Below are 131,827 nucleotides of genomic sequence, written 5' to 3' on the forward strand. Positions count from 1 at the left end.
ACTCCATCCCTTAATAGGTTTTAAATATGTGTAGTGTAAAATTACACATTGTGGTTATGTGTTTTTGACTTGAGGTCAAACTTTTATAGCAGCTGTAAAGCTGGAGCAGAAATCTAAATCTTGAAAAAATAAATAATCTGTATTTTAAAAAAAGGAAATAAGCTGCTAAATTACCCTCAACAACTTAACGTTCATAAAATGGATAAATTCTAAATCTAAAGAAATCCACATTTTTTAATTTCTTTTCTCAAAATAAAGGGAATTTAACTAGAAGTTGTTTAAAATCCTTCTGAGGTTTTATATTTTGTATTCTGATTAACATAATTTCATTGTGTGGAACCACGTTTGCTTCCAATTAGCACACAGTAAGTTAATGCATTTTGGTTGGAATCCTGGGATGCTTAAGGGTCACTTATAACTGCAAGCCCCTATTTATGCGCAAGTTCACTTTATTCAGTATGGAGCAAAATGTGTATGGTTGGTTGGCCCTACTCCCTTGGCACTAGTCAATGAGTATTATGCATATCTACACAAAGCACAATGTCCTCATATCTCAAAGTTGCTTATTTGGCTGTACCTTCCGATAAACTGTCTCAGTCTGCCCCTTTCCACCAGATCCAACTAATCTTTTGCAGCAAATTGCTGACCAGCAAACTGTCCTGCACAATTGCTTATAAGTGACAGGATGAGTTGAAAAGGCTGCTCAAAAGACACACAACTTCATTGATGGAGACCAAGGACAGATTCTGCCTGATTTAGTTCCTTGATTGTTTGGACGATGGGAATCCACATGGTAAAGGAATGGGCTTTGCCAGATCTTTCACTGAACCATGAAAATGGTGTCCCAGGTTTGCTCACAGTGTGGAGGAGTGTACAATATGACCTGATGAAGGAAAGATTTCTAATGAAATGGACTTTGAAATGGAAGTCAGAAATTCAGAAACAGTTGGATTTTTGAGACTGTATCAAGCTAGATGGAATGGAGAGGAGACCTGGAAAAGGTGCTTCCTGAGTGTCTCACTCTTATCTGGAGGTCCTGCTGCTGAACTGAGCAACTGCAATGAGGGAGCTGTCCCAAGTAAAGGAAGAATCTTCATCCAAGGGGATGTGGTGGAAGTGGTCAATGAGGTCAGCGCATGTGTGCAGTTATTGCAGCTGCATAGACTGAAGCAAGAGAATGCAGGGTCTCGTGGGGTGAGTAACTTATTACCATCAGTCCTCAGTGGGTTCATAAGTTCATAAGATATGGGAGAATAATTAGGCCATTTGGCCACTTGAGTCTGCTCCACCATTTGATCATGGCTGATATGCTCCTTCCCCCAATTTCCTGCCTTCTCCCCATAACCCTTCAACCCATCATCAATTAAAAATCTGTCTAACTCCTCAAATTTACTCACTGTCCACTGCACTTTGGAGTAGCAAATTCCACAGATGCACAACTCTGGGAGAAGTAAGTTCTCCTCAACTCTGTTTGAGCTTTGCTACCCCTTATCCTAAGATATCTCTCACCCAAGAATCCACTACAAGAGGAAGCATCTGTTCCATGTCTATTTTATCCACACATTTTATCATCTTGAATACCTCAATTTGATCTCCCCTCATTCTTCTAAATTCTAGAGACTATAGGCCTAACTATTCAATCTTTGTTCATACGACAAACTCCTCATCTCTGGGATCAATCTGGTGAACCTCCTCTAAACTGTCTCCAATGCTACTACATCTTTCCACAAATAAGGGGATAAAAACTGTGCACAATACTCCAGGCTCAGTCTCACTAATACCTTGTATAGTTGCAATAATACTTCCTTCCCTTTATATGCAATTCCTTTAACTCTAAAAGCCAACTTTCTTTATTATCTGCTGTACCTGCTTGCTAGTTTTCTGTGACTCATGAATGAGGACACCCAGATCCCTCTGCACTGGAGCACCACAAAGTCTCTCCCCATTTAGATAATTGGTCACCTTCCCATTTTTCTGATTAAAATGTATGACCTTGCACCTATCCACATTAAACTCCATCTGCCACATTTTGACTCACTCTCCTAATTTATCTACGTCCATTTGTAAGGTTCTTATTTCCTCATTGCAATTTACCATCCCATCTGCTTTTGTGTCATTTCCAAATTTGTCTATAGAGCCTTATATCCCTGTGTCTGAGTCATTAAAGTAGATTGTAAATTGCTGGGGCCCAAGGACCAACTTCTTGCCATCAGAAAAAAACATTTAGTCCGATTCTCTGTCTTCTGTCCATCAGCCAGTCACCTATCGAAGCTAATAAATTACCCCGATCCCATATGATTCAACCCTGAGAATTAACCTTTTGTGTGGCACCTTATCAAATGCCTTCTGGAAGTTCAGATATACTACATCTACAGGATCCCCATTATCCACTTTGCTGGTTACATCTTTAAAGAGCTCTATCAAATTAATCATAAAACCATGTTGACTCTGACGGATAGCATTTTGACTTTCCAAATGTTCTGACATCACCTCTTTGATAATTGATTCTAGCACTTTCCCAACAACAGATGTTAAACTAACTGGTCTGTAATTTCCCACATTTTGCCTCCCTCCCTTTTTGAATAAGGATGTTGCATTAGCATTTTTCCAATACTCTGGAACTTTTGCCCAGTCAAGGGAAATTTGGAATTTTGACCAATGGCTCTACTATTTACGCTGCCACTTCCTTTAATACTGTAGGATTAGGCCATCAGGTCGGGGGACTTGTCTATCCTCAGTCCTGATAGTTTGCTGAGTACCTTTTCCCTGAGTACCTTAGAGCAATGTTGATTGCTCTAAGTTCTACCCTTTCAAAAGAAATGGTACTATGTTCTCCACGGTGAAAACTGAGGCAAAGGACTAATTTAGCTCAGTATTCCCCACTATTAACTCTGCAGTTTTATCTTCTAAGGGATCGACATTCACTTTAGCAACTCTCTTCCCTTTTACATACCAATAGAAGCTTTGCTATCCTTTTCGATATTTTGTGCTAGTTTTCTTGTATAATTTACCTTAGACCTATTTATTAAATTTTTTTAGTATCCCTTTGTTTATGTTTGAAAGTTTCCCAATCTTTCGGCCTGCCACTGACCTTTGCAATATGATATGCCTTAGTTTTTGACTTTATATTGTCCTTGACCTCCTTGTTTAGCCATGAATGTTTTTTATTCCCCCCTTACCATCTTTCTTCCTCACTGGGATACATTTTATTTGTGAGGAATTAAGTAGCCCCTTAAACAATTGCCACTGCTCATCACTGTCAGACCTTTTAGCCTTCCTGCCCAATCTAATTGAGACCCAGTCCAGACCAAATCTGTCCCTTGGTAAGGGACCTTTGAGTGTAGAAGTGCAATAAGCAGTCACCTCTTGCCTTGCTATAACCATTGTTCTTCAGTGTATTTGTCTGAGTGACCCTCGTGAATTGCTGACAGGTATACCAACTGGAGTATCCAGAATTGAGCATGGAAATAATTTTGAATTTTAAATGGACTTTTAACAACTTTAACTTTTTTGATTGATTCAAAGGATCCTCCTCTTCAGTCCCACCCCATTGAAACTGAAAAGTGACAGATAAATGATGTGGGCCCAACCTGCCACTTTAATGGGACTTAACCCAATGTATGCACACAGATCCTTGTCTGAAAAAATCCCCCCATAGAGTACAAAAGCAAGCATGTCATGCTAAACCACTCCCTAACACGCATCTTTAAAATCGTGGCCAAATCTGAGCACCATTTCTGAAGAATGCCATGGACTTGAAGAGTGCTGCAGACAAAATTTCCCAGATAGATATCATAGAGGAAAGGCAGGACTTATACAGTTAATAGTATAGGTCCTGGGAGTGTTGCTGAACAAAGAGACATAGGGATGCAGGTATAAATTTCCTTAAAAGTGGAGTCGCAGGTAGACAGGGTGGTGAAGATGTTTGGTACGCTTGCCTTTGTTAATCAGTGCATTGAGTATAGGAGTTGGGAGGTCATATTGCAGCTGTACGGGACATTGGGTGAGGCCACTTTTAAAACACTGTGTGCAATCTGGTTGCCCTTCTGCAGGAAAGATGTTAAACTTGAGACGGTGCAAAAAGGATTTACATGAATGTTGTTGGGACTGGAAGGTTTGAGCCGTAGGGAGGTACTTTCCATGGAGCATTGAAGACTGAGGTGTGACCTTATAGAGGTTTATAAAATCATAAGGGGCATGGATAGGGTGGGGGGAGTCCAAAATCAGAGGGCATAGATTTAAGGTGAGAAGGAAAAGAATTAAAAGAGATCTTGGGGGCAACTTTTTCACGCAGAGGGTGATGAGTGTATGGAGTGAGCTGCCAGAATAAGTGGTGGAATTGGGTCAATTACATCATTGAAAAGCCATCTTGATGGCTATGTGAAAGGAAGGGATATATGCCAAATGCTGAAGAATGGGACTAGATCAGATTGGCACGTCTGGATGGCACCTGTTGTATGACTCTATGACTCTATAAGATGGACTTAATGTGGAGACACTAGAGAAATAGGATTGTTTACCTTAAAGCCAAGGAAGGTAAGATTTGATCAGGATGTTCAAAATCATAAACAGTATAAACCATGAGAATTTGTTCTCAGGACAGAAGAGTTGGTAACCAACGAATGAAGATTTAAGGCGATTAGCAAAAGAATTGGAAGAATAATGAGGAAAGTCTTTTACCCACAGTTTGTTGTGACCTGAAATTTGTTACCTGTTGTTGTAGGGAATAAATTCAATAGTAACTTACTCAGGAAATTGAATAAATGAAATGAAGGAGGAAACATTGCAGGGCAATGTGAAAGAGCAGGGGATTAAAACTGATTAAATAACTCAAGGTAATGCAGGTAAAAAAGGGCTGAATGGGAAGGTCAGCAGCAAAAGCAGAGGTGTTGGCATTCAGTGAGCAATGCCCTACCTCAAAGCAAGGTCTTTGAAATGGCACTCAGTGTTTATGAATGAAAGATATCCGATGCCTGGAAACACGCAAATGACCCTAACAGAGATTACATTTTGGGTGCCCGACCTAATAATGGGTAAATACTAATCTTAGAGGATGACGCCCTTAAATTGATGTAAATAGTCCACGTAAATTGATGGGGGGATGGTGAGCAGGAGGTTAATCCATCACTGAGCTTTTCCCACTGCGGAAGGTGGAGGAATACCCAATCTTTCCCCCTTTAACTGTCTCTCTCCACCTCCCCTACCCCTCTACCTCCCACAATGATCAAAATTGCCTGGGTGAAGGTGGCATTCCATTTTCTGCCTGATATGTGAAACAAGTGTTTACTGGCAGGAAGTTGGAATAAATTTGCACCTTATTCATCAAATCTACTTTTTCTGCCACAAGCCAAATGTAGTCTCTCAACAATTGCCAAGAAATGCTATTATCTTGGGAGATTTTAAAGCATGTTAATCTTTAAATTTATAAATGCAACTTGATTGTTGACTGAACTTTTATTTTCAGAAGATGTACCTGAAAAGAAATGAATAATATCAAGTGTTGGTAAGGACCCCAAATGGCCATCTGAGCCCATAATCCAGGCTGACATTCCAGTGCAACATTGAGGAAGCACTGTACTATCAGAGGTGCCATCTTTCAGATGAGATAAACATGTTCTGGGGGTCCAAATGGATGTTAAAGATCCCATGACAATGTGTGAGAAAGAACAGGATGTTCTAATGTATCCTGGTTATCATCACCAGTACGTTCAGAAGACAAGATAACAGGTCATTCATTTTAGGACCGTTTGTGGGACATTACTGGCATTACTAAAGAAAAGACCTATATTTTGATTGCAGTTTGTTGACGAGAAATAAATCACTTCATTTTTTTCTGTTGTGCATTGGCTTTGAGATAGTTTGACATGGCAAAGTAGAATGAATATCCATAAGTATAATGTAGGCATAAAGATAAATGGTCTTAGTGACTGATCACCCATTTAGGAAACTCATTTCCTGATTTTGTCAGTACTCAGCTGAAACTGACAGTAAGGTCTGGAGTCCACACATACCCAGGTACACTTGGAAAGTCAGAAATCATTATCACTGATTATATGCCTCTGTGGAAGGTGAGGTTTGCCCCCAGACTGTAGAACACAAATCAAACTGATGAAAGCTTCCACTTTTATACTCTTCAGTGAGTGACTTTCGCTGAAAGGGCAGCACTCAGTTGGATTGGAGTAAATAACTACTTTTCTCCATATAGGACCAAAGTGAAAAGTATTTATTAACCACGATACCATTTGGAACTAACTTCATGAGCAAGATCAGGCAGCAAACAACCTTTGGGTCAAAGAATGGGAAAAAGCAGAAAGTCACCACCAAGTTTCTGGTGACACACCACATCTTCTGAATTGGTTTTGAGCTCCCACAGCAAACGTGGTCTTTTTCAACAGGTTTAGAAAAGGCCAGAGCTCTTATATAACCAACCTCCACTCCTGGATCCCCTCATGAAAACACACCAACATTGCTGCACATCACTGATAGTGAAAAATCTACTGGCTAAGTGTGAACTATTCAACATAACCTCCCCAAATACGGAGGCTGTCACTTTGCTTTATAGATCTGCATTGGCTAAATAGATAAAAATTAAACTTGAGCATTTCAGTTTCTATTGATTTATATGATGTTGCCAACATTTTTAATTTAAAACCAATTAAAAGGAACAGTGAGTCTGGGAAACATATTGCCAAAAAGAGTTTGAACTATCATCCTTTGAACTTCAATAGTAAGGAGGTCGCTTCTGTCATAAACTTTAATGTCACTATAAAATTGCTTGAAAAAGTGATACCATGTTGCATGAGGTGTAACTCAATTTAATAATACATTTGGTTCATAAATCCTGTCACTGCCCCTAAAAATAGTTTAATATTTATTGAATGTCAGCTTTCTCTATTATAATAAATTTTATTTACAGCTGTTTCCCTTTTTACACATTCCCACATAATGAAGTCTAGTAACATGTCATGGAAAAACACTACTTGTTTAATTTTATTAAATTTATGCATGGATTGTGAATGTTGCCAGCAAGGCTGGCATTTGTTGCCCTCTCTGATTAACTTGAAGCTGAGTGGCTTGCTGGCCATTCCCAGTTAAGAGCCAATTGCATTGCTGTTCATCTGGAGACTTCCTTCCCTATAGGGTATCAATTAACCAGATGCTTTTATTCTCATGGTTGTCATTACTGAGACTATCTTTATATTCCAGATTTACTTACGTGAATTTAAATTCCATCAGCTGCAGTGGTGGGTTTCAAAACCATCTTCCCAATCTATTAGTCTAGGCCTTTGGATTACTAATCCCAATGACGTAATCATTACATGACCACCTTTCCTCCTGGGTTTATATACCATGATTTGGAGGAGCCGGTGTTGGATTGAGGTGGACAAAGTTAAAAATCATACAACACCATCTTATAGTCCAACAGGTTTATTTGGAAACACTAGCTTTCAACGCAGTGCTCCTTCATCAGGTGGTTGTGAAGCAGGACCATTAGACACAGAATTTATAGCAAAAGATTACAGTGATACAATGATACATTGAACAAACCTAGATTGTTAAATCTTTCATCTTTTCGAATGGATTTGCTGGTTTCAGAACTTTAATATGTAAATCCCAGAACTTGTTTTAAGTCACATTCTCATGATAATTTAAGGTTTTATAACAAAAGGTGACATCTCAGCTCAGACAATCCATTAAAGATGTGAGTCAAACCAATCTTGAGTCAGACTGGTTCTATTCCAAAGTGGAATTTACAAATATTAGATGGATTCACTGCCTGCATTGACTGCTTGCAGGTTCTGCATTTTTTGAGCAAAATAGAATGTATCTGCAAATATAAATTTACCCCATAAATTTATATGTGTGTGTGCTTGTAGGAGAGAGAGATGCAGAATGACTGTGTGCATGTGAGTGTGAGTGCAAGTGAGAGAGTGTGTGTTTGCATGTGTGCAAACTTGGTAAAGTGTGTGTGTGAGTGTTTGGGTATAAGGCTGTGAGAGGGTGTGCGTGAGTGTGGGGAAGGCGTGTGTGTGCATATGACAGAGAGCCTGTGCAAGAGAGAGGGTGTGAATATGTAAATGTGTGTGTGTGTGTGTGTGTATGTGTGTGTGTGTGTGAAAGAGAGAGAGACTTAACAAAAATGTATCACTATATCACTGCAATCCTTTGCTATAAATTCTGTGCCTTATGGTCCTGCTTCACAACCACCTGATGAAGGAGCAGTGCTTCGAAAGCTAGTGCTTCCAAATAAACCTGTTGGACTATAACCTGGTGTTGCACGATTTTTACCATAGCATTGTTTTAATGTACTGTGCCAAAAGTACCCATTTAATGAAAGACCAATGTTCAAATAGGCTCAAGAAGGCCCACTGGCACAATAAAAATAGATTGCACATGTCCAAGCTTGAAAAGACATAAAACTAAACAAGGAATGCTGTACCATCTGCAGGACCGTCTGCAGAGAAGGCACACACTGGCAATTACTTGTCCATGCCACTTGGATGTTCATGGAGGTAGGCACCTGGCAAGTAGGCACATGCTTTTGGAAAGTTCAAGAAGGAGGGGTAAGTAATACATCTGTTGAGTCATACACAATGTTGTATGCATATATAATTCTCCAGATTTCTCCACAATTAGGGGTTATTGGATTCATTACTTAACGCATACAGTTTAAACATAGAACGTGGAACAGTACAGCATAGTACAGGCCCTTCAGTCCTCGATGTTGTGCCAGCCTTCTATCCTACTCTAAGATCAGACTTACTTACATACCCTTCATTGTACTAACTTCCATGTGGGAGAAAGTGAGGACTGCAGATGCTGGAGATCAAAGTCGAAACGTGTGGCGCTGGAAAAGCACTTCCAGTCAGGCAGCATCCGAGGAGCAGGTGAATCGACCTTTCGAGCGTAAGCTCTTCATCAGGAATGAAGAGGCCCTAAGGGCCTGACCGAGAAATAGGAGGTCGGTGGAGTTTGGGGGAAGGTAGCTGGGAATGCGATAGGTGGGGATGATGGTGATAGCACGGAGTGGAGGGTGGAGGGTGGAGTGAATAGGTGGGAAGGAAGATGGACACATAACTTCCATGTGCCTATTCAAGAGTCACTTAAATGTCCCTAATGCATCTGACTGTATTACCACTGCTGACAGAACATTCCACGCACCCACCACTCTCTGTGTAAAGAATCCACTCTGACATCTTCCCTAAAACTTCCTCCAATTACCTTAAAATTATGCCCCCTCTTGACAGACATTTCCACCATGGGGAAAAGTCTCTGGCTATCTACTGTATCTATTCCTCTCATCATCTTGTATACCTCTCTGAAGTCACCTCTCATCTTCTTTACTCCAACGAGAAAAGCCCTAGCTCCCCCCTTTCTTCATAAGCCATACCCTCCAGTCCAGGCAGCACCCTGGTAAGTCTCCTCTGCACCCTCTCTAAAGCTTACACATCTCTCTTATAATTAGGTGACCAGAACTGAATACAATATTCCAAGTGTGATCTAACCAGAACTCTATCAAGTTGCAGCATAACCTTGCGACTCTTAAACTCAATCCCCCAATAATGAAAGCCAACACACCATATGCCTTCTTAACAACGCTATCAACTTGGGTGGCAACTTTGAGGAATCTATGGACATGGACCCCAAGGTACCTCTGTTCCTCCACACGCCAAGTATCCTGCCTTTAACCTTATATTTTACATTCAAATTCGACCTTCCAATGTGAATCATTTCACGCTTTTCCAGGTTGAACTCCATCTGCCACTTTTTAGCCCAGCTCTGCATCCTGTCAAAGTTTCATTGCAACCTACAACAGCCCTCCATTCTATCCACAACTCCACCAACCTTCGTGTCATTGACAAACTTACAAACCCACCTTTCCACTTCCTCATCCAAGTCATTTATAAAAATCACAACCCTTTCATGACCCTAAATTTGAAAGTAAAGGCATTCAGTTGTTTTTGCTTCTTGATTTACTGTCTGCAAGCACACTTCAATGAAATTGGTTGCTTCCCTTGCTTGAGGGTGTTGCTTTGCTGAATGCCTGAAAATCCCCTTTGAGTTGGCACTATTTAAACTGACATCGGGATGGGGGATATCCACACCAATGAGACTGCAAGACCTTTGTGGGAAGCTTTCTTCAAGGTCAGTCCTAAGTGTTGTTACTTTACCATCGGCTACAAAATCAGGCCCAGTTTCAGAGCTTAAGCACCTTTTATGAATTTCTCTCAGGAGTCAAACCCTGTCTCTGAGGAACACTGTTTGGGTCGTGCTACCAAGTGGCAGTAACTCAACTCTAGATTACAGAAGTGAATTTGGGTGCTGGGTGTCTGAGATGGGCATTTTGTTATAGCTAATGGATTTACTCTATATTTATCTTTTCCAGACCAGACCCTTGATTGTACTGCTGGGAATGGTATTATATATTTTTATCCCACTTATGGGTTAATGTTCTGATGTCCTGCCGTGCTCACTCACTTTGCAAGCTACTGCCAAAGTTACAGCTGCTATATTGTTCCAATAGACCCTGTCTTCATGCAGCATACAGTCCCATACTTGCCTTCTCTTCTGCCTTTCACAAGCAATGATATACATTTAGCCATTTGCTGGAACTCTGTAAACATCTTTCTCCCTTTTGGTTTGTCTTTTAAGGCAAAGAAAGCCACAACAACATCTAGGCATTTTGGTGACTGCTTAGATCTATACCCAGAAGGTTCTGTTACTAATAGAGCCAAACTAATACTGGAAACCTGAAACAAAATGCGGGAGAAATCCAATGGGCCTGGCAACATCTGTGGAGAGAGAAACAGAGTTAACATTTTGAGCCTTTTGCTGCAACAGAATAATACAAACATTTCAGATTCAGGTGAGGTTCCAGGTCCTGATGGCAAAGGAGAGTGGTCAGTTTTGTTATTTGGGTCATGTTGCCAAGCGTAATGATCCTATGTAAAGTGGAGCCTTCAGAATGAACCTGTAGCATTCCCTTTGACAGCATACCCCAAACCCAGGCTCTCCTTAGAAGATTTATCTCGATATGGAAATATCGAGCATTCCAGTTCAGTTCAGACTGTCTCAGTATGGTATGGAGACTTGACACGAGCTAATCACGACAGTGTTTGGTATGCCACATGACCTTCAGAAGCTTCAGAAGCTTCTGAAGATAGCTTAAGTGAAAATGGTTGACCATCTTGGCATTAAGCTGACATTTGTTCCAAATCTTGTAAAATTACATTAGAATGGACAGGACTATTTCTCTATAACCTTTCAGCTTGGTGGGCAGACTTACTCCTGATTGTTCCTAGATTAATATTCAAAATATGGCAAATGTTAAACTTGCTTTATAATTCTTCCATGCGTCTCAGTTTCAATGGACAGCTTGAGAGAGTGTGCTGCCGAGATAAATAAACTTGCACTGAGCTGATGACGTCTGCTCAAAGATTGAATTCCTCAGGAAAGGGTTTTCTTGGAATAGGCTGGACATTACTTCAATTTTCTGCGTGCTGATCATAAGACCAAAGCTTTTGCATACATTCGATAACAAGTCCATGCTACATTGCATGTCCAGCTCTGAACAGGCAACTAGTACACAGTCGTCAGCAAACAGGAAATAATTAAGGGCAGCACGGTGGCTCAACGGTTAACACTGCTGCCTCACAACATCAGGAACCCTAGTTCGATTTCATCTTCTGGAGATGTCTGTGTGGAATTTGCACATTCTCCCCGTGTCTGTGCAGACTTCCTCCAGGAAGTCCAGTTTCATTCCACAGTCCATAGATATGCAGGTTAGGTGGATAGGGTAGGGGTGTGTGATGCTCTTTGGAGGGTGGGTGCGGACTTGATGGGACGTGTGGGATTCTGTGAAGCTTATATCATTGGAAATCTTGGTAAATTTATTACTTGTAGGATTCATAGTCTTTGGTCTGCTCTTATAGCCATATTGTTTGTATGGCTAGTCCAGTTAAATTTCGAGTCAATGGTAAACCCCGGTGATGGTTATGACATTGAATGTCCAGGTGCAATGTTTGATTCTCTCTTGTTTAAGGTATTCTTATGCAACATGAACATTACCTATGACTCCGTCATTCCTGCTCCCCCGATGCTGCCTGACCTGCTGTGCTTTCCCAGCACCACTCTAATCTAGCCTCTGATCTCCAGCATCTGCAGTCCTCACTTTTGCCTATTACCTATAACTTGTCAGCCTAAGCCTGGATATTATCCAGATCTTCCTGCATTTGAACATTGCTTCAGTATCTCAGGAGTCATGAATGGTACTGAACATTGTGCATGGAGGTAGGCACCTGGCAAGTAGGCTGAAGATGGTTGTGCTTAGGACACTACCCTGAGGACCTCCTGCAGAAATGTCTTGGAACTGAGATGACTGTCGTTGAATAACTGTAAGCATCTTTTATGTGCTGAGTTATGAAATCACCTGGCTCTGTCTAAATCTTGCTGTTATTGCTGTTTGGCATGCAAGTAGCCCTGTGCTATAGCTTCATCACGTTGACACATCATTTTTTGGAATACCTTGTGCTGCTCTTGGCATGTCCTCCTGTATTCTTTATTGAACAGGCTTGATCCCCTGGCTTGATGATGGAAGGATATGCCAGGCTGCAGATAGTACTGATATACAAATCTGCTCTGTTTGTGATCAACCTTCATTTCATTCTGTTCAAAATCTATCCCATTTAATATGGTGATAGTTCCAAACAATACTACACCTCCTCCTACGCTCCTCCTGTAAAAACACGATCCCTTACTCCTAATTCCTCTGTCTCTGCCGCATCTGCTCCCAGGAGGAACAAATCGATTCGAGGACATCCCAAATGGCCTCTTACTTCAAGGACTGCAATTTCCCCTCCCTCGTGATCAATAATACCCTCCAGCATATTTCCTCCACACCTCCGCCCTTGAACCCCCATCACGCCATCTGCAACAAGGATAGAATCCCATGGTTCTCACTTTCCACCCCACCAATCTCCGGATGCAACACATCATCCTCCACCATTTCCACCACTTACAGTCAGACCCTACCACCAGAGATATATTTCCCTCTCCACCCCTATCAGCATTCTGCAGAGACCATTCCCTGCACGACTCCCTTGTTAGGCCCACACACCCCACCAATCCACTGTCCAGTCCCATCACCTTCATATGTCACCACGAGAGGTGCAAAACCTGCACCCACCCTTCACCCGTCACCTCCATCCAAAGCCCCAAAGGATCCTTCCACATTCGGCAGACATTTTCCTGCACATCCAAACACCTCACCTACTGTGTCCACTGTTCTCGATGTGTTCATCTGGAACTGTTCAGAGAACATCTCCGGGACACACGCACCAAACAAACTCACCGTCCTGTGGCCGACCATTTCAACTCCCCCTCCCACTCCACCAAGGACATGCAAGTCCTGGGCCTCCTCCACTGCCAAATCTAAGCCACCTGATGCTTGGAGGATGAATGTCTCATCTTCCGTCTTGGGACCCTCCAACCACACGACATCAATGTCAATTTTGCCAGTTTCCTCATCTCCCCTCGACCCCACCTTATCCCAGATCCAACCCTCCAACTAGGCGCCACCCTCTTGAACTGTCCTACTTGTTCATCTTCCTTCCCATCTAAGAATTCCACCGTCCACTCCAACTTATCACCATTACGCCCACCTTCATCTACCTTTCCTGATGATAGGCTTATGCCTGAAACATCAACTCTCCTTCTCCTCGAATGCTGCCTGACTTGCTGTGCCTTTCCAGTGCCACCCTTTTTGACTCCACGCACCTTGATGTAAAGTATCCTCATTGTGAAGAACCACAAGAACTATCTGGTGGTCACTCCTACTGATAGTGCCAGATATATCTGCAGCAGACAGATTGGTAAGGATGGGGTTAAGTACACTTTTCCCTCTTGCTGGTTCTCACACTACTGGCTGCAGACTGAGTCGAGCAGTTCTATTCTTTAGGACTCGACCAGCTTGGTCCCCCATCCAGGGTACATTCTGCAGCCTACTTAGCCTCAGTGTTTCCTTCAAGTGGTTTTCCACATATAAGAGTATTGATTCATCAGCTGAGGACAGGTTTGGGGGTTATGGTATGCTGTAATCAGCTGTAGGTTTCCTTGCCCATGTTTGACCAATGACACGAGAATTCATGGGTTCCAGTAGCAATGTTGCAGACTCCCTCAAAAATATAATAATCGCAGAATCTCCGACTGTACATATCCCAAGAGTTACCAAAGGTCAGAAACTGATTAGGATTGGCATAAACATTGTGGCTATGACAGCAGGTCAGAGGCTCAGAACATTTCAGCGAGTCACTCACCTCCTGACTCCCCAAAGCCTGTCCACCATCTACAAATCAGGAATGTGATAGAATAGTCAACAATCTCTCCTCATCTCAGTCCTAAATGGCCTACCCCATATCGTTAAATTGTGACCCCTTATTCTGGACTCTTCCGTCGCTGTGATTATTCTGTAGCAGCCTGCAACTGCTCAAATGAAATGAAAATCATTAAGAAGGGAGGCCAGAAATACACGCCCAGCAATTGAAATAAACAGGGCATCAAAACTGGCCAAAAAGCAAAGAATACCGGGAATGTCTGACCCAAGACAGACACAAGTGACAATTCTGCCTGGGGTCCTTGCAAGATCTAAGTCAGATCATTGAAACTAGAGAGGCACCAGTACACATTAGGAAGTGTGAAAAGGCAACTCAACCCTTCCTGACAAACAAACATCGGGCAGACATGCCTTAGTAAGACAAAGACCAGGTGTATATTCTGGGATGAAACCAGACTTCCAGGCCCAAAAGCAGACAGATCGAAGGGGTTGCTGTTATGCAAGCCATTGAAAGCCATTAGCAGCATTTCAAGGTGATAAAGCCAATTTATTTGATAACACTGATTGGTTAAGTCCTCAGAAAGTCCCAGAAGGTAGTGAGGAGGGTATAAAATCTAGCCCGGCAGGACTCGGGGCACCCCATTCCCCAGCCTACCTGGAGTTATGTTGGGATACAGCAGTGACCACAGCAATTCACCATCTGACCAGAGAGATAATCATCCTGTGAAGAGAGGAACAGACCGAACAATTTGGCAGACTAGCAGAAGTCACAAGTATCTGGGAAGTATTTTAAGTTTCCAAAGAATTGAATAGTTAGAAATAGAGTTGTTAAAAGTGTAAAATTTAACTCTTAACCTTTGTTGACTTCAAATAAAATTGCTGGTTCATTGACTGCAGACACATGCTATGTAGTCTTTACCTAATCTATGCTAAGGTGCCTGGGTAAATTAACATTCTGTACATTGGTTGAGGAGTCTATGGTGTCTTTGAGACACCCTGTTCCAGCCAACAATTCCTTCTGCATTTACCCTGTCTACTCATAGTCATATAGGCAAAAATGAGTGTTATAGATGCTGGAAACCAGAGTCTAGATTAGAGAGGTGCTGGAAAAGCACAGCAGACCAGGTAGCATCCAAGGAGCAGGAAAATTGATGTTTCAGGCAAAAGCCCTTCATCAGGAATGGAGGCTCATAGAGTCATATTGCATACTTGGAAATGTTTAATTTGGTTCTATCACTTATTCAGTGTTCTAACTGAACATGGTCTTCCATATGGATTCTTCTCCTATCACTATTGTTATGAAGTTGAAGGAGTATACTGTACCTTTAAGAGAGAGTGAAAATTGATTTGCATTGACAGCTTGCAGGCACCTGTCATGTGACTGACTAGCAGTCTCAGAGTGTACTGAAAAATTGAAAATATGTAACATTTGGCTGTGAAACAAATGTCTGATGTTTGGTTGCTATGTTGATAACCATTCAAATTTAAATTATACCCCAGGATACTAAAACCAAAATTAATTTGAATTTATTATTTTGCCAACATCAAACCATTGAGATGATCTGATGCTGGGGTATAAAGAAGCAGACATTTTGAGAGTTAGCCAGAGAGAGAGATCAACTGCCATCAACACATTCTCTATCAAAGGTATCTTTTTCATAGGAAACATCTTTGTATCAAAGGACTGAAGCCAGAGGAAGACAGATACTGATGACACTGATGACAACAGCCACTGTGTGGTTTGAAGTTATGTTGATGTAATTTTAATATGGATTTTTATCAGAACTGTATATTGTTACACAGTAGGAGGTAGATAACAAACATTGAAGAGAAAGGAGGCTCAGAGTTGTAAATAGTTGTTGTTTAATGTTCATTTTTAGAGTTAAAGAATGAATTGATACTTGTTCCTTAAATATTTCGGAGTTCTCTGTCACTCATACTTTAACAGATTGTGGGGCGAGGTGAGCTTTTCTGGGTGTTTGGTTTAATTAGCAGAAGGGTTCACCGTTGTGTTGTAAAAGCCTTTTGTCCTGTTTGATTCTAATAGGACATTCTGACAAGTGTGGATTATGGAATCATGGACTATAGGGTAAAATAACAAAGATGAATGAATAACATGCCTTGAATCATATTTCTTTCTGAATATATTTTTGGCAGAAATGGTCAAGAGAGGCTACATATGTTTTGTAACAGGAGATCTGGAAGCTATGGGCTCTCATGAATTGAATTGTTCTCCTTTGTCTGATGAATCAGTATTCCTCCATACTCAACATCGTTTGAGGAAACTCTAAGGGCAGCAAGGCATCTGAATGTACTCTAGTAGGAGATTTTAATGTACACCACCAAAAGCAGCTTAGCAGTACTACTGACTGAGCTGGTTGCCTCCAAAGGGCATAGCTTCGACACTGGATCTGGGTCAGGTGCTGAGGGAAACAACAAAAGGAAAGAAACATACATGATCTCATCCTTGCCAATCTTCCATGATAGTATCAGTAAGAGTGACCAATGCTCAGGGCCTTGTGGAGACAATATCCTGCCTTCATATTGAGAATATCCTCCGTCATGTTCTGTGGTGCTATCACCATGATAAATGAGACAGGCCTAAAACAGACTTAGCAACTGAACACTGGGCATTGTGATGATATTGTGGTTTTAAGAATTATACTTTGTCCTGGTTTTTTTGAAGAGAGGTTTTAAGGCAAAGGTGGGAGCAGTCTACCAGAGCTACTAGAGTAAACAGCTTGTGAGGCTTTGGGTCTTTTTCACATAGAAGTAGCCTGAATGGGTGTGGTCAAACTCACAGAACCAGGATCTTTAGTATCAGTTTTCAGCAGTTGCTGTTGGGGTCTTGAAGAAGTGGAAGCTAGTTTTCCCCTCTCAATTACAGCCAAAAGCTAGGGGTTCTCTTCCTGCTGCTGGAGTTGCATTTGAGATCATCTGGTTTCTCTATCTGCCTTTTGCCAACGGTATGTTTATATTGGAACACTTAGTTACTAGCAGTTCGTGTATCTATTATTCGGTTAAGTTTTCCAATAGAGTGAAGTTATTCCAATTCATTCTTTCTTTTGTTGTATTTTAACTACATTGCATGAGTAAAGTGTGTTTTGCTTTAAATCTGATAGTTCGGCCAATTGAATTGCATTTGGAATGCAACACCTTGTATTTACCTTTAAACTGAAAAAAAGTTAGGATCTAGGATATCTTCTTAATATATTTTGACAGAGTTTGGTCTGATCCATAACAGCATCGAGAGGCACTGTGGGCCATTTACAACAGATTTGTACACCAGCATAATCTGCAACCTTATGGACCAGCATAGCCCCCACTCAACCATTACTATCAAGCCACGGGATCAACCCTGATTCAATGTAGAGTGCAGGAGGGCAAGCAGGAGCAGCACAAGACATACCTAAATATAAGATGTCAATCTGGTGAAGCTGCCAAACAGGACTACTTAAATACCAAACAACATATGCAACAAGGTGATAGACAGAGCTAAGAAATCCTGTAACTAATGAATCAGATCTAAACTCTGCAGTTCTGTCATATCCAGGCATGAATAATGGTGGACAGTTGCTGCAAATGCTTCAGCGAAATCAGCCAGAAGTGCTGCATGGTTGATCCATCTTGGCCTTCTTCAGTCATCCCCAGTATTACAGATAACAGTCTTCAATCAATTCAATTCACTCCACATGATATCAAGAAACAGTTGGAAGTACTGGAAGCTGCAAAGAGCTATGGACCCTTACAATATTCCAGCAAAAGAACTGATGACTTGTGCTCCAGAACATGCTGCCTCCCTAACCAAGCTCATCCAGTACGGTTACAACATTGGCATCTACCCACTATATCCTATACACAAAACGGACAAATCCAACTTAGTCAATTACTGCCCCTTAAGCTACTCTCAACCAAAAGTGATGAAATGTACCATCAATAGTGCTATCAAGCAGCACCTACTCAGCAATAACCTGCTCAGTGATGCCCAGTTTGGGTTCCGCTTGGGTCACTCTGCTCCTGACATAATCATAGCCTTGGTTTAAACATGGACAAAAGAGCAGGATTCCAGAGGGGAGAATGATATCAAGGCAGCATTCTATCAAGTGTGGTATCAAGGAGCCCTTTCAAAAATGTAATCAACGGGTATCAGGGGGGCAAACTCTTTGGTTGTTGGTGTCATATCTGTTGTGGAAGATAGTTGTGGTTGTTGGAGGTCATCTCAACTCCAGAACATCCTGCAAGAGTTCCTCAGGGTAGTGCCCTAGGCCAAACCATCTTCAAGTGCTGTGTCAATAACTTTCCCTCCATCATAAGGTCAGAAGTAGGGATGTTTGCTGATGATTGCACCATGTTCAGCAGCATTTGAACTCCTCAGGTAGGATTACACCTCCTGATGCTCCTGGCTTGCTGTGTTCTTCTAGCCTCCTGCTTGTCTTCCTCAGATACTGAAGCAGTCACGCTCAAATGCAACAGGATATGAACAATGTCCAGGCTTTGGCTGACAAGTATTAAGTAACATTCACACCACACAAATGCCAGGCAGGCAATGACCATGTCCAATAAGAGACAATACAATCACTACTGCTTGATATTCAAAGGTGTTGTCATCATTGAACTCCCCCATTATCGACATTCTGGGGGTTACCATTGACTAGAAACTGAATAGACTCAACACATAAACAATGTAGCTACAAGAGCAGGTCAGAAGCTAGGAATACTGCAGCGAGTAATTCACTTCCTGTCTGTCCACCATCCACAAGGCACAAGTCAGAAGTGTGATGGAATACCCCCCACGTGTCTTAATGAGTACAGCCCAAACAATACTTGAAGCTTAACAACATCTAGGACAAAGCAGCCCACGTTATTGTCACCACAACCACAAATATCCACTCCCTCCATCACTATCGCTCAGTAGCATCAGTGTACACGATCTACAAGATGCATTACAGAAAGGCCTTGAAGATCCTCAGGGAGTACTTTCCAAAACCCACAACCACTTCCATCTAGGACAATGGCAGCAGATACATGGGAACAGCATCACATTCAAGTTCCCCTCCAAGCCACTCACCATCGGGACTTGGAAATATATCGCTGTTCCTCTACTGTTGCTCAGTGAAAATCCTGTAATTCCCTCCCTCAGGTCATGGGGGTCAAACTACAGCATGTGGACTGCAACAGTTCAAGAAGGCAGCTCACCACCACCTTCTGAAGGGCAACTAGGGATCGGTAATAATTGCTGGCCAGCCAATGATGCCCACGTCCCACAAGTGAATAATAATTTTTAAAAACTCACCTCTACATCCCTTTATGTTCATAAATTCCACAGATTGACTACAGTCTAAGAGAAGAACTTCCTCCTCAGCCCAGTTTTAAATGAGTAGCTCCTTATTCTGAGATTCTGCCTCTGGACCTAGACACCCACAAAGGGACACAACCTTTCAGCATCTACCCTGTCAAGTCTTGAGTGTTTCAAAAAGGTCATCTCTCACTATCCTAAACTCCAGTGAGCACAAGCCAAACCCATTCAACCTCTCCTCATAAGAAAATCCCTTGAGAACTGGAATCAACTTAGTAAGCCTTCTCTACACTGCCTTCAATGCCAATACATCTTTCCTTAGATAAGGGGACCAAAACTGTTCACAATATTCCAGCTGAGGTCTCACTCATGCCTTGTATACTTTTAGCAAGACCTTCCTATTTTTATACTCCATTCCATTTGAAATGAAGGCTAACAGTCTATTTGTCTTCCCTTTTTACCTGCTGAATGTGTAAGCTAGTTTTTATTTTAACAATTGATAGTCTTTTTCTATTTAAAACCAATGGAAGGAAGGTCAAGAGGTAATTATAAGGAAGAGCAAGTGCTGTTTGCCGTCACTTGTAGACAAATCCAGTTCAGTATGCTCAGGTTAAGAAGTTTAATTATTTATACATAAGTATTAATAACTTAGTGGTTCAGAGTGACCAGAACAAAAATGACTATTTAACTTTGCTATTTCACTTTTAAAATGTTCTGAGATGATTATCCACATTCCTGAATTAAATTGTTGGTGTGAATTGACATTAGTAAGGCAAATATTTGATAGCTAAAATTAAGCTTACCTTTTGTCATAAGTAGGGAAGTTAACTTGATCAGTACTTGTTTAATTCTCATTTATTTATTGGAATTAACATGAAAATTCAGGGTTCTCTCTTCTTCTGTTCAGTCTGTGAATAAGTCCTTATCCTTTACTTTTGAGTAATATTTGTGGAAAATACATCTGTATTTTAGACAGACAGCACATGTGCTTTATGTTTTTTTTAGGTTTTGATCTACTGGAGACTACACTGTGAAACTGCTCAGATGTGATAAGGGTTAGCAGTGATCATTTAGCACAGCATCCTCTGCAAGTATTTTTCATACCTTGCACATACGAAGTTATTTTGTCAGGTTTATGATTTAGAAATAATTTAGCTTGACAAAGCAACTTGGATCTCATTGAATTTTGCAGAAGGAGCAGTTTGTTATTTAAAATTCTCAGTTATAACTACTGAGTAATGCATAGGTTGCGTTTATCAACTTGTACAAACTGCTGAGCAATAAAGAACCTTGCTTTTGATAATTCAAACCATTTAATATATAGTGTTATTCCTTCATGAATTTGAAATAAAACCTTACAATGCAGGCAAGAAATAATTTTCTGTTTGGCATTGACAATGTCCATTATATATAAAGTCAATAAGATAATTGATTTTAGTGGGGGAAAGCATATTGTCAATAATGCAAGTGAGAAGTAATGCAACATTCTGTGAATGGTTCCATGTGCACACATTGCAGATATTGCACAAGTGATAACGATTTGTGTTTTTGACTTCTTGAGAAGATGAAGCTTCAGACTTTAAACTCCAGAAACAAAGAAAGACATCAGCAACTCAAGACACTAGAAAATGATTTTTGAGCTTCAGAATATGTTATACATGAGTTTCCAATACAGCTGCAAGTCTGGAATACTGTTGTACCCTGAAATGCAACAGAAGTTCTTGTTTAGTTACTTAGTAACAAATGCGCTCTGTATCGACATGAATAAATCCCATGTCACCTCCCATTTGTTATTATGACAGATGTTCCTATGTAATGAGGAAGGACAGGTTCTTGGTGCATATCTGGTGAAGAGCTCAATGCTGGACTTGGGTTTCTGTAGCCAAAAGAATTCTTCTCATCAGCAGCATATCCTCGATGTTCCATGATGTAGCCTGTAACAGCACAAGGTGATCTTTGGAAGGTGTGCTTTGCAAAGAACTGGCCGTAGCTTAAGGATCCAAGCTGGGTTTGTCCTGAAGTCCCCATGCACAATGGCTCCTGCTGTTCACGTACCCTCTCTTCATTCAGTTTTGTTGTGCCCCGAACATTATTCACGCTGTCTGGGCTGGCTTTGTGAGGATTTCCACGTTCATACTGGAGCTCTTTCATACAAATCCTCCTAGTTTGTTCATATGGTGTTTGGACTGGTAAAAGCTGTTGGTTTACCCTTGCCACTGACTTGGCTGCATCACAGTCTGATTTAGCTAACAAAGAATTATTCAAAGAGGGTGAAAAACACTTCCCATCATTGCATAATTTCTCCTGAGAATTGTGTTTGAACAGTACCTTACACTCTTCCTTGACAACATGCTGTGTGGCCTGCAGTACTTCGATTTTGTTTTGCTTTACAGGATTAATGTAAGGTTCTTCCTTATATTTGTTGTTTGGTCTTGATGATGCACAATTTGAGAAGGTGGCAGATGTTCCTCCTTCACAATGCCGACTGTTAGTCAATGCACCTAAATGAAAAAGAAAGTATTAAGAAAGTGTTAAGCACAATGTGATGGGAATGCAATAGATGTTGAACGAGTACTAAATTGGTGACTGCTGTTTCTAATTAGCTTAGTTTGTTTGGTCAACGTTCAATTATTTTCAGCCTCCCATTTAGGTGCTAGCAAATCAATATTTCAAGAGTCCTAATAAGAATTCCACTTAATTTTGCAAAATGAGACAAGTGTTTGATTTATTATTAAAACAGAAACTGTACCATATGATGTCTCTGGTATTTTGGAACATTGGGAATAATAAAGGGAGCTACCATGCCCATTTAATCTTTATAGACAAATGTACCTTCCATCACTGTTTAACCTAGTTTGTGAATTCCATCGACATATATAGGATAACAGATGATCTACAATCAGTTATAAGCTAGTTATAAACTGAGATGTTCTGACAATTGAAAGCAATGATGACTCTAGTAATCCATGTCAATACACAAGATTGAAAAGCAGCTATGGTATCAATTATTAGGCTTAAATTAGGCTACTGGTTTTGCAAAGTGATAGATAACATAAACAATCAGTTAACAAAGGTTATCAATTTAAATGTTTGTTGCATAATATTTAAAAAGTGCTGTAGTAGCTTGTTCTGCCACAAGGAGCCCAAGGGATTTTAAAAATATTTAAAATAAGTATCAAAATACTTTAAATAAATTAAATATTAAAACATTTCAAACAAACATTTTATGCATAAAATATTTTGGGAAAATTGCTTCATTTCTGGAAAGTGTCAGTTAGTTGTTAACATTAATAATACCAGAGAATGTCAGTGACACACAACACTCTGTTTAAGAGCAAAGTACTTGGGCTATGCCCAGCAAGTCCAAGAATGGAGATTAATTATTGTAACTTTTTTTTTTCTCATACGATTAGATTAGATTACAGTACAGTGTGGAAACAGGCCCTTCGGCCCAACAAGTCCACACCGACCCGCCGAAGCGCAACCCACCCATACCCCTACACTTACCCCTTACCTAACACTACGGGCAATTTAGTATGGCCAATTCACCTGACCCGCACATCTTTGTGACTGTGGGAGGAAACCGGAGCACCCGGAGGAAACCCACGCAGACACGGGGAGAACGTGCAAACTCCACACAGTCAGTCGCCTGAGGCGGGAATTGAACCCGGGTCTCAGGCGCTGTGAGGCAGCAGTGCTAACCACTGTGCCACCGTGCCACCCACATTTGAATGGGAAGACTAAAATAGCCACTTGTAATCCTAGCAGTTATCACTTAACATTGTGTACAGTCACACAGTGGGATAATCAATAGTAGACAGCTATTCAAATCATGACGTAAACTATTTTTAAACTATATTTTGAATATAAACAGGGCTAGAACAGTAAAATGTATTTTAAACTGATATTTTGTTAAATGTTGTGCGTGAGCTATTGGGGGAAGTTGAATAGACTGGAGCTATTTTCTCAGAGTGTCGGAGGCTGAGGCGTGACCTGGTAGAGGTTTATAAAATCATGAGGGGCATGGATAGGATAAGTAGACAAGGTCTATTCCGCAGGTTGGGGGAGTCCAAAACTTGAGGGCAGAGGTTTAGGTTGAGAAGGGAAAGATTTAAAAAAGACTAAAGTGACAACTCCTTCATGCAGAGAATGGTGCTTGTATAGAATGACCTGCCAGAGGAAATGGTGGAGGCTGGTACAATTACAGCATTTAAAAGGCATTTGGATGGGTATATGAATAGGAAAAGTTTAGAGGGATATGGGCCAAGTGCTGGCAAATGGGACTAGATTTATATTAGGACAGCTGGTCGGCATGGATAAGTTAGACTACTGTGCTTTTCCAGCACCACATTCTCGACTTTAATCTCCAGCATCTGCAGTCCTCACTTTCACTGAGTTGGACCGAAGGGTCTGTTTCTGTGCTGTATATCTTTATGACTCTATGGTGAGCAATTAGAGTTTTATTTAGGAATGCAGATAATCATACATAAATTAATAGGAACATTTTGATACTGATTCTTTTTTGACATTTCATTATCTGAATGTTTTAATGTTTTCCTTTAAAGCATTCTATTTTAATGAATTTTATAATGTACAATGTGGCTTTAAAGTAACACCATTTAATAACTTTTAGAAACTATGCTTAAGACTTTCATGAAAGCAAACTACTGACAGGAACTGTGCAGTGTAGTGACTCAGTGATTAGCACTGCAAAAGGGACCTGGGTTCAATTCCACCCTCGGGCAACTGTTTGTATGGAATTTGCACATTCTTCCCATGTCTGCATGGGTTTCCTCCGGGTGCTCCAGTTTCCTTTTACAGTCCAAAGTCCAAAGATGTGCAGTTTAGGTGAATTAGCCATGAGAAATGTAGGGGTAGGATGGGTCTAGTTGGCATGCTTTTCAGACGGTCAGTGTGGACTCAATGGGCCAAATAGTCTGCTTGCACACTGTAGCGATGCTAAATACAATATGCTCTGTCAGATAAGAGATTATAACAAGGGTCCATTCACCTATGGATAATCCCTTGGCATTGTTCAAAGAGCAGAGTGGAATTCTCTTTGATGTCCTGATCAGTAATCTCTCTTAACTAGCACTACTAAAAATGAATTAACTTATCACACACTGCATTTGCCATTTGTGGGATCCAGCTATATATAAAACAACTTTATTAAAGCATTGCTATATTTGGCTGTACATCAGAGATTGCACCTAAAAGAAACGACTTGACAGCAAATGAAAACTCTGTGTAAAATATACATTCTTAAGTGGCTGTTAGTGGAATAGCATAACTTACACTGATAATTCTGTACAGAGCTGTACTGGGATTCACTGATAAGATGATCCTGTAGATTCTTCGAGGGAGACTGACTGTGAGCTGATGATGAGCTTGTCAGATGCCAGCAGTTGTCACTTGTTGCCTGAAATGCACCCACATAGAACCTTGCTGTTTCACAAGGTGACCTTTGACTTTGAGCTATCCGACGAGGCGTCATCTGTTTTTTGCTGGCAAGCACTTGGGGGTCCAATGGGAAGTGTCCATAGGTATAGGTGAGTGGGTGTCCATGTGACGAGGCATAAAGCAGTTCACTGTTCTCCTCATGAGAAATGTCTTCCTGGGGTGATACAACGTTCAGCATACGGCTTCCTCCCCAACTACTGGTGTGGCCACAATCAGCTTTCTCAGTGTGGAATGAATTATATTGCTGAAAATATGAAGGAAAGAAAAGGATGTCAATTTTAAAGGGGGTCAAAAGAGGAATTTAATTTCATTTTATAATCTTCTCTAAAGCTGTATAAAAAAAGAGGATGCATACAGTTTTGTCAATATTTATATCATCCACATTCTCATTTCCATGAAGTTGATTATATTAGATTTTCTAGCGAATATTTTTAAATGGTTCCCAGAATATTAGCCAATCTTTGTAAATTCTAATACCTACGGGAGCTCATTTCCTTCTTTCCCAAGTCCTGATGAAATCAGAGACATTTATAATTTTTCAACATTAGTACCACACAGAAGAAAGCTTTTTTTTCATTTGTGCAAGGATCCAACAAATCATTGACATAAATCAGCTCTGAGCTCTGCTAGAAAAAGACTTTAAAACCAGTTTCTGTGATTCTAATTATTTTACTTGATTTTAAAAGGCACAAAGGGAGTCTTCATGAAATTTTAACAAATGTCCTTATTCTCCTTGCAAAATGCCATTGAATCATCCTTCTACATTCCATCTTTTCATCTGATTTTTATTTCTTTAAAGCAGTTGGCAATCTGTTGCTATGTCATTTAATGTTAAACGTGTTGCCAATGGGAAACAGCCAACACTCAATTCAAAGGATGTATGGCGTTTAGCACAGTTCAACTCTCAAAACATGCTCATTTGTATCCTTATGCAAAAGTAGGCTTCTAGAGTATTCACAAAGTTGATTTAATTTTTAAAATTTTTATTGATACAATTTGATACTGTTATTCTGAGTAAGAAGCATTAAGTCACATTTTGCTTCACTTGACTTCCACAGATATTTTAGGCCAAAACTTTGGTCCAAACAGAGGGATGACCCCACAGTTGGCAGAGGAGACATTACGTTAAGCCTTATTGCCTGTATGCTGGGTCCAATAATTCCATAGGCAACATTAATATAACAGATTAACTTGTTATTTATTTCATTGTTTTTTGGGCCCTGGCTGAGCACAAATTGGTTGTTGCTTATGTTTATATTATAGCAGTGACTGTACTTCAGCAGTATATAAAGGAGTAATGGTAGCATGGCAGTATTGCGGTGGACGAGCAAGCCAGAGCATTAATGATGACCAGATAACCACTATCAGTTGTTGTAAAAAACTCCATCTGGTTCATTAATATCCTTTAGGGAAGGAACTCTACCATCCTGAAGTGATTCCATGCTGTGGGCCATTAAAGGAAAGATGAACTAGCCAAAGACACTCACGTCCCATTAATGAAAAAAATATTGGCTGTGATTTCCTTTGTCCAGACAACACAGAAAGCCAAAATCAATTCAAGTTTGTTTGTTCTTCATTCATTGTTATGGAATGATAAGGAGGGAAAGGGTTCAGTTACGGTCCAGTGGTGTTCTAATTGGGGTGGACTGCATCTGAGAATGCCTCGTAGGAGCAGGTTTAGGATCAGAAATTGTGCCCTCCAAAGTAAAATAGTTGCCATTCAGGATTTGAGCTTGAATATAGTGAGGTATTCAGGTACTGTTGAGGCTTCTGTAATTTGTTCTACTAAGGTTCAGTGACTGGTTTGTAAGTTTACTGTGTTTAGTTTTTTCAGTTTTAGTGATAGTGGAGAACAAAACACTAGGGACATTTGAAATATTGACAGATGCTATAATGTGCAAATTGGACACAATGAACTGAATAGCCCTTTCTCTTTACTGACATCTTTGATCATCTGAAAAGTCATATTGACACATTCAATCAGAGTTTTAACATAGGTCATTATCATTGTGAGACTAAAGAATAATTTATAAGGATGAAGAGATATACCATGAGTTAAGACTTACCAATTTGCAGGACAATGAATGTTCTTTTGCCATTAGCCTGGTATAACCACTAGTTGCCACCAACCTCCCCACTAGTTTCAAAAAATTGCATTATTACACTGTAATTATGAACTAAATTCACTGTAGAAAGTTAGGGAGGCTATTTCAAGAAATTAATAGCCAGTTTTTGGAGTAAATTACTGGTCCTGACATATCACTTAACCCTGGGAGACCCAAACAGGAGATATTTAAATTGTGGAGTGTCACTCCCACAAGTTGCAAATTGTTTCTGTAAGTTTATAAATATTAATTTATAAGTTAAAAGTTTTAAAAAATGTTTTGTATAGCCTTACCTTTTTCTTTTTCAATCCAAGCTTTCCCTTCCTTCAGTTTCTCCTTCAATATCTGATTTTTATTCATTCAGCACATTTCCTTCCCCATTGTTCTCTTTATTTTTTCCCTACCTTTAATATAATGGATGAATCTCGGACCCATCATTTATCAAGGTCTCAAAAATGTTGATTTTGTTGCTCCATTATTAGCTCACATTTCCAGCATTGTTCACTTGTTTATTTAGGTGTTACAATTGCCCTTTGAGATCCAAATGGTGTCTACAAATCTCAATGCTATCCTTTTGATGTCTTGAAAACTTGGATCAAGTCATCTTCAAACTTCTCAATTCTAGTGAAGACAAACTTATTTTGTGTCATTTCTCCTCACAATTTAGTTTTTGGAGTCCAGGACTGAAAAATTGGGGTCGTTCTTGCCATTTTTTTGGATGCCTTTGGGGATCCAAAATGATGTCCATGATGTGCACTCACACTTAGGGTGAATTGGAACAAATGCCATGTTGGTAAGGACGTTAGCACATACTCAGTGAATAGCTGCTGGAACTACCTGGGTCAGACAGGTTATGTTATTAATCAGCATGCAATGCTAATGTGTTGCCAGTGTCATCCTGGAGCTCAAAGCTCAAATAAACATCTTCCGTAACCTCAGACAGCTGAACACACATTCTATAGGAGGAAACTCCCCACCAAGTGCTATTGAAAGCAATCATTGACTACTTATATGTTAGCTGCCTGATTGATTTCTTCTGGCTGTTGCTACCATTCTAAAAATATTTGTGCTTTTGATAGTTTTTAAAGTTGCTAAATCTGACAAGGATTGGTGTGACAAGTGTAAAAGGACATTTCACTAACTGTAAGTTTTTATGCAAACCAGTTGCCCCCAGACATGGCTGAATTAGTTGACATTCTCATCGGTATAAAACACTATCTAGAGAATTTTTGTTTGTTTCAGTGACTGGAGAAGTGGTTACAGATCGATGTCAAGGTTAACAATCCATTCAATGGCTCCAGATACCATAGGTTGAATGGTTGTGATCTCACTGGATTCTTAGAATAGGAATTTAGCAAGAGGGCAAAGCTCTGACTTGGATGACCACGATCATTAACTAGCTGTACTTTAGTGTTCAAATCATTCCTGAATCATTCCCAAGCATTTTAGGGTTGTCCAGATTTCCTTTGTAAGTTTGAAACCTGGTGTTCTCCACTGGGGTAAGTGACATTTGCAGTCAGTCAGGTGGCACACCAATCTGAGGTCGAGCTGCTGACAGTTTGTGAGAGTTTGGAAGGAATTAAAGTTGAGGCTGTGAATTTTCAAATGCATATGTGTGGCTTCTGAAGTCCTCTGTTAATGAGAGTGATTGTGAGCTATCAGTTGGAGACGTTCTTTGAATAGGATGTTGTTCTTGCTGACATTTAGAGAATGAACAGAGACAATGCAGAACAAGTCTACACTCATCTGTCCCTAAGCACTGATCAAAGTAGAAGATTCTATCTCAAGTGGTGCAAAGGAGCCAGGTAACTTTCTCTGTTACTGATGTATCAGTCTCTGCAGCTCTCGGATACTCTGAGCTGAAATTCCTCTTGCTGCAAACATATACTGCAGCAATGTTTTCCCTGGGTCACACTAGCATCCAGAAGCTTCCATATGAGACATCACCCACCCTGCCATCCTCAATGTGATTTAATTTACTTCTTAATTATTTTATTCAATTATTTATTCTTTTAAGTATATTTTATAACCCTCATCACTATTTCCTATGCTACGTTAAATCCTTGGAATAGAATCGACCTTAACCATTTACCAGATACTCATAAAACCTCTTCTTCTTTAGGAGATTAAGAACAATGCTCAATATAAACCCCTGTGCTGAGTTGATGCCAGGTGCCTCCAAGCTCCTTGATGTTGACTGTAGGTTTTCTGACAGGTTTCTATATTCTTCAAGAATTTCCAGGGTATAGACCCATCAATTTGTTTTTGCAGATTGCCTTACAGAAGTGATTATCTCAATATTCTGCTGTAGAACTGTGACTGAGCTGATAAGTTGGCACTTACTATATATAACGAGTACCCTGGTTTCAGACCACTTGGGCCCAATGTCTCAACAGATGCAAGAACCGCCTCTATTCTATGCTATCCTTCAATTTACATGGAGTGCCAGGGTCTGGCCCGGTGGCTGTTAGTGTTAAAAGGTTAAATGTACCTGCATCCTCAATATCCTATTATTCTTCCATCACTGCCTGAGTATCTTAAAGGAGAAACACATAAGGGTAAGATTCGGTTGTGGGATTGAGATGCATAGTAGTAAAGGTGGGGAAGAGTTGCAGACTTGCATCATCTAACGCTTGTCAGTCTGAAGCGTGTGTGAAATGAACAATGTTAGGATGAAAGAAATGAGCTAGGTATAAGGGTGCTGTCATTCTTGATGGTCTCAGACCTACCATAAGTCACATCACAGTAGGGGAATGCACTGTCTCTTTCATAGGGTTTATGACATGCAGTCATTCCTGAATCTCCTGCTGCCGCTGTTTCTATGTCATCTTGAACTGGAATGAAGAGGAAAGGGTGTCAGTGATTGTGGTGAAATTTTTTAGGTGATGTGATGGCTATGGCTGAATAGTTGGTTTCTAGTTGTACACAAGCTGTGAGAAATAGATGTGAGGCTTGCAACAGTGCTGAGTCTATAAAGGAATGGAAACATATGAATGTCAGGATTGAGCCCTGATGATTGGGAATGTTGGGAGGTGAGTGATGGAGTGGGAGCAAGGCAGTGGTGAATTGAGAAGTAGCAGAGGATTGTGGTGTATCTGGAAAGATATGTCATTTGAGAATGCATCTACTAACTTTAGTCACTGGCTGTACTGTCTGTACTGTATTCAGCTCCCTTGACTTGATTCCTAACATTAATTTTGACATATATGTGTTCTTATTGCCTTTGGACAATTTATCTGGCCTGTGGGTGCAGAGTATTTGTCCATTCCACCTCCTTTACTAAGACCTCTAATTGCAAGGTCTATGAAGCTTTGAGCTGAAACTTTATTGCTGGAACAGCACAGCAGGTCAGGCAGCATCTAGGGAACAGAAGATTCGACGTTTCGGGCACATGCCCTTCTTCAGGCATGTGCCCGAAACGTCGAATCTTCTGTTCCCTAGATGCTGCCTGACCTGCTGTGCTGTTCCAGCAATAAAGTTTCAGCTTTGATCTCCAGCGTCTGCAGACCTCACTTTCTCCTATGAAGCTTTGAGCCAATGCTTTCTCATGACATTTTTCAATGTCGCCTCAGTCAGATTCATTTATCACATGAGTGCCAATGTTTGGTCCAACTACAGTCTAGTTGCCCTTTCTAAGGTGTAAGCTAACTTTAAACAATGCAGGCTAACTTTAACTAGTGCTGGTTAAACATGATATTGAGCCCTGCTAACATACCCAGTGAATTAGTATTGTGGTTAACACTGGCTGGATGCAGTAATCACTGAAATGGGAGGCAGCATGACATTGGCATGCTTCTTGGAATGCAATCAACAAGTTGGTTAATCATGCTTTCTGCTCATTTTCATGGGTTATTGACTTTGGTCTCCTCTAATGTTTTTGAAGCCATTACCCTGCCTGGTGAATTATTCCAATATGTAAAATTACTCACTATAAGATGACTTATGACATTGTTCAAAGATTGTCATGTTACGTGGCTCTATTCAACTTACACAGTTTAACTGTTTTCTGTATTGCTTCCATCAATGTTAATTCACTGGTCCAATACAGTACCAAGTTGTAGAAGGATAATATAGTACAGGAGACCTTCAGCCACCATGTCTGTGTTTGCCAATTAGCCTGACTTACCTGGTTTTCCTATAGCCTTGCATATGTTTCCCCTTCAAGTTGCTTATGCAATTTCATTTGAAAGTTATTACTGAATCAGCTTACACCATCCTTTCTGGTGGTACTTTCCAGATCATGACAGCTCACTAGTTAATAAACAAACACCAGGAGTTTCAGACTCTCCAGGTTTTACTTGGAAGTTTTCAGATGCAACATGAGTGGAGTGCTGCTAACTGCCTCCAGGACTGAAAAGAACAAATATCATCCAGGGTTCAAGTTCCTTTATACTATCCAATGAACTACATTGCAAAATGTAGTGCCTGCTCTTTCGATTAAAAAGAATTCCAGTCTCTAATCTAATCTCTCTATGGTTCAAAAGCCTGCAGCCTGCCAGTACACACCAGTAGACGATGGACATTTAGATGAAATAAAGTAGGACACTTGCTGTAAATGAGTTTACTGTCTTCTGGCGAGGAGCATAAAAATGACAATAAGTATCAGAAACTTAAAATGGTCAGTTTGGAAGAGTTACTGAAAAAGAACTAGGCTACTTTTCAGTTCAGTTCTCAAACCATTAAGTATTTAATTTTACATTAAGTGGAAGTCCAATGTATGACTATAAATTGGAAATAGTTTTTCATTAAGAGATGCATATACAGTGCTTCCCTTATTTGACTCTCCGGAATTATTACTGAGCTGAAAAGCAATGAGAATTTAAAAGTAAACATGTAGTCAAAATCTTGCAGATGTCATTTCCATCTCTAAATTCATGTTTGAATATGTAATAAAGAATTCAGTATGTGCTGGTTTGGATATCTCATGCTACTGTAAAACAGCACTGTGCGTGGCAATAGCCCTTTGTGTATCGTGTTCTAATATGGTCAGATGTAGGTTTGGGCTTGTTTCTCTCCACAGTTCTTGCCCTCGGCCAGGCTGTCAGTGAGAAGTAGAAAATACAAGCCAAGTGCATCCCCATAGGGAGTAAGTAAAAGTCAAATGAGTCATCCTGGATGATTTTTGTACACTTCCTATTGCTTTAATCAAGAAAGGCTTTGCCAGAGAGGCCCACAATCAGCTCATCTGCTTTTTTTCATCACATCCTTCAATTTGCACCACACCACATTCCAGTGGGACATGCTGCTAGGAAATGGGCCAGAGTAACTCATGGTGACCCTTCCTATAAGAAAACATCTGCCCTCTGTTCCAGACCTCTCCTTCACAACTATGCTGTGAATACATGCAGACATTAATTTTCGTACTTTATGCATAGCAAGCTCAATTCTTCAACATCCTACCATATCTGCACAAATGGGTCAGGGTCATAATATTCCATAATATGCACCTGCGGATAAGGAGATGTCTTTAGTTTTGATTTCAACTTGGCAATTTTGGGCTTCAGTTGTTTTTGGCTTTCATGTGAGGTAGGCAGCAGCATCTTATATGGGAATGAGGACTTGGTGGCTGTAGTCTGGTCCAGTGACAGTTGTAGCTCTTTGTATTCAATGTCCCTGCAACATAAGATTCAATAGCATTCTAATATGTGGTGATAATTTTAAAACAGCATTAAATATTAGATTATCCAAAATAATCTTAAAAATCCAGTGACCATTTAATACAAATTCATTGACTTTGTCTTTGAAAATAGCTCATGAAGGAAATTAAATCCACAAGTGTTCAAACAGCAGTATTAACTGTAAGTAATTGCCAGCTGTATATCCGCTTAATATCCCAATCTGTCTCTTTGTCAGGCACCAGCTGATAGACTTGTCGTGGTCATTTCCTTTTGACCAGGACTGCCTGTCAGACATCTGGAATGTGCCTGGTGTACTATTGATTTCATCAGATCAAGAGTGCTCACAAAGCCCGTTTTTGCATATTAAAAAAAATTAAACTGAAAATTTATTGCACTTTGATGTTCAGCAGGAACTGCCTGTTGAGGAGATGACTTGTTTTATTTCCTGCTGCGTAAAATCACAAGACTGTGAATTCACAGAAAATAAAGCTTGATGAGTTGTATTATCTTATCAAGAAAAGCTTTTAATGGCTTTGTCTTACACTCATTATTTGTGATTCCAGATGATTTAAAATATTACATTTTGTTAAATGCAGTTTCACTTGCAGGAGTGGGAAATAACAACTTATCATGAAACATAATCTAACAACATTTCTCAAACACTAGGTAAAACACTTAATTGGTATAGTTAATGAAAAGATGAGTAATACAGCTGCATAGTAATAGTACTGTAGATTTTATTAAATTGGCCTGTTCAGACATACGATGACACATGCTATGGAGCTGGTGGGACTTGAGTCCAGGCCTTTCAGTGCAGGCTTGCTGCATTGGCCCAGTGAAACTCAGCACAAGCTGGAAGAACAGCATTTCATTTACTTCTTGGGAACCCCGCAGCATCAGGACTCAATATTAAGTTCAATAATTTTCAGGCCTGAACACCTTCTTCCCTGTCCTTTACCCACCCCCATACCCCGTCCCTGTCATCACATGGCCAACCCGTTTTCACCTACTTATGGTTCCCATTATCAGTTTTTCTTTCTCCCTAGTAAAATATTATCCATCCTTTTGTCTCCCTGACTATTTCTCTCTCTCTCTCTTTCATTCCTTCCTTCCACCCTCCCATCTTGTCCTCAGCATATACACCACCTTTTCGTAGCTACTGTCAGTTCTGAAGAAGGGTGACTGGACTCAAAAAACATTAACCCTGCTTTCTCTCAACAGATGCTATCAGAGCTGCTGAGTTTCTACAGCAATTTCTGATTTTATTTTATCTGCATAGAGTTGCAGGTGAGCAGGAAACTACCTTGGAGCTATTAGATACCTTATTATAATATTCAACCTGGTCTTTACCTATAGTGTTACCGAACTATTCTGCTTTAACAGCCAGTGCATTGGTTTCCTCAACGATCAACAACCCACTAGGGTCACTGAAACAAGTATATTGCTTCTGAGGAACTGGCAGGCTGGGAGGGCTTTGAATAGAAGATATCCAGCCAGGTCTGAGGCTGCTACTCACAGCAGTCCTTCTCAAAAGATCATTTTTTAAATTCATTCATTCATGGGTTATTGGCATCGGTGATTGGGCCGTATTTATTCCCATTCCTGGTTGTCCTTGAGAAGATGACGGTGAGCTGCTTTCTTGAACCATTGCAATCCGCGTGTTGTAGGTAGACTCACCATGTTGTTAGCAAGAGAATTCCAGGGTTTGACATAGCAACAGTGAAGGAATGGTGATACATTTCCAAGTCAGGATGGTAAGTGGCTTGGAAGGGAATTTACAGGTTGTGATGTTTCCATGCATCTGCTGCTCTTGTCCTTCCAGGTAGTAGTGATCATGTGTTCAGAAGGTGCTATCGAAGGAGCCTTGGTGAATGTCACCGGCTGGTCATTGCTAACTTCTTGGAACCTAATTAGTTGACTTGTCTTGTGCTTCATTCAACACTTCTCTGCTGTCATCCTTTAACAGAATGGAGTAACTTATGCAATTCAACCTCGTATCTCTGATGAAAAACAGGAGCTGCAAAAGCAGCATCGACCACTAAGTGTCAGCAGCACCAAGAACAACATCAATAGCTGTCACTGCCTTCTGCTCATCATGTGTTGAAAAGTGACTTGGGATATCTTGAGAACATCCATGGTTTGATTTGGTGCTACATAGGTGCAAGTGTCTAGTCCATCATTCTTTTTAACTTCTTGCTTTCAGAATCAGTAGGTGTAGGTCTGGGGAGCAGAGCCACACAAAGGAACTCTGGTTTAGCTTAGATTAGATTAGATTAGATTCCCTACAGTGTGGAAACATGTCCTTTGGCCCAACCAGTCCACACCAACCCTCCAAATAGTAATCCACCCAGACCCATTTCCCTCTGACTAATGCACATAACACTATGGGCAATTTAGCATTGCCAATTCACCTGACCTGCACATCTTTGTGACTGTGGGAGGAAACAGGAGCACCCGGAGGAAACCCATGCAGTCACAGGAAGAATGTGCAAACTCCACACAGACAGTCACCCAAGGCTGGAATCGAATGATGGTGTATATGCAGTAACCTCCTACACGAGGGACGTTTATGTACAGTGAGCTTCATGTCTCCACAAGACAAGCCCCTGAACACACTAGAGATAAGGGAAAGCAGCATTTCCATTGTCTTGATAGTTGGGAGTTACTCAGGTTCATTAAAATATCACAGATCATTCTGCTGTTACTTTGTAGGACATCGAAGAACCCACATCTAAGTACCAGAGTTAAAGGGTTCAGAACATTGAGACATCATTGTGAAGGCTCCACCACTGATGGCTCTACAGCTTCTACATGATCCAAGATAGCCAGCAGTTTCAGAACCAAAATATTGGAGTGTAGGTTGTGGAATATCTTGCAATAACCGGTCAAATTATAAAAACTGATAAATGAAGTAGCAATACAGGTGCTAATAATTTTGGTCCCAAAACATCCATCACCTAAACACTGCTTGTGAGATCAGGACCCATACCTTCATTAATCTTACCTTCTCAATGTTTTTTTCTGCTCCTCGCATGTCACTGTCTGTCACTGATGCTATTTTGCTTCACCCGGTATGCTCTCCTCAAGTTCAACTTTTGAATGCCTTGGTTGGATGGTTTAATTCCAAGGTGCACTTGAATGATGCAACATTCCAAGAGGCATATAATTGATACTGATGGAAGGAGAAAATCTTCTTTTGTCACCCAGATGGTCTTCAAATATCCTAGTGACATGGACCTGAAGTTCAAAGTGTGCTTCACTGTCAGTGACCACATAATTCAGTCTGGTGGAAACTAAAAGGAGGATATGTGTGATTCTAAATGAGGGGTGAGTCACCTCTACTGTCCTATTTTGTGATTTCTCTTCAAACCATCCTTTCTGTATTTGGAGATCCAACTTCTCAAAAGTGCAGCTTATACAGTTCACTTCCTGTACCCTTTTCTCCTGAAGTACTCTTGTTAACAGAAGCAGAGCAACTTTGTTTTTCATTCATGAGATTTGGCCATTACAGGCTGGGCCACAATTTCCTGTCTGTCATTAATTGCCCTTGAGAAGGTCTTGGTGAGCTGTCTTCTTCAACCATTGTGGTTCATGTGATACAGACACACCAACAATACTGTTAGGGAGGGAGTTCCAGAATTCTGAACCAGCAACAATGAAGAAGTGATTATTCAGTGTCAAGTCGGGCCAGTATATGGCTTGGAGGGGAATTTGCAAGTTGTGGTGTTCCCATTTATCTGTTGCTCTTGTCCTTCTAAATGGTTAAGGTTGTAGATTTAGAACCGCTGCCTAAGAAATTTTGTAGAATTGTTCCTGTGTGTCTTGTTGATGGCTTACTGTGCAGCTACTATGCATTGTGGTGGAGGGAATTGTGGTCAGATGGGACACTATCAAGCCTTTTATTCTGTCATAGATTCCAATGACTGTTGTTAGAGTTGCACTCATCCAAGCAACTGGAGAATAGTCCATCACACTCCTGACTTGTGCCTTGTAGATGGTGGACAGACTTTGAGGAGTCAGGATGTGAATTATTCTCCTCAGAATATTTAACATCTGACCTGCAATTATAGCCACAGTATTTACACGGTTGGTCCAGTTCAGTTCCTAATCAATGGTAACTGCCAGAATTGCAGAATGCAGTTATTGCATTATTCAGCAATGGTAATGATATTGAATGTTGAGGAACAATGTTTAGATTCTTTTGGTGGAACTGGCATTAAGCTGTTATTGTCATTGTGTCTAATAAAACCTTTATATCATAGCGCTATCCTTAAGTGTTGGGAAGATGTGAAAGTGCATCACGAAAGTGCTGTATCTGAAGAAACAGAGTTCTACAGTTGAGGGTTTTAACTGAATTTTACTAGCAATAGGAGATGACACACATTGAAAAGTGCAGTTGAATAGACAACCGTAAAAACCTAGTTAAACATTATAACAATTGGTCACTAGTAGAGAACAGTCCATGAGTTTAATAGATAGAGTGTTATATCAAATAGTTATGAAGTTACCCCATGGACCCTTACCTTGCCAGTCTGTCATTCATAGAAAGACAGAGCTTATATTTATATAGCACCATTCACAACTCAAGACATCCTAAAATGCTTTACAGCCAATGAAGTGCAGACACTATTGTAATTCACGTGAGCAGCCATCTCCTTCCAAAGATTGTGATCCACCTTTGACTTTATCGAATCATTGTTCAGGAGGGGAAGAAGCCAAACAGCATGGAAACAATTGTACTACATTTCTTCCAGCATGTTTTGTGTGGCAATTCTTTGAAATGTGTGGCCTGAGGCTACCATAAGTTGCTCAGTGATATTTTTCATGTTTTCTGGAAAAAAGTCTCCATTTTAATTCCGCTGTTTCCATAATTTCTGTTGTCCTTTCTGGGGTGGGTTATTTCTTTGGCTTTATTATAACACCAGCATTTCTTTGCTTTTAGATTTTCAGCACAATTGTTTGGAGGAAAGACCATTATTATGTTGTCATGATACTACATATGTAGTGGGACTTGACTGGATTACTGTTTATTTCATAGTGATATGTACATCAGAGAGATTCTCCATTTCCCAGGCTCAACCGATATATCAATAACCTGACTAAAATTGCTCAGGTAATATTGACTCGGTTTTGAATCTAACTGATGCTACCCAAGCTTTCTTTATTGGAAAGCTATTTCAATCAGTGTAGATTGAATTTTAATCCTTAATATTAAAAGATGAATTTCTAATTCATGTTATTATCTAACTCAACCATCTCTCTACTATCACCTTACCACCAACTCAGTGCAAGTTATCACTCTGTGAATGAATATTTTACATCCAAATAGAACCAGATGTTAATTAACATTGAGTTCAACTAATTTTTTACATTATGCTTCCCTCAATACCTTTTGCATTAAACAGTCTGTGCCACCACTGAACATCAAGCTCTTAGTTCGTGGACTGTCACTGAACTCATCTCCTCTGGAGATCTCCATTCCATAATTTCCCATCTCACACTTCCCATAGCCCATTTCTAATTGCTTCCCAAAATTCGCAAATGAGACTGCCCCAGTTTGTTCATATCCCATTCAACTTAGTTCTTCTTATCTTGACTCTACATTTCCCTCTTTTTTCAGTCTCTCCCCACTTACAAGAGTGATTCTGCAATTTCCAGTTTTCTGGCCCTAGCTACCTCCTCTTCGGCATGGATATGCAATCTCTCCATGCATCCATCCATCGGAAGGATCTCCACTTTTCCTCAAAAAGGGGTTTCAACAGCTCTGATCCACCCTCCTTCACCTGGCTGAGCTTGTTCTCACTTTGAGCAAATTTTCCTTTAACTCATCTCACTTCGTTCAAGTCAAAGACTGTGGATACCCTTATGGTTTCCAGCTATGCCTATCTCCTTGTGGGGGATGTGGAATATTCCTGAGATTCCTATACACAACTCTTTCTTTGATACATCGGTGTTTTGCTCCATGCTGTAATTCGTAATTGGAAAAATCTGTCAGTTTTACTTTCAATTTCTATCCTTCTCTCACCTTCACCTGGTCCAACTCTGAATTTTCCCTTCCCTTTCTTGACTTCATTGTTTCCATTTCTGAGATAGATTGCCCACCAATATCCATTACAAACCCACTGATTCCCACAGTTATCTTGGCTATTCATCCTCACATCCGGCTTCCAGCAAGATTCCATTGCATTTCCCAGTTTCTCCAGCTTCATCATGTGTTCTGATTATGCTACCATCCGTTGGGGTCCTCCAACATAATCTCCTTTATCCTCAACCGAAGATTCCTCACCACTGTCGCTGACAGGTCCCTCATCTATGTCCCACCTATTTCCCGCATTTCTGTCCACATCTCCTTCCTTCCCTTCCATAATGATTATAGGGTTCTCCTTCTCCTCACTTACCATCCTACCAGCCTCCGCATTCAAAGAATTATCCTCAATCATTTCTGCCCCTTCCAGTGGGATGCCAGCATCAAACACCTTTCCCTCCCTCCACTGTCAGTGTTCTCCAGAGACCTTTCTATTTGCAACACCCTCGTCACCCCTTCATCCCTCCAAACACTTCTTCATCACCCATGCAATTGCATAATGTGTAACACTTGACCATTCACCTCCTCATTGTCCAATGCCCCAAACACACATTCAAGGTGGTACAGTGCTTTACTTGTACTTCTTTCAATGTAGTCTCCTGTATTTGCTACTCACAATGCGGTCTCCTTTACATTACACCAGGTTATAGTCCAACAGGTTTAATTGGAAGCACTAGCTTTCCGAGCACTGCTCCTTCATCAGGTAGTTGTGGAGTACACAATTGTAAGACACAGAATTTATAGCAAAAGTTTACAATGTGATGTAACTGAAATTATACATTGAAAAATACCTTGATTGTTTGTTAAGTCTCTCATCTGTTAGAATGACCATGTTAGTTTCACTTCTTTCATATGTAAATCACAAAACTCTTTTTAAAATACTAAAAAAAGGCTTTGTGATTTACATATGAAAGAAGTGAAACTATCATGGTCATTCTAACAGATGAGAGACTTAACAAACAATCAAGGTATTTTTCAATGTATAATTTCAGTTACATCACACTGTAAACTTTTGCTATAAATTCTGTGTCTTACAATTGTGTACTCCACAACTACCTGATGAAGGAGCAGTGCTCGGAAAGCTAGTGCTTCCAATTAAACCTGTTGGACTATAATCTGGTGTTGTGTGATTTTTAACTTTGTACACCCCAGTCCAACACCGGCATTTCCAAATCCTTTATATTATTGAGACCAAATGGAGACTGGTTGACTGCTTAGTAGAACACCTCCATTCTGTCCAGAGGAATAACCCCCACCTTCCAGTTTACTGCCATTTCAATTAACCATCTTGGTTTGCATCTTGCACCTACTACAGCAGATTTTCCAAAGCAAATTCCATTTCCAAGTAGTTCTGAGGCTTTTGATGCTTAAGGACCTAAACTTGTGCCCTTTCTCCTGCTAGACTCCTAGGTAGAGGTCAGCGAGCCAGTAAAAATACTTAACAGAGCTAGAGGTTAGAAAATTGGGCAAGGAAAGGGTTTGGATTTCTCTAGTGTGCAGAAATCATGTCACATTGAAGGCGTACCAAATTCATACAATCATACAATTTTCATACAAGCTGGCAGCACAGGAGGAGATCATTTGGTCCACCATATCTATTCCAGCTATTTGAAAGAGCTATTCAATTCATCCACTTCTCAATTTTTCTCTATGGCATGAAAATTGTTCGTTTATCTGTAAAGTGTTATTTGTCCAATTCCCTTTTGGAAGTTATTATTGAAGCTGCTCAACATTCTACACTCTAAGGAGAACAAACCTGATTTCCACAGTCTGTCTAGAATCTACAATCTACTTTAAGATTAAAACAGATGGTTTTCAGTAAAATGCCACACCACTGATCATTTTTACCTGATGTTTTAGGATATGCTGATTGGAAATGCCTATTTCGTTTTTTAAAAATTACATAATAGTATCGATTGATGTTATATGTCCAGAACGGAATTAAGAATTATAAAGACATTTAACAAGATTAAATGAAAAACACTGCAGAACCTGGAAATCTGAAACAAACGCAGAGAATTCTGGGGAAACAGAACAAGTCTGGCAGCATCCGCAGAGGGAGAAACAGAGTTAACATTTCAAGTCCGGTATAACTTCTTCTGAATGTCTCACCCCACAGATGCTGCCAGACCTGCTGAATTTCTCCAGCATTTTCCATGTACGTTCAACAACAATAACTGGTGCTTTACAATAATGGGGAAAGTAACATTTTCAAGTGTAAAAATATCAACAGATAGGTTAGGAAGGAATTCATGACAGAATAATTTAACAGGAAATTGTATATTTAGTGAATTTGATTGACCGTTTCAAGTTCTGGATTTTCTTACACATCCTACTTCTTTCATATGCTATTACAACTTTTTGTCAATGAACACATGTATGTATATACTTACGTTAGGACATAATTGACGCTCACAATGCAATGGGGTCTGGATGAACGACTATTATGAACAATGGTAGCATAGCTCTGAACCCACACCCAGCCTCCATGTTTTGACAGCAGTCTGTAGTACTTTGTTGTGACTTGTCCTTTGACCAGCACTTCCAGAATAATTAAAAACAAAATTACTTGGTATTTTTCCAGCATTATTTCAGATGAATATTAAAACATTTTGCAACATTTCCTCAAATTGCACAACATTTTGAAACATATGACTACTTGAAACCATATTATTAATTTAAAAAATACTGTTACCAATATTAACTGATTTATGCTTTATATATTCATCAATCTTTCTTCTGTCAGTACATTGTGGGGTGGCATGGTGGCTCAGTGGTTAGCACTGCTGCCTCACAGCACCAGAGATGCAGGCTCAATTCCAGCCTTAGGCAACTGTCTGTGTGGAATTTGTACACTCTCCCTGTATCTGCTTGGGTTTCTTTCCACAGTCCAAAGATATGCAGGCTAGGTGGATCAGCCATGGGGTTACAGGCATAGGGTAGGAGTCTGGATGAGATGCTCTTTGGAGTATCAGTACGGACTTGATCGGCTGAATGGCTGGCTTCCACACTGCAGGGATTCTATGATTTAACAGAGATGCTAATCCTTCTAAAGTAAAGTCACCGATTATTTAAAAGAACTCGTCCTTATCCGAGAAACATTTATAGCGTTGGTTTAAATACTCATGATTTGCTGTCTATTCTAATGCAATCATTTAAAAGAGGGTGGTTTGCATGTCACAGAGAGTGTTTCGCGTGTGAAATAAACTTCCTGTGGAAGTGGTAGATGCAGGTAAAATTACAACATTTAAAGACATTTCAATGGATACTTGAATAGGAAAGGTTTGGAGGGATATGGGCCATGAGCAGGCAGAATGGACTCGTTTAGTTTGGGATTATGCTTGGCATGGACTGGTTGGACTGAAGGGTCTGTTTCCATGCTGTATGGTTGTATGATTCTAAGACCCCAAAATTATGGAATTCCTTAACTGAATTAGGTTTTCTCAGTCCCACTGTTATGTTCCAAGAAGGATCAGGAGGCAGAAGTGTTAACAGAGGGAGCTTTATTGTGGAGGTGTTCACTCTACAGGCAGCGAAATTAGAGAAGGAGAGAGAGCTGTTTGTCCTCCTAAATTGCTGATAATGTAATAATTATGTCACATGATCAGACTCTTAAAGTGCCAGTCTACCATACAATCACAAATACACGCCAAATACAAACTTCAAACTTTTTAATTGTAAGTTGAGCCAGTTCCAAAAACTACTTGCTGATTTGCCTCATACATTGTATTTTTTTCCAATGAGCTATTCTGTGTTATGAGGCTTAGCCTATTCTTTTGGTTTCTCACCAAAAGATGATTGGATTGGGGAGGAACTTGATATGTTTAGCATATGTTTTATGACACATGCCTGAAATGTTTTTTTTCATTACGTTATTTTCAGAACATATACTGTGAGAGTCATGATTATTTTGTTCAGACTTCATTTCTTAATGACAACGAACTATAATATGCCCAACATATCCACATTGCTAACTACTTCTGTTCTTGAAGAGTAATAATGTTGAATATCGATAGCTATGCCATGATTACTGTCAACAATTGAGTGATAATCCGCAGTCAAATCGTCCTATCAGCTACAAATCTAGAAGCATAGGCTAGATTAAATGAAGTAGTTTTAACTGATATGCCATGTGTAATAATTGATCTGCATGAAGTGTTCTTGAATGAGTACCATTTCAGGTGAGCAGCTTGTTACTCACAGAGGTGATGTGCATATCTTAAATGGAAAACATCACACCCATGCACGTGATGATACAATGTCCTTTCTATCAGATCCTGAGGTTCATATCCAGTTAACTCCGCAACCCTGATAATAAAGACAAATAAAATTGGAAATTACTTGCAATGACGGAAGTAATGGTGTAGTGGTATAATTATTTGACTAACAATCCAGGCTAATGTTCTGTGACATAGGTTCAGATCCCGCCAGGATTGAGATTGAAAGTTGAATTCAGTACAAAGCAGCAATAACATGAATGGTAGCTATTGTCAATCATTGTACAAACCCATCTGCTTCATTCATTTCCTTTTGGAGAAACAAATATGCTGTCTTTACCTGGCCTGCCCGATATGTGATTCCAGATACTGGACAACATAGTTGGCACTTAACAGCCGTCTGTACAATTATGGCTGGCCAATAAATGCTAGACTAGCCGGTGATGCCCATATCCCATGAATGAATTTTAAAAATGAAATAAAGTTGGCTGTTTCATGTGCGCCAAGATTTTGAATTTACAGAAATAAAGTAGATAAAAGAAATGTATTGTTAAACAATTGGAGCAATTTATGGTGGGAATTAGAATATTGTGTGTCTTTTTTGGTGTCTTATTTCTTGAAGTGGTTTAGATTATAGTGGAAAAGAAAACATGGACAAAACCAGATTTTTGAGGTTGGGGCCTTAGTGAGAAACAACAGAGGAAGGTTTTATTTCATTAGAGCAGAAAAAGAGCAAATCTGCTCAAAGTTCCCAAGAAATAGGACTAAGTGGTTAGCTTTTCTAAGAAGTTGCCTCCAGTGCTATGGAATAGATCCATTGTAAGGGAATCCATGGACTCTTGCAATTACCACCATTAATAAACATAGTGTGTGGTTCATACAAAGTTTTAATGTCATTCACTGTAAGTTTGGTTCTTGGATTCTAGGTTCATGAGAGATATGAGTTTTTCTGTGTGTCTGAAGTTAATAACTAACTTGTAAGTATTTCTGGCCATAGGGATCTCTTTTAAAACAGTTTTTGGAGCCTAGTTTTAGAATTAATGGAAGTTACTATCAAACAAGAGAAACTAGCTCCAATTTCGAAAGTCAGGGGAGGATTTTTTTTCAGCTTAAGGGAAACACTGATAGTTTAGAGGGATGTTTTACTGAGAAATTTGAGCAGTTCTTCAAAGGCCTTGGATTAAGACGTCAGTATAGACCAGATCTACCGATAAGGGACAGCTATAATGAAACCAGATTGCCTACAGTAAAGAGTTAATGATAATCCCATCAGGTGTATTGGGATACAACCCTGAAGATATTACTTAAAGATGCATACATTTAGGTTCAGATATATCATAACGCCATGTTTGAAACTATCAGTTGCTGTTAAATCATTTTACCAGTTAAAATTCTTACCTTGCATCTAGGAAAATTAGTTTGAGATCCAGACTGGCTCTGAACATGAACATGTTGCTGTGAAGTTTGATTTCTGTGATAGCACTGGGTGGTAATGAATGTCCCACTGCCACTAGTCCCACAATCTGGTAACAGCCATCATAGAGAGTGACATCAAATACATACTGACGGATTTTCAAATAGCCACTGCAGTGGATTACCTATGGAGAAAGATAATTTCAGTTGATTTATGCATGGTGAAAATATTTTCTAAACACACAGAAGAGGCTAAGCAAATAAAACTGCTCAAGGAAGCTAAAAGTGGGAACTTTATTAAAGAATACTAAACTGTACAATTACTTTCACACTAACTTGTCCCACAATCTATTTAGCAACAGAAAACTGCCAAAAAAAAGGGCAGTCCAGGTGCTGAGGTGCATTGTCGTGGCAATATGGTTCAGTATGGTCAGAACACAATGTACATTTACAATTATAATTGCCAACCATGTCTTTGGGAGGAGATTTCTGTTCAACATTTGAGTTTACGATGATCTGTAACAGGGAGATGGAGAGATACCAAAAAGACTCATGATCTTTATGTTGTTGTTAGTGAAAAAATGTTGATCCCTCCTACCCATTACTAGGGATATCCCTTATTTTGATCAATAGAAATTAGAAAAAAAACAATCAAAAATGGATAAATGGTAAGCAAAAAGAATTTAGTGCATTAAATAATTTTCAGCTTTCTTGTTGAATTAGGTTTTTAAAATATCTGATGCACCTTTGACTTAATGCAATTAAAAGTTGCTTGGGAAAGCCAGGCAAATGGTTGGATGATACCTGCTGACTGATGGTTGCTGAGCTGCTCATGGTAGGGGAATGTCATGCTAAGGTCAGCATCTGGATTAGTGGTGCTGGAAGAGCACAGCAATTCAGGCAGCATCGAGGAGCTAAGGTCAGCAACCTGGTCAGGATCAATAATGTTGAACATAAGTTAAATAGACACTTCGGAGTTCTGCCTTTGAGAACAGAAGAAGATTAGCAGAAACTCTGCAGAAAATGGATTACATTGGCTCCATGGTAATGAACTTGCATTTATATACCATTTTAACACAGCTCTCAAATCATTTCAAAGTGCGTGATATAGAATGAATTATATTGTGCAGTTACTCTTGCTTTATGCCTAAAATAGATTGTACATGATCTGTGAAAGGAGTAGACTTGATGGCTCAATGGCCTTCTCTCTTTCCTTCTTGGTTTATTCCATATTATTCTCAGATGTAATTGAACTTTTAAGGTAACATTTGTGCCTCATAGGTGCCAGGTGATGACCATCTCCATTAAGAGGGAATCTAGCAATCACCCCTTGATTTTCATTGGCACTACCATTGCTCAAAATCCTACTATTACCCTGGGTTACCATTGACTAGAACAGAACAGAACTGAACCAACCACATCAATGCTATAGCTACACAGCTCTTCATAGTCTAGGAATTGTGTGGTGAATAACACACCTCCTGTCTCCCCAGTGTCTTTCTATCATTGACAAGACACAAGTCAGGAGTGTGATGGAATATTCTCCACTTCCCTGAATGAGTGGAGCTCCAATACTCAAGAGGTTTAAAACCATCCAGGACAAAAAAAACATGCTTGTTGGCACCCCATTCACCACCTTCACCATTCACTCTGTGCACCATGATGTGTAGGAACAGCAGTGTACACCATCTACAAAATGCACTGCAGTTGACTCACCATAGCTACTCTGACACCAACTTCCCAACCCATAATCACTGCTTTCTGGAAAGGCAAGGGCAGTACATGGGAACACCATCTCATGCAAGTTCTCCTCTAAGTCATTCACCATCCTTCAGTTTGGCCTGGTCAAATCATGGAACTTCCAAACAGAACTGTGGGTGTTCCTACACTCCAGGACTGCAGTGTTCCAAGGAGGCAGATCTCCATCATCTTCTCTAGTACAATTCACATCCCGTGAATGATTTTTTTTTAAATATGCAGGGATTTTTGCATAAAATCAAATATTTAACCAAATGATCATCTTAGAATTGTCTGATTCTCAGTTAAGTTAATCTATTTTCTGAACAGCACAAGTCTAATGTCACATCTGATTTATTCTTTTGCGGCTTCCTGTTTCACCTCCACATACCTTTGAGACAGTATGTCCACAATAATTCCTCCTTAGTTATCTTAATTTTCTCCTTTCTCTGTTTATTAATTTTCCTTCAAAATAACTTTGATTGGTCTTCTTTGTTATCTGTCAGTTTTCTTTATTTGTTTGTTCATCATGTTCTGTTTGGACATTGAGGTCAGCATGTTGCTGAGGAAAGATTTCTAGAATAGGTTTGAATCGCCTTCCTTGTAAATCAGACTTCCTGACTGACTTATTTTGCAGGATTCCACCTTCCTGCTATGGATGGAATGCTGACATTGAAAAATTCACTTACCCAAAAAGAAAAGTCAATAAAAGAGAATAATCCTTTAAGATACAAAAACTTCATTGTAACAGGAAGTCTAAGCCTGTACTATGGTGTAGTATAAAAACAATTTAAGTTGTCAGATGGTTTCCATTTAGTTATTGATATTCAAACGTATTTGTTTGAACTGTCAATTATTCCTATTCATAAGGGGAACTTTCCAAGATCCCTGTTGGCTCTGTTGTTTAATGCACTGCCTAAAGTGAAATTGAACCACACAAAGGATCAGTTTCCATCCTGACATTTACTGAGTTAACTAATTCAACTCCGGAGTTGGCAGGCATACTACAATCGGCATTCGTTGCCTTTGCCTAAATTAGCCACAATACCAATTATTGATTGGCATTCAGTGATCCTTGATGGAAAATGTGTGTGGTCACAAAACAAAACTGCCACAGGCCATGTGGAGCTCTGCAACATGGGGTTCAGTAAAAGTTATAGTCAGGTCCAATGCATAGCATCACTTGGTTTTGGAGCCCTGTTTTGCATGCTGCAGTTACTCATCTCAGGCCACAAATGAAGTTTGATGATAACATAAACTGAGTCATTGTCTGTTTCAATTCTATTCTCTCATTGAAGTTCAACTCAAAAGGCAGAGATGAAATTATAAACTACAAAAGCATAAAGCACATATCTCCCTTGTTATTGAAGTTCCTTAGCTTATTATTCTGAATAATATATAGAAATGTTATGATTTTGTTTTTTACTAACAGGAACATCATAGCAGTATCCATTGGCAGCTGTCTGTCACTGAGCTGCATAATATAACAAGCTGTGATCTTGGCATTTGTGTATTGACTGTTGCAAATATCACTGACCAACTTTATTAAACATATTTATGAAAACGTCTGGGCATATGGCATATGCTAGAGATTCCATCCATTTTGTAGCTAGAATAAAGACTGATGAACATGAGGAATGTAATAATTTTATCTCACAGCCATTATAGTGAACCATGAAAGAGAGTGCAAAGTTAAATTAAGTGACAGAGATCAAAGGTCTGACAAGTTCCATATTGGTAGGAGAGAAATTTGTTGGAAGTTAAGTTTTTTTTAATGCTTTCAAGGTAGGTGAACAGTAATTTACTAAATTAAACAGATGTACAAAAATATCTTCATAACCTTTGCTGAAGTTGTGTCTGATAGGATATTCCATCACCATTAATCCTGTCAAGAATGGAAGAATGGTTCCCCTTAGATTAACCTTCAAGCTTCTAAGTACTCATCCTTTCAGTGAATAGCCCAGGTTCTTAATTTTTCTTCTTATCAATAGTGATCAGTATGTTGTCATTAAATTTCATTGATATAGGTAAAAATCAGTATCAAGATTCAAAATGTGCCAAGCTTTCTGACTTCAGCAACAACATAACTGATGGAGGGGAGGCTGGAGAAATAATCCTTTTACATGTGTGAGGCTGGTGTGGTAATTCAGAAGGCTTTCTGGCATTTTCCTCTGATTTTCTGTTTCTTATTAACTTCCGAAGAGTCAAACATTTGCCATAATTTAAACTCAACAGTCCAAGTTCACCTAAGTGGCAATTCTGCATGCATTTCCCAGTCAGTTACTTTGATAAGAGGAGCCTTACAGCTGGACACAATCCCTTCCATACTTTCATTTTCAGACTGGATGGTAACAAGGTACATGACCCAAAGCTGATCTTCCACGGGCTAGACACTAGGGTTCAAGGTAAACAGCTAAAACCGTGCTGAGAAAAGAATTAAACCTGGGGCTTTCAATGGCTCAAGGCCACATAAAAGGAGATATCACTCCACTGAAACATCCAGAGAGAAAATGGAGAAAAGTATCAGATTACATTACTGACCCTGGCATTTACAATCCTTAAAATTCAACTGAAGGATAAATTCACAATGAATATTCCTGCTTATTTTGTATTAGCAGTTGTGCCTTTAAATGCTCTAGAAATTGTGAGGCTTCTCTGCCTCTGTGTCTCTTTCCTCTTCTGAGACTCCTTAAATCTAACCCCTTATCATTCCTAATATCTTCTGATGTGACCCAATATTAAATGTTATTTACTAATGCTCACGTGATATGCCTCAGAGCATTTTAATACATGGAAAGCACCATATAAATGCAAGTTTATTGCTGTTGTAGCTTAAAGCACTAAGCAAAAATATTGTAATAATTCGTTGCCTTATTCCTTGAAAAAAAGATTTGGAGCGGCAGCATGAGACAGCCAAATTGTCACCTCAATTATCCCAAAAGGAAGACTCATATACTTATAAATTAGGCTATGAGAAGTCTGAATGTCAGAATTTGAGAAAAATTTTTTCAATGATTGTTTACATTTTCTTACCTTGTAACCACCACAAGTCAAACCTGCATTTCTTTTGGCCAGAACACATTTCATCCGTAGAAAGAAAGAACGCTCAGTTTCATATTCTGAAAAAAAACATCAAACAATGTTATTGTACCTGAGCTTTAATAACCTCATAAACCATGCTGTGTTATTATACAAGATGCCCAGGATTATTGTAGCCAAGTGAAAAAAAAGAACCAAACTGTCTTTTAACATAATATTCATTACTTGTTCTGGGATGTGACTGATGGCCAGATTTATTGCCCATCCTTAGTTCTGCTGAGAAGTGCTGCTGGGCTTCTTCTTGAAATATGCAACTGAAAAGAGTCTTCCTAGAGAAGGTATTCAAAATTGTGTTGCTCAGAGATTATATTTCACCTTTGGGAGAAACATTTGGATTTATTCTTTGATGTTGTAAATACACATTATGTTTTATTATGTTCTGAATCCTTTACATATCTAAAATTAGATTAGATATTTTAAAAATTACAACATTAGAACCACAAACCAATTAGAATGTAGCTGGAGTGTACGACTATGGTGTGTTGTGGTGAAGGCTGAGCATTTGATATGTGCAGGAGATTGTGTCCATTCAGTAACTAGAAAAAGAAACTGTGCTTATGTGAAAGATGGTAATTTTATTTCATCGCCCTTACAGTGAACCATGGAATTGGGTACTGCAGGAATTGTAACAAGGGTGGCCGGGTGGACCTTGTAGAATATTAGTCCCCTGATTCGGACTATTAATCTGGAGCAATCAGGGACCCTTGGCTGACAGGAAAAAAACACATCTGTCCGACATCCCTACACTCTGAAAGCTGACTCTGAGGGAGCTGGGTCAATGTCAAAGACTTTCCACATGTAAACAAAGGGCGACTTGGTGACTGGATACCGGCCTCTGTGGAGTTAGATTAGATTAGATTCCCTATAGTATGGAAACAGGCCCTTCAGCCCAACAAGTCCACACCGACCCTCCAAACAGCAACCCACCCAGACCCATTTCCCTACCCTATACATACCCCTGACTAATGCATCTAACACTATAGGCAAATAAGCATGGCCAATTCACTCAACCTGCACATCTTTCGATTATGGGAGGAAACTGGAGCACCTGGAGGAAACCCACACAGACACAGAAAGAATGTGCAAACTCCACACAGACAGTCACCTGATGTGGGAATCAAGCACGGGTCCCTGGCGCTGTGAGGCTGCCGTGCTAACCACTGAGCCACCGTACTACCTTGTTACTTGAGGTACAAAGGGTCAATTAATTGATAGAGATTATTGAGTTGAGCATTTTCAAAGAATTTGTTGGAAGTAAGGTTTTAAAAATTCTTTCACGGCATGCTAGCATCACTGGATTAGGATTAGGATTAGGTACCTACCCCTAAATGCTCCTGAACTGAACTGGGAGGTGGTTAGTTCTGGATACAGAGTCAAAGGATCTGGTGACCGTTCACACTGATGAAAATGAACAGCTCTCAGTCATGCATTACTCACCAGGTAATCACCACTTTTAAATAGTTCACTAGAAGTTTATACTTAGCAAAGAAGAAATTATTTCAAAACCTTTTCATTGACTGGCGTAACTTCTCACAGCTTCAGGTTTGTAGATATGTAATAGGAAATTATTATCTTTGCTTTAATGGTGAATATTTTTTAAATGTTCTAGTTGAGGTGCTAGAAATAACTTATCACCACAGCACAGATCATGTTTTTCATTTTAGGTAATTATTGCTTTTTCAATTGGAAAACAAAACAAAATCTTGATTTTCCAAAAAGAGGAAAGAATAGATATCTGACACCAATTGGGTAGCTCAACAAAGATGTGATGGGTTTACTGATCTTAATTTTATATTTTGCCATTCTGGGATCGTTTTTGCTAAAATGAATTTCAAGGATTTAGCATATTTTTATCTCTCTTTTTTTCTTCTCCAAGGTCTTGGTCTCTGATCTTGGCAAGAATGAACCATTTAGGTGTTTTCTAAGCTATATTTTTCAAAATTTACATTACAGTTCTTTGTTTCTTTAACAAATTTGCTATCGATTTATTTGTTGTTCTTTCTCACATCACGATAGTTTACCAATGATGACAAACTATTCATATCACCAACTTCCCTATAGCTGCTGTGCAACTGGGTAACAAATGGCTGGCAAACAGTAATTCTGATGTAAGACCATATGTCGTTTACAGCCCGACTGACCAAATTCCTTCAGGAAGGAGCAAGGAGTCTGATTATCAGCAAATGCAAGATATTCAGATATCCAGAATGCCTTGATTGGCAGTCACTTTGTTTTTAATTTTATTCTTATTGGTTCGAAGACTACACCTTGATCCTCTGACTTGTGGCTCCAAACGGTTGTTAGCTCTTACTAAAGCTGCACTATTTGAATTTTCTGGCTCTTGTGTTTAAAGATGCCCTTGTGTTTTTATCAATTTTTTCTGTTCCCCATTTCAATTTCTGAGCAAATTCATATTTGTATTCCTGAGGTCTATTATTTTTATTTAGATAATTTCCTCTGTAGTTTGCATGTGAGAGATGTTAATGTAAATAGAGAAGATTTGACTACCAAGTGCAGAATAATCTGACAGGTAACTTTATGATAAAGGCTGAGAGAGAGAATTGGACAATTAGTATTTAAATTACTTCAGCAAAATGTGTATTTACCTGCATCCTAATTAGATGTACTCTTTCTTGGTTTCAATCAAAAATACAATTAGCATTTACAGATGTTTAATGTTTGTCTTTGCTGATACAATCACAGGTGTACGTCAGGGCAAACAATCACATTTACGTCAGCATTACATCATTGACAATATCAAGTTTAAATCTGAATGAGACATGGAAGTCATCAAAATATAGTGACTGCATGATAGGATTATTTGTCTTTGCTGATACAATCACAGGTGTACGTCAGGGCAAACTATCATATTTACGTCAGCATTACATCATTGACAATATCAAGTTTAAATCTGAATGAGACATGGAAGTCATCAAAATATAGTGACTGCATGATAGGATTAAAAATAATCAAAACTGGTGAAGGATGATTTTTGTGATTGTAATATTTAACTGATATTCCTGTCCCGTTAGTAATGTCAACCAGTAACGTTTTGTTCTAGTTGAGTAGAATATTGTATTTTCTAACTGCACAGGCTTATTCCAATTTCACTATCAGTAATCTATTCTATTTTGTATTTTTATTTAGAGGGAAATTACTTAGCAATTGGCTCTCATAATGATTATATTTACATCTACACAGTTAATGAAAATGGCAGAAAATACAGCCGAGTTGGTAAACGCTCAGTAAGTTGCATTTAATGAAAGTTGAAACTGCATTGCAAGTTGTTTTTGTGTTACAACAGTGGTTTATTAAATCAGAGTGTAATGTGTAAAATCAGAGTGAGAGTAATGTTAGGAGCTAAGTAGGCCATTCAGCCCATTGAGCCTATGATTATGGCTGATCAAACACTTCAGTGCCTTTTATCCACACTATCCCTATAACTATTTACACCGTTGATAATCAAACTGTATCAACTGTTATTTCAAATATGTTCAAAGACTGAAACTCTCACAACATTCTGGAAAGAGAATTACAAATATTTATTGCCTTCTGGGTGAAGAAATGTCTCATTATCTCTGTCCTAATGACTTCCCACTTATTTTACAGAATTCTGTAAATGCTCCTGTAAATATTTTGTAAGTTTGAATGAGATCACCTCTCATTCTTCAACACTGTAGAGAATACAGGCCCAATTTCCCAATCGCTCTTCATAGGACAGTCATGCCATCCTGGGAACAAGTCTGGCGAACTTTTGTTGCACTCCCTCTCTGGCATTATATGTTTCCTGAGGTAAAGAGACCAAAACTGTATGCAGTACTCCAGGTGCAATCTAAATATGCTCAACTACAATTGAAGCAAGACTTCACTACTCCTGTACTCAAATCCTCTTGTAATAACATTCAATTAGCCTTCCTAACAGATTACTGCACCTACGTGTTAGCTCTCAGCCACTTATTGGTAAGAACACCAACATCTCTCACTTTTTAAGAAATATTTGGCACATCAGTGTTCTTCCTACCAAAGTGGATAACCTCAAATTTTTTCGCACTTTATTTCATTCGTCATGATCCTGCCAACTCACTAAACCTGTCGAAATCTTCCTGAAAACATTTTATATCTTCCTCCCAACAAGCATTCCTGCTTAGCTTTGTAATAGTTACAAATTTAGAAATGTTATATTTGGTGCCCCCATGACGTTTTTCGAGATTTATAAAATCATGAAGGACATGGATAGAGTAAATAGACTAGGTCTTTTCCCTGGGGTGGGGGAGTTCAGAACTAGAGGGCATAGGTTTAGGGTGAGAGGGGAAAGATATAAAAGAGACATACTTTTTCACACAGAGGGTAGTATGTCTATTGAATGGGCTGCCAGAGGAAGTGGTGGAGCCTGATACAATTGCAACATTTAAAAGTCATCTGGATGGGTATATGAATAGGAAGGGTTTGGAGTGAAATGGGTCAGGTGCTGGCAAGTGGGACTAGATTAGGTTGGGATATCTGGTCAGCATGGACGAGTTGGACCGAAGGGCCTGTTTCCATGCTGTACATCTGTATTACTCTATGACTCTACGAATGGCTTCCCACTATATTTCAAAAACAAATAGGAAATCCTGTTAGGTAACTGCTTTTAACTGATGGGCTATGCTGTACCACCAAAAGCAGTAATCAGGGTACTGGAGCATCACATTTTAAGTTGAAGTATCAAGTACATTTATTTTATTAAACTATAGAAGTAAAAGAAGTCAATGTTCAAAAACATAGTTTTGTATTTAAAAGAGGGCCTTTCGCCTGTCCCCATGATACTAATAAAAGGTTAAATTATGAGATCAAATTGAATAATTTTACTTGTTTGCCTTTAAATTTAGAAAGCTGACTGATGATTAAACTGAGAACTGGAAAATTATAGAAATACTTCTGTAGGTTTGCTCGCTGAGCTGGATGTTTCGTTTTCAGAAAGTTCATCGCCATACTAGGTAACATCATTAGTGAGCCTCCGGATGAAGCACTGGTGGTATGGCCCGCTTTCTATTTATGCGTTTAGTTTTCCTTGGGTTGGTGATGTCATTTCCTGTGGTGATGTCATTTCCTGCTCTTTTTCTCAGGGGGTGGTAAATGAGATCCAATTCAATGTGTTAATAGAGTTCCAGTTGGAATGCCATGCTTCTAGGAATTTTCGTGTGTGTCTCTGTTTGGCTTGTCCAAGGATGGGTGTGTGTCCCAGTCAAAATACTTCATATGGTGAAAATGAACAAACTAGATTTTATCAGGGGGTGATATCCAATACAAAGATTGTAATCTCAAAGTTGGTGATAAGCCAGTTATGAGTAAAATCAAGAATCATTTTTGAACACAAAGGTTAATATAAATGTTGGATACTTTCATGAAAGATTGCAGATTCTGGAACTGAAATGGTTCATAATGAGATTTTTTTATTGCATAAGTGTATAAAGAATATGGAACAAACGTGGGTAAAAGGAATTAAATATGGATCATACAATGTGATGATAACACAGGTTTGAGTGGTTGAATAGTCTGCATGTGTTTCTGATATGATTCCAACACTTTGAACTGAACTTCCTTTCCGTAAATAAATTTAAATGTTTTTTTGCTTTGGATTTCTCAATGTTAAGTTTTCTAACACAAAAGCAAAATACTGCAGATGCTGGAAATCTGAAATAGAAACAAAAAATGTTGGGAATACTCAGCAAGTCAGGCTGTATCTGTAATGTTTAAGGTTGATGATCTTTCATCAGAATTGGGAAGTGTTAGAAATATAATAGGTAGTAAACAAGTCAAAAGTCTAACGTGTATATTCCTGTGACGAGTAAAGAAACAAAACATATGTGCAGAAGAGGTATGAATGGCAGGATGATGAAAGCAACACAAAAAGGAGAAGAAAACATGAAAATAAAATCAAAACCAGCCTGATAGGGAAACTAAATGGGGTCAAAGGTTATGGTCTCAAATTGTTGAACTCATTGCTTGAAAGATAAAGTATATTACTTGCATTTGTAATGAACTTCATTGGAGCATTGCAGAAATCCATGGATTGAAGAGGTCATCATGATAGAAAGATTGAGAATTAAAATGACAGGCCTGGATTCTTATGTTTTGTTTTTCTCTTCTTTCCTCTTGCTGCTGCCAACTGTTCATGACTGTGCCACGCACACTTCTTTTAGACTTTATATTTTTGCTGATTTCGCTACCTGCACTGCCAACTAATTTGTCTTTAATCACTCCTTTCTTCCACTCTATCTTAGACCTTCTGTTTTGTCCATATCCCACCCTCCTCTTTTCACTTGCTTAAGATTTATTACAGTTCAAACTCTTCACAACTCTGATGAAAGGCTACTAAACTAAAAATACTAACTGTTTTCCTTTTCACTTACCTGATCTACTACTTCCAGCATTTTCTGTTTTAACTTCTAGTTTGTTTCCTGTAAAAACAGATTTTCTTAAAAAAATCTCTCTTTTCAAGAATTTCAAGCTAGTTAGACTCTTTCCAGAGATATTCATACTAACACCAAATTCAGACTAAACCAGTTCTTTGAATATTCCATGAAATTAGAAGTGTGTGTACACTTTTCAATCTCTTTAATGCTAATCTTTTTCATCATCTTTTTGACTGTGTCTATTCCTGAGGAGACACTGCTGGGGTTTTAGTTCCATTAATGTAGTGTGACTGTACTATTTTCTTTACTATTAGCACGAAGATTTGACCTGCAACAATAACATTGTTATAAAATGCCATCAGGTGATTGCCAGCATAAGTGCCATATAATGTATGAAAAATAACTTCAATGCGATTACAGTTTATTGTGCCTTTGTTGTGTTATAAATTTCATGCCTCAGAGATCATAAATATGGCAAGAAAATCAAAAGTCCCATTTTATAAGCATCAAAATCCAAGCTGTGCCCTGCTTGTTCTGCTTTCATGGAATCATAAGATCCCTACAGTGTGAAAGCAGGCCATTCAACACATCAAGTTGACACTGACCCCCTGAACAGCACCCCACCCAGACCCACACCCCAACCCTATAATTCTGCATTTTCCATCACTGACCCACCCAGTCTGCACATTCCTGGACACTATGGGCAATATAGTATAGCCAATCCACTGAACCTGTACATTTTGACTGAAATAAAATCAAGATATTGTATTGGACATAACTATGGCTCCAATATAGCCTAAGCTGACTAAATGTCTTACAGGCCGATTTGTAAACTTGCATATAAGGCAGCACAAATATATCTGTAAGTGTTCAACTTGACTGACACTATTAAGCTCCGTTGAATAATAATAGTCTAATCAGTGGGACTTCTGCCAGTTACAAGAGCATTTGAAAAGCTTGAAATTTCATTGAGCTGAAATTTTGATTTTCCAATGCAAAGAATTGTCTATCGCCAAGTGCAGGCTGACACTGTGTAACATCCCAGACGCTGTGTTGAGCAATACATTAAAGCTTGGAACAGCTGCTGCAGGGGCACAGTGGGGTAAAGCCACTGAATTAAACTATGATAAACCCCTCAAGTTACATGCTTGATGTGCATTGAACATTATAAATATTGAATGAAATTGTATATGAGTACCATACAATATTGAATGAAAGTGATTTGTTTGGCATTTTATGTAATGTCAACTTTGAATGGTCACGTAATGCATTTTTATGAATTTTATGAATAAATAATAATTTTTTTAAAATGTACAACGTATTTATGTACAATGAAATAGTAAGCCAGTACTTTATAAGAAGATTTGCAATTTTATACTGTGGACCACCTACATTTTTAATTAAATATTGTTTATATAAATAGTTTTTTTTTTAATTTTGAGGCAAGATATATGTTGAATAAATAAGACAAATCTAGGCTGTATATAATCTGACGCAAAAGGCCAAAAAGGATTTGAAGGGATGCTAGATAAGTACCAGAGAATAGAAGGAATATTCTTTTAAGGTGAGACGAAATGGAGCTGGAAATGACTGGAAGCATAAATACTAGTGAGACTGAATGACCTGTTTCTATACAATACTCTGTATGTAATTATATTCATTCAATATCTACCTGACACAAACAACTTGCAATTTGGTTACTTGGCTCTTTCATATAAGAATGTTGTTCATCTATGTTATGTATTACATGAATGTTGCCAAGGTGCAAATGTACCATTTCCTTGTTTAACATAATGCCTCTTTTATAGAGTCATTGAGATGTACAGCACAGAAACAGACCCTTCGGTTCAACTCGCCTATGCCGACCAGATATCCCAACCCAATCTAGTCCCACCTGCCAGTACCTGGCCCATATCCCTCCAAACCCTTCCTATTTATGTACTCATCCAGATGCCTTTTAAATGTTGCAATTGTACTAGCCTCCATCACTTCCTCTGGCAGCTCGTTCCATACATGTACCATCCTCTGAGTGAAAACGTTGTCTCTTAGGTCTCTTTTATATCTTTCCCCTCTCACCCTAAACCTATGCTCTCTAGTTCTGAACTCCCCCACCCCAGGGAAAAGACTTTGTCTATTTATCCTATCCATGCCCCTCATGATTTTATAAACCTTTATAAAGTCACCCCTCAGCCTCCGACGCTCCAGGGAAAACAGCCCCAGCCTATTCAACCTCTCCCTAAAGCTCAAATCCTCCAACCCTGACAACATCCTTGTAAATCTTTTCTGAACCCTTTCATGTTTCACAACATCTTTCCAATAGGAAGGATACCAGAATTGCACGCAATATTCAACAGTGGCCTAACCAATGTCCTGTATAGCCACAACATAACCTCCCAACTCCTGTACTCAATACTCTGACCAATAAAGGAAAGCATACCAAATGCCTTCTTCACTATTCTATCTACCTGCGACTCCACTTTCAATGAATTATGAACCTGCATTCCAAGGTGTCTTTGTTCAGCAACACTCCCTAGGACCTTACCATTAAGTGTATAAGTCCTGCTAAGATTTCCTTTCCCAAAATGCAGCACCTCGCATTAAACTGAATTAAACTCCATCTGCCACTCCTCAGCCCATTGGCCCATCTGATCAAGATCCCATTGTAATCTGAGGTAACCTTCTTCACTGTCTACTACACCTCCAAATTTGGTGTTATCAGCAAACTTACTAACTATACCTCTTATGCTCACATCCAAATCATTTATATAAGTGACGAAAAGTAGTGGATCCAGCACCGATCCTTATGGCACTCCACTGGTCACAGGCCTCCAGTCTGAAAAACAACCCTCCACCACCACCCTCTGTCTTCTACCTTTGAGCCAGTTCTGTATCCAAATGGTGACATGGGCATCAAATTTGAGGGAGCTATACATTAGAGCTCTTTTGTTTTTTTAAGGCCTGCAAGTAACTGATTTTGTATGAGCTATACCTGTTGCTCTTAAATTTTATTCATGTCAGAATCATTTAGATTCCAGTTTAACTTGGAAGAACATAAAGCACCATGGATGATTGAAATTAAAAATCGGAACAGAAAGTGCTGGAGAAACTCAGCAGGAATGGCAACATTTACGGAGAAAGAGAGACAGAAAGAAAGAGTTTATGATGTCCAATATGACTTCTTCAGAAGGTGGAAATGTGATAGGTTTTATACCATAGAAAAGGGTAGAAGCATTGAGTGGAACAGAAGGAAAATCATGAGAAGGTTAGAGGGTTAGAGATCACAGATGCCACAGAACAAAAAGCAAAGGGAGTGGTAATGGTCTCCTCTACCTCCACTGTGGTGAGACAGGATCTACAATTGTGTGTAACCCATTTCCTACACTTTTGCCTTCATCTCCCAGGACAATAATATGGTTCCCTTTGTCCTCACTTTTCACCCAATCAGCATCTTAATTCAAAGGATCATCTTTCATCTTTTCTGCCACTTTCAACAGGATAGCATCTTCCTCCTCTTTCTCTGTCAGTCTTCCAAAGGGACATCCTAGTTCACTCTGATACCAACACATTATCCCCCTCCTTTTCCCACTTAACACTTGCCTTTCAACCTCCTATGACCTCTCTGTCCAAAAGCCCAAACATTCCTCCCAGGTGAAGCAATGATTTACTTGTACTTCTTTAATCCAGTCTACTGTATTCACTGCTCACAACGTAGTCTCCTCTCCACTGGCAAGACCAAATACAGACTTAGTGATTGTTTTGTGGAACACCTCCACTCTGCCTGCAATAATGACTTCAACCCTTCCAGTTGGTTGCCATTTTATACATCATCTTGCTTGAATGCTAACATTTATATGATATATCTGTTGCAGTGTTTCTATGCAACCCAACATAGGCTGGAGAAACAACACTTCATTTGTCAGTGAGGCACTTATAGCCTTTTGGACACAATATTGCATTCAACAACTTTAGAGACCATGAACTCAATCTCCATTTTATTTTTCCTATACACACCCCAATCCTCACAAGAGTCTGATTTTTTTTGTTTTTGCTTCCAGCAGACCTGACCTATGTTCTTCTATTACTATCTACCCTAGACCTATCTCCCTTTTCTACAATCTTCACCACTTCTTTTGCCTTTTGGCATGAGATGCCATTGGTCTCTAATCTACCTCAATCTCTTCCGTTCTGTTTCACTTGTTGCTTCCTACCCTTCTCCACAGTATACATTCCATCATGTTTTCACCTCTTCCTTGTTAGTTTTAAAGAATAACCATTTTGGACTGGAAATTTTAACTCCACAGATGCTGCCAGACCTACTGAGTTTCTCCAGCAATATCTGTTTTTATTCTAATATAACTTTGTCTTTAGTCTCTCACATATCAGCCTTCATCCAATCTGCTTGTTTGAATAAAGTTATCTAAGTTAGCACAGGATACAGCCTTTATGGGTTTGTTGGCTCATATTTTACCAAGCCTTCACAAAGTTATTATTTTCAATGTTGCACAATTACAGTTAGACATGTTTAATCTCTTTAGTCTTTTCTGTTCTCCACTGCTTAAGTAGAGCTTATTTGTGGAAGCAAAGCTACATCAAAGAGTAAATTTACTGTTGCTTGTTTATTTAACTGTGTTTTTCTTATGGTCAATGATGGGGACTGCAATAAAACTTTAAATTAGACCCACAATGCCACAATATTAATATATTGGAATAAGCAGTTACGTGTGTTTATTGGTTGAGTTACCTAAGGGGACATTTTGTTGTTAATTTGATTGATTCTAATTGGCACTAAAAAGAGAAGGAACAGGTGCTGAAGATTGGCTCTGTTCACTGACCAAATTTATTAACTGTTTCTGGCATTTTACTGTTTGGACTCCAATTGGAGACTTGTTACTCAAATGCTCAGGTCAATTTGACCCAGTTCTCACTTTCTCTTGCACCTTTTCCACAAGTATTTTCCCATCTTTTCAAAGAACTTCTGTGAGAAAAATAATCAAAGTTGCTGCTGAATTAGGATTCAAAGTGACGAGAGCTGTGCTCGTTACTGAGTAGATTTGTAAATCTAGGCGAAACTGCAAATGCTGGATATTAGAGTTGAAAGCGTGGTGCTGGAAAAGCACAGCAGGTCAGGTAGCATCTGAGGAGCAGGAGAGTCGATGTTTCGGGTAAAAGCCCTTCATCAGAAATGAGGCTGTGAGCTGAGGGGGTAGTGAGATAAATGGGTAGGGGTGGGGCCGGGGGCAAGGTAAGTGAGAGTGCACTAGCACTTCCCATAACCACAACAGCAAATGTGAAAAAAAGGACAATACTCAGGTTTGGTCTGATAAGTGGCAAGTAACATATATGCCACTCAAGTGCTGAGCAATAGTCACCTACAACCACAAAGAATCTAAATATCTCCCCTTGATGTTCAATGGCATTACCATCACTGAATCCCCCATTCTCAACAATCTTACTATTGACCAGAAACTGAACTAGACCAGCCATATCAATATTGTGCCTTCAAACTCAGGTCAGATTAGATTAGATTTTAGATTACATTACAGCGTGGAAACTGGCCCTTCGGCCCAACAAGTCCACACCGACCCGCCGAAGCGCAACCCAACCATACCTCTACATTTACCCCTTACCTAACACTACGGGCAATTTAGCATGGCCAATTCACCTAACCTGCACATCTTTGGACTGTGGGAAGAAACCGGAGCACCCGGAGGAAACTCACGCAGACACGGGGAGAATGTGCAAACTCCACACAGTCAGTCGCCTGAGGCGGGAATTGAACCCGGGTCTCTGGCGCTGTGAGGCAGCAGTGCTAACTACTGTGCCACCGTGCCACCGATATTAGACTCCGTGTCGTCCAAATGCCTACTGACAATCTATAAAGCACGTCAGGCATGTGATGGAATACACTCTGTCACAAGATGCATCCTCACCACTGCTCATCATGTTGTATGAGCTAAAAACAACGAGGTAAAAACAATGACTGCAGATGCTGGAAACCAGATTCTGGATCAGTGGTGCTGGAAGAGCACAGCAATTCAGGCAGGATCCGACGAGCAGCAAAATCGACGTTTCGGGCAAAAGACTCCGTGTCGTCCTAATGCCTACTGACAATCTATAAAGCACGTCAGGCATGTGATGGAATACACTCTGTCACAAGATGCATCCTCACCACTGCTCATCATGTTGTATGAGCTAAAAACAACGAGGTAAAAACAATGACTGCAGATGCTGGAAACCAGATTCTAGATCAGTGGTGCTGGAAGAGCACAGCAATTCAGGCAGGATCCGACGAGCAGCAAAATCGACGTTTCGGGCAAAAGCCCTTCATCAGGAATAAAGCTATTCCTTATGAAGGGCTTTTGCCCAAAACGTCGATTTTGCTGCTCATCGGATCCTGCCTGAATTGCTGTGCTCTTCCAGCACCACTGATCCAGAATGTTGTATGAGCTATCTAGTACATTTGATTCTACCATTTTTTGGGTATGGGTTGATAGGGTCTTGTTGCTTTAGTGTGCTAAAGGAAAACTGCTCAGTATTCTGAGAAGAAGATCTTGTTTTAAACAAAATATTGTGCAAGTTACATTAACCTGAGAGACATCATTATAAAGTTTATAAGGAAGACCCAAATGGTAGGTCTTACTCCTTTGAGATTCTAAGCTGTTCTCCTGGCAAGTCTGTGTGTATCATAATAGTGCAAGGTGCTTAAGGAACTCCTCAGTATTAACCCTTTCAGAACCCTCTGCCCTTAAAAAAACATCTCCCCCAAGTTGTTTTTTTTCAATATTAATATTGTACATTTGTGTATATAATTGCATTTACCACTACTCCCTCTACCCCGCAAGTCTCTGGCTTCAGAATCTGTGCAGTCTAAGTGTTTCACTATTCTCCCAGAACATGCTCTCTTCACACTTGGAATCTTGTATGTCTGTGTTGAAGACTGTTGATTTTGATAGTGTTCCTTACAATGGGAGGGCTGAAAGTTCCTTTAGACTGGAGGATGCTTGATGTCTTGGATTCCCTCTGCAAACAACTGCTGTCCTGTTGAAACTGGCACCTTATTTTTTGCTATATCCTGGATCATCAAATCAGGCGATTTCTCCTTCACTGTGTCCTGAATCTGTGGACATTGCTTAATCCATCTCAACGGTGACTTCCACAGAATTGTATGCACAACATCTTCAACTGCCATGGAGGAAGCCAGGCAATGGGACACTTGGGGCAGCGGTGTCCTAACTACGTTGCTGCTATTCCACAGCCTCTGTTTCAGGCCTAGTGCCCCTGACAAGCCAGTACGCTGATGTTCCTGAGTTTGCTTGTGCATTGGTTTGAAGTCATTAATTGCCAATACCATGCGATCGTCTCCTGCCTAGATGTCTTGTCTTTGGCAGTCTTCCAAGCGGCTGAGATGAGAAGGGACTTCCTCACTTATAGAATGGTGAATCTTCGGAATTCTCTACACCGGAGGGCATTGGAGCTCAGTCATTAAGTATAAGCTTTAAATTAGAGACTGACAGATTTTAGTTTCTAATGACATCAAGTGTTATGGAGATAGTGTGGAAAAATGGAATTGATGTAGATGCTCAGCCATGATGTCGAATGGTGGAGCAGCCTTGAGGGGCTAGACGTCCTAGTCCTGCTCCTACATTTCTATGATTCTGTGCTGCATCTCCATGCCCTAGATGGCCCAAATAATCAGTACCTTCTTCTCATGCTGAATAAATTGGTATCCCTTTTTTCCTGATGAAGGGCTTTTGCCTGAAACGTCGATTTTTCCTGCTCCTAGGATGCTGCCTGGCCTGCTGTGCTTTTCCAGCACCATTCTAATCTTGTCCCTTTTTCAAGTCTGTTTCTCGATTCCAAGTCTTAATGAGTGTAAGATGAAAGCTTCAACCTTGTGTCTCCTTTAAGCAATGTTTTAAGAAAAGGCAGTAAGACAGAATTGTACAGAGATCTGAGCGTAATGGACTATGGTGAGATTTGTAGCAGAATGGGATAAGAGGTCCAGGAAGTCTGCCCTCAACACTGGAACTAACTTGCTGCATCTTTTATGCTTTTCACAAGTGACTTGGTGATTTTCTTACTCAGTAAGTGATGACTTGTCACTTAAGGGGGATTATTGTTTGCTAAACGTCTCATTGACAGCACAACTTGCCTCATTATTATCCAGCTTCCTATAATACCAAACTTGCTAAATAAGCTAAACATTGAGAAAACTTGGCATCAGTGGGTACCTGTTGAATTCAGCTTGCCACTTGCTTCAAAGTACACAGAGATACAGGGTATCAACATCTCAGAACACACTCCATGTGCATCCGTTACATGCACCTGTCATCCACTGACATTAGCTTCCGATATGTGCCAGCCTCAAAGAACCATCATGACAGATCACAATCCCTTCAGTGTGGAAACAGGCCATTTGGCCCAACAAGTCCATACCGACCCTCTGAACAGTAACCAATCCAGAGCCAGTTCCAGAACCCTATTACTCTACATTTACCCCTAACTAATACACCTAACCTGCACTATAGAATACTTCTGTAATTCAATGCTACACTTCGGGCTGCACTGGAAACTGTCTTTGTAATGTTGGAACAAGGACACAGTGCATTCAGGGAGCACACAACCAGCCCAGTGATTGAACCAGGCTGCATCTCTGGGCTCTGCACATGCTGTCATAACACACACACACTTGAAGCCGACCTGAATGTTTGCAACAGCCCTGCCTTTTCTTAGTCTTGCCTTACTTTTTACACTTTGCCCCCTCAGGCAAAAATACAAGGTTCATATTACTTCTGTCTTGCCTTGTCATATTCACTCACAGGCATCACTGACTAGGCCAGCATTTATTACCTGTCATTAATTGCCCAGAGGGCAGTTAAGAGTCAACCACATTGCTGTGAGTCTGAAGTGACATGTAGGCCAGACAAGGCAAGGACAATAGTTTCCTTCCCTCAAGGACATTAATGAACCAGATGGGTTTTCCCACCAACAGCAATGGCTTCCTGGTCATCACTGGATTCTTAATTCCAGATTTTTATTGAATTCAAGTTCCATCCTCTGCCATAGCAGAATTTGAACTTGGGTCCCCAGGACATTACCTGGGTCTGTGGGTTAATAGCTCAGTGATAATACCACTAGGCCATTGCCCCCCACTGTGTAGCATGGACACAAAGGAAAGAAGCTTGTCATGGTTGTCAGCAGGCTTCAGTCAAGTGAAGGGAGATAGCTTTTGCACAGGGAGTCCCAGCATAAGTCAAAGACAGCCTCTGATTCCAATCTAAGGACTTGGACACAGTTGGTCAGCGACTCAGAGCAGTCACAGTCAGGAGGGTCTCCATGTAAGAGTTGACAGACTGAATGTCAGACAGCCCACCACTACTGTGACTCTCTCTGTCTTATTGTGAGCTGTTTTCCTCCTGGAATGAGAGACAGGGAGGTACTAATAGTGATGAAAGTGTGAGATACGTGTGTTAGTGTTGATGTAGGTGGGACGGAACCCTGATCAAATGAATAGACAGCACAGAGGGCATACAGGATGAGCATTATCAGAGGTTAGAGTGGGTGGCAGTGAGTAAGAGAAGATGTTGCAGCCATCATGAGAGTGGTGGAGCATGAGCCTTGGTTGGAGAAGGCAGAGACAAAGTAAGTGTGAGGTATCAGAGAGAATATAGTGGCATTTATGTTGGTAGAGTAGAGAAGATCATTGATCATATTCCTAAATTGCTGCACTTTACTCCAGATGGCTGGGACTGGATGGGAACCTTGACCAGACTGGCATGATTTGAAGTAATTGCCTGAAATCTCAAAGCTTACATCAGTCTTGAAAGTTCCAAAACTTGCAGTGTTCACATCCTTTTGGAACAAAGTAGCCCAGAATTTCTAGTAGGAGAAATGCTTTCTGATTTCCCTCTTAAATAGCATACATTATGTCATTTGGAAGAGCAGTAAACTCACTGTGAGGAAGTTAGTTTTTCCATTCTTGAAGCATTCCTAGGTCAAGTCAAATGCAGGCTGATGCAGTAAACCTCCTTGTTGGCAAAACCCCAACAATGTTTCTCATTTTCCCTGACTTGCCCCCAATGAAAAATCAAAATCAACACAATATTAGAAGAAAGTTTGCAATCTCACATGCAGCATTAGCAAAAATGTAAAATAGCCAATTTGATTTGAATTGTGCTAAGTCATAAGTGGTATAGACCACAGAACAGTGCCAAAACTATTCTAATCTTATTACCTGACAGCTGTCTGGTGAAAGAAAACCTTATTCTGACAATATGGACTGAATTTGCACCTTAGGCTCAGATTTGAAAGATGTTATCTATCATTCTGAAATGTGTTGTATGGATATGTTTGCCTTCGCATGAAGCACATTTTCATGTGTGGAACTTTTATTCAATTTTTTAAATCAATTTTTTCAGCTTACAAATACCTGAAATACTAAGGCGTACTTGCCTTGTATATCTGTGAAAGAAACGATTTTGATGTTTTTAATATCATATTTGATCTTTCAGAAGTGTCCAAAAATGCTTCATGTACAATTACTTTGAAACACAAAGGCAGTAATGTGTAGGAAAATAATGATTACTTATGAAATTGTTAATTTATGCAAATAACACTTGGATCTACACCTGGGGAAATTTCCTGACAACACCATGAGGAAAGCTCTCTGCTCTGCTTTGAGGAGTTTCACAAGGTCTTCAATTTATGTCTAAAGCATTCAGGGGGCAGCAAGTCTATTAAAGCAGTCTGCACTCAGAATTATGCTGGAGTATCCACTTTGTTCGTGTGCTGATGTTTTGTAATAGACTTAAAGTCACAAGTTTCTCAGACAAGAAAGCTACTGATTGAACCAAAGTAATTTATTCTGACAATAAGACCTCCTGATGGAAATTCATAAACATTTTTGATATTGTTGTAAAAAGAGAGCCTACTGAGTTTCAAGATGGTTGATCAAAGTTCAGCAATACCAGGTGCTAGTAAAAGTTTGAATATGGTACTAAAAAGGGAACACATGTTTGTTAAGCTTTGATTATATTGTTCCTACCAGTCTCTTTGATTTCTCTTATAGCACTTGCAAAGTCTTTGATAAATAGATTAGAATCATGAGCAGCTGAAAACTGTGATTGTACCTCACCCTGTTTCGGCATTGATTTTAATTATATACAGTTTACAGAGATTGTTGATGAGATGATACCTTGCAGTAGATGAGGATGGAGAGGCTGGTGAGCTGTGAGGACAGCTGTCATCTCATCGTGATCAGAGGGATGAATGTATTCATAAATGCTGTTTCCTGTTAGTTCCACCTGGTAATGAAAATATGCCAGACCTTATTAAACACACATAACAATATGTTGCATGTAATTCCCATCACTCTACCTATTTTAATTATAAATAAAAATGGAAACCAGATGAACAAGCAGGTAAAATTTCTGAGGTCATTTACCCATCCTGGAGTCAGTCCCATTATTACCTACCTTTTTGGACAGTAGCAGGACATCTGTCCAAAGTGGATAGATTTCCAGTTTAACACATGTCCCTTCAGGACTTGACTCTAATTTCTATGACAACAATGCACAAGCAAAGTCCTGCAGATGCCGAAAATAGAACATAGAACATGGAACATTACAGCGCAATACAGGCCCTCCATCCCTCAATGTTGTCCTGCCCTGTGAAACCAATCTGAAGCCCATCTAACCTACACTATTCCATTCTTCTCCATATGCCTATCCAATAAGCATTTAAATGCCTGTTACAGCCAGTGCGTTCCACTCCCCAACTACTCTCTGAGGACAAAAACACTTCTGACATTTGAAGCTATGCCCCCTTGTGCTAGCCATCACCATCACCATTCTAGGAAAAAGGCTCTCACTGTCCACCTGATCTAACCCTCTTTATGTCTCAATTAAGTCACCTTTCAACCTTCTTCTCTCTGACGAAAACAGCTTCAAATCCCTCAACCTTTCCTCGTAAGACCGTCCCTCCATACCGGGCAACATCCTACTAAATCTCCTCTAAAGCCTTTCCAAAGCTTCCACATCCTTTCTATAATGCGGTGACCAGAACTGTATGCAATATTTCAAGTGTGGCTGCACCAGAGTACAAATGCAGCATGACCTTATGGTTCAGAAACTTGATCCCTCTACCACTAAAAGTGAACACACTGTATGCCTTCCTAACAGCCCTATCAACCTGGGTGGCAACTTTCAAGGATCTATGCACCCGGACACCGAAATCTCTCTGCTCACCTACACTACCAAGAATCTTACCATTCGTCCAGTACTCTACATTCCTGTTACTCCTTCCAAAGTGAATCACCTCACACTTTTCTGCATTAAATTCCATTTGCTACCTCTCAGCCCAGCTCTACAGCTTATCTATGTCCCTCTGTAATCTAAAACATCCTTTGGCACTGTCCACAACTCCACCAACCTTAGTGTCACTCACAAATATACCAACCCGTCCTTCTACGCCCTCATTCAGGTCGTTTATAAAAATGACAAACAGCAGTGGACCCAAAAGAGATCCTTGCGGTACACCACTAGTAACTTAATACCAGGATGAAAATTTCCCATCAACCACCACACTCTATCTTCTTTAAGCTAGCCAATTTTTGATCCAAACCACTAAATCACCCTCAATCCCGTACCTCCGTATTTTGTGCAGGAGTATTCCATGGGGAACCTTATCAAATGCCTTACTGAAATCTGAAATCAAAACAAAAATGCTGGAAAACCTCAGCAGGTTAAAAAGCATTTTTGACAAGAACAGACATTCTGAAGAAAAATCACCCAAGCTGAAGTGATTATTTTCTCTCTTCAAATGCAGTCTAACCTGTTGACTTCTCCCAGCATATTCTGCTGATTGTTTGTAATTTTTCCTTAATAGCATCAGTGGGGCACAGAATGAGTTTCTTGCCAGGCATTCTAGTGGGGGTGAGCCAGGAGCCGAAGAAGGTGAACAATAGATCAGTTTAAATTGTTTTCTTCACGCCCTGTGAGCTAGGAAAAGTAGAATTTCTCCTCCAGGCTCAGTAGAAAGCATAGTCCATTCCTGTCATACTCTTTTTGTCCCTAATCCAAAGGCAGTAAAGTTGATGATGGTACGTGAATTGCAACAGCAGCAGAGATCAGTTAGCTGAGCACACACAGAGAATGGAACCTTAAACTTTCAGCCAATTTCACAATCCATAATCATTATTTAGGGAAATTAAAACAATCTTTTTAATGAAGTTGAATGTATATTCTCTTTCAAAATTACATATAGTTTCACATCTAGGATGGATCAGTGCAATACTGGGCATAATTACAATTAGCAATTCTGAAGAAAGGTCACTGGACTTGAAATGTTAACTTTGATTTCTCTTCACAGATGCTGCCAGACATGCTGAGGCTTTCCAGCAACTTCTGTTTTTGTTTATAATTTCTATCAGGCTTTGAAAAATATAAAATAGATATGAGCTGAAGAAGGTTTGAATTAAAGGTTAGAATAGCAAATACAGGATATTTCATCATAATGGATATTATAAAAATAAATCTATTAAGCTTATTCTATTTTTCTCATTAGATTATTTCAACCAATTGATATATGGGACTGTTACAATTTAGGGCTTATAACATGCTAAAGCAATCACAGAGTAATGTGTAAGACATTAAAATCTCAGCTTGTGTAACAATTTCTACAATTCATAGAAATAGCTCATTATATTCAGTTCAGCTAACACTATACATATTTTAAATCATTGATGTAAACAACTTGTTTCCAAATATGTTTCATAGCATGGGAGTTGATCTAATAAACGGCCAATGTTTGCAATCATAAGAAGATTAAATAGTTTTCCTGATATACTCATTTACCAGTCAATTTAACACATTCATTAACATTTGTTAAAATTATAATCTATAAAAATATGTCTTCAAATTTAAAATATCTCAATTTTACAGTAGGCTCAAAATCTTCTTGGAGCTATGACTTACTGTATAATATAAAGAGCTCTTTAGCTAATTTGTTGGCAAAACTTTCGTCCATACCTTTGACACCTCCATTATTTCAATCTTGTCAAGGCTGACCTCCCACCCTCCATAAATGTTAGCATAGTCAACTGCTCATATCTGATGCAGCAGCAAATCCCATTCACTGTTCTCACCAAGCCCATTGGTTCCCAGTCTCCAGCATGTCAAATTCAAACTTCATATCCTAATGTTTAAATATCTGCACGCCCTCACCCTTTCCTGTGACTGTAATTTTCATCAAATCTATCACTCTCTGAGAATTCCATGTTCATGCAATTTTGGCTGCTTGTGTATCTATTATTTCCTTTGCTCCTGCACTAATAGTTTTGCCTGGAGAGTTTTAGACCCTAAGTTCAGGAATTAATGCAATAAATCACTTCTCTCCTTCCCCTCTAAATCTGATGTATTTGAGCAAAGTTTAGTGATGCCACCTAATGCCACCTTTGACTCAACATCAGCCTCTGGTTATGTCTCTGTGATAAACCTTTGGCTCAACAATGTGTCTCAACCACATCTCAGATGAACATCTCTGATACAGCAGTAAATTTCTATTCCCAGAAGAATCATTATATTCTACTTTTGAGCAAGGTTACTTGAACAATAAATGTTCTGTGCCCTGAACGTGCATCACCATTAATAAAGCCTCTAAATAGGTTCAGTAACTTTCTCTTGAAGTGAAAGAATATAATTTATCAAGGCCTCTTACAAATCAAAATAAATTGTCTTCCAGCTAACACATAAAGTTGGTTTGATGATCTCCACAGTGATCAATAACTCCAAAAATAGGTTTTAAGTCCTAGTTAATAGCAGAAAGACTAACATTTCAAAATGTCATATTTGCTAAAACAAATAACTAAAAAAATTAGTATTAACTAGACACTATCCTTGTAGGCAACTTGAAGTGTTTTATATCATAGAATAGAATATTTTTCCTTTCTTAGCCCAACGAATAAAAGATGTACTTTTAACTTATTTGTGTCCATTCAGTTTTCCCAGAGACAATAAAAAATATTTTTTTAGCTTCCAAGATTTTAGTCCTGTTCTTTCTTTACCAAACCTGGTAACTTGCAATCTTAAAATTTTATTTTGCATGAGATTTTCTGTTCTCGGATATATCCAGCCAGCTCAAAATAGGCAACTCTCAGCCTCATTTTAACTCCCTGCAAATTTGTTCCTTTCATTCTAAATCTCCCTCCATAAGGCTCTTTTTGGTCTCTAGCAGCTCTCTCTCCTCTGATTCAAAAACAAAACAAACTGTCTGTGTTATTTGGTAGTATTCCAGCAAATATTGCAACCTGATCTTAAAATGGTTTCCACTACATCCATGGTAATACGAATCACCTGCATCCCAGATCACAGTAGTTAGCCAACCTTGAGAGCCAAATAATCTTTCATCTTGGAACTAAATTGACACTTTAAAGTGCAACTGTTCACAATTAGAAGTTCTCGACAGTTTTCTGGGATCTTGGAAAGTCAACTTCCACTGGTAACAGATAGCTTTCTGTCATTATTTCTAAGCCTAAATGCATTGCACCTTCACCCAGTAAAACAATCTAAGCCTTTGATTGATTTCTAACAATCAAAACACCTAGGTATACTGTCAGGTAGACTTCAGAAGAGAAGATATGATACCCTTAGTTCCAAAATCATAACAATCTCATAAACTGTTATAAACAAACTTTCAAATAACCATGTTACAATGTTTGGCAGATTGATATTGTTCAGAAGGTGACTGGCAAGCAGCTTGTCATAATGCACTTATATCAAAATGGTGGATCCCCAGGTTTGGAGTTTAATCATTATGCAAGTGTGTTGCATGGGGCCACCTAGACTATGGTTGAAGCTCTCATAACAATAAGTAAAATCATGAAAACTTTGTAATATATGGAATTTCAGTTAATTTCTGAAACATAAGTTCTAAGACAACATCATCTTCCAAATGAATAAATGTGCAGAGTATTAGAAATGTTGAAGTGTCAGCTCTCAGTTTCCAATGTGTTTACATTTCCCATTTTGCTGAGTAATGACTTTCAGTGAATGCCTTCCCTAGATAAATCCCCTGGAGTACCAAGATGGCTTTGCTCCCACATCCATCTATCATAGTTCACAATGTCTTCTGTCTGCTGACCACATAAAATTGCTGTCTGCTTTAGGGAAGTCTGTAACCTGATCTCAAAAATGACTTCCCCTGCACTCTTTCCCATGGTCTCATGAAAGCGAATGGCCTTGCATCTAGGCAACACAATTATTCTTGACCACAACTCTCTTTCAACTTCAAGCTAACTGGACCATTTATAGTACAATTGTTTACACCTTAATAATTTCAGCACTTTTTAGAGACTTTGGGACTTTCGTCATTGTTAATACATAGACTGCTGTCATTCTCTCCAAATATAAATACCTTGCACCTCTTTCCCAGTGAAATAATCTAGGCTTTTCAGGAATCAAACCAGCCAAACTTGCTGTCACACAGACTGAAGAAGAGGTTACATTTCCTCCTTCCTTTCACCTTTAATTTCAGCTGATGGTCATGAAACACAGCAATTTTGTAAACCTCTAAACTCTAACAATACCTTTTTTGTCTTATCTCAGTCCTGATATTTCTTGTTGCTCTAGCATTTTGGTGAAATGATTTGGAAGTTAACTATCCTTAGTGGGAACAATGCTTTATTACTTTTTTTCTGCAAGGCTGGAGCTCTATTTTAAAATGTGTTCTTTATTCCCATGTCAGCGAAATTAGTTTCTCAGTGTCTAGAATATCACACCTTTTAAACATTTTACACCCTCGGGTCAGATCATCCTTAATCTTTTATAATCAGGGGGCTACCAAGCAAGACCTTGAACTGCCTCACAATGCAACTACCTAAGCTCTGGTATCGTTCTGGTCAATGGGCTGTGGTCATCCTTCAGAAGAATATATCCTTCTGAGATGCACTCTATCAAAAGCTGAAAGCAGTTGTCCGGGTGGGGCCTATCAATGGTCTGTACAATGATTTTTGTGTGTTAACTGGGATGAGAAGGGAGAATATGGGGAACGATTTTAATGACTTCTGAGGGTGCGAAAATAATGATGCGCTATTATTCAAATTTGCATTGGAACATGCCATTGGAAAGCAAATGATGAAACATGCGCGTTCCATTACACCAGAGAGGGCCAGATTATGTGGGTGAGGAACAAGTGCAAGTGTGGCTGAAGACGGTTAGATTTCTCCCAGACAGAGGGGCTGAGTTTGGAACTAAATTAACATTTGAAAAGTAAAGGAACACTTTGATCCTTTATTTCAAAATTTGAGGGTCAGAATAGAGATTGGGTAGGTCGCGGCTTAGCACCTAGTGTACAAATTGTTTTGTTCAGCGGGTCAACTGATCAGATTGGGAACCAACTTGTTTTTTAACGCGTAAAAATAATGAAGCCACAAGAACCGCGAAGGGGAAAATAATCTGTATGTACTTCTGTAACTTCATTGTACGATTATAGGACATAACCTCGTAGGGTTCTTCTTGTAAAATATCAAGACACCGTTTGAGCGTGTAAAACGGCAGTGTGTTTAATGGTAAGTGAGCTGTACATCTAATGCAAAACATGCCATACTTGACCGAAATTTACACCATCACAGAAATTTAGCGAAAGCTCACAATTAGGTCTAGTGAAGTGAACAGTGTGTTCCATCACCCCTTGGCCCTCAACGAGTTTATTCATATAATTTATAACCAACCCGAGTAAATCTCAGTTCATGTTTCTGGGACGCATGCTTTAATTGGTTAATCTTAAAGGCTATTTTCATGTCCTTTTCCTCAAAGATTGAGGGTGAGATAAATGCAGACAATACCTGCCAGCGCGAGAAGGGCGGGGTAGGAAATTGATAACATAGGGATTGACAAAGTTAGAGACGGGGACTTCTTTAAAGGACAAAGCTGAATTGACGTTTTCCTTTCGAAAAAAAAAGGCCACATTCTCAAATTGGGGCGGTTCCAATTAACTTCCTCCTCACAGCGATCCGCTCCCCAACAAAAAGGGCAACTTGCATTTATATGGCGCCGTTCAACTAGTAAACTGTCCAAAGCGCTTTGCAGAACATTACCAAATAAAATTCGACCAATTGATATCAGAAAATATGAGGGCAGATGACCAAAGCGGGTCTTAAATGAGAGTAGAAAGATAGGCGGAGGTGAACCAAGTTTTGAGGGAAATCCAGAGAAAGTTGCTATCTTTCGAGATTTTCTATTTTTCTTCTTTATGTCTCCTTTTCTTTTTCACACTGTCAACAATAACAAAAAAAAAGCTTTTATGAGACACCATAAGTTGACTTCTAACCATTGAACCATGTATAAGATAAGCCATCTGCTTCTCCACATTAACCTTTTTCCTTTTTGTCTGCTGCACTCTGCCAAACCAGGTGAAGGCTTCAGCCTTTCTCCTGGTGTTGTGATTTATTCTCTTAAGTGTGCTACAGTCACCTATCCTTGTCGGTTATCAAGCATTCAGCTACTCTAATCCCATGTACCAGTGTTTGGCCGAAACCCTTGCACATTGTGGCCTTTCAAGTATTCACCCAAATACTTCTTAACTGTTGTGATGGTTTGCACCTTCACCGCACTGTTGAGCAGTAAGCTTCAGGTACTCACCAGCCTTTGGTTTAAAAAGAAAGCCTTCCTGAAATCGGATAAAAGCAAATTACTGCGGATGCTGGAATCTGAAACCAACAGAGAAAACGCTGGAAAATCTCAGTAGGTCTGGCAGCATCTGTAAGGAGAGAAAAGAGCTGACGTTTCGAGTCTAACTGACCCTTGGTCAAAGCTTTGACCAAGGGTCAATTAGACTCGAAACGTCAGTTCTTTTCTCTCCTTACAGATGCTGCCAGACCTGCTGAGATTTTCCAGCATTTTCTCTGTTGGCTTCCTGAAATCGTCTGTAAACCTTAATGCTGTGCCCCTTGGTTATGGACTCCTTGACCAAGGAGAAAGATCTAAACCCATCTAATCCTATCTCTGTTTTCAATATTTCTTCCAACCAATCATCTCAACCCGCTCTCCCCAAGCCTTTCTCTGCTGTAGGGGAAACAGCCCCACCCTATCTTCATACCCAAACATTCAAAGATCCTTAGACAGCAGCTTCCAAACCTACGACCACATCTAACTAGAAGGACAGAGGCAGCAAATACCTGGATATAGCACCATCGGCAAATTCTCCTCCAAGTCACTCACCATCCTGACTTGAAATATATCCCTGTTCCTTCACCGTCGCTGCGTCAAAATCCTGGAATTCCCTCTGTATGGGATTGTGGGTCAACCCACAGCAGGTGGACTGCAGTGGTTCACAAAGGCAACTCACCTCCACCTTCTCAAGGGCATCTGGGGACAATAAATGCTGACCGAGTCAGCGAAACACACTTCCCACCAGGGGTTAAAAAAAACGCTGCAGCCCAGGCAACCACCCAATGAAATAAAATGTTAAAATCTGCCAATGCTCGGGATCTGAAACAAACAAAGACTGACATTGTTGGAGGAACTGAGCAGATCTGGCAGCATCTGTGGAGAGGACACGGAGTTAAAGTGATCCTTCTTGATGAATCTCCTCTCCAGGTCGATCACACCCTTCCGATAGTGTGGCGACCAGAACTGCACACAACACTCCAGCCGTGGCCTAACAGCAGTGCCTCAACTTTAAGGACAAGTTTCCAATATACTTTCTTAACCACCTTATCCTCCTGCTCTACTGCCTTATACCAAGTTTCCTCTGATGTTATAGAATCATAGAGTCATACAGCATGGAAACAGACCCTTCGGTCCAATCTGTCCATGGCGAACATAATCCCAAACAGGTCCCACTGTCTACACTTGGCCCATATCCCTCTAAACATTACTTATTCATGTACTTATCCAAATGTCTTTTCAACTGTGCCCGCATCAATTTCTCTGGCAACTCATTCCACACAAGAATCACTCTCTGTGTTAAAAAAGTTGTCCTTCATTTCCTTTTTAAATCTTTCTCCTCTCGCCTTAAAAATATGCACGCTAGTCTTGAAGTTCCCTACCCTATGGAAAAGTTACCTGCTATTCACCTTTTTATACCGCTCATGATTTTAAAACAGAACCCTCAACCTCCTATGCTCCAGTGAAAAAGTTCTAGCCCACCCAGCCTCCCCGTAGAACTTCTGCACTTCCCAGGTTCTATTGTTCACCTTACTCCACTGTCTCACAAAAAAAGCTGGTTTATACGCTGACCCAAAACGATTTTACACTTGCTGTTTGGACGCACATTTGACTTCTTTCAAATTTCTTAATAAAAGCATGAATAGTGTCGTTGGAAGTCATGGAGTCATTACAGTCACAGATAGATGCCACTCGACCTATCGAGTCCATGCTGGACGTGTGTACCATACATTTCAAAGAGGTTCTGAAGATTTGACTCCTTACCTGGGACAAGCCCAAATGGACGGATGCAGTTTCCGAAATGTACATGATTTTACCATCGGACGCGACTACAAAAACAAATCCGTCCAAAGTCTGAAAACGGAACAGAAAAAAATGAAGGAAAACATCCGTAAGTCGGTCTATTTTACGATAGTGGTAATTACTTCCGTTACTGCAACGGTACACAATTCCCTGAACTTTATGTTCACCAGATTAACCAGACGTTGCCGTAATCCAAAGCATTTCATTGCAGCAAAAAGGGATTTAAAACGAGAGAGAGGAAGGAACGCTGTATTGAATGGAGTTTGGGGGAGGGCGGGGGGCTGAGAGCAAGGGATGGTGAAAACGATCTCTCCCTTACTCTGCTAGACTTCTAATCGCAACATTCTCTATCTAGAATCGGTATGCGTCTGTGTTAAGTTCCATTACCTGAAGTAAGTGGGATCCCAATTCTCTGGCCATATTGTCCAAAGGACTTAGGCGACTGGACTGTCCCCAGGCGTCTCCCAGACCTGAATAAGAAACACCAAGTACATGAGCAGATCCCAAAACCATGTCAGTTATTAACTGCTGATACGAACGATCGACTGCATTAACCTGACAAGACTGTTTAAAGTTTCAACAAGACGACGGCTGATCTCTGACAGTAACCAGTAAATTCCTCTCCGTCTTGAATGTAACAACGCTTCAAATTGTTTCTCCACCGGTTTATATTGTTTGCTGACCCCCCCGCAGAACATTGGGTTTCGTTCTCTCCACAGTTTCTTTTCATTCCCTAACAACTGTCACTTTGCGGCTGTCTCTGAGCCTGCGATACTGTGGTGAGGTTTGAGTGATATGTTTGTTGGTGCGGTCGCCGTGTGCACTATGTGTTCTATCGGTCATTAGCATTTATTGTTGGCAATGACTCAAGGGTAGCACTCACCTTTCAGAAGCTTGAGAATTCAAGTCTCTCTCCAGACACTTGGGCCAGAATATAACTTAAATCGACATTTCTATGCAGTTTTAGGAGGGAGTGTGCTGCATTGTCTGAGGCAAAAATACATATTTGGTGTGGTCGGTAAGCTTCCTGTCCCCGTATTCCGAATGATAGCACAGCAATTATTCCGTGGTGCTTGTGATTTCATCCCTCAATCACTTTCACAGCAGGCAAATTATCTGATCGTTACCACACCGTTGCTTGAGAAAGCGTGCGGTGCAAACTCGCTGACTAGTTTCTTTCATTTACAACAAGTAAACTTATTTTAAAAAGAATCAATTCATTTTGTGATATTCAGAGGTCGTGAAAGGCGCTACGCAAGGGCAAGTTTTTGTGAGTGCCGTATATATTTGATGGTGTGGAGGAGCCGGTGTTGGACTGGGGTGGACAAAGTTAAAAATCACGCAACACCAGGTTATAGTCCAACGGGTGGATTTGGAAGCACTCGCTTTCGGAGCGTCGCTCCTTCATCAGGTCATCTTCTTCTTCAGGAGCAGCGCTCTGAAAGCGAGTGCTTCCAAATCAACCTGTTGGACTATAACCTGGTGTTGTGTAATTCTGTATCTGTTTGAGTTAGTGCCCTGCCTTACGTGTTGCTGTGCACGCATGCATTTAAGCTTTTAGTACATATGTTGTATTTGTGTGAATATGGATAGAAGCGATGTAACAAGCTGAATATGTTATCTGCAGATATACACCATTCCGATGTAGTTGTGACGATGAGACGTGCTAATGTATATTTACATGATTTTATCACTACCCATGGAAGATAATTATATGCGTATGGGATGCACACGTTTTTATGTGGGCCAAGAATTATAGTCACATCTGACACCAAATTCACTCTGATTTGTGAATAAAAATAGATGACAGTTGACTGACGCGGAGCAGCGATAGAATGGCCCGTTTCACTTCCTTACACGCCCCTTTGCCCTTTGATACATTTCCACCAGAAATCCTATCAGACTGATTACAACATGTAATTCCGATCTCCAGGTTGGTCATTCCCCTGAGCTGCGTGGTAGCAGAGAAAAAGAAATCACATCTAAATCACCACCTCTCCTCCAAATAAGCTCCTAACTGATTAGCTTAGATTCCGAATCTAACTGATTTATTAGAGATGAATTCTATCAAAAACTGGCTTATTCATACACGTGTGACTGCGACTACAGTAATGTATGGGAACACTGTGTGCTTCAGAGCAACTGAATAAGGGAAATTCTGAGGTGAAATCTTTCTCCAACACAGAGCGTCCGTCGTCTCTTAACCTCCGATACCAACTCCCTACCTCACACCCTTGCAATTTAGAAATATTAGCAGAGCTTCCTTTAATAATTTGAGCAGTCTTCTTTACTCTGAAAACATCTAGGTCCACACACAGTCCTCCAAGTGCTTATTTTTTCTTTGTCAGAAGTCACTCGACACTAGGTTATAGTCCAACGGGTTTATTTGAAATGTCAAGCTTTCTGACTGATTTCAAGTAAACCTGGTGTCGTGTGACTTCTGACTTTTTCCATCCCAGACCAACACCGGCACCTCGACATCATATTCAAAAACCAAACCGTGTTGCTGGAAAAGTTCAGCATGTCTGGCAGCATCTGTGAAGAGAGATCAAAGTTGACGCTTCGGTTCTGGTGATCTTTCCTCAGAAGATCAGATTTGTCCTTTGCACTTGCTGTTCGGCGAAATGCTGAGGTGCTACCTGCTACAGCCTGCAGACGGAAGCCCGATGAAGACCAGTGTCAATTCTCCGCGTGTTTCCGGGAGGTTTCTGATAGGTTGAGAGAAGTTGTAAAGTGCAGGAAGATAATAGTCGGTATGTACTTGAAGGAGTTTTATATATATGTAGGTTCGTGGGTGCTATAGTGATGTATGTTTACAGATGGGATGGACAATCTCATCCATGTTTTTATGGAGTATATCCGTTTGGTTGCCCATTGACGGCGCGGAATGTTTAATGGGCGTCTTCTGTTTAGCCTGGTGCTGTTTATCTGTATTTGTATGCAGTCTATGGTTTGTGCATCTTGCCGGTCACATTTACACTCACGATTGTGTGTGTGTGTGTGCGCGCGCGCGCGTGTATGTGTGTGTGTGTGTCTCTGTATGTGTGTGTATGTGTGTGTCTGTACGTGTGTGTATATGTATGTGTGTGTGTGTATGTTGTATGTGTATGTGTGTGTGTTTATGTGTGTGTGGGTGTGTGTGTGTGTATACTCTAGGTTTACACATATTTCCCATCTCCAGTTCGATAGCGTCGGTCTTTATTAGTAAACCCACAGCCAGGGAGCAGGCAACCCTCTTCACATAGTCATGATTCGGAGATGCCGGTGTTGGACTGGGGTGTACAAAGTTAAAAATCACACAACACCAGGTTATAGTCCAACAGGTTTAATTGGATGCACACTAGCTTTCGGAGCGACGCTCCTTCAAACACATACACACAATCACCTGATGAAGGAGCGTCGCTCCGAAAGCTAGTGTGCATCCAATTAAACCTATTTGGACTATAACCTGGTGTTGTGTGATTTTTAACTCTTCACATAGGGCATTGAGTTTGATGACTGAAATGACTGCTCGATAGCCTTACTGCTTTACAAAAGATGCAGTGGCTCGCTCTATAGAACATAGAAGAATACAGCGCAGTACAGGCCCTTGGGCCCTCGATGTTGCGCCGATCCAAGCCCACCTAAACTACACTAACCCACTATCCTCCATATACCTAACTGCAATCTCCTCCCTTGCTCTACGTCAAGTTAATGGGTATTTATTTACAAAGTTGATGTTTCTTCTTATCGTTACTGTGAGATCAGAAGAATTCGCACCATCCAGACAGGTTAACTGTTCCCCCCCCCCCCCACCCCCCGTAAAGCTCCTGCCAGACCTGCTGAGGAATGCCAGTATTTGCAGGTGTTCTTCCAGAACTTCAGTCTCTTGTTGCCACGAGATGTGTGTGTTTATTGGTGTTTTTCTAACTGTTTGGCTTATGGGGATTCAGTTACATCCTGCTCATAATGCTTCTTCAGGATTGATGGGATTTCTTAGCAATAATAAAAGGAATATCTTTAGAAAGACCGTACGCTGTGATGCTCTATCTGAATCTTAAATGGATTGGGATTCAAGATTTTACTTTGCAACAAAAACTAAGATTATCCAAAGCAGGCTTTCCCTCTGTCAGTCCTTCCTCTATCCAAGTTTAAAATAGACACAGCTTTGAATTAAATGTAAAAATACAAGCCGAGAAAATTTAATGACGGATAGGCGTCGGGTGCAGGGAGCATTTGAAGTCTGTCAATAGACAAGATTTGTGATAGATGAAAATGTCAGCGATTTTCCTGTTATTGCTGCTTCTTCAAAATGAGTCCAGCACTTATTACAAACTGGAAGGTGAGTAATTAATTTTGGGACATTCTCTTCATAACGCTGTATGGATTATTGCTCCAATATAACCTCTGGGTCTTTCCATTACAGGCGTCTAGATTAGCTGCATTTGGTGGTCCAATAATTTGAAACACTTCTCTGAAAACTTCTCTGGCTAATAAGATTTTAGAATCGATCAGGATGCGAGTAGACTTTTAATAATTGACAGCTGCTTTGCGTGACACTTACAGCAATGTGGATTTTTCCACTGTTACAGGGACAGAGGTGCTGTATTCTATACTGGGAAGTGGATCCTCGGCTTCAAGCCGCACTGCAACACCAGAATTGACTGTGGTTCATTGCCAACTCTCCTGTGCAAACGTGGGGCCTCCTCTTGCATTATTGCGCATCGCTAGCATTCAGTATGTTCCCATCAGAATGTTAAAACAAAATACAAACAAAGCCGAGAATAGAGAATTGAGCCTCTGTATCATTACATACCTTCAAAGAATTACAAAACAACCACCTAATCTTACTTTACAGCTGATGATTATAAACCAGTGTTGATTTTTGCATTTTGTAAGATCTGCTTCCCCCTGCCCTCACCAGATGAACATTCACCATCCACCCTCACCAAGACCAATCAATTCTTTCTGAGGTGCAGTGTCCAGAATTGGATGCAGTTTTTTTGGCTTCATGTGGGCTTCATTGGGTGAGCAATTGTTGCCCATCTTTAGTTGCAGTTGAAATGATTAGATTCCCTACAGTATGGAAACAGGCCCTTTGGCCCAACAAGTCCACACTGACCCTCCAAACAGTAACCCAGCCAGACCCATTCCCCTACCCTGTATTTACTCCTGAATAATGCGCCTATCACTACAGGCAATTTAGCATGGCCAATTCACCTGACCTGCACATCTTTGGATTGAGGGCAGAAACTGGAGTACCCAGACAAAACCCACACAGACATGGGGAGAATGTGCAAACTCCACACAGAGAGTCGCCCGAGGTGGGAATTGAACCCAGGTCCCTGGTGCTGCAATGCAGCAGTGCTAACCACTGAGTCACCATGCCACCATGGTGCTGGTGAGCTGCTTTCTTGAACTGCTGCAGTCCATTTGGTGTAGATAGAGCCACATGGAGGAAGTTCCAGGATTTTGACCTAGGCACAGTGAAAGAACAATAATATATTGTTCCCAGGATGGGAGTGGCTTAGGTGAGAACTTGCAGGTGGTAGTGTTCCCATTTACTTGTGCCCTTGTCGTTTTAGATGGTAGTGGTCATGGAACAAATACAGAGAATGCTACAGAAACTCAGCAGGTCTGTCAGCATCTGCGGAAAGAGAAACAGATAACATTTCAAGTCTGATATGACTCTTCTTCAGAAGTGTTGCAGTTATGGATTTGGAAGGTGCTGTCAAAGAAACCTGGTGAGTTTCTGCAGTGCATCTTGTAGATGGTGTTCACTGTTGCTATCATGCATGAATGAAGGAGGGAATGAATGTGTTGTGTGTGGATGAAAGAGGAAATGAATGTTTGAGGTGTGTTGCCAATCAAGGTGCTTTGTCCTGGATGATATGAAGCCTCTTGAGTGTTGTTGGAGTTGCACTCATTTAGGTAGGTGGGACTATTCCAGCACACTCCTGACATGTACCGTGAAGGTTGTGAATAGACTTTGGGAAGTCAAGCGTTGAGTTAGTTGCTGCATGATTCCAAGCTTATTACTAGCTTTTGCTAGACTTGCTGAGTTTCTCAAGAATAATTTGTTTTAATTTCATATTTCCAGCATCCATGCTACTTTACTTTTATATGTATTTTAGTGGTCTAACAAGGCCCAGATGCCAAATTGTCATTACATTGCTCCATTTATATTGTGCCATAGTTAACAGTCCAAGAAGGCTGATAATTTTGAGTGGCAGACAGAAACAGTAACTCCTCAATTATCCTGTGATAGAAAAATTACTAACAAATAATTACCAGTGAATAAAATTTGTATTGTTATATATTTTTATTAATAGATCTTAATACCTACATTTAAAAAATAATTTATGTGCAAATCAACCAGACTCTGAGAATGAAAGAGAAAAGTTGCTTCCCATTATTTCTTGTCAGTCATGATTATCCTTGCATAGAGAATGCACAGATATGGTAATGATTGGGATACTGTACGTTTTAAATAAGGTGAAGATTGTGCAACACTATATTGTCTTCGAGTGAGAGGTCAAGCTTAGGAAAATCCAATCAAATTAAGCATTACCCACATTCATAGCATAACTTTTAACTTAAGAGAGGGTTACAGTAAGGGTTCTGGGAACCATGTTTTGAGAACTCCAAGTATCCTGAGGGGAGTTGAAGTAAGGTATGAAGTACCCCTGAATGGGTTTAGAATGATGTGTAAGGGCTATAGTTGGCTAGGGATTTCTGTGTGAGTTTTGTCAGTTTTCAGGGCTAGTTCGCCAGTAACTTTGTCAGCATGAAAACTTGAGGTGTTTTGATTTGAGAAATGAAGAGGTTGCCTGTCCAAAGATTAGGTTCTGGATTCAGTTTGAAGTCCATCTTGTATTTCAGTTAAGTATAATTTTTGTGTCTTTCGTTTGTTTCTTAATTAGTTTTTAGTTGTTAGATGAAACTTGATTAAACATTTAAAGAGTATATATAATTAGTTAACCCAGTCATCTTGCTGCTGGAACTGTTAAGTTTCTTGCAAAATTTCTGTTTCTTGCCTTGGCTGATGTTATATCTCAGTTGAACCTGGAATATTTAAACTATAGAATTTGAAGAGGTTACTTTGAAATTTGGTAATTCAGTATACTCAAACAAATTGAACAACTCTAAAATTATCCAAAATTAATTTAAAACTTACAATAGATCAAAAGTTCTCACAGTTTACAAGTATTTTTATGTATTTTTTGGGTGCAACATCGGTGGTTGCATATTTTTCTACACTGAATCCAGCTATTGCAGTTTTAGTCATTCGATTAATCTATCGAAGTTCATTGCAACTTTCTGCTCCTGCCCACTTTATTTACTGTGCCACCTAATTCAATGTCATCAACTAAGTTAGATTTTTGGCTCACTATTCTTTCATTCAAGTAAGTTGTAATTGCTGTGAAAAGCCACAACTCCAGAAACATCCTATAATTTTGAAAAATACACATTATGCTTATTCACTGTTATCTAGCTCCAAATGAATTCCCCAGTTTAGCCAATTAATTGTCTCCAAATCCGACGGTACACATCGAAATGTAAGTTTATGACATAGTAGGAAATCATTGGATCCACTGTGTCAGACAAGAAATGCTATCCAGTCTAATCCCACCCTGCACCTCTTGTCCACATCTTAGTGGACTATTACACCTCAAGTGTATATCAAACATTTTTTTTAATCCAATGAGACTTTCTGTCTCTACTATAATTTCTGACCTCTACCACTGTCTGGGTAATAAAAACATTTACACCTCAATTCATATCCTGTCCTTTCACCAATTATTTGAATTCATTTCCTGAGTATTAATTTCTCTGCTAACTAAAATTAGTCCTTCCTATCTAGGCCCCTCATAAATATATCAGCCATTTTAAATCTCCCCTCAGCTTTCTCTGTTTTAAAGAAATCAAACACAGCCTACCCAAACTTTCCATCTGAACAAAAGCCATATTTCTGACAACATACTCACAAATTTCCATTGTACCATCTCTTCTGTGATCAGACCCCTTCCCTGATGCAGTGAACTGAACTGTACAAAGTATTCTAACTGTGTCGACACATGAATACACGGGATATATAGAACAGAAACAGTCCATTTTGAAGCAATAGATCCATGCTAGATTTGTGCTCCCATGTTACCTCATTTAAATCTATCTAACTATATCATTGAAATGGCCCATGAAACCCTCAGTTGTAGGTACCCCAGCAATATCTGCACAATGCTACTTAGAGATGAGAAATAAATTAGACTTTTAAAAAAATCTACTTGTCAATTCCCTTTTCTTTCATTTACTTGTTTGCCTATCTCCTAAATACATTGATACTGTTTGCAACATCCACTCTTGATTGTAGTGATCTCTACATATTCATCATTCTTTGTATAAAAACGTTTCTCCTCAATTTGCAATTGGCTTTTTTGTGAACTATTTTATTTTGGTTTTATCCAAACATTTCAGTGCCTTTCCTAATTTAAAACTCTCTATTAGGTCACCCATTTTTGAGAAAATTTACTTTAAAGAAAATTTTATTCCTTTCCTCATGCTTCTGTTACAATGACTTAAATTTATATAGTTAATTTAACAAAATATGTCAAGGTGCATGGCAGCAGCAGTATAAAACAAATTATGAAACAAAACTATGTACGGACCCATTAATTCAAATAAACTAAAAGCTTAGTCAGAAAGATAGCTTATAAAGAATGTCTTAAAGGAAGGAAGTAAAGCAGAGAGATGTAGCATGGGAGAGGTATAGGGAGGGAAAAAGCTGATACAAAAACTCTCTGAAGCTCTCTACTGACAGGAGCTTCTACAAATTGTTCAAATCGCTGCCAACACATCTTTTAAACTATTTTCTTTGAGTATAAACACCTTAATGGTAAGGCAGAAGGAGAGGAAAGGAAGAAAATCCTGCAGGTCCCATCACCTTGTGAGGTGTCCTGCTCCATATGTCCAAATATCTGCAGGTCGAGAGCAACCTGTTTAGTTTCATGATGCCATAGTTCAGACCCATAACCCTGAATTGACTGGATGGACAGCAGATGACAGAAGGTAATCTAAAGCAGGGGGCCACACCAACTGAAGGCATGGCCAACAAGAGTGCAGCAATCACAAATGGAAATACACAAGAGGCCAGAATTAGTGGAGAGCAAACATGTTAGAGGTTTGTTGGGTTGGAGGAAATAGAGATAGGCAAGGGGAAAGACTAGGCCTGGGATGGAACTGAAAATAAGGATAAGAATTTGAAAAATCAAGAAATTGCTTTCCCAGAAGCCAACGTAGGTCTTCAAACACAAGGCGATAGGTAAACACGACTTTCTGTGAGTCAAAACACAAGTACAATGACCTCACATTTATGGATAGTGGAATATGGGAGCCCAGTCAAGTGTGCACTGGAATAGCTGAGCTTGAGGTAATGAAAGTATCTCTAGCATCATCTTTGGAAATCATCCCTACACCCTCTCCAACTGCCTAGTGATGACCAAATATGTGCACAGTACTCTAAATATAGTTTAACTAAAGTATAACTTACCTACTTTTCAATTCTTTTGCTCTTGAAAGGCTCTTCTATTGCTTGGCTTGCTCATGTACGGCCTCATTAACCTTGATGTAGCATTTAGTGATTAGTGCCTTTATACTTCAAAATTCCTTTGTCCCACTAGACTCACAATTCACCATCTTCCTTCTCAAAATGCTATGCTACACATTTATCTGCACTGAGCTCCATTTGCGAATTATTTGTCAGTTTTTCATTTTTTACCTGTCTTCCTGTAATTTGTTACTGTCCTCCTCAGTATTGACCAATGCTTCTAAATTGATAGTCATTCACACATTAGAAATTCAATTCCTAATTCTAAAATTCTAAATTATATCTACTGCATTGCTATCGTCCCTTTTCACTATTATCTCCTCTAAAATAAATAAGATTGGACACATAAGATGCTTCATTTTTGAAAACTGTGCTATTAATTATTATATTTTTCTTTCTAATTGTTTTCTTGATTAGCTTCCTTAGCAGGGATTCAGGCATTTTACCTGTCAATGATTTTAAACTAACTAGTCATTATTCCATTAGTATATCCTGTTCTCCTTCTTAGGTATAGGAATTATGTTAACTGTCAGTCCTCTGGCACTACAAACATTGTGTAATAATGCCTCTGTTATTGCTTGCCAAGATTATTTTAAAATGCACGGATATAGACCAGCTGGTGATTTCTTGTGGAGTTTGATTATTTTCATATTTATTTCACATGCATATCTCATTATTCATCTCATCACCTAATGTCTACCTGTTCTATTGCCCTGGTAATTACCAAAGAAGAAGAATTATTTAATATGCTTGCTATTTCTTTACCAAAGTCTTCTGTGTTATTTTGATTATCTCTTAATGGTCATGTTCCCATCTCAATCTTGCTTTATGATCCTTGGTAATTTAATTCCAGATTTCCTTTTTGTTTTCTTTTTAAAATTTCTCTGCTAATGTCTCTGCATTCTCTTTTATCATGCTCTTCATATCTCGCTATGTATATCTCTTTCCTTAACTAAAATTCTTTCATTATGTCTTTATTCATCCATGCAGTGTCTTTAATGTTTAGTTTTTTCTTCCCCTTTCAGTGAATCCATTTTCCTGAACTCTATTAAATACCATTTTGTTTGCCATTGTTCTACATTATTGTTTGCTAATGCATTGCACATTTTATTTCCCAAGTTATATTCTCAGTCACTCAAAATCAGCTATTTTCCATTCTACTAATTTGTATTTTTGCTGTTCATATGTCCTTCCCTGGCATTATCTTAAAACATACTATGTTTTGGACAATAACTTCTAGATGTTTAATTAGTTCTGAACTGTTCGAGCTAACCCTTGCAGACCTGGATTCAAATCTCCCCATGATAGATGGTGAGGTTTGAATTTATTCAAAATTTAAAAATCTAGATTCAAAGCAAAACAGCTAGTATAATAATGACTATATAACCACTGTCAATTTCTATTAAAAAAAGACCCATTTGGTTCACTTATGTCCTTTAGGGAAAGAAATCTGACATCTATAGCTGTCTATCCACTTTGATAAGAATAACGGCAAAATGGACCATTATTTAAAGGGTGAAAAATTGCAGCAAGCTGTTCTGCAGAGGGACCTGGGTATTCTTGTGCATGAATCACAAAAAGTTGGTTTTCTGGTGTGGCAGGTAATTAAGAAGGCAAATGGAATGTTGTTCTTCATTGCTAGAGGGATGGAGTTTAAACATAGAGAACTTATGCTGCAGCTGTATAGGGTGCTGATGAGTCCACACCTGGTGTACTGTGTACAGTTTTGGTCTCCTTACTTGAGAAAGGATGTACTGGCACTGGAGGGGGTGCAGAGGCGGTTCACTGGATTGATTCCAGAGTTGAGAGTGTTGGTTTAGGAGGAGAGATTGAGTAGACTGGGACTGTACTCAATAGAAGAATGAGGAGGGATCTTAAAGAAAAATATAAAATTATGTAGAGAAAAGATAAGATAGAAGCAGGGAGGTTGCTTCCACTGACAGATGAAACTAGACCTAGTAGACATACCCTTAAAATAAAGGGGAGCAGATTTGGGACTGAATTGAGGAGGAACTTCTTCACCCAAGGGTTTTGAATCTGTGGAATTTCCTGCCCTGTGAAGGAGTTGAAGTTACCTCATTGAATGTTTTTAAGGCAAAGATAGAGTTTTGAACAGTAAAGGATTTAAGGGTTACATTGAACGAGTGGCTAAGTGGAACTGAGTCCATGAAAAGATCAGTCAAGTTCTTACTGAAAGGCAGAGCAGGCTCGACGGCCAGATGGCCTACTCCTCCTTCTGTTCCTTATGTTCTTATGTCCCTATGTACTGATATAACCTCACAGAGGCCGGTATCCTGACACCGTTTACTTATTTGTGTATAGCACTTGACACTGGTCTGGTTTCCTCAGAGCCAGCTCTCAATGCGAACAGAACCTCTGGCACTCCTGTTTACATCTGGCAGTCATGGCTCCATGATTGGACCAGAACAACAGCCCCAATCAGGGACCTCATATTTTATATGAGCAACAAATATTCGCCCAACCAGTGCCACTGAATAAATGAAAAAAAATAACAAATCTCCTCTTGGTGACCTTTTTACATATTCTTTACATATTCCCTTATCCCCTTTACCCATCCCATCTATTCAATTGTTACCAGGATATTTCAAATTCTCCATGATTATTATCCTGCAGGTTTTATTAAATTCATTTATATGGCATTATATTTCTTTCCCTGCCTTCCTTCTGCTACTAGGTGAACTTTAATGAGATTAATCTATCATGACCATTTATTCCTGCTTGAATGGATTCTGCTTCTATGTTCTTGATTGTTGTACCCCTTTTTACTATGACCAAAGTGAGTTAGTGCTATAGTGGAATTTCACTCGGCTAATAATCCAGAGACCTGGATTAATACTTCTGTGCACATGGGCTCAAGTTTCACCTTGGCAGCTGGGGATTTGCCTCTGGTTTAAAAAAGCATGCAGGAGGACAAATCAGGTAGACCAAAGCATGTGGTCACAACCTGGTACAATACGTAGAATGTCAAAGTGTAGAAACATAATGCGACAAATAGAGATACGGGATCCCACAGCCAACAGTTCAGAACCAAATTCTGTAGTCCTGCTAATTCTAGTCATGAATGGTGGTGGACAATTAAACAATTCTCTGACAGAGAAGGCTCCACAAATATCCACATCCTCAAAGTTGGGGGACACAGAGCATCAGTGCAAAAAAACAAAGCATTTGCAACCATCTTCAGTCAGAAGGATCAAATGGATGATTCATATCGCCCTTCTCTGGAGGCTGTCAGCATCACATGTGCCTGTGTTCAAATAATTTAATTCACTCTACAAGATATTAGTAAAGAGATGAAGGCACTGGACACTGCAAAGGCTCAGAGACCATGCTCCAGAACTAACCAAAGCTCTCGCCAGTTGTTACAGTGTAGTTACAATAATGGAATCTAACCGGAGTCTGGAAAATGCCCGAGTGTTTCCAGCCCACAAAAAGGACAACAGATCCAACTCAACCAATTACTGCCTAATTGTTAACCTTTGATCAGCAAACTAATGGAAGGGATCAATGACAGTACCATTAAGTAGCACTTCCACAGCCATAAGCAGCCCAATGACACGCAGGGTGTTACAGCGCTACTAAACCCCTGACCTCATTACAGGTCTGTTCCAAACATAGATAAAATACCTGAACTCCCAAGATGAGGTAAAAGTGCAGATTGCAGCTTGCAGACCAAGAGCAGACTAACTACCAAAAAAAATCTCAATATTATTTACATGCAGTTCAGGAATACATGAAGGGTGAGCTCCTTTAAATGTGAGATACACATATAACATCTTCCTTTCCAAATAAAATTGGTCTGTGCATTATCAATTAAGCTTTACAGTCTCTACAATGTCTTGGTAATTTGTTGATACACTCAGATTTTGTAGTGGTAACTTTATCTGGAAGTACAATTAATTTCCACAGTAATGAATGATATAGTTTGTCATTTGTGTTATCAAGTTTTTCTTTCATGGACAGTAAATGCCATTCCAGAATTATACTTACCTTGAAGAACTACAGCTAAGATTTGCTCCAGATTAATCACTGACTGATTGCAGTTCTCAAGCTGTTCACATCTCCATGGAATGTATTGTTTTCCTTCTTAAGAGCTTTCAGTTAATTTTGAAGCTTCTGTTTTTACACTCTGGATTCTGCTAATTCAATCAAAATTTTCACCTTTTGTTGGTCCAGAATATTTATTTTTTACAACCTCCATTAATAACTGTCCAACTTCTTTTTTCTCTTTAGTGTTTTTAGTAAGCCTGGACCTCTTCCATTTGTTGTTTCAGTGGTTATTCAGTTTCCTCTTTGACCCTGCTTGAGTTTTTTTCCCACTAGAACATCATTATTGGCATATATTCTAAGAGGACTGTCTCATAACTCATTTTCTGCTCCTTGATTTAAGTGCAGTCCACATCTACCTGTTTTTATTTCAGCCTGTCATCTTCTCCAGTATTGCTTTAAACGTAAGCTGATGTTTCTGTTGCTGCTTCTGCTGAGTTTGATCTATTGTATGTGTGAGTCACTCAAGATCTTCCAGTAAACTGACATTATTTTGATTGGATTGATGATACAGAGCTTGCGGTTAATTCGGGTTACTTTCTTTCTCTTTCAGCTTTTCCTTCACCTTTGTGAACTGAGCAGAATATCTCCTCAAGACTTCATCATCTCAGAGATATTATACTCAAGAATAAAAACCACACAACACCAGGTTATAGTTCAATAGGTTTATTTGGAAGCACTAGCTTTCAGAGCACTGCTCCTTCATCAGGTGGTCAACCACCTGATGAAGGAGCGATGCTCCAAAAGCTAGTGCTTCCAAATAAACCACTTGGACTATAACCTGGTGTCGTGTGATTTTGAACTTTGTCCACCCCAGTCCAACACCAGCACCTCTAGGTCAAACTCAAGAATGGATTTATTCAGAGCTGTTCAGCATTTTCCTCTTCAACTTCCATTTTTCTCTCCACAGGAGAAAGCTGAGACTTTAACTCCACTAATTGATGGTCAAGCAGTGTCAACGATCCATGAGATTTGCAAGGACCAAATGGATTGATTGTATTTGCACTCCAGTACCATTGATCCTGCAAATGAAATTGACAAACTGCTGTATGCTAAAACTTTTACATTTGTAGACTTCTTCATGACGTCCCGTGTCTGTTGGACACATGCATATTAGAATTTAGTTGGCTCGCATATTGGTATTTGACCCTGTGTGAAACATGTATTCACTACATTATGTACATTATCACTTTCTAGTTTGTTGATCACTTCATGTATATACCTCAGTGGGATACCAGATGGTCTTTACTGTAGCTTGGATGTATTCCTTATGGGTAATCTGTGTGGATTAATGCTTGGCTTTTTGTGGATGCATCAACCATTGGTCTTGTGCCTTGTCTGAAAGTGTTTTTTCTGCCACATGCCTTGTAAAATTGTTGAAAATTGCCTTGGTGCATGCAGAAGACTACACCTTCCACAGGTTTTTTACTGCCCCCCCCCCCCTCCCCCCCCCCATCTAGCGTTCCAAACACAGCTTCTAGGTAAAGCTGTGGTTTACTTGTACTTCCTACAACCTCCTGCATTCACTTTTCACAGTACAGTCTCCTCTACACTTGTAAGAACAAATGTAGATTGGGTGACCTCTTTATGTAACATTGCTGCTCTGTCTCTAAGAATGACTCTAATATTTAAGTTCCTTGCCATTTCAAAATAGTATCCTGTTGTCATACTGACATTTCTGTCCTAGGCCTGCTGAAGTGCCCCAGTGCAAATTAGAGGATCAGGACCTTATTTTCTGCTCAGGTACTTTGCAATGTTCTGGACTTAACATTGGGCTCAACAATTTCAGACATTGAACACTGCCCTCCCTGTTCATTCCACCCCACCTTCCCATCTAATTCAGCAAAGCTAACCTAATTTTTGTGATGAACACACCTATCATTAACATCAACTCTCTCCTGCTAACACGGCGGTACCCTTTATCTTTTGCTTTGGATACTCTCACCACCTGTTCTACTTGCTCCTTCTTCTTCTTGTTAACAGTTTAAAAAACATGATTTTCCAGCAGTTTTGGAAAAAGGAGTAATGTTGGCTTCAAACATTAACTCCAGCATTTTCTATATTTACTGCTTCCACATGTTTGGTGTACTTTCATGATTGTGTCAATATTGTACTTAGGACTTGTAAGATTTGTTGATCTTCAAGAATGTTGATCTGACAATTTGTCGTTCAGTAACCCTTTGGCATGATAAGTTTCAAGTTTGTCCAGCAAGTCTTTCTAGAAAGCTTTCATGGGAGTTGGATATGATCACCAACTCAACAATTTTGTTTACTAGTTCCCACCTGAAAGAAAATCACATGATTAGCTCTTTTCTCTGCATCTGCTCAAGAGTCTCTTGAAGCTTCTCTCTAAATTACATGAATCCTTTCCACTGAATATGGAAATTGAATCTAAGTCTGAATTGATCTCTTAATGTGGTCTATATCTTTTGGGGATATTTTGTTCTTTGACTGTTAATCCTGATGTGTTAGGCCTGTGTAGCTCTCCATTCTCAATTACTAACCAAATCTTGACGGTTTGTTTTTCTGCATCACATACACCTGACTCGAGAAACAATACCTCTGAATGCTATATAAACATTCTGAATTTTGGGAGAAGGTGTGCTGTGTTCCAATAAGAACATTTTGTGGAAAATGTTCTGCCAATGCACCTTTGACATTTCTTTGCTCGCTATTGATCTGGCACACGCCCTGATTAATTGCCAATCTCAAATGAGTTAAACTGACCTTTTGATGAGGATTTGTCTACTTATTAGCAAAAGATATTTTTATCACTTTCCAATGCTGCAAAAAGAAATGTATTGAGGGTCATCTCATACACTTTAACAAAATTTATGATTGTCAACCAGGAGCGTTACCTAAAGATTAAATTACTTGCTGTGTGTTCAAACATTATAGGCCATATCAGCATGATATTTTGTTTGGAGCATCACCACTGTTCACCATGACATGTTAATGACAATGGTCTAATGATTATTGTCTTGTTAGAAATTGGTTATCTGCATCAATTGGTCTGTTTAAACAGTAAAACACATTATAAGCTATGAAGTATACATTATAGCAATACTAACTGATTGTATGTATGCAATTTGCAGATGTATAGCAGACTGACTGTCAGGAAGAGTTGCAATGTAAACAATACATAGTACAGGGAGTCCTTAAAGGTAAGCTTTCTTAAATACAAAGTACAGATATTACATTAACCATTGTCCCCTAGCATTCAATGGAATTACCATTGCTCAGTCCTCCATCTTCAGGATTACCATTGAACAGGAACTGGACTGGTTCAGTCAGATAAATAGTGTGGTTACAAGATGAAAAGTTACCTCCGATCTCCACAAAGCCTGTCCACCACCTACAAGGCATTTATTAGAGTGTGACAACATATTCACTATTTTTTAAAATGAGTGCAGCACCAAAACATACAAGAAGCTCTCATTAACCAGAACAAAGCATCCCACTTGATTGGAATCCCATCCACCACATTCAATATTCATTCCCTCCACCACTGATGCAAAGTGGTAACATTATATATTACACAGAGGATAGATTACAGCAACTCACCAAGGCTTCTTTGACAGCAACTTTCAAACACACCACCTCTACTGTCCTAAAGCACATGGAAACATAGAATGATTCAAAATAAGAGCAGGATAGGTCCACCATTCAGTATCATCATGGTTGATCATCCAGCTCAATATCCTGTTACCGCTTTTTCCCTATACTCTTTGCTCACTTCAGCCCTAGGGTCTACATCTAAATTGTTCTTGAAAGCATTCAATGTTTTAACCTCAAACACTTTCTGTAGCAGGGAATTCCACAGGCTAATTACTTATTGGGTGAAGAAATTCCATCTCATCTCAGTCCTAAATGGCCTATCCTGTATCATTAATCTGTGAGCCTTGGGTGTGGATTTTCCAGTCACTGGGAACATCCTTCCTGCATGTATCCTGTCTAGTACTGTTAGAACTTTATAGGTCTTTTTAAAATTCACTTATGCAACATGGGTGTCGCTGGCTGCCCCAGAAATTATTGCCCGTACCTAGTTGCCCTAAAGGGTGGTGAGCTGTCTACTTGAACTGCTGTGGTCCGTGTACCATAGATAATGCTGTTGGAAACAGAATTCCAGGATAACCCCATATTCTTCTAAACCAATGAATATAGTCTTAACTGATCCAATCACTCTTCATTTGTCAGTCCTGCCATCTCAGGAATTAATCTGGTATATCCCTTGTTGCACTCTTTCCTCAGCTAGGACATCCTTCCTCAAAGAAGAAAACCAAAACTGCACACAATACTCCAAGCGTGGTCTCAAAAAGCCCTGTACAATGAGAGCAAGTCACCTCTGTTCCTGTACTCAAATCCACTCACTATGAAGGCTATTTCTCACTAGGAAGGTCCATCAGGGGTGGCACAATGGCTCAGTGGTTAGCACTGTTGCCTCATGGCAGCAGGAACCTAGGTCCAATTCCAGCCTCGGGTGACTGTCTGTGTGGAGTTTACATGTTCTCCCTATGTCTGTGTGGGTTTCTTCTGGGTGCTGCCCTTTCCTCCCACAGTCAAAGATATGCAGTTTGATTGGCCATGCTAAAATGCCAAGAGTGTCCAAGGATGTGTAGATTAGATGAATTAGCCATGGGAAATGCAGGGTTGCAAGGATTGGATAGGAGGTAGGTTGTTCTTCAGGTGTGGACTTGTTGGGCCGAATGTCCTGTTTCCATACTGTAGGGATTTGATGATTTGCCTGCTTACTTTCAGCAACAGATGTATGAAAACATGCAGGTCTCAATGCACTTTCCTGTTTTATTAACAACGTGGATATTCTGACATTTATCAACATTATATCTACCATGCATTTGCCCACTCACTCATCTTGTCCAAATCACACTGAAGCATCTTCACAATTCACCCTGCTAACCAGCTTTGTTTTGTTTGGAGATATTATATTTAGTTCCCTCATTTAAATCATTAATATATATTGTGAATAGCTGGCGTCCAGTCTCATCCCTGTGGTACTTACTAGTCATACTTGCCACTTGGAAAATGATCTATGTATGCCTTTGTTTCCTGTCTGCAAAGCAGTTCTCTGTCTGTGATAGTCCACTACCCCTAATCCTGTGTGCTTTAATTTTACATGCTATCATCTTATCTGGTACCTTACTGATAGCTTTCAAAAAATTCAAATAAACTACCTTCACTGGCTACTTCTAATCAATGTAACTGGTTACTTCCTCAAAAAATTTGATTAGATTTGTCAAGCATGATTTCCCTTTTGTAAATCCATGCTGACTACATCCAATCCTGAGTCAAAAAGTCTGGTGCTGGAAAAGCTGGAAAGGTCAGGCAGCACCCGAGGAGCAGAAGAGTCAACATTTCGGGCATTAGCCCTTCATCAGGAATGTGGAGGCAGCCCAAGGGGCCTCAGAGATAAATGGGAGGAAGTGGGGCTGGGGGTAAGGGAGCTTGGAAGGTGATAGATGAAGGTCGGGGATGATGGTGATAGTTCAGAGGGGAGGGTGGAACAGACAGGTGGGAAGGAAGGTAGACAAATAGCATAATTCAAGAGGGCAGTGCCAAGTTAGAAGGTTGGATCTGGGATAGATTGGAGGGGAGAGAGATGAAGTAACTGGTGAAATCAACATTGATGCCGTGTGATTGGAAGGTCCCATGGTGGAAGATGAGGCATTCTTCTTCCAGGCAATGGGTGGCTTGGATTTGACGGTGGAGGAGACCCATGTTCTTGATGGAGTGGGAGGGGGAGTTGAAGCGGTTGACCACAGGGTAGTGGGGTTGTTGGGTGTATGTGTCCCGGAATGGTTCCTGAACCATTCCACAAGTTGACGGCCTGTCACCTCAATGTAGAGGAGACCACATCGAGTGCAACTGACACAGTAGATGAGAATTTTGGAGGAGCAGGAAAATCTCTGTAAGATGTGGAAGGATACTTTGGGGCCTTGGATGGAGGTGAGGGGGGAGTTGTGGGCGCACGTTTTACACCTCTTGCAGTGGCAAAGGAAGGTGCCAGGAGTGGAGGATGGGTTGGTGGGGGTCGGTGGAGGGGGACCTAAAAAGGGAATCATGGAGGGAATGGTCTCTACAGAATGCTGAAAAAGATGGAGAGGGAAATATATCTCTGGTGGTGGGGTCTGACTGGTGGTGGCAGAAAGGGTGGAGGATGATGTGTTGGATGCAGATGTTTGTGGGTGGAAGGTGAGGATCATAGGGGCTCTATCCTTGTTACAGTTGGAGAGATGGGATTTGGGGTGGGGTTGTGTGAAATGGAGGAGATATGCTGGGGGGCATTGTTGACCACATGGCAGGGGAAATTGCAGTTCTCGAAATAGGAGGCCATCTGTTCTGGAGTGGAATTGCTCCTCCTGGGAGCAGATAGGGCGGAGGCAGAGGAATTGGAAGTTAGGGATAGTGTTTGGGGGGGAATGGTGAAGTGGGGGATTTGGAGGAAATATAGTCCAGGTAGTTGTAGGAGTTAGTGAGCTTGAATTAGATGTCTGTGTTGAATCGGTTACCAGAAGTGGAGATGGAGAGGTCCAGGAGGGGGAGGGAGTTGTCCAAGATGGTCCAGGTGAACTTGAGGTCAGGGTGAAAGTGTTCATGAAGTTGATGAACTTCAGCCTGCAGTCCTCACTTTCTCCTATATCCAATCCTGACATTTTTCAAGTGCTCTGCTGCAATATTTTTTAATATAATGGACTCTAGAAATTTCCCTATACTGATGTCAGACTCACTGGTCTATAATTCCCTGTTTTCTCTCTAAATAGTGGGGTTACATTAACTCCCCTCCAAACCATAATGGTCCCAGAATCTATAGATCTTGAACGATGTCCAGAAACATATCCATTATTTCTAGGGCCATTTCCTTAAGTAACTTGGGATAGAGATTATTGTGCTGTTGGGGTTTAACAGTCTTTAATGGCATCGATTTCCCCAAAAGCATTTCCCTATTAATGCTGATTTCCTTCAGTTCCTCACTCTCAGACACTGTGGTCACCATCTTTTATTTGTTTCCTCCCTTTGGAAGACAGAACCAAAATATGCATTCAATTGGTCTTTGTTCTCCATTATAACTTCCCTTGTTTCTGACTGTAAGGGATCTACACTTGATCAAGGTTGCAGAAGCACAGTCATACCACCATGTGTAAGTTTCTTTAAAGCCAAGCTGACCTGGAAGTACATTGCCATTCCTTCACTGTCACTGGTTTTAGGTCTTGCAACTTCCTTCCAAACAGTGCTGTGGGTGTCCCTGCACACCACAGGGTGCAGAGGTTCAAGACGGCAGTGCGCCACCATCTTCTCATGGACATTCAGGATTAGGCTGGTCTCATCAGTGATTCTCAAACCTCGAGAAAGAAGTGTTACAAAAAGCCCTTTTCAAATAAATGAAGCCATTCCTCCTTTGCCTTTCCCTTTGCTACTTTTAAAATAAACGTTACAGCCTTAAATGTTTAATTCTCAGTCCTCAATTTTCTGTCGCCAAGACTCATTAATCCCAATGTCTGTTTCCCTGCTCTACATCATTGCCTTTTGTTTTATTATCGACATTTCTTGTCCAGTTTAATTCATAGTAAAATTGTCGTCAGTTTAAGTTTCACCATCTTTTAAAACCAATATTTTTGATCAATCCATTCCCATCAATGATCTCCATAGTTTTATTTCCTTTGCTTTATTTTCCTTTTGTTTGCATTTCGATTGTTAATCTGTCTGTCATACATATTCACTCCTCTCCTTCCAAACAGTTCTGCTATTTTAAATCCTCTTCTCCTCCTAATTTCCCTCTAAGCCACTGGGCCCCTCCAAACTTCAAGTGGAGCCCATCCTAGAACTGACGCCAGTGGCAGGGAGAACTCTCCATCACTTGCCATTGAACCACGTGTTGTTTCCTGAGCTGGCAGCTTCTCAGCCAAGCTAAAGTGGTTTGGACAATACTCCAGAGCCTTTTACCCCGAGGTTCTTGCTTTCTAGTCTGGTGCCTAGATACTCTTACTTATTTCGAACTACTGTTTTGATCATTCAGTGTGTCACATGCATGACATCTGTTCAATACTGGAAATGGGCTGCGATATTAGAGTCGGTGGCAAGTAGGGTATAACTGTCGAACTAAAACAGAAATTGCTGGAGAAACTCAGCAGGTCTGGCAGCATCTGTGGAGAGAGAAACAGAGTTAACGTTTCGAGTCCAGTGACCATTCTTTAGTTCAGACACTACTCGAAATGTTAACTGTTCAACATTTCTCTAAAATACTGTATTAGTTGAGAAAGTTGCGACGTTTGTATTGTTTAATGTAGCTCTATGAACTATTTGATTGGATGCCCGTGCATCCAATGTCCTCTCATACACATGAGATAAGGAATTTCCTTGAAAGTAGGCTTCAGTGGTTTAATACATAGCAATTTAATACATGGTGTTGTCATTACAAAACCTCTTCAAAGTCATCAAGCGGTGCAAAATGAACGCCACTATGAATTACCAATAAAACTGATTCCATTTGGTGAGACCAAGACTGGAATTATTTTGCACTCTGCACGATTTCTGACCGATGTGCAATGATCCTAATACAGCGGATAGTCTGCCTTTCCGTGCTGATGTGCATCATTTTTTTCTTTGTTTCGATGCGTAAGTATCAGTATAACTATAAAGTACAAATTTGTGTAACCAGATAATTAGGCAGTAGCAACCACCTTCAGTTTCAGTCTGGACTTTACGACAGTCGTAAACGAATTTTCTTAGGCTGTCCTCTGACCTTTGCGGTAAATTCTCGTTTTACTAATCGCCAAACGTTCAGAGTATGATGTAAACTTTAATCTTTCAGTAAAGATGTCTGCTCTTCCCCGTGTAAATACGCCGAGCGCTCAAAGAACTCTACAATTAAAAGCATATTCTTTGTGGATTGTTGGAGGGTAAGGTGATGTCGATACAATGGAGTTGTAACTGCAAAGTTTGACATTTATTTCACGTGTCGAATTTCTGATCAGGAACGCTGTGAAAACAATATTATGGTGTGACAATGCCGAATGGATACGGCTAGCAGGTAGAGTTCAGCATACTCCTGGTAACACTCCTTGTAAAAGAATAGATATGGTGTTGTTTCCGACTGAGTAATTGTTTGTCATTTCCTTAATCATTTTCGAATAGATTGATTGCTGCAAAAGCTAGTGAACCAGCAACAAGCAATGAATGTCCAGTCTTTTGGGTAGAATTCATTCCTGTTTTATTGATGTACATTGAGATTCCATTAGGAAGTTAAGACAGAAATCGCACTCATCCGCAGAAGCTCGACCCGATGCAATAACGATAATTTACATATTTTTTTTCAAAAACGCAAAGCCTTAGACCTGGAAATATATTGCTGGTTGAAGGCTTGTGACCAGCATGGACAAGGATGCAGTTTATAGGTTGTGAAACTCGCAGCCGCATCCCAAATGTGTGGTGAGAGACTTTAAACCCACCATTATTAACACGCTACAGGGTTCACAAATTCAAGATCAAACAGTAACACCCCCCGCCCCCTTGCTTTCTGGAACAGGAGTCCCTTTCCTAACAACCATCCATCAGTTTCACATTCTAGTCGTAAATTGAAAAGCTCCAAACAATGCATCTGAGCTGTAGGAACTGGAAGGTTGCCATTGGAATGAATTGTTTGAAACCGTAGCTGAATGATTTACATCCAGGAATCCATACCAAAGAACCTATTAATCTCCATATTGCGTTGAGCAGGTGTGGATTAGTGTTCAGACCACATTCGGTCCTGAGATAGGCCGAGATTGTGCAGCATATCCATTGCAAACTTGAGTCCATTTTAACTGAAAGAATTCAGATAGATTCTCAACATTGGAAGTAAGACCACTGATTAAACACGCTCGGGTAGAAAGAACAAGAATTCTACCCAAATACATAATAATGTCAAATCAATTTGTTGCTAATTATCTGAAGTCTCCATTGTATGTTTTCTGGTACAAAACAATTTGTCAAGGGGGGAAAAAAACTAAAGGACATTTTCAATCGTGTCTAAAGAACAGATATGGAACTGAGTTTTACAATGGTATTGTCAAAACGCACATATGTATGCAAATAAGACGAAAGAACTAAATAAGTACATTGGAAATAAAGACGACAATGATCGTGGGCTAAGAATGGGAATCATTTAAATAGAAGAGGAGAAAGATGCAAGTTAAATGTTCCTACATTCCACGTTGTATGCAAAAGGAGAAGATAATTTATGGTGTGTAAAAAATTAAAGTCTACAAATAATAACTCAAAACAAATCTGAGTGCAGAGACTAAGGAGTACGAGCAAAATGAGATTAAAAAGCTAAGAAAGAATATAAAGAACGATTAGCAGGTGACATAAAGGGAAATAATGTAAAATAAAATCATTGCTTTGATTAGAGATGGTGAAGCAATAAAGAAGGGCTCTTCATGAATGCATTATCTTCACTATTATGATCAATTATAATGCACAGGAACATAAAAAAGAGGAGCAGGAGTCACCAGTTGAGTTGACTCCACCAGTCAAACAGATTAAGGCTGATCATCTACTTTCAACTAGTTTTCCCACCATTCACATATCTCTTGATGTCATTTGTACCCAGAAATCTATCAATTTCTGTCTTAACATGTCCGGTGACTGAACTTCTATATGGTCAAGCTATGGTGAGAATAAAAATGAAGCTATGGGAAAAAAGGATGGCACTGTTAGATAGGACAAGTAAAGAAGCAAGAAGAGAAATAATGGGGCTCAGTGAATGGGTCATGGGGACATCTCAAGGTGTAGTGTACAGGCTGATGACATTCATCTCAGAATGCTGAATAAAAGAACTAATAGAACCCTTGCCTGTAAGCTTCTAAGTCTCTGTGCCAGAGAGCTATAAGGTTATAAGAATATTTCCTCTAATGTGACAAAGGTATAAGCATGGAAACCATTTCTGAGTTTGTCACATATTAGACAGGCCGGTAAAATCATAATATAAAGCAAAGTTCTGTGCTCACCAAGAAACCCTGGATTGATGCATAACAGCTAACTAAGAGCTCTCTGCCAAATTGGAAATATTTCTTGGAGAACTTAACAGAAAATGTTGATGAAGGAAAAACAATGCATGTGAATTTGTGAATATTTAATTTTGAGAAAACATTTGGATATTATTCTGTAAGAATGGTTTGTTCTTAGTGTTAATGTACATTGTGTTAAATGAACATGTCAGAATGAATAGAAACTTGATGAGAGAACAAAAATAGAGGGATAGGAAATACTTTTTGTGACTGGAGTGATGTAATTAGCAATGTTCCACAGGAGGAATATTAAAATAAATTTTTTTCACTACATGTATCATTTGTACTTGGATATAATATGAGTGTTTGTTGATGATTTTATGAAGGAGCACAGTTAACTGTAAAAATGACTGCAAGCGACTTTGCAAAGCCTTAGGTTAATGAAATAGGTTAAACAATATCATTTAGAATTGAATGCAGAGAACTGAATTGTGTGAAAATATTTGAAAATGCTTGTACGGTTTTGTTAATAAGGACATTGGGTATAATGGCAAATTGGATGCTAACTTTACACACATGTGATCTCATCAAAGAACATATATGGATTAATGGGCAAAATAATTAAGGAAGGATGTAAATACATCAAAACTAGTTCAGAGTTGATTTACTAGACTATTACCTGGAATCAGTGGATTGACATATGAGGCAAAGTTGGACTGGCTAGGCTTGTAGACCATAAGATCATAAGATATAGGAGCAAAAATTAAGCCATTTGGCCCATAGAGACTGCTCTGCCATTCAATCATGGCTGACAACTTTCTCAGCCCCATTCTCCTGCTTTCTCCCCATAGTCTTTGATCCCCTTGACAATCAAGAATGTATCTATCTCTATCTTAAATATACTCAATTCCCTGGTCTCCACAGCCTTCTGTGGCAATGAATTCCACAGATCTACCACCATCTGGCTGAAGAAGTTTCTCTTCTTTGTTCTAACGAGTCTTCCCTTTACTCTAAAGCTGTGCCCTTTGGTCCTAGTCTCTCCTGCTAATGGAAGTATCTTCCCAATGTCCACTCTGCCCAGGCCATTCAGTATTCTATAAGTTTCAATTAGATGCCCTCTCATTTTTCTGAATTCCCCCCAGTATTGCCCAGAGTCCTGAAATGGCCTTGAACCTTTGAAGTAAAAGGTTATGGAGGTGGGCATTGAGATGGCAATGTGGGGTAATCAGATCAGTTGTGTTCTTATTGAATGGTGGAGCAGGGTCCGGGGCTGAGTGGCCTATTCCTGCTCCTAATTTGTGTGTTGATATGTTCATAGCTCATTGCTCCTTCATGTAATACCGTGCCCATTTTGGATATTCAGCACATGGAATTATATTTCAAGCAACGAAGAATGCTCAGAAGAGATTCACTAAAACATTGTCAGATGAGAAACTTTACCTATGGGATAAATCGAAAAAAAAGAGGTTTTGTTTGTTTGAGAAGAAGGAAAGAAAAGAAACGATCAAGATCTTCAAACATTATAAAAGTTTGACGAGATTGGCAACATCACTTCCAATTGGTTAATATCTAGAGGGTGTTTGGGGCAAAAAAGGGCATTACAATAGCACCTTCTATCCCCTTGACTTGTATCAGCTAAAGGCAAGCAGGTACATGAGGAATGCTACCACCTGCAAGTTCCCCTCCAAACCACTCACCATCCTGACTTGGAACAGATATATCACCATTCCTTCACTGTCACTGGGTCAAAATCCAGGAACTCCTTCCCCAGCAGCATTGCACGTTCCACAGTGCTTCAAGAAAGCAACTCCACATCACAGTTTAGAGATGGGAATAAATGCTGGCCGGGCCAGCTACGCCCGCAAAACTAATGCGCTTGAAAATCATCACCGAAAGAGCAAAGTTATTGTTTACGGGGCAGGCTTATTGGAAGTGCAATGTTCTCAAAGCAACAATGGTTGAGCCAGAATCCATCATAGTTTTTGTTTAAAGGGAAGTGAATCAATGTTCAAGAATTTAAAATGCTGTGGGAATAGGACGGGGGAATGGAACTAAGTGGATCCCTCTTCCCGTTAACTCATAGTCAAGTGCTGAATGGCTTCCTTCTGCAGTCTAAAATTCTACACTCGACCCAGTAGAATCGGCGCTTTGTTGTGAAGTACTTTGCGTATCCTCGTCCTTGAGAAAATATTATTTGAACTCAACCTCATTAAACATGAAACTCGACGCTGAGAGCTGGGGCTCCGCGGTACGTGTTTTCTAAGGGCTGGCATGACCCCCTTACCCAACACCTCCCAAAATCGGTTGGCATTGACATAATAAGGAAATCCAATTCCAAAAGACGACAACCCACCACCGAGGTTCTCGGAAAACATAAATTTGAGACACATCAACTATTTAAAAGGAGCTTTGATCATTGTGGAGAGTTTATTTTCTTTAGTTTAAATGCAGTAACGCTGCCGTGCACCTAACTCTCCGTTAGACTAAATTAGATTCGATTCGATTCTCTCCAGTGTGGAAACAGGCCCTTCGGCCCAACAAGTCCACACCGACCCTCCGAAGAGCAACCCACCCAGACCCATTCCCCTAAACTTACCCTGACTAATTGACACGATGCTTGCTCGAAAGACCATGGTTGATTTTTAAATCTCGAAATCATGCCTGATTTTGTGCTTCAACTTGTGTTACTGTAACAAGTTCACATTTTTATGTGGATATTTCTCTCCAAAAGTATAAAGATTACTTAACCCTTATTTTGGAAGACGATAAAGACGCGTTGGCTTTTGGGCATTCGGCCTGATTCGTTTTTTTGGAACTTGGAAAGATCTTTTAATCTCGTGTCTATCGACAGAAGAAAAACGAGGAAATGGGCGAGGTTAGGTGTGTTTTGATTTGAACTGGATTGCAGTTTGGAGCCTAAGGATAGACACGTGATATCAGTAAGTATATCAAATTCGATGCGGAGTGTGAGGGGTCCACTTAGATTTCATAAACATTGCCTGGGGAAGTCGTGCTTTAAATTGGCTTCAACCCCGTTGAAGTGCGATGGAGAGGAGGACAAACTGAACGTCACCTGTGCTAAGGCTGTAAATCTTTTGTTGCTAGGTCTTTTGGTCATGATTGATGGATTACCAGAGACCTGTCGAGATAGTCTTACTGAATTAAAGACGTGAATTATGATGAAAGGATAGCTAGATAGAAAAAAAAGTCCAGAAACGAAATCGAGGGTCGCTTTATACCAAGTTTCTATTAATTCCAACCCCCTTCCCTCCCATGGATGGCCTAAAAAGTTGTCGTTTTCTGATAAGCAGTTTGCTGTCATTGTCTTGACATGTTCGAATTGGTATTAAATCCCTTTGTCCTTCAGTCAGTAATGAAGTCCAATATCTAATCTGGCCGTACTCAGCATTCATTACACCTCCTGACAATATTGCAATAGGATGAGGCAGAACTAAGCGCAGTACAAATAAACTGTCCCGGTATTTCAGACAGGCGTGAATCTTCCAGACAACACGTGTGAATATGTCAAAGGCCATCGCTGATGTATTGATGGGCTGTAAAATAATAAATGACCGTATCGGATACTCAATCTATGTATGTACAGTGTTTGATTCTCTCACTTCGCCATTTATTTTATCTCATGTAAACAGTCTAAGAAGGTGTTGTAGGCAAACCGGGCGTTCAAACGCTGCCGCAGTTGAGTCCCATATATGATTGAGCTGTTGTGTTTTTCTGCCCGTTCCCTTACTTCCTTTTTTCACGTTCCAAAGGTTAAAACGCAAGGCTGATTGTCCCACCGCCCCCTCCCCACCTTTCTGTTTTCCAAGTTAGCTTCAAGAGCTCTCTGCTGTGAGATTCCCCCGAAGGAGTGAGCTTTAATTGTTCACTCCTGCAGCAACAGCTAAAGGTTCAGAGAAAGCGAGGACTCTCGGAAGGTGTAACATTCCTAAATCTGTCACTTAACTTCATCGACTATGACAATTTAATTCCAGGAAACACAGAAAGTAAAAGATTTGACATTTCCTTATATTTTCTTTGAAAACATCATAACGATCACACCCCCAACCTACTGTGGAAAGTGTCCACGGAAATAAAAAGCACGACTGTTTTTTAGGATCAGGAAATCTGCCACTTGACCTTTAGTTTGTTCCTATGTTTTTTTCTGACATTTAAACGCCATGGTAAAGAGTAGCGTGTATTTAAGCGTGTGTTAGGGCAAGTGGATAAAGCGGCGATAGCAGCGAACGGATCAGTTACTGTAGTCACCTCTGCTTCACCAATACCTCTTCGTCGAAGCGCCGTCTCTCCCCCCCCCCCCCCGCCGCCGCGGTTAATCGAATGGGTTCTTCCCGTGCTGCCTATAAGAGTTGGTCAGTCATTAACACAGATCGATCCAATGGCTGAATGGAGCGGGGAGGGGTCTATTGATGTGAAGTTGATGTCACGTGACCGATTACCGTTTCTCCCTCCCCCGTTTCCCCGAAATGAATAGAAAAATGCTCGGGGATTACTTGATCCTTAAACGTTGCATGGCTCAAGTTGATGTGAAAGCCTGATTTTCAGAGATTTGTGCACTCATAGTACCTGTCTAATTTTAAAGCCATTCAACACTGTCAGTGTACTCACACATACTCAAACCCACATCCAGAACCTCAACCTGAGCTACAAATCTTCTCAAAACTCGCTAAGATGTCATCTCTGTGAGAGTCCCGCTGTGAATGCGATCGCCCACTTTTCAAACCATAAGCATAGAACGCGGGCGCTGCAATTCTGAAACAAAAATCACAAGTCAGTGAGGAAACAGCGTTGCATAAACCATCGCCCTAAGACTGTAGCAAACTTCAGCGGATGCTGGCGATCTGAAATCGCAAAAAGCGCTGGAGAAGCTCAGCGATGCATCACTAGCGAGGGAAACGGAGTTAACGTTCCCGTAGGCAAAAGTGAGGACTGCAGATGCTGGAAACCAGAGTTTAGGTCAGAGTGTTGCTGGAAAAGCACAGCAGGTCAGGCAGCATCTGAGGAGCAGGAAAATCGACGTTTCGGGCAAAAGTCCTTCATCAGGAATGCCCGTGTCAGTCTGTGTAATGTTCGCTCTGACACGTTCTCTCTCCACAGGCGCGACCTGACTTACTGAGTTTCCCGAACAGATTCCCCCTTGTACTTTTGACATTGCATAACCCACTCAGAATCTTCCTACGAATAAACATTTTTTTCTCATCATGTGACATGTTAAAAATCACACAACACCAGGTTTATTTGGAAGCACTAGCTTCGAAAGCTAACCTGGTATTGTGTGATTTTTAACTTTGCACACCCCAGTCCAACATCGGCACCTCCACATCATTTTAAATAATGTTGTTACTCATGTAACTCGCTCACAGGCACTCAGAACCCGGGTCTCATTGCTTCTTACTGCTAGTGCGATTATCATCATTCTCTCTTTTTGTTAACTTATACCCGCATTCATTCTTTTTAGTCATGGCACAACAAAACCGAATTGTGCCATCGAATTGCAAGCTCACTCACAGTGCAACGACAAGGGCTCGCACCTTGCCGTTCATTATTGCTGAAGAAGGTTAAAGCCATGCAGCTAATAACACAGACTCAGAATATTCCAAACACGTCTCCCAGTGTTACAAATACCACACACTGCTCTGCACACCCACTCAGACATCAATGGTGATCGCGCTGACCGTCACTTTGATTCATGAAGACAGCATTTAAATTTTAATAAGTTACTTCAGGATATATCATCTTTCAAATGCCAAATAACTTGCAAAAACAGCATTTTCTTTCAGTTCAGATTGCTGCATGTGCCCGTCCTTTTCGCAGTTGTGTATATTTAACCCGTTCGGAATTATATGGTTGCAACATAGAGTTTAAATCACATCAATTACGATTAAAATAACTGTCACAGCAGAGATTTTTTTCTTCTGAATTCTTCTAAGTTTGTATTAGTTTATAAAGATCTTACTATAATAATTGCAGGTAGATCGGCAAATTGCAAAGTAATTCAATCCGGAAATTGGGACTTTTTTTTCTTACTGGAGATGGATTATCTAACGTTCCGCAATCTTTTACTTCATATTAAAAAAAATCTTGGAAAAACGGGATTAGATTATTTCACGCTGGCCACATTATTTATCACTTCAACTCACACCCAAACTACAGTTGGCGTTAGAAAACTATTCAAAATTCGCGAAAGCAAAGATCAAGATTCTTTGCAATAAATACTTTGTGGAGAAAGTTCGCGTTGTACTCTCATATTACAAAATTCTGGCTGCCTAACCATAACAGCGAACATCCTTTTGACCAACACGGTCTCACCATTAACCAGCATCTGCCTTTTAACAGGCTCCCTGACGAATCAGAAGCTACCAAAATCAGAGAAATAAATTTGTAAAATTCAATATGCTGGATCATTGGAGGTACCCTTTGTGTGGAAAGTTTTCTGAAAGATTTTGTATTCAAGGAGTACATTGATTGTTGCCTTAATGAATTCGGCGGGAGTGAACTCGTGCGTAGATTCTCATACACTCATTCGTATCAATATAAACACAACCGTCCCCTCTAGGCATTTCACATAATGGATTACGAACGCACTTTAAAGTAGTTAGGCAAATTTATCACTCAGTTAAATTCTGTGCAGGACTCAATGTTGATAGGTCCGCGTCGGTGCAGAAAGGTATAATCCCAGATTTAGTGATAGTGTCTCTGTGCATTCGAAAGAGATTTACAATAAGAATTTATTGTATGTCGTTTTCTGCCTTGCAGGTTCATGCTGCACTTTCGATGACAGTGTTCCCATAAAGAATTCAGAGATGCCAATTTCCATCATCAACCAAAACAAAGAGCAGTAAAAATGAGACTTCATCTTAATGATCTGAATTCTGGGTTATAATTAACAGCTCTAAAAAGGGTTTCGGCTCATCATTTTAAAGCAATATTCTTTTTCGCGACTTTAAGGTACACAGGACAGCGAAAATACGTGATCATGATTAACCTATACGTATGTGTGGTCAGTACAGGCATTGGACGCAGACCTTTATTTAAGGATTGGGTGGAGGGAGCGCGGAAGAGGAGGAGAAAGCAGGAAGGTAGTGGTGACATTGCTGAATCTCTGTTGATATCTACAGACAAGGATTCGAATCCCATCATGGCCAATGGAATTGAATTCAATATTGCGGTGGATTATATAAACAAACTTTCATTTAAAACTTAATTTTAAAAATGGTCTGATGGCGATCAATGTAATCATTATCCGGTTTACTAAACCCTTTAGAGAAGGAAATCTATCCTCCTTGCCTGGTCTGGCCTACATGTGACTCTAGACACAGAGCAATGCGGTTGACTGTTTACTACCCATTGAGCAACTAGAGATGAGCAATAAATAGCACATTCCATAAGTAAATTAAAGAAATCTGGTGGCTTGTGTGTTTGTGCTTCAAAACATATGTACATATTTGTCCCTGCCTTCACGTGTGTAATCTTATGTGGCCAGCATATACTAGCATTTGAAAAATTCTTATATAAAAAGCAAACCACTGTATTAATAATTTTAAACATCATTTTCATGACACCACGATGTCCTTCAAAGTGAAATAAAATAAATAATTAATGTTAAAATCCAATCAATGTTGTGATGTTGCAACTACATAACAGTTTCTCACTGACAGCAATTTCGCAATGAGCGGATCACCTATTTTTGCTGATGTTAACTCAGGGATAGATATTGACTACAACCGCGGGGATAACACCATGGATGTCCCGGTGCCAACACATGACACTTTGTTCAGTGCATCCCCTCCGTAGCTGGAGGCCTGTGTACATACATGGGCCCAACAGGCATCGCTTGTAGCAATTCCTGCACATTAAAGCAGCAGGCTTTGCCCTATCGGGATTGTATCAAGGGTGCATTTGTATTGCAGTTTCGCGCTAATGCCAAGTATTTCCATTTTACTCTTCTGCTAATCTCGAATGCAAATCCAACGCAGTGTTAAACCTGATTTACCAAGCCCCCTGGGCACCATTAAATCTGCCAGGCCTAAACTTAAGTAGTTAATATTTACATTTTTAATAGTTGGGTAGGGCATTGGGCAAGATAAATATGATTTCCGCCATACAGAGGCCAAGAAATGTAAGCACTGTGTTAAACGAACGGTTTTCGACTGGTTCGACGTCCGAAAGTAGGAATAAACTACTGGAGATGCTAGAATCTGTACTGAAAACAACAAATACTGGAGATCACAGCGGGTCAGACAGCATCCACGGAGAGAGATCAAGCGAATGTTTAGAGTTTAGATACTCTTCTTCATCAGAGCTGATGATCAATGTCTGAGAGTGTCTGCAGAACCAATGTATCTTAGAAATTCTGCTTTTGTAAAGCCGAATGACTGTATGGGCACATCACACGGAGTCTGCAGTTATACCACACTTGGTGGCAAATTCAAACAGAGAGGAGCCCAGTTAGCCCAGCTTTTCACTCCATTTAGTTTAAGTGCAGCGGAAAAGCAAACGGCGGCTTGAACCCCAATAAGACCCTCACTTCCCGACTCAGATGAAGGCCACCTGCAATTCCTTTATATGAATTGGAGGTTGGCAGTATTACTGCTCTTTGAGTCCTCCCCGAAAAGTGGAATTAAACAACCAAATCAAATGTTTAGTCTAATGTGAGATGTGATCACATCTCTGTCAGCCTCCTCACCGGCCTAGGAGCTGTTAACGTTCATCGATGCCCACATCGATGTCCATGCAAAGGAGGTTTGAGACCTTCCATCTGATCGGGGCTTATGCATGGACAGGTGATTATTTGTCTATGTTGCGACCCATCAATCCATGCCACACTTATGGGTGAGTGGGAACTTGTCAGCTACATTCTGAAAGCAGCTCAAACCCAACCCCGGAAAACCAGGGGCATTGAAGTGTTACATTGAAGTAAGGAACACTGCATCCATACAACACACTAACTTCACGAAATAAAAACCAAAACATCCGCGGATGCTGGAAATCAGAAACTGACGCAGAAATTGCTGGAGAAACTCAGCTGCTCTGGCAGCATCAGTGGAGAGAAATCAGAGTTAATGTTTCAAGTCCAATGATCCTATCTCAGAACTGTAACCGAAACGTTAATTCTCATTTCTCTCCACAGATGCTGCCAAACCTGCTGAGCTTTGCCAGAGAGTTCTGATTTAGTACACTGACTTCACACCAGCCCCCTGGCACCATCATTGCAATGACACCGTGTTGTATTTTACCAGAGAGTGCAGGGTATACACTGCCATTGGCGAAGACCCCGCAAGCTGCCTGGAGTGAAAGTTGAGGGTGGTCCCACAGTCCCTGGCGTCTAACCCTAAAAATTATATTGGAGTGACTTCATAGACACCTCACTAGAGTAGGAATTCTGTTGATGCCATCTGTACTTTCAGGTTAAAACGGACGAAATGAACGTTTCAAAGACTCCAAGCAATTTTAAATGATTTCACTCGACACTGCAATGCAATGTATCCTGTCAAAATTGACCTGGTCAGATCTGTTATAAATTCCAGTTACTAATTGAACAGTAGGAAACGAGCGAAGAGTTGATTGGAGCAGATGCTTCATCGCGCCTCCGAGAAATCTCACAGAGGCCACTTTCTGTGCGGTTACAGCTCCTTTGGAAAAGGTGGTTTCACTTGACACTGATCGTTTCAGATTCCTCCCTGAGTCATGGTGCAGTGTACTGCCTGGTTTTAAATGAAATGATCTGATTAAAGTATGCTCGGTTGTGTTGTATTGTTTGCAACTTATATGTGGCCAATTATAAAAGCTAGCCTACCTCTATACAAAGTATAGTTGATATAGCTGCAGTATTGATTTATAGGGTCCTTCCACGGCGCCGTTCTGTCACAAAAAGAGTGCATCAGAATGCAAATTGCAGCGGCACATTCGTCTCAAATAAACTGAGAATAGCCATTTTATAGAGATTACATCTCTCTTTAGATTACAAAGCGGGTTAAATATCTACATGAAATCGATGTAACTGCCGCTCTCTTTTTATTTTGCAAAACTGTACGTTTTGTAGCGGTTTAACGAAGGTGTGTGTAGAATAGGCTCGGCGAACGAAACAGACTGCTGGGAATGGAGTGGAGGAAGTGCCTTCTTAACAAAGGACTGCAGCAATAGCAGACCGCTGTTCTGACCGTACAGTTTTGTGGGTCGAAATACCGCTGGTTTAATCATTTAATAATCTACCTGTGAATCTAGCCACAGACCTAAGCAGAAAATCTTCGATGTTTAATGAAATAAGGAAGAATACGAATAGCCCTACAAAAGGCGGAAACATGGTTTCTCTCTGAGATAATCAATCAAATGACCTGAGACGAAGATGAGCCAATTTTGGTCGGTGTTCATACCTTAGGAAAGATGCATTTGATCTGTCTTGTTTTTGCATTACACTTTGCAGTGCCTGCCATTATCTTTTCCAAGGTGCTATTTTACAATAAATGTTTGGCATTGTTGCTCCCCATCTTAAGGGGAAAGGCTGTCAGACAGAAAGGGTACATCAGAAGGGACATTGTCGATTGTTAAAACCTATATAAAGAGGTATTATTAGGAATGATGCACATAACGTCAAACCTAAACAAAATTATTTTACTTAATTCTTCTATCATGGAAACCTACATTAAATATGGGTTATTTTAAGGACTAAGTCGCAGTTATAGATTAGTAGATAGTTTAGACATGGACTTGTAAACACTCTTTTAGTCATTACCTCCATGTTGCCCCCAAGATAAACAATTACTGTCGACGACACGACTCTGAATTTTTTTCCCCCTTAAAAAAAATCTTTAATGGGATATGAGCGTCGGTGTCGAGGCAAGAGTTTGTTGCCCATCTCGAAATTGCGCTTAAGTATGGGGAAATTGTGTGTGTAAAGGCGATCAGTTGAAACGCTGCACACGAAGTTACCCTGGCCGCGCCCAGCGGTTAGACTGCACCTCTCTGGAAAGGCGAGGGCAAGATTTAACGGAGTTCCAGTACAACGCCGTTTTACATCTTAATTTAGCAGGAAACCCGATGGAATACATACAAAGTGCGGTTTATGTAAAATCATGTTATAAAACACATATAAATGTGTCATCACCACATGTTAAACACGGCTTTACAGAACAGATATGCCGACAGAATTACGTCTAAATGCACATCAAGCGCTTGTACATAAATATGCTTGAATGTCTGAGAACAATGCTGGCTTTTAATAATTGCTCAACATGCAACATATAACTCAGATTAAATAACTGCTTTTAGTAAGGTTGGGATTCTCTATAATGTTTTGTCCGGCCTATAAAGATGTTTAATTCTTTTTAAATATCACGATGATTGTAAAATAAACTCAGAATAATGATTCTTTCTGACACTGTGCTGGTGTGATGGGGGTCTCCCAATCTCTATTGTGTATCTGAAATGACGGCTGTGGTTTTACCTTTACTTGGTCCACTGCATCCTGTCATTTAGGAGCCTCTATTTCACACTGAGCAAAATCGGTCACATATATCACCGAGCGGGCCCTGTCAGTTTATTTAGTTATTCATCGAACATTAACCAGGATTTAATGAAAATTTTAGGGCGCAGGATTTTATTGCGATGTCAGTGTACACAATGACTCGGTAACAAATCAGCACCTGATCCTATTTGAGATTAGCCATATCCGACCTCTGATTCCTATATATTGCAAAATGTTGAGTTTCTATATCATAATGTGGCGATTCTAACTGCAGAATTCCAAGTGCATGGGAGACATACAGAGACAAACTTGATTCTATTTAAATCAGGGCATAATTCTAGGTTTTGCTCCCTTGGTGCTTTGCAAAATATCGTTTTTTTTAACGGAAGACTAGAACATGCTTTCTGATATGAAATATGTCACCGGTATTTTCCATAGAGATATCATTCAATCTGGGGAAAGATATAAATAGAAACTAATATATGTATACAAGTATGTATACATATGTATATGTACTCATATATGTTACATATGTAGTTATACATATATAAGTTTCTATTTATATATTTCCCGAGACTGAACGATATTTCTTCGGAAAATACCGGTGACATATTGCACGTTGCTTAAATCGTAATTCTGAACGGTGTTCACAATCTCGCTGAGCTCGCTACATTCTCCTCCGGTAAAGAATGCTATTTCGTTTTTGATGAGTGCATGTTTCCCGTTGAAGGAAGTGTACCTGTATGGTGTGGTTGCTCAGAGACTGCGGTGCCTAACTCTGCAGGCCGAGAGCAAAGCATCTGTTCTGGGGCGGTGTGGAGGTCGCCGATGCTCGCTCTTTCTGACCATCGTAAGGGCTTTCAAAAGGAATACTGAATCACGTGCATTCTTTTATACAAACATCTGAGCGGACTACACCAAGCGAACAAAGCAATTCACCTCCACAGCGCGTTTGCGTGACACGAGTAAGTGCTTAATTTGTATCTGTCCCAATACGTACTTCTATTAAAGTGCTGTAGGTGATTTCTGGAAGAAATTGAAATATTTATTTGGGGAGAAAATTTAAAATCTAAGCGGACGAAAATATGCAGGAACACACACAGACGCAATTCGCCAATCATCAAGAATCCTTCAGGTTTCACTCTGCAGCCCCAAAATAAAATTGAACCCCAAATGAGCCCGAGATTGGAAGCCGAGATCTTCATGGATACGGAGACATCCTGGGAGTTGTCCATCTTTCTCTATTTCAGGCCCATTCACACACGACAATCACGCGGCTCTGTGCACAGCCCATGAATTGTTTGCAAGCTGAATTCTACGCAGCATTCACACACGCACATACAGACACACGAAGTGAGAGCGATCGCAAAAAATTAGATTTGGTTAGATAAGCACAATCATTAATGACACACTACGGTAGCCATCATGTTAAGGGATGAGAATGGTGCAGAATATATTGAAAGACTGTTTCACTATGAAATTACACATGACATTATTCACGTGCCGTCAGCACATACTATGAACTTGGAAAATATTGGATGGATTACACAATCAGAATAAACTCAGGCAGAACCGCACAGTGTACAGAAAAAAATGAATTTTAAGTGGAAAATGATTCATAATCTATAACAATCGCAATACGGTCGTACTTCGATCTTGAGTATATAATTAGAAGAGGTCGATGTTTTTATATTCATAGTTTTAAAATATTAATTCCTAGATTGTCCCTGACAGCTTTAATGTATCCTAAAACACGGCTATAGTTTGAATGAGAACATGCTCAACTTCCGCTGAAAATTGAACTTTTGCAACAGTTAATTTTAAAACAAAATGAGTTCCTTTTTAACAGAAAGGCCGTGGTTTCAACTAGAAAAGTCACTTTAAAGCATAATACACCGGCAAGCAAGGTGAGCAGGCAGATCCTTTGACAAACTGTTTGCTTTCGCGTTCTCTCAGCCATTACTTACCCTCGGGGAAGACAGCTCTCATCTTGAGGTAGCTGGTGGTCAGTCTGATGATTGAGGCTTTGTCCAGTTGGGAGGTGATGGCCGACGGTAGAGGCAGCAACTTAGCCAGCTCGTAAAATTCCCCATTTTCCTTTTCTCTTCTCGTCTTCGCGGCATTTTTGGACTTTTCCTTCATCTCGCCTATTTGACTGGACTGGTACTGACATAATAAATACACTTGCCTTGTCGCCCCAAAAACATCCGTCAGGGTCTCTTTTATTGTTGCTTTTTTTTTTAAATGTGTGTCTGAGAAAGTTTGTCTTCCTCTCTCTATGCGTTGGTTAAAAAGAAACACTTTAGACGTTTCAAAGTCTTTCTGTAAATAATGGTCTTTGAGACCTGCACACTTCTTCCTTCTGGGAGAGCTGGAGTTTTCAATCTTGCTGTTCTCGCCCTGAGACTCCGTTTCCGGGCTGATTCCCAGTGAAATTGTAGCGTTAACTTCCCACTCAGGTTGGGCGAGTGCTGACTGCCCCTTTGGTCCTGCCGTGACTTCCTTTCACGGTGATTTTCCACACCCCACCACACCGCCCCCGCCCCCCCTCCCCTTCCCCTCCTGATTCAACCTGCCCTTAGCTCCGAGCGAATGCCTCGGGGGCAGATCGAGCGGGCGGGAGCCGCTGCCTGTCGGCTGATTCCGGGCGGCGGGGACGGAGGGTGAGTCGCCAGAGCCCTGGGGCCAGCTCCGACAATCCGACGCTGAACATGAGAGCACGGTAGGGGGAAGGCGGCAGCGCTCAGAGGGGAGCTCTGGGTCCGCTGAGCGAACTGGTCGAGATGAGATGCCAGACTGCGCTGCGCTTGTCTCCGGTCACCATCCCCAATGGGCAGCTTCCTGCTGCGTAACAGGCGAAGGATGTTGCTGCTGGATTTGGGGGTGGGTGCTATCTGTGCTCTGCTCAGCTCTCTGGTTGAATGAATAAGTTGTCATCCGCGCTGACCCTGTCCTGTTGCTGAGCGTGTGGGATCTAGAGAGGAATCTTGCTCTTTCCCGGTTCCGTTGCCGACAGTCAGGATAGACAAATTCAGTTACCACCCTGGGAGATTCTCGTTGAGTTTTTATGACCTTATTTTCGCTTGGGATTCTCAGACAGTTCTTCCTGCTGACTCTCAGATCTCTCAGTCCTGTCCTCCCTTTCCGTGTGATGTCAACTCTCATCAATAACGCGTTTCTAATGTTGTGGACAGCGTTTCAGAAGTTTCTGATTGAGTGGGCGCATGAGAGGGGTTAGACCCCCACCCCAGCTTCCCGGGTTCAACAGATGCTCCACATGACCCCACGCTTCTTAGAAACAGTCAGCGACTCCAAGAGCATCTGCAGAGAGAGAAGTAGAGTGAGCATTTCTGACCAAATCTTTAAATCTGCTCGGCTCTCCACGGGTACTCAGATCTCCTTTATTTTCGTTCATGGGATATGGCAGTCACTGGCTAGACCAGTTGCCCATCGCTAATTGCCCAGAGGGCAGTTAAGAATCAATCAGATTGCTGTAGGTCTGAAGTCACATGTAGGCCGAGTAAGGATGGCAGATTTCCTTCCCTAAAGGACATGAGTGAATATGGTGGTTTTTCTTCAATGAAAATCGGCATTGATTGCATGGTCAACATTATTACTGAATTCAAATTTTGCAATGTGCCGCTGTGGGCTTTGGACTCAAGTCCCCAGAACATTACCCGATTAATAGTCTCACCACAATACCACAAGGCCATCACCTACCGCCTATCTGATGACTGTTTTTAACCTTCCGTTTTTACCCTCTGTTTTTCCCCTGGTACTTGGCATCCGCATCACATACTCAGCCCTACTCACCTCACCATAATCTCCCTCAGTACCAAGTATTTCCCTGCTCCTTTCACTCCTTCTCACTAATTCAGAGCCTCTCCCTCCCAGTCAGATTATTACACGTCACGCTCACTCGCGGCCTCACCTACTCACTGCCTCCTTTATTAAATCGCAGCATCACTCACTCACTCACTCACTTATTTCACGATCACACTCAGAGCCCCACTCACGGTCTTTCTCACTCAGTCTGACGTCACCCAATCACACACTCACTCTGTCTCATTCAAACACACCTTCACTCATTCACAATAGCCCTCCCTCTCTCACACACTCACAGCCTCATTCACCATGTCTCACTCACCTACATCCTCACTCAATGATTCATCCACTCAGAGGTTCACTAATCCCTCACTCACGTTGCCTCATTCACTGATGGTGTCATGAATCTAATAATTTGCTGTTTGGTCTATTCAGAATTTCACATCCACGATTCAATGGTTTTTTTCAGTAGTCTCATTGTCTCATTCCAATAATCTCTCATTTTCTCGGTGTCTCATTCATTTTATCATCCTCCTGATCTAATGCGCTCTGTCTCATTCACAGACTGGTTCTTACACGACCCACAGATTTATTTGCCAGCTCACTTTCACACTCCTTATCTCATTCACTGACTCGTTTCCACACTCATTCGTTACAAAATAATCACAAGCGTGAAGCCAGTGATTGAAATCAGCGCAGCCACCACAGTGTGGGCCATGTGGCTTTCCAGTAAAGAGCCCAGATTACAACAGCCCTACCCACGGAAGAATGTAGCTTCTTAATATCACTGCCTCATACTGTACGTTCAGTTTAAAACTCATTTTTTGTTGGACTCCTTTTTTTAATCTATTAAGATAATTGGTCGACAGACAGTAAGGTGTGGAGAATTTATTTCTTGACCATGTAATAAAAAGGAATATATTGTGCAAGCATAATCCTATCTGTGCGGAATAAAGCGATTAGCGAACCATTGAGTGAGTGGAATACCGACAGAACAGCATTATGTGACTGAAATTACTCTATGTAGACCATGCAACCCTGGTTTCCATCTGAAAGAAATGTAACATATTGATCATCACCATTGAAATTCCAAAATCCAATATTTGGTCATCTATGACTAACATAATTTTAACAATAAATGATGATTCAATCTTTTTTCATTACAATGTAAGTCATTATTTATTATACTGAATTTAGCTGATTAGCATCATGAACCTGCCGTTCGAGCATTGATACACCGTGGTTACGTAACATTCTATTTCCATCATGAGGCTGACATTATTTTGCTGAACTTTATTATCTTGTAATCATATCTGACGTATTTATGTTGTGCTTACATACTGTGGCGATATAAACATGTAGCTGTGTGGCTCATACATTCGCGTTATGGGACTGACGCTACTTTGATTATGTGATTGGCATAGTTCAGTTACCTTAGGCATAGAGAGATGACTGGCGGTGGTGCTACCATGCCATTGGTAGGGAAAAGATCAAGAAGGAGAGCCCCTTCATGGGGAGCTCAGTTGGAACTGAACCTACACTTTTGGTACCATTCCGCATTACTAAAGAGCTGTCCAGTCAGCTGAGCCGCCGATTATGTAGTGAGACTAGAAAATCCTTATTGTAGAGAAGATCAAAGGGAGATTTAATAGTAGTATTCAAAATCATGAGGGTTTGTTGGACAGCATTTAAACAGCATTTTTCATATAGGAGAATATCCAAATGTGCTTCACAGGAGAACTATCGTGTTCTCTTTAACTAAAAAGACAGATTTTAATGAGCTTCTTAGAGGAGGAGACCAAGGTAGAAGTACAGTGTGGCACTGGGAGACAATTTGTGAACCTCAGCCCGTCAACTGCAGGCGCAGCCGCTAATGTTGGATTGAAGAAAACTGGGGACTGGTTTAAGTGACCAATTTAGAACAGCACAGATATCTCAGATAGTCTAGCTCTGCATCTATATGTTATGGCCTTATGGCCATTGCCTCCATGTTTGCTAGAGCTCATTGATACCTCACTTGTTCAAATGTTGTCTGATGTTAAGGGCAGACACCCTTCCCTTTTGTATTACGATCCTTTGTTGCCATAAGGTTCAGAGTTGAGTGACTCTGGTGTTACGCAAAGTGAGCATCAGTGAGTAGGTTAACGTTGATTAAATGCTGCTAACCAATAACAGTTTTCATCACTTCGCTGATTGTTTAGAGTTAAAAATCACACAACACCAGGTTCTAGTCCAACTGGTTTAATTGGAAGCACACTTTCAATTTGGACTATAACCTGGTGTTGTGTGATTTTTAACTTTGTACACCCCAGTCCAACACTGGCATCTCCAAATCCTGATTGTTTAGGGTAGCCTGAAAGGATGGTCAATGGCTGAATTTAGATTGTCCTGCTCTTTGTGAACAAGATAAAGCTGAATAATTTTCCATAATGCTAGCTTAATGACAGTATGGCTCTTGCCTAGGGGTGGGGCTAGTTCTGGAGCACAGGCTTTTGGATTTGTTCACCTAAAAAGCGTGATGATGGAATGATCTTCTTGTGCACTGTTAACAATCCTGTGATTCCAAGGACAAAAAAGTGGGAAGTCGTCAGCGCCCATAACGTTTTCTGTATCCAGAGCCTGGAGCCATTTTTTTCTCCTTTGTTGTTTCATGGGCTGTTGATGTTAATATTGATGGTAAGGCTAGCATTTAATCTCCTTTGATAAATGCCCTTGAGAGCAGTTAAGATTCAATTATGTTGATGTGGCTTTGCACTCAGAAGTCAACCAGACCAGGTAAGGATGGCAGCTTTCTTTTCCCAAAGAATATTAACGTACTAGATGGGTTTTTATAACAATCAATGATGGTTTCATGATCACAATTACTAACACTAGGTTTTCAGTTCCAGACAAGCAGATTTAATTTAATTTCCATCATCTGTCATGGAGGAAGTTGAACCTATTTATCCAAAGAATAACCTGGGCCTCTGAATTCTTTCTCCAATGCAATTGCAACCATAACACTGTCTCCCTCATTTATTGATACATGAACTAGCTGATGCCTGGCAATCTTGTTGCTGGGGACGTCAGGAGGTGGCTGAGATGACTCTTCTACTCAGTACTCCTTGCTAAAGATGGTTGCAAATGTTTTAACCATGTCTTCTTCGTTTGCATGCTGGACCGCACTAAAAGTAAGGAGTGTCAACTCCTCTTAATTGTTCTGATGCTTACCGCAATTCACAATCGGGCGTGACAAGACTGCAGAGTTTTGATCTGATCTGTTGGCATGGAACTATTTTGTTTTGTCGATTACATACTGCGCTGACTGTTTAGTGTAAGTATATTCCTGTGTTTGTGGTTCATTGTTAGATATCAGATTCCTGATGAAGGGCTTTTGCCCAAAATGTCGATTTTACTGCTCCTCGGATGCTGCCTGAACTGCTGTGCTTTTCCAGCACCACTGTGTTTGTGGTTCATTGTTAGATATCAGATTCCTGATGAAGGGCGTTTGCCCGAAATGTCGATTTACTGCTCCTCGGATGCTGCCTGAACTGCTGTGCTTTTCCAGCACCACTAATCCAGAATCTGGTTTCCAGCATCTGCAGTCATTGTTTTTACCTCACTGTTAGATATACCTGGTTCTGCTCCTGGTATGCTGTCATGAAATTTATAGAACCAAGAATGGAAATGACAGAGTAATTGAAAAAGTAGATAATGGTAGAGTTGTAGATGTAATATATTTAAGTTTAGAGAAGTGAAAAATTAATCACCTTGGTCAGAGAGTGTAGATTTAGGAGGCAAATACTACAATGGATTATAAGTTTGATGCAAACTAGAAAAGAGAAAGCAAGATTAAATATGATATTAACTGAAATTAGTAAAAAGGGGCAAGAGATGTTCCATTTGGGTCATTGTTGGGATCATTTAAGTACATGACTTTGACTTGGGAATTGTAAGTGCAACTACAAAATTTGTAGACAACACAAAATTTGAAGAACTGTCAATTAGAAAATCCTAATAAACTTCCAAAACAGGTTGGTGATTCATAAATGTTTTGCAACATAGAGATGTGAAAGATGATATATTTTACTTGGAAAAATAATCAGACCACATACTCTGTGCAAGTATTTAAAAGAATAGATGAGCAAAGAAGTGCTGCTGAACAAAGAGACCTTGGACTGCAGGTTCACAGTTCCTTGAAAGTAAAGTCACAGGTTGACAAGATAGTGAAGAAGGCGTTTGGTATGCTTGCTTTTATTAGTCAGTGCATTAAGTATAGGAATTGGGAGGTCATGTTGCAGCTGTACATGACATTGGTTTGGCCACATTTGGAATACTGCATTCAGTTCTGGTCTTCCTGATATAAGAAGGTTGTTGTGAAATTTGAAAGGGTTCAGAAAAGATTTACAAGGATGTTACCAGCGTTGGAGGATTTGAGTTATAGGGAGAGGCTGAATAGGCTGAGGCTGTTTTCCCTAATGCTTTGGAAATGCCAATGTCTTTTTTCCAGGATAGCAGCCTCCAAATCTAGAGGGCATAGGTTTAGGGTGATAGGGGAAAGTTTTAAAAGAGATCTAAGGGGCAACTTATTTACACAGAAGGTGATGTGTGTCTGGAATGAGTGGCTAGAGGAAGTGATAGAGGCTGGTACGTTACAACATTTGAAAAGATACCTGGACAGGTACATGAATAGGAATGGTTTAGAGGGATATGAGCCATTGTGGTTCTGTTTGCTGAGCTGGAAATTTGTGTTGCAGATGTTTCGTCCCCTGTCTAGATGACATCCTCAGTGCTTGGGAGCCTCCTGTGAAGCACTTCTGTGATGTTTCCTCCGGCATTTATAGTGATTTGTACCTGCTGCTTCCAGTTGTCAGGGATATGAGCCAAATGCTGGCAAATGGGGCTAGATTAATTTAGGATATCTGGTTAGTATGGATGCGTTAGACTGAAGTGTCTGTTTCGATGCTGAACAGCTCTATGACTCTGTGACTGTGCAGTTACAGATACATGAATCAATGAAAAACAATGATGTAGGTAAATCCATTAAGATAAAATGAACAAAATATTTGTATTTATTTCTAAAGGGTAGGACTGGAAAGCAGAGAAGTCATTTTAAAGTTTCATTACTTCGACTACATTTGGTAGAGGTGAGGTCAGTTCTGGTCTTCATTTTATAAGAAAGATGCAGAGGCACTGGAGGAGCTGCACTTCTGTTGTGCACTTTTTGTTGAAAGAATAGAGGAGTTTGCTAGTTTCTAAGTGGAGGAAAGTTTCAGAAATCTGGAGCACAAAGGAATTATAGTTTAGGATTCTTTTAAGATATTCATGCAGGTTCAGTTGACAATTAGGAAGGCAAATGCAATGTTAGCATTCATTTTGAGAGGGCTAGGATGTAAGAGCAGAAATGTACTGCTGACGCAGTACAACTGTGATGTAGAAGTGCCAGTGTTGGACAAATTCAAAATTCACACAACACCAAGTTATGGCCCAACAGTTTTATTTGAAACCATAAGCTTTCAGAGCCCCTGCTCCTTCCTGATGAGGGAACAAGTTCTCTGAAAGCTTGTAGTTTCAGATAAAGCTAATAGACTATAATCTGGCACTGTGTGATTTTTGAGGCTATATATGGCTCTGATCAGACCAGATTTGGAATAGTGCATGCAATTTTATGCTCTGTACCTAAGGAAGGATGTGTTGGCCTTGAAGGGGGTCCACAGGAGGTTTACAGAATGATCCCAGGGATAAAAGGCTTGTCACATGAGGAGCAGTTCAGGACTCTGTGACTGTACTCAATGGAGTTTAGAAGGATGCGGTATGAGTGGGAGGTGATCTGATTGAAGCTTACAGAATACTGAGAGGCCTGGACAGAGTGAACATGAAGATGTTTCCACCTGTAAGAGAGATTAGGACCCAAGGGCACATGAGGAGGAATTTCTTCAGTCAGAAGGTGGTTAATCTTTTGAACTCATTGCTCAGTGGGCTGTAGAGGCCAAATCATTTAGTATATTTAATGCAGAGGTAGGTATGTTCTTGCTGAATCTGGCGCTCACTGGTTATGGGGAGAAGGCGGGAGAATGGAGTTGAGAAGCATATCAACCATGATCGAATGGCAGACCAGACTCAATCAGCCAAATGGTCAAATTCTGCTCCTATGTCATATATTTAATAATGACCTGATAGAAGACTATGGCTAAGGGTTTGCTAGAATACATTTAGGAGGCATATTTCTAAATGCAGAGATGCCCAGAATTAGGGTTACAAAATTGAAAATAAACTTATGCGTCCAATAGGAAATTTAGAAGTTATTTATTTGAAAGCAGTAGCTAGTGCATGGAGCCACTGTAACTACTAGAGTAGTTAACTGAGATAGATGCATTGAAGGGAAACTAGGAAAGCTCACAGGGAAGAAAAAGAATCGAAGAATTGTATATTAAGGAGATTGATGAAGAATGTGTAGGTGGGGGCATGATCATTTGAATGGCCTATTCCTGTGCCCTAAATACCTACTAAGATAACATAAGCTGTTGTGTCATTTCGATTACTGCATTCTAGACATGTGCTTTACATTATATTTGAATAACTGGCAATAACATATTGCTCAAAGACTGCATTTCTGTCTGTATTTTTGCTAAAGTTATCTGTTCCGTTTTAAGAAAGGATTGTTCAGGTGATTTCTCAAAAAAAAGGTTAATCTATTAGTGCTGTAGTAAAGCGAGCCTCTCTGCTTATGAGCGATAAGTTGATTTGTAATACGAATGCAAAGGATAGGTCTGGAGGAATTTTATGACCAGTAGGACAGTTTCTGCTGTGAACGCGGGACATCTGCAGAATCGCTTGCTCATTGAAGGGAGAAAGATGCCGTGTGTGTCCTTTTGATTTTGAGTTGTGTGCAGGCCGAGCTCATCCTTTTTAATACTTTTACCTAAAAACCATGCAAGCATCTCACATCAGCGGCACATTGTCCCGGAATTAAGCAACTTTCGATTGGTGCCCTTCAGACTATTTTTCTAAACGATGGTATTCGATAACAGAAGGACAGTTCTAGTATAAAAGATTCATCAAGTGGAATAAAGTTGTGTCGGTCTAACATGTAATAACTATGCCCTGGCTCAGTTATGTTCTCGGCTGAAGTGTACAGTAGACTGAATTTTAAAATGCGAGAAGTTCCATTAAGTGGTATGAAAATTAAAATGAGTAGCTGCAGGAAATTCGAAATTCAAGCAGAACATTTTGTAATCGCCACCCGGTGTTGGAAATAGCCGGACGGAACTAATACCAAGTCCCGTTTGAAACATTAGAGCATCTTTGTGGATCAGATGGTAGCCTGACGTTCTGCTCCTCTCTGCTCTGTTCTGATTTAAGCCGAGACCTGGGTGTTGGATATTGAGTGAAATGCATATCGTCGCGACTTGTAACCCAATCTGTTTAACCGCTGGCACCTCGGTTGCGCGAAGATAACTGACGGATTATTTTCACATCTATCATTTCGAAGACAAGAGTCAAAATCCAACGTCTTGAGGAAATACTGATGGCGCAATGCCATTTAATAAATCTGAACCTAAAAAGGAACGCGATAACTCTATAATAAGTGCCAACATTTGTGTCTATATTTGAAAACTGTAATTATAATTATCCCTAATATAATACTTATGCTACTTAGCCGCCCATTTGAGCAAACACAAAAGTATCGCCTTGAATGAACACTTGGGTTTTATTTCCCACTCCTTATTGTTTCCATTAATCAATTCTAGAGGGTGCTGCAAATTAAATAATACCACAATGATCTCCAAGTTTCTATTTGTTTTATTAAATCAAACGTAGCAGTTCTATTTAGTTACAGTAAACACCAAAATGCATTGATAAAATATAATCATTTTGCAATATTTATTAATCATTAATATATAGCGTTGAATAAACCCCGCGGGAACGAGATTTACGAATGATGAAAATGACCAGTTTCCTGGCTCGTTATCGTGCTGGAATTTATATTGTCCGGAATTCTTCAGTTATCCGAGACGGTTTCTTGGTGTGTGTCGGCGATAACCTACAAACAGCTAAAGCTTATATTTGTCTAACAATAATTTATTTCCACCTGCACATCTATATCTAAAAGTATTAATGAAAAGCACTTTTCACACTTACCTTAATTGTGATTCCCCCCCAGATTACATATCCCCTCAGCACTAAGGCAGGACCTTGAGCTGCTTTCTTGAATTGCGGGACATTGTTGAGTTCATGTTTGGACCAGGCATGAAAGACTGAATGGTCCAATTTCTGACTATTGCTGGAGAGCTCCCCTCTCTGCATATTTCTACATTTACCGGTTCACTTTTCTTATTTTTTATCAAACTAAAAAACCCAATGGTATATACATTGTTGGGGCCTCTTTGGAAAAGGGAAATTCCAGTTGATCTAATGCAGCCTCAAGGGTAATAGTGAATGCGCCGCTCTAATCCAAAGAATCACTGCCCATGTTGCAAAATGAAGAACCCCTTTTATCGACATTCGATCATTTTAAACCAGACTTCAATTGATACATACCCCAGTGTGGAGAGTAATCGGCGAAATTGCTGGGGATTACCCTTGGTGGAGTTTTAAACGTTAACTGTAATGTCAATTACCCCTTCATTCTCATCAATGCACAACCTGCATTAACATCCTTCGGTCTATTGCAGTCAGGCCGTGTGTACAGCGTCCCGTGGCTCAGTGGTCAGCACTGCTGCCTCGCAGTACTAGGGTTGGGTTCGATTCCAGACCTTGGGCAACTGCCTGTGTGGAGTTTGCACATTCTCGCCGTGTCTGCTCGGGTTTCCTCCCACAGTCCAACGATGTGCAGCTTTGGTGAAATTGCCTATAGGTTCAGGGATGAACAGTGGTCAAGATAAATGTAGGGTGGGTTGCTCTTCGGAGGGTCGGTGTGGATTTGTTGGACCGAATGGCGTGTTTCCACACTATTCTATTCTATTCTATGATGATAGAATTTGTGAATTAATTATTTGTCCCTTCTGCGGATGGATTCCCACGTTGAGTGAAAGCTAGCTAGATATTAACTTCTCCACATCAGTCACCCACTTCATTTCATTCCTTGACAAATGCATGGCGTACATTTCGAAGGAAAGTTTCCCCCCTAAATATTAATGATTCCTCTGATGATAAACGGGTGGCTGAGATATGCTGTGGAGCCCTGTAAGGAGTTATCTCTGAAATACAACGTGCACTTTGCAGCAAAAGACGTGAATTGAGTGGAGACTGCGTGATTTGATGATATAAATATTGTGACATAGTGAAAGTATTTCTTGTTTCCAGTTAAGACGGACTGAGGTGTTTTTGACACAGAAGGGGCGGCTATTGCTGCTTGAGATTTATTTTGCCTAAACTAGTCAACAGGATGAGAGCACAGAGCACTGGAATGGAATATTCTGAAAATATGACGTGTCTGCGGCACTTTTGTCAGGTTATATAACTAGGTCAGAAGTCATGCGGTATCAGGCTACAGTCCAATAGGTTTATTTGGAATCACCGCGTTGCTTCGAAAGCTTTTGATTTCCAATAAACCTGTTGGACTATAACCCGGTGTCGTGTGATTCCTGACTTTAGTCCACCTCTGACCAACACTGGCACCTCCACATTGGTTATATAACCAGCAAATAATTGATTATGTGGATCTCTTTGTGAAAGTTTCTTAAAAGTTTGAGAAAATCTTCGAAATGCAAATTACAGGAGTTAATCTGATTTTGTCAGTTTCACATTAACTAGGCCCGATAGATCGAAAGAAATCTGCAAAAAAAATTAAAAATCACACAACACCAGGTTATAGTCCAACAGGTTTAATTGGAAGCACACTAGCTTTCGGAGCTAGTGTACTTCCAATTAAACCTGTTGGACTATAACCTGGTGTTGTGTGATTTTTAACTTTGTACACCCCAGTCCAACACCGGCATCTTCGAGGCAAAAAAAATTAACAGAGTTGGAGTATTATATTAGCAAGACTAATTTAAAATTAATTCGGATAATCGAGTTAAAAAAAACTGTTGTTGCCCAATTGTCAGGGATTTGTCCAGTGTATTTACTGATTGGAATTTTTGACGAGCGTGTTGCAGTCCATTACTTCGGGGTTGTCTACAGCGAGTGCTGTGAGGGAATGACAGGCAGTGAGTGACTGGTGGAGAATACCTGAACTGCGGAAGGGGCGCTCTTGTGATCTAATCAGTTAATGTATTCTTTGGTTTCACTTGCTGCAATATTCGCCATCACTTTCTCCCAGCCTGCCATCTCTGATGGATTAATGCTCGTGGCCGAAATAAAATAGTTTAAATAAAAGGTCACTAGCAGATGCTGACTGGAGCAGCTCTGTGCACGCACTCGTTTCCCGTAGCTGGTTAGAAATTCGGCGCGGATCACATTTAGCTCACTTTCAGAAAATTACACAGTCAACATTGAAACGGATTCCCCATAAACATGTTATCTTTGTCGGTAATTAACTTGGACGCGGTCAATATCCAAGCGCAGAGCCTACACTTTGGGACCGGTTAATTTACAACTATTCTAGTTTGTTAATTCTTGGTTTTCAAAAGTTACACTTAACGATCATTTTAAAGCACGCGCCTTTCACTTTCCTGTCTCAGTCCCGGGTTCTGCACCTTCGCTTTCACTTCGAGGATTAGCAGTTGGTGACAAATCCATTTGCGTTTAGAAATGACATTACATCTGAATGAATCAAACACTTGTCTCTTTGAGTGATCAGGCGACCGAGAGGAATTCCAGGAGTGTACAAGTGACTGATCGATTCTTGTGAGTTAAAACCAGAACCTTCCTGTTGCTTTTCCCTCTCTGGTGCCTAGATAAAAAAAAACCGTGCCTGAGGGATATTCCCACACGCTGTGCGCGTGTTTGGTGGACATTTTGTTGAAGGGTGAAAGTTTACAATATGTTGTGCACACGGCGGAGTTCAGACTCGCTGAGAACTGTCAAATCGCGATCGAAAAGAGTTTGTTACAAATCTGTTATAAAAGAATAAACTAGGGACGATAGCAAATGGTCAAGAAGGCTTTTAAATGGACTACGGTTGCCTTTTTATAATTTGCAGGGAGATGCGGAAGTATCCCCGTCCAACCCCATAATACTCACCTTGTGCAGAGATTGGGATCAAACTCATGGCTAGACTTGGGTAATATCACCACAACAACATGAAGGCAAGCACTGAGCGCCTCAGCTTTCAGGCTTTACACTCACTGACCTGAATAGGGGTTTAAGAAGGAATCCGTCATTAACAGGGTGAGTGACGCTGACATTAATGAAACCTCACGATTTCCAGTGCATGGCATTTTGCCAGGTCTGTGTGCAACTCCATATGTCCCATGTGATAATCAGATAGGACGTCTTGTGATTCAGCCTGGGGTGACTGGCGCAGTAATAAGAGATGCAATTGGGCAAGGCTGGGTTTTTCTTCCAGGTAATTCTGTAGAATATTTACTATTTAACTCCCCCCTTCCTTCCACAAGAAGTTTCCTTCCAACACATGTTCCACTCCTGACTTGGAAACAGATCACCCGTCTTGCTCTGTCCTTGGATGAATGGATGAAAATCCATGAATCCCCCCCCCCCCCCCAAGTCGCTGTACCCACACCACAATAACTGCCGCGGTCTGTGTGCCAATTAAGGATGGATAACCAGCCACACCCACATCCCATGGAAAAACAAAATTAAAAAAAAAACTAAAAGGTGACTCAATGCAGTGTTTCTGAGAATTTAGGATGGATGCATCTGATTTCATAGCAGTTGAAAAAAAGAAACATGAATTTGAAAAAGAAAGTTAATACAGGAGCCCACACTGAAACATCAAGCAACCCTCATCATATGGGAGCTCCTGGTTGTGGGAGGCTGCCTGTAGGAAGCGCTCTACAAAAAAATAAAAAAGTTAACTCCAGGGATTCCGAGCAACTCACATGTGTGCTAATGCAAAGGGATACTAATGCAAATAAATGATTTATGTAATTGAACTCAGCTGCATGTTGCTGTTTCATGTTGTTTTTCTGAAGCTGTCGGCAGACCCGCTCATTGTGAATCTTGTCCCCATTCAATAAAGTGAAGCAAACCAAACCAAACCTAAAGTTATAGGTCAGCAATATTTCATTGTGCTGACCCAAGTGTTTGCAGGTTAGTATACCGTCTCCATTGGTGCTGTACTACATACAGTTGTCGAATCTGAATGTCATCGATGGTTATAATAGGCGGCACTGATGTCAGAAACAAAATCGCACTTTTACATACAAGGGGCCTTCCCGACACTAGCATGTAACGTGAGCAAAAACAGAAATGGCTGGTGCAACTCAAGAGGCCTGGCCAGAAAGCAGAGTTAACTTTTCATGTCCAGTGACCGTTCTTCAGAACTGATGGTAGCTAGGAAAATGGAAAACTTGGTTTTATTTTAAGGTGAGCAGGCGGATGAGTGTGCTTTTGGACAGCTTTAAAACATTGGGAACTAAGTTTGGAAAACGCTAACCTGTTGCAAAGGATCTCTGGAGACCTTCTAAGATAGGTCGAGCTAGACTTTGCAAATGATTCAAATCCATGTCAAATAAGCCCCGCGGGGAGATCCTTCAAAATACAGTATTGATCTTGTGGTGGTACAAGTCCCTTGACTCCCAGATTTGCTACGTGTCCAAAGCCATTTCCCAGCAATCTGCCCGTGGCAGCAGACAGGCTACTCAAACACAGAGCGAGTCCGTTTGGAAGGGTTATACTGTGATTTGGAATATTTGGTTAACTAAATCAAATTAGATTGAATGAAACTGTCAGGGCAGTGTTCCACTGGTTCTGTTTCACATCGGTTGTTATATAACGATAGCGATACACAGAGAAGTTTTATACGTTTCTAGGTGGTCGAAATTACTGCTTCGAAAATTAACATTTCATTTTAATGCTAATATTAAATAATACTGGAAGTAGGATTCAATTAGCCCTGACTGGAGCACATAGCACAATGCAGATTTATATTTTCCCTTGCTTTATATGGCAGAGTTGGCAGTGTACAGCTTGCCTCTGTACAAATGTGTAGAAATGCAGTATAACTGTGTTCATGTAAATTGATAAAAAGGATCATGGAACAGTTCAGATATTCATACAGTACTGAAGAAGGATTAAGTGGGTAGGAAATATGACAATCCGCTTTTGAGATGTCCTGAGTTTTTAGTCTGTACCATATACAATGTAATTTTCTAGAATTGTATTTTCCTGAAGTACTTTCAGGATATAGGGTATATCAATTTACATTCTAATTACTGGATCTATTTTTCTTTCACAATTTGAAGAGGATATTCATAATGTAAACATTCTAATGCACATTACCAGACCATCACTCAATTAGTATTCTCTATGATTCCAGCTGTACCAGGACAAAATTGCAAAGGAATTTCATGCTCCATTTGATACAATTTCTCTGACCTCTTTGTCCAATGAAGTTTATTTAAAAAAAAAAATTGTACAAACATTACGAAACCCATTGGCAATGGTTTATATTTAAGTCATTGTGGTGCTGGTCATAACTTACCCATATTGTCATGTTTAGCAGCTCCATTCCCATCAAAGGTGGAGATGTTCACTGATGATTGCAAAATATTCAGTATCATCATAACTCTGCAAGTAATGAAGTAGTTTTGTCAATATGCAGCAAGACCTAAGCATCAGTCAGGTTTATGTCCAGTCCCACATAAGTGCCAGGCAACGAGTAGCTCTGACAACAGAGAATTGAACTATCTTTTCTTGACATCAAATGGCCCTGGCATCACTGAACCTCTCACTATCAAAGTCCAGGGGCTCACCACTAATTAAAATCTGAAATGAACCATAAAGAATGAGACAATGAGAGTAGGGAATTCTGAAGTGAGCAACTGACGTCCTGACTACCCACCATGTAAATGAGACAAGTGAAAAGGAATACTGTTTTCTTACCTTGTTGAATACAGCTCTAATAACACTCAAGCTCTTCATTATCCAACACAAGGCAGCTTGCTTGGTTGGCACCCCATCTACACCCCATGTAGATATTCATCCCCTCCGCCATTGACACACAATAGCAGTAGTCTATTCTATACACCAGTTGTACTGCAGCAACTCACCAAGATTCTTTCAAACACATCGTCTAATTTTGCAATCTCCACCACCTAGAAGGACAAGGACATATGAGAACGCTATCACCTGAAAATTGCCAAATGCTTCATATTGAAGATTGTTGTGACCCCCCCCTCAGTAAGAACTGAGAATTGAGTAGGGGGTCTGAGAGAGCCAAAGCACAGATGTTAAAACTCCGTTTGAGCTCATGCCTGCAATTGTTGAATCAGAGCTCAGAACCTGAAATTCTCACTTGTCACCCCAATAGGGGCCTCATCCCTATGTTGGGAAGCCCTGTCCAATTGTTTTCTGCATTCATTTGTTGAATCAAAATGATGAATCGTATCACTATAAAGCTATAATTAGCCAGTACTTAAAAGGCAAATATATTTTATATAAATGTTTTGGAATTCATTTTCTTTACATGTTCTTCAAAATCTATAGAGAAAATCAAACTGAGAACATTTAATTTCAATAGATCATTGTAGAAAAATCCAATGTGCAGTTTTTAAAATGGTCAAAATTGTACAACAGAAGAATGTTGATGAATTCCATCTGATACATTATTACATATTTTTATTGCTGCAATAAAAATATTGCAAAATAATGCATTCATCTTGTACAAAATACTTTTTGTTTAGATACAGATTCTCATTTCAGGTTGACTGTTATCTTTATATAACTCTCCTTGCTTGTATGAAGCAAGAAATCAAATTATATTGAGATAAAACGCACAGAAAACAAAATAAAATTTGGGAAATGTAAATGGGCTTATTGAAGAGAGAGAAATAAATGACAAAACTGGACAGAAAGTAGTGAAAAAAAGCATATGTTTTAAATGCTTTTATCACTAAGTTTTCTCTGAGGGAATAGGACTCTCCAATTATAAAATTAACTTTCCAGACCCTGAGATTTTGTTTATGGATAATTATCAAGTATCTCAACAATAAAGATTCACTTATTTCAGTATTTGTCCTACCTTTTTCAACTACTTTTACTGAGGAACTATTGGATGAGTCACTACATTCATGCAGTTGAGGCCATTTCAGAGCTGAGGCAGTGGGAATTGATTACTTCCCAAGTATAGCAACAAGTATCTTTCATAATAACGTTTGGAGTTCTCCCTATAATCAGATTTCTTCCACAATGATGGTGAGCGCCAATGCCTCAACATTATGATCGTTGCAAAATCTGGGGTTTTTGACTTCAATTAAGTTCTCATGTATCAGGCATAGATGTGAATGTGGAATTTAGAATATGAACAGATCAGCCATAATCTTATTGAATGGTGGAGCAGGTTTGAAAGGCTACAGGAACAATGTTTGCTTTTAATCTACATGTAGACAAGCAGGTGGTTGGAAGAAAACAGCAAACCAGGCAGTATCAGGAGTTGGAGAAGTCAGTATTTCAGGTATAATCCTTCTTCAGGACGGCATGCTCATACATTGTTAAAATTATAGCTTTGAGTCTCACTTTCAGCTGTTCAATCTCTGATACAGTAGTTAAAACCAAAGAGTATACTTTGGCAAATAGAATTAAGGAGAATCCAAAGGGCTTTT

At 40.0% G+C, this 131,827-nt stretch overlaps 1 protein-coding gene across 1 annotated transcript; it reads right to left on the bottom strand.

Moving 5' to 3' along the window:
• Positions 1 to 20,962: 20,962 nt before the first annotated feature.
• On the bottom strand, positions 20,963 to 114,871 carry sim2 (SIM bHLH transcription factor 2). The gene is made up of 11 exons (XM_043701233.1): positions 114,323 to 114,871; positions 76,610 to 76,692; positions 76,184 to 76,273; positions 66,952 to 67,060; positions 49,297 to 49,382; positions 44,512 to 44,711; positions 43,098 to 43,204; positions 41,290 to 41,437; positions 32,641 to 32,806; positions 24,924 to 25,332; positions 20,963 to 22,129 (listed from the first exon to the last, which is right to left on the bottom strand). The coding sequence occupies exons 1-11, from the start codon at positions 114,495 to 114,497 to the stop codon at positions 21,405 to 21,407; spliced, it is 2,298 nt and encodes a 765-aa protein (XP_043557168.1). The 5' UTR covers positions 114,498 to 114,871; the 3' UTR covers positions 20,963 to 21,404.
• Positions 114,872 to 131,827: the final 16,956 nt, after the last annotated feature.

The sequence above is a fragment of the Chiloscyllium plagiosum genome, chromosome 12, assembly GCF_004010195.1.
Source record: "Chiloscyllium plagiosum isolate BGI_BamShark_2017 chromosome 12, ASM401019v2, whole genome shotgun sequence".
In the NCBI taxonomy this organism is placed as follows: Eukaryota; Metazoa; Chordata; class Chondrichthyes; order Orectolobiformes; family Hemiscylliidae; genus Chiloscyllium; species Chiloscyllium plagiosum.

Excerpts from the sequence above, each read along its gene's own strand:
- sim2 (XM_043701233.1), bottom strand. The coding sequence starts at position 114,497 with ATGAAGGAAAAGTCCAAAAATGCCGCGAAGACGAGAAGAGAAAAGGAA. Across the intron at positions 76,693-114,322 it reads GAGAGCTGTCTTCCCCGAGG|GTCTGGGAGACGCCTGGGGA; the intron begins GTAAGTAATGGC and ends TTTCTTATTCAG. Across the intron at positions 67,061-76,183 it reads TCCATTTGGGCTTGTCCCAG|GTGGAACTAACAGGAAACAG; the intron begins GTAAGGAGTCAA and ends TTTCATTACCAG.